Below are 142,213 nucleotides of genomic sequence, written 5' to 3'. Positions count from 1 at the left end.
AATTTAATGCAACTGGTTTCATATTTTTCGGAGATAAAATCAATTAGTTATGAATTTTGAAAGATTAAAGAATTTATTTAATTATTTAAATAATTTTGGAAAACATTTATTAAAGGTGACATGTGTCAGTCCCTAGTTGTGCCACATGGCAGCACGAGAGTGCGCCACATGTCTGCTGACCAAAACATTGACCGGTCAATGGTCGACTTGGTACCTCCGATCAGCGGTGGGCCCCATGGGTCAGTGGGCCCTGCTAGTGGGCCCGCACCTTGGACACGTTAGCGCCGCGTGGCTACCACCACGTGGCAGCATGAGAGAGTGCCGTGATCTACCCTACGTGGCCCCACCACATGGCGCCTACGTGGCAACCACATGGCTCACGACGTCGCGGCTCGACTTAGCGTGTGGCGATAGCGGGCGTAGGCGAGCACGGCGCGGCGAGAGTGCGCAGGCGCGGGCGACGCTGAAGTGGCGCGTGTGCCTGCACGCGGCGACTGGGCCAACGCTCAACCCCGGCCTCGCGCCCGAAGGTGCGTGGCGTGGTGCAGCGCGGCAGCTGTGCGTGCACGTGGGCACCAGTCCCCAACCGTGGCACGGCCACGGCGGAGCATTGGGTCCCGGTGTCCCGGGCCGTGGCGAGCGGCAGTGGCTCGAAGGCCGGACAAGGGTGCCAAAAAGGACAAGAGAGGAAGACGATGGAGCTCACGGAGGACAAAGGCGAAGAAGAACGGTGTCGGCGGCAGACGGCGGCTCCGGCTTCCCTCGGGTGGCCTTCTGTTTCTTCCTTTCTCCATTTTCCCCATTCTCCTCCTCCTCCTCCTTTCTCCACTTTCCCCATTCTCCTCCCTCCCCCATTTTTCCTTCCTTCCTTTCCCTCTCCTCTCTCGGGTAGTGGTGATGGTGGCTAGGATGGCAAGGAAGGGCTCTGGGTGCAACTATTTATAGCGGCGAGGCGCGGGTTAGTGTTTTGGTGGGGTGCGGCAGCGTGCTACAGTTTGCGGGGTGGCACCGGCGGCGTGGACGGCCAGCATGCGGTGGCACGCGGCGCGAGTGGCATGGCGTGCATCCGAAGCCACCAGCACAAAAGCTAAAGGCGCAGGCGAGGTCACGGGTGCGCGTGGGGGTGCGGGAGTGAGTGGCAGCACGGACGGCGAGGCGCGCGGCCATCCCATCGGGTGCGCACGTGCGGCGCGCATGAGGGGTACAACCGGAAGAAGAAGAAAGAGGAACAGGAGTTCCTGACAGGCGGGTCCGGCGCGGCAGCAAGAGAGAAAGAGAGGAGGAGTGGGGCGCGAGCGGCGTGCGGGCTGGGCCGGTGACCCAGCTTGTTGGGCTAGCTTGTCAGGTCACTTGGCTGCACGGGTGAGGTGGTGAAGCAGGCCGGGCTGGTTGGGTGGCTGGGCCAGGGCGAGAGCGGGTGAGGGCAAAGCAGGTCATGCTGGTGGGCTGCAGCTGGCCTGGTAGTTAGATAGTTAGATAGGTTAGGTAGGTTTTATTTTTTTTTATTTAGATTTAGGTTTAGATTTATATTTAGTTTGAATTTTGGAGAAGTCCTTATGTGAAAAATGGAGCTGAGAAAACATTTGGGATAGGTAGCCATTAAAAGTTTACGACGACTAGTAGAAAGAGCATGTGTCCGGTGACTACTAGGCTTGCTGCTACCCCTTCTTTTCCCATGTCTCTTCAAACAAATCAGAAAGTTTCATGCCACTCTCGACTAGATACGGTAGCTATCTTTTCCTATGGCTAGATAAATCCATCCTTGACTTTGCAGCCGCTATTTATCCCCATGTTTACCGCCACTCACTGCTAGCTAGGTTGATCTTTGCCCAATGTGCAGGGGGAGCTGTTTATTTTGCTCTCTTCTTCCCTTCTACTGTCCTCATAAGAAAAATGTTGGTTAGGATCCCTTACATGTAAACCTGAAGACGTAGCCTTTTACTAGGTGACGAAGTCTCCAAAACATAATGAGCATCCACATGGCAGACTCAACCTCTCCCTACTCTGCTTCTCATGATTCCATCTATAAATGGAGTTAATTGGCTCTAATTATACAGTTGAATCAATAAAAAAACTAAACAAAGAAAATAACATCCACTAACATGAGATTTTTCTAGCACGCCACCCAAGTGCAACACTTCGGACATCCTGTAGGCCAATACAGCAGCGCAACCCCTAGTGTACCTACAGTCATGACACTTCCGTTGTACCATACCACTGTACCAGCCTATGACGTCAGCTCCGCTGCACAGCTTTAAATGTACCAGCAAAAACTATTACTACCACCCCAACCATTGCAACCTCTCCCAATGGGTCGAGGTCGCATCATATCAAAGAAGATGCCCGAGGCATCCACCTCCACATCCACACCATCTCTGGTGGTACAACTCTTGATCACGTGGTAACAATGCTTCATAGCGGGGGCTGGGGCCTTGACCAAGCGTGGCTACGATGCCTGAGCCACTGCATGGGTCAAAAGGCGGTGTGATATCCTTCACCATTTTTTATGCCTACAGGATCAATACTCCACATACCGATGCCTTAGTGATAACCGCTTTGGTTGCGACAACTCACATTAGCCTCTCTTGTTTGATGGAGGAAGCTCGACAAACATCGTCTTCGTGGGGGCATTATTCCTCCAACTAGGCATACCTGGAGAGTAGCTCTCCCCCTACCCAAGGGCCACTATATATTGGGCTTCAACCAGCAGCCTCAGCATGGGTAGCCTCTCTAGTCATTCTCTTGCATGTAGACTTTGGGGATTTGGACAATGCAATTAGGCAAGAAAAATATAATTCATGTGTACACACTTCATAGAGTCATAGTTGGTCGTAATAGACAAGCTTACTTGAGCTTCTCGATCTTGAGCTCGAAAAGCTCATGAGTTTATGATCAAGCTTAAGCTTGGCTCATTTAGAATTCCAGCGGTCCACAGAACAAGACAAAGATGAGCTGAACATGAGTAGCACATGAGTCTCAAGTTTTTCCCGCCGACCTCTTCACAGCAATGGTGTTATTAACTTTCATAAAAAAGGAACTCTATCATACTAGCAAACTCTACGACCTCTAGGATGAAATAGAATATGTTAAATTTTTGTAAGAAAAGAGAGAAGCTAGACTCTAGATTAGCAGTTAGTATCAATTGTTGTGGACTGCCTAAATATACATTTGGATTTGCCACATGCACACCAGAGTCTTCAAGCAAACAAAAAGAACAAGGGTATGAAACGTCCCAGTGTTGTGACGTGTGGAACACAAGCTAAGTATGGACAAATCTTGTTAACAAAATTTTAGATCCACATCAACAAATTGTTGACTAAAAATCTGGGCTTCAGGCTTCTGTGTTGAACAACACGGAGGACCTTGAAGATCTGCTTAACTCCAGTGCAGGCTCCAAATCAGCTCGCGAAGGTGCAAGGTGTGACAACCAATTTGACCTGTAATTGTTAAGGGACTCATGAAATTCTTGAGTCAATAGGTAGCTAAGCCTTCGAGCTCATTGACAGGCGTTACTTTGAATAAACACCGTTAAGATATGTTCAATGTAATCATGCGGTGTAAATAAATAGAAGCGTTAATGGCATGTGCCATCGGCTATATGAGCTGACCTGCTAAGATAAATACAGCATCAAACAACATCCATAAAATGAGCCCTTGCTCACCATGCACAAGTCAAATAAACTAACAGATCTTAATTAATGTCATGATACGTGTATTGAACTTAGGCAACACGGCTAAGAGGGCATTAACCTTAATCTGTTAATCTAAAAGATTAGAGCATTGCAGCAAAGACCTCTTGCCCACCACTTATGAGCCGATTAAGTTAACAGATCTAACTAATGTCATGAGACGTGTATTGAACTTAGACAAGGCAACACGATTGAGAGGGCATTAACTTCGACCAACTAACTTAACATACTAATTCACGGCAGCAAGGTCTCGCACGCTTGGCTATCGGCTCAATGACATCATCCTACTACTAAGAGACATGGATAAGACCAAATCAAAGCATTGTCTCTCATAGATAATGTTGTGACGTTAAGGATCCGACAGCTAGCAATGCGAGGAGCAGAAGTAAAAGATCTATCGGACCTAACATATGTAAAGCAAGAAAAGCATGCGAGATCAAGCCAGCCGATACAATCAGATAACTTGTGAACGCTTAAATAGGATAAGGAGCCGATAGAGATGACCTGATCAGATCTAAGTTGTTCGATAACTGTGAGCGCTTGATAAAACCAAGAGATTGACACGATACAACTTAATAAAACCAAATAACTCGATAACTGTTAGCAACATCGAAGACAAATAGAATATTGGATAAAGCCTAGAAAGTTCTAATTGCAATCTAAGTTAACTCGATAACTGGCCACACAATAAAAGATCAGAATATTGGACGATGGCTAGAAAGTTATGATACAGATAGCATAATGATCGGGTGATGGTACTTACAAGCTTGCCTGAGATCAAAGCCGATGCAGCCCTGTGCGCAAGAAGAAACTTGCCAATTTCTACTCTACTCATACTCCTAGGGTTTTGGTGGCATGGCGCTGAAAGGTTGTATTGATTGATTGATGATTATTCATTACAAGGTTCATGGGTTTATATTGCTACCAAACGTGTTCAACCAACTAGCTCTGGTGAGTTCTATCACCCACTTACAGCAGCAACAACTTGTGTCTAGTGTGTTCAACCAAGTGGTTTGGCGAACCCCTACTTGCAGCAGCCCTTCATCGGTGCTGCCATCTTCTAAATGATGTGTGAGGTTGTACTCAAAAAATAAAGTTTGACATGCCAATTGTCATGAATTATCCTAAATAATATCAAAGATGATTTATTGGCATCCTATTCTATGTTTATGGTGTCTTGTAATTTCTCTTTTTTATTTCTCCTTGCACAAGTTTTAGATGCAACCCAAAATTTTGCATCATGCTACATTTTCTCTATCTATCCATATTCTTGTTGCAATTTTTCATACGTCTTTGGTGGTGCATTTTAAAGTGGGAGTAAGGGACTACCTGAAGAGGTAGGAGTACAGGAAATTTTCTCCATAAAAGAAGATAAAAGTTAGACTAACAATTAAGAGGGATTTAATAGTTAGTACACTTTGGGCTATCAGCCATTGTTAATGACTTAAATATACATTTGATTTGCCGCATATAAACTAGACCCTTCAAGAAAAAAAAAGAAAAAAGGTATGAAACAATGAGTGTGTGACGTGTCGAACACATGACAAGTGGTGGACAAATCTGGTTGAGAAAATTATAAATCCATATCACCAGATCACAACATTACAAACTCAGTTCCACAAAGCATAAACAAATTTGACGTGCCATATTTAAAGTTAAAGTAAGTATACCTCCACTTTTCATTTATCAAGAAAAGACAACAAAAGAGACACGCCAATCAAGTATATATTGCTATCTTGCCAATACATACTAAATATACTTCCAAAAAAATGAGTCATCAAATGTTGTAATCGACTCGATGACATGTCATCTATGCTTACCTGGACTCCCAACACTTTGTTTACAAAATGCCAAAACCTTGCTTGATGTACTTGATCTCCACATTCTATAAATAGGCCCCAAATCATATGTTAGCTCATCACCCATAGCAAGAGCAAACATAGACACTGAAAAAGCATAGCAAACTCTCAGCAAAGATGGCAGCCAAGATATTTGCCTTCTTTGCTCTCCTTGCTCTCTCAGCAAGCGCTGCTTCCGCGTACATTTCACCAGTGAGTGCTCTTGCCGCAACCTCTATAGCAGTCACACACCCGTGCGTGCAGCTGCAAGCGCTGGCATCCGGTATCTTGGCCCCATCAGCCGTGCTCATTCAACAACCGCTTGCCATTCTTCAGCAGCAATGCCAAGCACATCTTGCAGTACAGAGCATTATGACTCTGCAGCAGCAACAACAACTTTTGGTGAACCCCATTGCTACCATGCTACCAAATGTGTTCAACCAACTGGCTCTAGCAAACCCCATCACCGCTGCCTACTGGCAACAACAACAATTCCTGCCAAACGTGTTCAACCAACTAGCTCTGACGAGTCCTTTCGCCCAGTTGCAGCAACAACAACTAGTGTCTAGCGTGCTCAACCAAGTTGCTTTGGCGAACCCCATCACTGCTGCCTACTTGCAGCAACAACAATTGCTACCAAACATGTTCAACCAACTAGCTCTGGCGAGTCCTGTCGCCCAATTGCAGCAACAACAGCTTGTGTCTAGCGTGTTCAACCAAGTGGGTTTGGCAAACCCCTGCTTGCAGCAGCCCTTCATCGGTGGTGCCATATTCTAAATGATGTATGAGGTTGTACTCCAATAATAAAGTTTGACATGCCAATTATCATGAATTATCATAAATAATAATCCTATTCTACATTTATGCGTGTCTCGTAATTGTCTTTGCCAAAGTTAGACCCCCTTTGGCAAGGCTTCGGCTGCGGCTTCTCCACCTGCAGAAGTTGAAGCTTGCCAATGGGCCATCTGCAAAATGGCTTTGAGGAAGAAGCCCCCCACAATCCGCTCTCTCGAGCCATTTAAGGGAGGGGGAGCCGAAAAAACTAGCTCCCCGCAGCTCCCTCCCCAAACCCGCATCCCCAGTAGACCAAAATACCCCTAAAGTTGGATGCAATTATAGGGAAATTGCCACTACCTCACTTGGATGGCTGGATGCCGCGGCCATTGGTGCGGCCCCGCCCAGCATCACAGGCAGCGTGAGGTCCCGCATGCTTGCCACAACATGGGCAGTCGACGACGGGCGGTGCGGGGCAGGGCGACAGTGGAAGCTGCGGCGCGGGGTGGATGCGGCTGGCGCTACAACGCGAGGTGGAGGCGGCCGGCACTGGGAGCGAGGTGAAAGCAGCGCAGGGGAGGAGGTGCGGCCGGAAGGCATCAGCAGCACGGTGGAAGGAGGCGAGGCGGGCAATCGAGCAGAGGGCGACAGCAAGGCGAGGGATCGAACGAGAGCTGAGTGACAAGGAAAAGGAGGGTAGGAGGTGGCGGAGGAGTGGATAAGGGTAATGTGAACAAGGGTTTCTGATCTTCTGAAAGGTTCTGATAACTCTCGATTTAATGGAGTCGCGACACAAATCGATCCAGCTTCTGAACAACACGTTCCAAACCCCGCAATTGCAGCACCATATCTCCTCAGGTTATTGACCACCGATGCACGATCGACCTCGCCAAGAAAGCTAATCCTTGCCTGCGAATTGAAGAACACAAGCAAGAACAAGAAAGATTGCAACCGAATTTGCAGATGAATGAATAATCTCACAAGTTGGGGTCTCACAAACCGACGACACGATGAAACTGTTCTTGACAGAATAATCTAAGCAAAACCCAAACCCTAATGGCTGGACGGCGGCTGTTTATGAAGACCTTAGGGACGTGCAAGACCCCCTGGATGCACCCCTAATGGTTTCCAACATGATACAAGGCCCAAAGACCAAAATACGGCGTCGCAGCATCGAAACAGATTGTGGATGTCGAATTGTTCGGATAATTCCCGATGACTCCTGATGAATTTGGGCCTAAAACCAGTGCCATTGGAAAGGTCTTCTCGTTAGCTATACATATTAAGAACGTCCAAATCCAAGCATGTATGCGACCTGGGCATCCGTTTTAGCGCAAACTGCTCCTGGACTCCGAGACGGACTCGAAGTCGACTTGATTTGGGCCTCCAACTTGACTTGCACACCCTTGCTGATCATCGCCACCTCTAAGTTCTTCTCCAAGTATCTCCTAGCCCTCTCCTTGGTTCCTAGTCACAATATAATCATTAGGTAGCAATCTATTCTCGAAATCCTATAAAGAAGTGTTTAGGAACGAGCTCACCTCTAAATTCAATTGTCGCGTGCGAGCTCTAGTGATTGGACCTTGAAAGATTAGCGGAGGATCGTTGTATGTATCCGAAGGAGTGATGTCCTCATCAAAGGGAGAGAAGGGAAATTAAAGAGAGGAGAAAAAAATAAGGGAAGAAAAGAGAAAAATGAAAAATAAAAATAAAAAGGGGAAGGGCATTACAGATATTTTATCATTTTTATCCATGTTACACAGCAAGGAGAAGCCGTTTTGCCAAACATTTTTCCATCCAGACAAGCCAAAGCCAAAAAAAAGCTGCTTCACCAAAGAAGCCACAGCCGCAGCTCTGCTAAATGAGCCCTTAAGAATCCAAAACTTTGAATCATAATGTAAAAGACATAAGGTTCATTGGAATAAGTGCCAAGTGTATGGTGTGGTGGTTGGCAGCTTAGAATAATTCAGGCTTGACTATACCCAAATTTGGGTAAGGTTCTATGCATGATTTTGTCTTAGTAATTACTTTTCTTGTTTTGCCATGAAATATTTGAATCCAAGGAAAGAATAATGATAATAATAATAATAATAATAATAATAATAATAATAATAATAATAATAATAATAATGATGATGATGATGATGATGATGATAATGATGATGATGATGATGATGATGATGATGATAGTTATTGACAAGCATATTTGCTAAACATCAAGATAAGCTATGTGCGCTGCTATAGGATGACAAGTTGCATCCATCGGTTCTGCCTTCAACTAGATTTATTATTTTATTTCTTGCAAATATGCATACCCACATCAGCGCACAAACATTCACCTGCATTATTTCAGCCTCCAAAGACAATAATTCTCCAGAAGTCTTTGACCCTACCTAGGGATGTAAATTGGTTAGTGATTAGTTTCTTGGTATGCCATTTTAGTTCATTTCTCTTCCCTAAATTAGTTAAGTGCCATACCATTGTAATTTATTAAAGAAAATTTTGAGTCGGCCATCAACCCAATGGTCCAAAACAAGCAAAACTTGCTTCCCTAACCCCGCCCCACCTGTATTTCAGAAAGAGCCAAAGAGGTACCACAAACAATCAAGTATATTGGTCCTGGATCTCATTCTCTTTTATTTTGGATCCATAAGCTCTAAGACCCCGCGAAGAATGCCCTGACATTTGTTTGAAACAGGCCTACATGTCCTTTCTCTTGGATATGATCTAGTTCACGGGTCATTCCATATGTGAATGCTTTAGTCACTCCCTACTGAACATATCATGCTATCTTAATCAACTATTAAAATGTTCTATCAAGTAGTATATGATATGCCCAGCCTGAGTGATATTCTTAGAAAGTCATGATCCGCCAAATAAAGTGCATTTACTAGACACACAGCAATTGAGGATTGAGCAAAGATGTTGATACAACATTGCTTGATCGAAGATGTATGGGCATGCATGCTTCTGTATATGTATAATGTACATGAGACGGAAGTGGTGCATCAAATTCTTTTGTTCCAAGGCACGAACTCTTACCATTTCTTTATAGAAAAAAGGTAAATGGTGCTATCAATATGAGTGAAACGGACCCGAATTCCCATTTTAGAGAATTCAAGCCTACGCACCTCAGTGATAGTCTAGGAAGGCTATCACGTGCGAAACCCTATCTCAGATGGTACAAATCCATACCAACACAGAAATATAGAGTGACAACAGAGTACAAATATCATAAGTAATGAGTACATCTCTTCGGCACATGCCGGTACAAATCCATCAGGCCGAATCAAGAAAGGTAAAATATTTACTCAGCGGAAACATAAGCTATGGCGAACTCCATCTCCAAAGGCGACTCGAGCGAAGAACCATCCCTAGTCTTCCCATATGTCGTTGTCGAAGCCGTAGTCGGGCTAGGACCCTGAAAAGTCACCGTCTACCCGAGAAGCGGGTAGGCCATGTCAACTCCCAAAAGCAACAAGCTAAGGAAACGAGGGAATAATACTACATGCATGAGTAAAACCTATATATATAGCTATAGTGGTTTATGCAGCAACAACAGCAGCAATTAAGGAAGTAGCAAAGCAACACCATCTCCGAGGTCATCATCTCATCAAGGAAGTCGGCACAAATCACCGAATCCTTTACCTAAGGGTCCAGCACCCAACACACTATGCGATGTGATAGCTCCCTCCCCTCACATCTCAACAGCAAACGCCGGCCTATCTCCAAAAGGGGAGGTAGAAGATTAAGCAAAGTCTAGTCAGAAGTAGCGGTAGTCAACAGCACTGTCCATAACCAGTGGACACGGACCATAGCTATAGCTTTATATACTCTGCAGAGGTTGTACAACTGTACCCACACGAATGGAGCCTGAACGGTAGTGATCCATCCAAACCCCACCTAACAGCCCGAGCCCTAGTAGGTGGATAGCTCTCTCCTGTTTCCTTGAGTCTGGAACCGTCCTCACCTGCAGGGTACGCCGTGACCAGTGAGGACCTCGAAGCTGTGAAACGTACCCACGTCGGGGTGTAGTCTGGTCAGAGCAGGCCATCGCCTCGAACTCCTTACACGATCCTCCAATCTGCCTACAGGCTGAGCACTATCCACCACTAGCCTCGGATTGAACCCTACCCATAATGTAAGTGAGCAGTATGTACGAAAATAGCCGTTTAAACGGCCTAAACGCTAAACAAAGGGTGACCGACTGTTTACCGTATAGCGTATATGATAACAATGAGTATGCCACCTGATCCTCAGTAACAAATAAGGTACCCACCACAGGTACGGGGTATAGAGAGAGTCCAAAATACTCTCTCCCAGCAAGGCACTCCTCAGTACCAACCACGACATTACAACTAGGAAAAAACTCCAATAAAGTCAAATTTAGAAGATCCAAATAACACCAAACTAGCTACAAACAGCACGGGCTTGATTTTACGAATTTAAGGCAACTGGTTTCATATTTTTTGGAGTTAAAATGAATTAGTTACAAATTTTTGAAGATTAAAGGATTTACTTAATTATTTCAATTATTTTGGAAAACATTTATTAAAGGTGACACGTGTCAGTCCCTGGTTATGCCACATGGCAGCACGAGAGTGCGCCATGTGTCTGCTAACGTCAGCGTTGACCGGTCAACGGTCAACGTTGACCAACTGGATCCCGCCAGTCAACGGTGGGCCCCACGGGTTAGTGGGCCCTACCAGTGGGCCCAAGCCTTGGAGACGTTAGCACCACGTGGCGCGATCTACCCTACATTGCCCCGCCACATGGCGCCTACGTGGCAACCACATGGCTCACGCCGGCGACGCAGCGCAGCGTGGCGTCGTGAGGCCTAAGCGGTTGTGACCACGCCCACGACTTCGCGGTGAGGCGCGACATTGCGGTGTGGCTCGACTTAGCGCGTGGTGAGAGCGAGCATAGGCGAGCGCGGCGTGGTAGGTGCGGGCGCGGCGCGGCAGCTGCGCATGCGCATGCACGCAACGGCTGGGCTAGCGGTTGGCCCCGGCCTCGCGCCCGAAGGTGCGTGGCTGAAAGGACAATGTCGCCTAGAGGGGGTGAATAGGCGAGATGATCAATTTATAAAATTTCAAACCACTTAGCGGCACTGCCTAGGCTAAACCGGTCAGACCGGTCCAGGAAGGGTGACATACAAGTGTTGCTCGAGTCCCTCCATGACTTCTAGCACCAACCAAACTTGGAGAGTGGCTTCTGTAGATGATTTTCAACAAGGAAAAATAGTCCCTGCACACAAGACAAGCACACCCAAGTACATCGAAATGGAAGCACAAGTAAATTGCTAGAAATCAACAAGTGAAGCAAACCAAAATGAGGACACGAGGATTTGTTTATCCGAAGTTCAGATTCACCCCAATGAATCCTACGTCTCTGTTGAGGAGCCTATTGGAATACGAGTCTATTTCAACTCCCTTCCAACAAGCCGGGTCTCTTTCAACTACTTTCCTCGTCTCCAGTAGTTGATCTTTTTCCTTACGGAGGCAAGATCACAGCCCTCACAAACTTGCCGTTGCTCACCACACCTTGGGAGCTAGCCGGTGACACCTAGCCGTCTAGGAGGCATACCTCCAAGAGTAACAAATGCTTCAAATGCTTTCTCAACACGAACCACAAGTGCTCAAGCTATGGATTGCTCTTTTCAACTCATTAATGCTCACACAAGATCACTCTCTCAACCCAACTTAAAGATTTCTCAAGAATCACTCAAGTCTCACAAAGAGAGGTTGGGGAGAGCTGTTCTGGTCACTAGATGGTGTCCAAGTTGTGTGTAACCAGCAGCCCACCAAGAAGGGGGCTAAGGGGTATGTATAACCCCACAAACTAGAAACTAGCCGTTGGAGCTGCTCAAACCGGTCAAACCGGTTGCTAGACCAGTCAGATCGGTCTAGTTTGCAAAACTAGCCGTTGCTCTCAGAGTGGTCAGACCAATCTGTCAAACAGGTCAGGCCGGTTTGGCTGAGTTAGTTGTTTGCTCACTGAACCCCAGACCGGTCTACCAAACTAGTTAGACCAGTTTGGTTGAGTTAGCCCCAAAACTCTTAAATACTCACTTACGGTTCACCTACTGGTTGAAATAACCATTATTAGTTGAGATGGGATAGTTAGTTCACTCAAGGGTTTTCTCAAGGCCAATCTCACATAGGTCAACTAGGAGCACTTTTGGTGTTGTCAATTAGCTAATGTTGCATCCCTCTTGATAGTACGGCATACCTATACTCAAGAATAAATATAAACACTCTATCATCCACTTGAGCTTGTAAGTCTTCATCCATGCCTTACTTCGATCAATAGTTATTTGAGGGCTCTCAACATAGCTATCATCTTGAGCACATCCATCTTGAGCTAGTGACTTAAAATTCTCCCTTGTTCATGATAAGATATACTTAAATCCTTAAGTCACTCCATTTTACCAATCACACTAGATTGAATGCATTGCATTGCTTCCCTCGGTAAGGTTTAGATATGATACTTCGAAACCCTCGAATACTAGCCACTTCACCTTATCAAAACGCACATGGTTCAAGTCGTCACTTGTCCAAAGCTTGCTTAGTCCCTCACTCTAGTATCTCGCTTGATTTCTTCACCTATTCTTACCACTTTGAGTTTATCTTTGCTTTGACATCAACAATGAAATCCCATTTGAAATCCTCTTCAAATGCTTGTTCTTGATTGATAAAGAATATCTCATGAATTGCAAGCTTCCAATAACAAGACCAATATGTAGCACATAAGCTCATGTCTTTTTATCATACACACATGAAGTCTTGCAACATCCATTTGTGAATATCACTATTCTTTTCTTAATGATCCCTTTACTTGTTAATCAAGCTATCATATGATTTGGAGACTTATAGATCAACCATCAAGTATATCCCCAAGTTTAACTTCACCCTTGCTTGTCATTGATCATACAATTTCATCACGGGATCACACACTTGCTTGCTTTTCTTTCTTGTGAGCCATATAATACACATTTAACTTAAGAGACAATATCATATCATAAATATGAGAATAAAACGCTGCTCACAATCTTAAACAAACAAGTTAGTCCTTTAATCCGTTTGTCATTCAATTCACCAAAACCCACTTAGGGGCCTAGATGCACTTTCAGTGGCGTGGTGTGGCAGCTGCGTGTGTGCGCGGGTATAGGGCAGTCCCTGGTCGCGGCACTGCCGCGACGGCGCGCGGGGTCCTGGTGTCCCAGGCCCCCAGCGGCCGATGGCGAGGGCGAGCGGCGGCGGCTCGAAGGCCGGACAAGGGTGCCAAAAAGGACAAGAGAGGGAGGCGGTTGAGCTCATGGAGGGCGAAGATGAAGAAGAACGGCGTCGGCGGCGGACGGCAACGGCGCTCCCGCTGTCAGCGGTGGACGGCGGCTCTAGCTTCCCTCGGGCATCCTCCTCTTTCTTCCCTTCTTCTCTTCCTCCTCTCCTCCTTCTCCTCCTTTCTCTCTTTCCCCCTTCTCCTCCTTCCCTCTTCTTCCCTTCCTTCCTTTCCCTCTCCTCTCTCGGGTGGCAGCGATGGGGAGGAGCCCCAGTGGCTAGCATGGCGAGGAAGGGCTTCGGGTGGCACTATTTATAGCGGCGAGGTGCGGGTTAGGGTTTCGAAGGGGTACGGCGGCGTGCTAGGGTTTGCGGGGCGGCGACGTGGACAGCCGGGATGCAGCGGCACGCGGTGCGGGTGGCGTGGCGCACATCCGAAGCTGCCAGTGCAAAAGCTAAAGACGCAGGCAAGGTCGCGGGTGCGGGAGTGGGTGCTAGCGTGGACGGCGAGGCTCGCGGCCGTCCCATCTGGCGCGCACGCGCGACGCGCGTGAGGGGTACGGCCGGAGGAAGAAAAAAGAGGAACAGGGGTTCCTGACGGGTAGGTCTGGCGTGGCAGCGAGAGAGAAAGAGAGGGAGAGTGGGGTGTGAGCGGCGTGCGGGCTGGGCTAGCGACGCGACCTGCTGGGCTGGCTGGTCGGGTCACTGGGCTACGCGTGTGAGGTGGCAAAGCAGGCTAGGCCAGCTAGGCCGAGGCGAGAGCGGGTGAGGGCGAAGGTCTGCGGCTGGCCTGGTAGTTAGATAGGTTAGGTAGGTTTTGTTTTTATTTAGATTTAGGTTTAGATTTATATTTAGTTTGAATTTTGAATTAGATTCAAAATTCAAACACACACTCAAACATGAGATTCAAATAGAAATCCAAAAAGATCCAAATCAAACCACACAAGTTTTGAAATGGAATTTTGGATGAGAAGAGAATTTGACCATCATCTATAAACAAGCACACAATTCAAACAAAAATTTTAAATTTTTAGAAATTTCACTCAAATAAATATTACAAATTTTTGGAATATTACAATGAGAGAGGCCCTGATTGCAATTAAATATAGAAAGAAAAGGTAATAATTAATACATTGCCTTTAGAGATCTGATTATTTGAAAATGAATGATAATATAGCAATTCCGGGGCTCATAACCTGTGAGAAATCAACAGGAAAGGGCTGGGTGTTACAGTAATAGGAAGTTAAGAGCCACTGAGGCTACATAGTCAAATACTTGTTCAGTAATATAGATCAGTAAGACAAAAACACTACCACGTGAAATATTTCATTTGTAAGTTATGACTCATGAAACGAATCCCTCTATACTTGTAGCTGAGTTCAGCTAGGGCTACACTCTGAACACCTTAAAAATCAGCAACATGTACTAGTTAGATAGTATTTAATACATTCATTGTTTGTCATACCCACCATTGGATATGAACCAACAAAACCTGACCAATGCAAAGGTGCAAAAGATCAATATAAAATTAGGGCATGATTGGATTGCCTATCTAGAGCTATCCAGCTAATTTTAGCTCGACCCAGCAAATTTCCAACTAGCCAGCTAACAACTATTCAGCGAGCTGCCTCCTCCCAGCTAATCTTAGCTAACCATTATCTCTAATTGATCCAAAGAGGACCTTAGACGTCCACCCCTTGGAACTCGCAAGTTTATATTGAACGGTATCGATGGATTAGCTATTATTCATTGAACTTGTGTTCATCACATACAAGAGATACTCTCGAAGTCATAAACATTCGTTGCGAAACTAAGAGTCTGTTTGTTTCAGCTAGCAAAAATTCTAGAAAGCGAACTGTAGATCTTGGATTGTGGAAAGCTAGATTTTTTAAAAGTGAAAGTTGAAAAGCCACTAAGCCAGTAATTATTTCGCAACATGATTGTGGATTGTGGCATCTTCCTTTCTTTCTCACTTACATATGATCATATTATCTTCTTCCTCCCATCTCCCTTTATTTCTTCCTACATTCACGTAAGTTGGCTATGGCTAGGCATCCATTGTCCCTTCTCTCCTTATGGTCTTAGCCCAATACACGTGCAAAAATAAATTATCCATGTTCTTTTATTTGTTCCCCTTTATTTCTCCTCCTTTCAGTTGCACGTACGAGGAGTCCGACTTAGATGTGAGTGCTCTCGTCAACAATGACGCGGTCTGAGTGCTTGATAAAGTGAAGTTACATGTGTTGTTGTGCACAATCTGAGAAGTGGATTGCTAATTGTGAGAATCTAAGAATATATCGTACTGCAAAACTTCAAGAGTCACAATCTATTACGATTCGAAATACCGTAACATTTCATCATAAATTTACAAATATTGGTCTTTCGGGACAAACGATATAGTTTTTGGGTTACGAATACCTGTTATTGCAAGCTGCTCAGATTAGCCAGCCGAGAGAAGAGAAACTGTGAAGTTCCCATCCTAGAAAGTACATTTACCAGTGATTTTCATATCGGCACCACAAAACCGGAATTCGCCAACGTGTCACCAGGAAGGCAGGAAACCAGAGACCGCGCCAAGTTGGCAACCGCCAGAGGTCAAGGACGTGCCGGACTGCGCCGAGGCGGCAGAACTTGCCTCGCAGTCGAAGGATCCGGAAGGGAAAAGCCAGAGCGAATCACAGCACGGCTTCCCCGCTTCCCGTGCCGCGAATGGGCTTCCGCTTCGCCCGCCTCGCCGCCCGCGCCGCGGCCTCCCGCCGGGGCCCGCCCCCCGCCGCTTCCTCCGCCCACCTCGCGCTCGCCTCGACGGCGGCGGAGCCACGCTGCTGGCCCCACTGGCTCGTCCCCGCCCGCGGCCACGTGGGCCACTCGCACCACCACGGCGGAGAGGGCGGGGGCGAGGCCTCCGAGCGGATCTTCCGGCTGGGCCTCGCCGCCGAGGTCGCCCTCACCGCGGGGAAGGCCGTCACGGGATACCTCTCCGGCAGCACCGCCATCGTGGCCGACGCCGCCCACTCCCTCTCCGACATCGTACGTGTGTGAAAATGGTTGTCCGCAATGCTGCTTGATTTGTGCGGTGGCGCTAATCGTGCGGGGTTTTGGGGGTGCGCAGGTGCTTAGCGGGGTGGCTCTACTGTCGTACAGGGCGGCCAAGGCTCCCAAGGACAAGGAGCATCCCTATGGTCAGTCTCGATCTCTCCCTGTTCCATTCCTCGATCCTCATACATATGCAGTCTCGATCTGGCTATATCAGGGTGGCAGTATTGATTAAGCTAAATGACACGGATTGTCGTGAGAAGCATTGCTTCGTATATAAACGAGGTCTCACGATCCATTGCTGACTGACAAGATTGTTGAACCATGGCATTTGGGCATTACCTCTTTGATTTCAATAGGGGCTCGGTTTTACATTGATTTCACATGAAGGTTCTGCTTCCTGTTTGTGCGTGTTAGGCTTTTAGCGTGTGCATTGCAATACATGTTCATGTCTATATGCTACCTACCATATGCTAGAAATATACGAAAGTGCAATCATGTACTAGTTCACATGTTTGGACTACCTTTCCGAAAGGTGCAGTGGTGCAGTGCAACTGGTTATCATAACCATCCTTAAGGCTTAGCAACATATCATGGGACTAAATCCTGGAAACTATGAAATAAAATCTTGTAACCTGTGCTTAGTGTGGCTCCTGGTAGCTACATGATACTTGGGCAAGCTATTAGAATGTGCTGCCACTGTAATTGAAAACTAGACAAGCCAATATCCAAGGTTGATTATGTTGCTGTGTCTTATACTTCTAAGCTCACATCCATAAGATGTTGAAAGTTGTATTTCTTACTTACCTTTTGTCTTAGGACATGGAAAGTTCGAGAGTTTAGGAGCTCTTGGGATTTCAAGTATGTTGTTGGTTACTTCAGGTGGGATTGCCTGGCATGCTTTTGAAGTTCTTCAGGTCTATTACTTCTCATTGACAAAATTTGTTAGAGTTGAATTGTATTTTTGTTCATGATGTGGCATAAGCTATGTGCTCTAAATGGTCCTGTAAAGCTTATTGCTTCATTAAAATTGTGAATATAGACAAGACTCGGTTTTGATTCTTCAATAAGAAATCTTGTACACTCTGAAAATTAAAAAGAATGATATGGCATTTCTTACATAATCTGAGCCTTTTTGTACATGTCAGTCAATACTTCATACAATGATGTCTTAGTTTTCGGAGATTGAAAGGCCTTTCATTCAGTTTACCATGATACATCATTTTCTATTGGACTAATCCAGGCTTTGTATGTTCTACTAATACAATAATACTGTATCTATATAAATATTGTTTGTTTGGCTCAGTTTCTTGTTTTTGACAGTGATGAATTTATGTTATTAGTACATGATTATGTGTGTAATTCATGTGTTATGTATGTTTATTCAGGGTGTAATGTCCTCTTCTCCTGATATTATTGGCAACACGTTGCATGCCCATCACGACCATGGCAACGGTGGGCATCATCATGGAATAGATCTGGAACACCCAGTGCTTGCATTGAGCGTGACAACTTTGGCAATAGCTGTCAAAGAAGGGTAAGTGGGAGCTTTGCTTAACATAATAGTTTTATTGATCTAGTTTCTTTATCAAATTCCATGTTGCAGTCAGAATTGTCGTAACTAACTTCCTCGCATACAAAATAATTATATTATAAGAATTGAGGAATTGTTAGATTATCATATGGTTTTGTTTTTTTAGTTGTATTGGAAACGTCATGTAGCATATTTCCTGTAGTTTCTGATAAGAAGCATTGTTAACTTCATTAGTTCATTGATAGCAGATGTGTAACTTGAAACTTTTTGTATGTGTGAATACATAGCATCTTAAAGGGAACAGGTATTTTTACTCTCAGCAGCGTTTTCTTTTGATCATTCTAGCTGCATTAATTTATTTGTATGGTTAATTATCATGTGATATCTTGCATAATAAGATCCTCAAGTGGGAATGTGTGTTTGACTTCGTTGGAATTACAGGCTCTATTGGATCGCAAAAAGAGCTGGGGACAAGGAAGGGAGTGGGCTGATGAAAGCTAATGCATGGCACCATCGTGCGGATGCTATTTCATCTGTTGTTGCCCTAGTTGGGGTAGGTAAGAGCTTCAACAAATTCTTGTCCTTCCATTTTACAAGAAGGCAAGTTAGAGTCATGCTTCTAGAATATAAATGGTAGGCTCTCTGTTGTCATGAGTCTTAAGCAAAAAAATGGTGTCTGTGTATGGTGCAATCATTGAAATAAGCTGTTCCTATATTTTAATTACATTTTTCAGGTGCATTGTTGTGTTAGTGCATTCTTTTTGTTAGTAGTTACGACAAAGTTTGTTCTGTGAATTTCACTTCAGCACAATATGGGCTTATTACTTTCTTCTGCTGGTGAGAAACTGAAGGGAGAAAGATGTCTATTTTTATTTCTACTAAGCTTTATCATTTTCTGTTGAACTTCTACAGGTGGCTCTATTCTTGGATTGCCTCTTCTTGATCCACTAGCTGGACTTATTGTCGCAGGCATGATTCTTAAAGCTGGTATTCAGACTGGATATGAGAGGTAACTGTATTGCTATGATGTCAAGCTGGATCTTTGTTCAATTTAAGCGAATTATAATGAGACTGTAGTCCCCAGTCAAACATGATATTATTCTCTTGTCATGGAATCACTTCCTTATTGTGAAAATCTGCCTGCTTCCTAATCAGGGCACTTTTCAGATGTTTCACTGCAATTCGTACTCAAGAAGAGTTGTTTATACTACATCTGTTTTGCATTTATAAGTGCGATATCTTTTGTACCTCCATGAAATATCAGTACCAAGGTTTAGATTTCTGATGTACTATGGCAGGAAACATTTATGAATTTGAAGATGCAACATGCTCATCTGTCTGCAATGCGAGGATCATTGCTGTCCTAGTGTCCTGTCTCATTCAGCTGATATCATTTTTGTCACATTTAATCAACTAAGCATATTTTTTAAAAATTTAAACAGATTATATCCATTTATAGTTTAGTATACATGATGTTCCACCTTTATAGTTTGCATGCTGTTGCTTGATGGTGATGATTCTGCTGATTTCACTTGCAGTGTACTGGAATTAGTTGACGCTGCTGTTGATCCTTCACTCCTACAACCAATCAGGGAAACTATTTTGAAGGTTGATGGCGTGAAGGTACAGTGTCAGTTACTCCCTGAAATTCAATTTTTTAGTCAGTTTTGTATCTTTTGAACCTGCAGTGCCATGATTATCGAAGTTTTTGACATATTTCTAGGGATGCCATCGGTTGAGGGGAAGAAAAGCTGGGACCTCATTATATCTCGATGTGCATATTGAGGTATGCAGCAATGTGGTTTAATTTGTTGGCTTGTTGCTGTAGAACCATGGTGGTTTGCAGAGGGAATCACAATAGAAGTAGACAACTTTCTCAGTCTTATATAAATTCTTATATTTTACTTAATTGTAGGTATATCCTTTCTTGAGTGTCAGTGCAGCACATGATATCGGAGAAACTGTCCGCCATCTGATTCAAAAGGAGCACAATCAAGTTGCTGAAGTTTTCATACACATAGGTAGTCTACAGCAACTAAACCTGCTCTCTACACTGCTTCTACCATCCTTTCATTGCATGCATCATAGTCAGCATCTTCTACAATTTTTGAATTATTTAGAAATTTATGTGTTAACAATTATGTATTTGACTGGAAGTCTGGAATTGATTTCAGTGCATTTTAATGAACTGTAGGGAAGCTAGCGGCTAGCACTGTGCCATATTCCCTGATCTTGTTATCTAATTATCTAATATCCCTTGCTGTTATTGTACAACTGCGTTAAATCTGCAGCTGGAATGCTTCTAAAGTGCATGAATTGCAGATCCCTCATACTCGATGGGCCCCAACATGAACCTGAACAGGACTCTAAACAACTTCAATCTAAGAAATTCAGAAGCTATTCCACGGCAACAGAGTGCTGAAGCAATCGTGTCTGATATTATTTCCTCACATTTTTCAGAGGTAAGCCAACGAGTTCTAGATAATCTTGACTGTTTTCAACTCCAGTATTAGGGATTAATTGCTGTGGAAGTTAATAGGGATGTAGAGCGTGGAACTTGTTCTTTTGACTTGTGTGAGATTCTGGATTCTGCAAATGGATTTGTCAATAGAATCTAGGTGCACAAGAATATTACATGGAATCTATATAAGGGGAATTGCTATCAGCAATTAGTAATGTGTGCTGAACAAATCTCTTAATCCAAGCAGGCCCTTCAGAGTTTATTTTAGCCCCCAGGATGGGAATTCATGTGTACAACTACAACTCAAACCATTATTTGATGCAGAAAATGTCACTCGAACATCTAATGCTGCATTACGTGCAAGGGAGAGTGTTGCTCCAGGTCCAAGTTTCGATGTCTCCAGAAATTTTGATTTGGTAATTGACCCTTCTCATCCAAATACAAGCTGCAACTTTTAGGTTTTAACCTGGTCTGTGCCTCCACTTTGGAAGGGATGCAATGGAAATCGCAAAGCAAGCTGAAGAGGAGATAATGAGAGCTGATGCCAGCATAAGCCAAGTGAGTCTGCAGCTAAGATTGGGCCAACATATCAAGCAACTTCAGCTTGCATCAAGCAAGAACATCGCTAGCGACCTACATGGTGGAGCACAGTAACGTGCCAGTCAGCTAGGGTTATCTTTTTGCTAATTTTTCTAACATACAGTCATTCATGAGCTTCATTTTACTACTGAGGCAGTATAGGCTAGGACGGCCTGTGTACATTGTAATCATATAGACAGTGTTGAGAGATCCGGTGAATTTGTAATAATGCACAGAAGCAGCCTTGATCAACAGAGATGGCTACTGGGAAATATTTGTTGTTGGCTGTGTGCCACCACCTGCATTGTAAATAAACCGCATGATACAATACAAGTGTTTTACCTTCAAAAACAAAACAATACAAGTGCCTCGCTCATTGAGGTGTGATTTCCTTGGCTACTCGCGCCAAATGGAAAACAAATAAGTCTTGCCTTGTGAGTATCTGGAGCTTTTTCTTTCATTCAGCGTCTCGGGTGTCTCGGTGAACATAAGAAATGTCAGTCAGGGTCTTGAAGATGGGCAGTTTGTAATGCTAAATTGGTAAGAACCAATTGGCCTAATGACGCAGAGCGCTTACACTTGATCTTGATGAAGTTGCAGGTTAGTGGCTACAGATGAATGTGGTGAACCCTACTCATCGGTCCACCTCACCATAGCTCCCAAGTCAATCTGGTAGCTCGGTCATTATAAAATCATCAGCCTCTGATCCCCAAGGGCCGAGGGCTGTGCCTACTCTCAGCCATGAGTTCCTGGCTCCACCCCTGCTCTCAGCATCGATATGCAAAGAAAACAAAGGCTTAAGGACGAATCATGATATGCGTTGTCTAACCATGCAACTACAAAACCTCTACTCTCTACGCTCAAGGCATAGTACTCTAGTAGCTAGAGGCTCTCTCTCTCTTTCCCTTCAGGAGAAATTTGAAGGGATCGTGGAACGAGCCCTGCCAGACAATGCACGACCATTTTCTTATGCATGCAACGACATGTCTTGTACTGGTATTACTTATGAAGCCGCCGAAGCACTCGTCCTGCAAAAAGAAAGAAGTTCACAGATGAATGCGCCCAACAGAACGTCGATAGACAGATGTACCAAAAGATTAATCCCGGTAAAGCGCATAACCGAATTCGCCAATTTGGCATCTCCCCCTCCGTCTCTCCAGTACAAGTTGGACAGTTGGTTTTGCAAGCCTTGACGGGCACCACGACTCTATCAACGAAACAAAAAACTATGGGTCTCAGCACGAAAGGTGACCAATGCACTCTTCTTCAGGGCCCCTCCTGCATGGTAAACATCAGACGATGGTATGGTGCACCAGCAGCCAGCAACTGAAGACAGCTTTACTTGAAGTCCTTGTCTGGTTGCTCGAACATCGTTGCTTCCACATGGCAATGAACGCACACGAATCAGCTCACGGATGCGCTTCCGCATCCACACTGGACTCTGTGTCACCACCGGAAGCTGTAGGGACTGGATCTTTGGTGGCTTTGCGAGCTCGCTGAGAAGGCCGGCTCCTTGCCATGTTCTTTGGGTCACCCTTCCGCTTCCCGCTTCCAAGTAGTCCAAAAGCAACAGCTTCTAAAGCTCTCGCGGTGGGAGGCCTGTTTCTGGTTCCGTGCCTCCGGGGATTTGCCTCCAAAGCAGGCTCAGGTTGCTGGGCAACAGGTCCTCCAGTTGCCTCAGAAAGATCACGAGTCATGTTGCTGTTTGAAATGGAGGGAGCTTCATCAGCCTTCATGCCACTCTGATCTTCTGATGATGTGGTGCCAATACTTACGCTTTCCTTATCAACATGTGGTGTCTCCAGCTTATTCAAGTTAATCGGACCACTAACATGAGCTCTTTCTTTGGCATACTTTGTCTCATCAGCGGTGATCTTTGAGTGAATTTCAGCGACTGGGTCAGCCTTATGCTCAAATGACCTGTCCTCAATTAAGTTCTCCGTAACCATTCTCTCATTTTGCCCATCACTGGTAACAGAATTCGATACATCTGTTTTCTGCTTAGATGGCTTCTCCTTTGTAGAACAGCGTGCGATTGTTTTGGTCTGGAAAGCGTCACCAGCATCAACAGCAGCTGGTTTTGAAGTTGATAGTGGCTTGCTTTTCTCTTTCTCCAAACCACCACCTTTTGAGAATGAAAAGCTGCGCCGGCTGCTCTGTTCATTACTACAGGTACTTAATCTTCTCCGCTTTGACACTGGAGACAAATACTTGCGCTTTTCAGGTTTTGATTTGATGCCATAGATGCCTGTCAAATCAATTTTATCGCCACTGCCATTAGAAGAATGTCCATTAGCAGTCACCATGTTTCGCAATGAACCCACTGAAACCATTTCAATTTCCTTGACCTCAGTTGTAACTCGTCCATGATCTTCCTGGTCATCTGATAATCTATCACTGGCATCTTCCTCCTCGGAGGAACTGTAGCTCACCATATTAGATGCATGGTGTGAAAGGACAAAACTAATATTTGCATCTGCAGGTAAGTTCCTCAGCTCCCGCACATTGAAGGGTTCTTCCCCTTCGACTAAGCTAGTATCAATTATTGTGAACTTAGGAAGCTCCTGATATCCATCTAAAGGACTATCTTGGTTCAGTTTCATATCTGTGATACTGCCATTTTTCTCAGCAGTTAAACCATGGCCTACCCCATCAGCCTCCAACTCAAGAAGAACAGGATCTGCTGCCACCTTTTTCAGTACATCACTCACAGAATCAAAATAATGAGTGCCTTTAGTGAGTTTACTCCTCGAGAACTTCTTTATACCCGGCACGAGAAATACAAGGCAATTTTTAGTTGTGCTGACATCCTTTGGCTGCTCTGAGTGCCAGCCTTTTGCAAGCAAACGGGGCCAAACAGCTTCCCAGAAAATATCATTCGATCTTGTCTTACTTCTTCTGAAATCACCAGTTAAGAACTTAATTATATCTTCTGAAGCGAGTGACGAACAATCTTTGCCTGTCGGCAAATCACTATGAACAGAGAGAGCTTGATTGGGTTTAGATTGGTCCATAACAAATCCAGTCAAATCATGCTTCCCTTTACCAACCCCGACCGCCTCCACAAAAACTTCTCTCCCAACAATGGATTTCAGAGCGAAGACAAATTCCTTCAAAGATGTTTGACTGTCACTGAAAGATTTGAAAACCTGCACCATGTGGGAGCAATAGAAATCAAATGACAATGCATAATAGCGGAATGTCGACAAATATCTGAAGCATGAAGGTTAGTGATAATTCTGAGGAATTAAACTAGGAAAATAAATTGTGCTTGGGTAGTATAAAGTTGTAACTTTTAATTGAAAAAAGACAGTTGTATGCTTATCCTGGACTTTCACAAAAATGAGAGCGAAACCGAGAAATTACAATGGTCAAATACACGCCTGCAATGGCTTCATCTTTCACCGTCTGTTGTTATAGTCATAAGCATGTAAGTCCTTGGAAGTATAGTGAAGATATGAAGGCATTAAAATTTGCTATTGAGGACTAGACCAATCAAATATGCTTGGAAAACCTTCCGTATATTGATCACTATGAGATAAAGGGTGACTCTTGATTCTCAGCTCCGCTCGCCTCATCAGGCAAGGAGAGGTAAAGAAAGGGAGGAACCAGAAATCGAAAAATATAAAATGGTGCAAATCAAATGTGAAAGTGTTACTGGGAGAAATGAAAAATGCAAATATTTGCATTTTATAGAACAACAGGAATATTTAGGGTGTCATATACAACAAGAAAAACTACAGAGAAAAAAAAAATTGATACCGAAGGTCAGACTGACAAGATCGAGAGAATATTTTTAATCTTGAAATATCATGAGATAATTTCATATTCAACCATTTTACTGTCAAATTAATCAGTGAACAACAAAGAAAGGACAAAAGAATCAAACTTTTTTTACCCATACCAATGCAACATACCTCAATCAATGAATTGTGATCTTCTTTAGGGATTTTAGATTTCAGACGTGATATTAGCTCCTGCTGTCGCCATCCTTGAAAAATGCGTTCTCCAAGAATGCATTTTCTAGTTTTTGCCTTTCTACAGTCCGACCATCTTTTATACGCATCCCTTTTGTAGAACTTCCCATAGTAAAATGAAAGCACATCGCCAAGGGTCTTAGTACCCAGAAACCTGCTCAGCAGGTTGAGATTTTTGCCAAAAATGTAGAGCCCAAGAAGAAACAGCTCTGCCTCAAGATCAGTCCAAAGGGCAATGGGTGAATAAGGCAGCGGGTTTAATTGTTCGGTTCCTATCTGCTTCATCGTTGGATAATTGGTGACGCTCAAGCCTTCTTGAGTGGGGCAAGGAGCCATTTGATCATCATGAGCTTGATTAGCGTCACATTCAGTTTGAACTGCAGGCACCACTATATGTTGATCCTGGAATGTTGGATCACATTTGCTTGTGTTATTGTTGATTGGACAAGCTGAGGTCACCTGACTTTGCACATCTCCGCTGCTGCTGCCTCTTGTTGTGGATTCTGGAAAATTTTGCATTGGTAATTCCTCTTCCTTCTTATTGACTTCGCTTGGTGATGCCCACATAATTGGTAGAGCTAACCCAACCACAATAGGGTAACCATAGCCATGTAATGTGGAGCCGTTGAGTGAACCAGCCATGAGCTCGTGGCGCTCATCCTCTGTAAGCAGATTGGGGATTTCTGCCTGGTGCGCACTTCCGATGCATGGAGGTACTGGAGAGTCATCATATATCACATCCGAAGCAAGGGAAGCTTCTGAAGAAGGTTGGTGGTCGCCAGTGTCTTCAAGATTGGGGGACTCCGACTCCATCTATCATGATTGGAACCAAAAAAAAAAGCAATTGTGAAGAGTCATTAAAACAATACAAGAACATGTGTATCATCAGTATAATAACGAAGTTGGTCATGTATTTCGGATAAACCAGAAGCGTGCACATGAGAAATTTCTTCCTTTTTACAGAATTCTTATTAGCTTACATGCATCCCTATGGTGCATAATCACTGTAGAATTGAAATGTGTTATACGCAACAAGAAAGTAACCGATAGTGATAGGTTACTTACCTTTTTGCAGTGACAATGAGCAGACGAAGTAGAGATATAACAGTACCAGCATCACAACATGGGATGACTGATGCAACTATGCCTAACTAATCCTATTCAAGCATCTGTGATGACTAGAACCTCCCAGAATATCTCGAATACAAGATTAAGAGGGGGGATGTTAATGTTTTGAGGCTAGGAAATTGACTTTCCTGTCTAAAACGAATTAGTTGAAACCTTGCTGTGGCACAAACAGCACAATGCTATAAGATTTCCAGCCATGCAAGAGATGCTAGTAAAGGAACAAATACCACGGTAACTAGCATCATCGAAACGATCAGGTTCCTACAGAAAAATTGCATCACACACAAATACAGGCAACACTTGCACTTGCAGGCAGGAAATGAAGTCAATGCCTATCATGTATAAGCTTCATCAAAGAGGGGCCATCGGTGGACATAACTCGCGAGCATAAAATGCCTCGCGAAAGAACAAATAACTCGTCTTGATGGATTGAATCCACTCACAATCAGTGCAAACTATTTACCAGCATCAAGCACTGCACCATCATAACCAGAACCTATCAACCAACACGCTGCCCAACTCTCGCTGGCCATGTCTCCACAAGACTACATGACACCATACAGGCACAAACAGAGCCACCAGACCAAGCAAGTCAAGTAATTCCGCAGGCTCCGACCTCCGAGCCACAAATTGCATCCTGCGAATCTATCTCAGGTCAGGCACCACCCAATCCAACCCGCGACCACGCATCCCGTAGGCACCGTGGAAAAAAAGCAACCGACGACCAAACCCCGAACGGAGCAGGCAAGCAAAGGCTCGTGGCCGCGCCGACCAAATCCACGCCCGAGCCAGCAGCCAAGAACGCCCGCCCACGGGTACGAAGCACGGATACGAGCCTATCGAAACACCCCGGGGGCGCGTGATCACGGACGAAATCCCCATAGCCGGACCCAGGAGCACGTCCTCCGCAACCACCCCATCGCAAACAAGGAACCGCGCGACGCGCCACCAAACGAGAGCAGCGCGGTCCCCCCGAGCGAGAGCACGAACGAATGCGAGATTAGAGGGAGCAGGGCAGCCGGACAAACCTTCGGCTCCATGCAGACCGAGACGGTGGCGCCTCCCCCAGGCTCCGGCCACGCGGAGCCCTCCGGCCTCTTGGACGAGAAACGGACGCGCCCCCGGCCGGGAGCTAGAGAATCTAAACCAGACGGGAAGAGCGGCGAGATTCAGAGACGGTTTGCGGCAGGGAGGAACACGAAGCAGCGCGCGGCGGTGGAGGGTGAGGGGAGAGTACGGCGAGGGCGAGACCCGGCCGCAGGGCGGTGGTGGGTTGGAGTGTAGAGAGGGAGAGAGGAGGCGGAGACGGAGGTGGAGAGAGAGGGGGGGCTCGGGCTTTAAAGACAAGAGAAGAGAAGAAGAGAGAACGGGGTGACACCGGGGAGAGCGAGACAGAGAAATTGGTGGTGTGGTCTCACGGTAGACCGGCAGAAAAATGGGCCGGGCCGGTGTTGGGCCGGTAGGCACTAGGAACGTGCTCTTCTCAACAGAAACGGAAATGGAGAAATGCTAACGTCCTCTCGTTGGTCACACAATATTTTAATCCGAGCCCGATCCAACGCATGATCAGATCGGGTCGGGTCGGGTCAAATCCAACTTCTTCTCCGTATTTTTGGTTGGGTTTAGCGTGTGCCATTTTTACAATTTTTAGTCTAATCCCAACCAGCACATTGATCGGTGTGTGATAGATCCTCTCATATTCGTAAGGAATGAGAAAGATAGGCTCCTACTAGCATGAAGGTTAAGCTCGTTAGACCTTCGAATCAATTATTCTAATCATTTCAAGGTTTGGGACCCATAAGCTGCACTTGTCGGTGCTCACCATCAATTATTTTAAGATAAAAGGAAGAAGATTCAATACTATTTTAGATCCTCGAGCTGATTATGTTGATCGACACAAGGCTCGGGGGCTAAGCATGTATGCTTTACCTTCGGTGAGCATATCCAAGATACTGACGAGTTTTATATCTCAGCAACCAGAAACTGAAGATGATATCTGAGGAGATAAATTTATTGTACTTGATCGTAAAGAAATCCAATCAGCACTTCAAGGCTAGTCGTTGTTCAGCAATGAAGCGCTGAGAAAATGTAAAGAAAAGGGATCTTAATCTTGCAACTAAATCACAAGAAATCCAATCAGCACTTCAAGGCTGGTTGTTGTTCGGCAATGAAGCGCTGAGAAAATGTAAAGAAAAAAGATCTTAATCTTGCAACTGTATCACGAACGAAGGAAACAACTTACAATTGACTGAAGACACCATTCCGATCAATAAAAAAACAAAACAAAAGAAACGCACGAGGAATTAAACTCCTGGTGGAGGAGTTCTTGGCTTCTTGCTTCTTGGTGCTTTACCCACCGATTAGCATGAATTCCACGAGTGGGGGCACCCTTGACCTTGCCAGCAACGTCCAAGCCTCAGCCATGGCCGCCCATGCATCCTCTAAGATCGAATTCCTAGTGTAACGAGCAGGCAGCGGAGAGAGTAGGGAGGATTTCCGGGCGAGTTTCTACATGCTACGGACCTACGACGCATAAGGCAGCACAAGGAAGGCTTGAAGGGAATGGGATGGGCGGGCGAAAGATCTCACGCGCGCCTGGAGAAGTGAATGGGTGGGGCGCTGCTCAAGAAGGGGGCCGGCGGCGCAGCGACTCAGGCGTGGCCGCGCACTCGGGGGCTAGTGGGATAGATTCTTGGGTCGCTTACTCTCGGACCGTCGGTGCAGTGGTTGCCGCTTGGCTCGCTAAGCTCGCGAGCCAGCTCATTTACATAACGAGCAGAAATGCCAACTCGGCTCGTCACGAAAATGCACGAGCCGAGCTGAGCCAGTCACGAGTCGAGCGAGCTAACAAGCTTTTCGTCCAGCCCTATTCACGACAGGTCGTAGTTTTGTGCTATTCATCGTATGGGTTACGCTCATGCTAGTCGCGTAACCAGAGCCGGACATGTGCATAGAATTGCTATAGTAAAGTGGTGTAACTTCGTTGCACTAGCATATCAGGCTACTTTTAAGTTATTATGATTTTTCCATATATTAATTATGTTTGCACAGAAAAATTACAAAATAAGGTCACACGTATGTTGATGATACTTTATGTATAATACTTTCTTCGTCCTTTAATATTTAACATTAGCTAGCTCAATTTAGCGGTATTGAATATTAGAGAACATAGGTAATAATAAGTTGTCGCTATGATATAAGCAAGATATAAACTTCAGAATACATGTTCCGTATAAGTTTCTACTAATTTAATGGATCTTATTTGCTAGCAAAATACTTCATTGAATATTGTTCATGAAAATTAATACATACTCCGTAACATTTATTGAAATTATTTTTGATCCAAACCATGGGATGCTCAAAATCAACGGCCTGGTCCACGCAACAAAACACGTGCCAGAATCAAACGGGCCCCAAACCAAAGGAGGGAGGCGGCAGCGTCCGAAACCAAAAAACCCGCGACCCCAAACCAAAACCCCTCTCGAGCCGCCTCCGCCCCACGCACCCGACACCTCTCGCCACTCCCACTTCGCCGCCGCGGACGCCATGAGCGCGGGCTGGAGGACCCTGCTGCTGCGCATCGGCGACAGGTGCCCCGAGTACGGGGGATCCGCAGACCACAAGGAGCACATCGTGAGCGCCCCTCTCTCCTCTCACCCTCTGTCCCCCCCCCCCCCCCCCCCCCCCCCCCCCCCCCCCCCCACTCGCTGTTGGTCTCAAAACCCTAGATCATCGGAGCGCCGATTTGGTTGTGAATGTGCTGGTTTAGCTTGGGGCGAGCTGTGTTTGGTTGCCAGTGCTGTTGGTCGGAGCGGGTGGGGAGCTCAAAACCCTAGCCTCCGGTTCCATTTACTCGTAGGAGCTCCTGGGACCTAGGTTTTAGGGTCTATTGGACCTCTGCAGCTAGAGCTGGTTAAAAATGCTAGAATGAATGTACTGAATGGTGATTAGTCAAAACAAAAGTAAGCAGGTTACTTGCCCTTTAGAATACGATAGAAATTAGACTGTGGAGTTGCAATGCAATCATTTACCTGAATGTTTGTGCGTTCGTAGTTCCAGACCTTACCTTGGGCTATGCTAATTTTTTTCTAAGTATCAGAACCTCAGAATTTTGGTTCTCCCTGTTGGATATGGTGTGGTATGTAATATTGTAATAGACAGAGTAGCACGTTTTAATGAGGACATTATGAGTGGAGAATAAAAATTGCATGCAAACTAGTGTGTTTTGAGCTTTCCCAGCTGAAAGTTTTGCACATAACGCAATGCATATGTAAAAATTGGTAATACAGCTGTCTGTTCTAGAATTGCAAATCTGCATTTTGATTGTTTGTGGAAGTCACAGGTTGTATCTGTGGAATGACATTACAGCTTCATGGTTCGATGTGCTTCTGTTATACACTATTTTTGTTAGTGAATCTGTGACAGTAGTTGATGACAATATGGTAAAGTTAACGGCAAGGTATCCGTCCATGTGGTCCATCATGTTACTTTTAACAGTGCAACAACTGGAGTTTCTGATATCATCGTTGTTTACATAATTCTGTTTAAATTAAATTATTTCACCAGGAAAGAATTAACATGATGCAACTAGAGTGCAAAGTAAAGGGGTTTAGCAAATTTCTGCACAGCACATATTTAGATCATTGCTTGCCCCCTGTCTGTTTTCGTTTCATATTCACCCCATCATATGGTTGTTGCAACTTGTGTACAATGGTCAGAAAAGAATGATGATTTCATGTGTAATTTTTCTTAAACACTTCTTCTGATGGTTTCATAGGAAACTTGCTATGGCGTGCTAAGTCGAGAATATGAACACTCCAGAGACGCTATATTTGAGGTCAGTATGCAGCAATCCTGTTTGCTCCTGTATTGCTTGTATTTTCTAATTTGGGAATTTCTGTAGTAGTACTATAATGTGTAATGCTATGAGTAAATTGAGTATCAAATGTTGTGCCTGAGATGTAGTCCATTAGCTAAGTCGACTTAGGAATTCTTAGTGCAACTAAAATCCAGGTTGTCAGGATCAAGATCCAAGGTTGGAGATTTTCTGTTTAATGGATCATATCAGAGCATCAAGAATTTTGCCACACCCCAATTTGCCACATCCAAGATTTTAGTGTGCTTAGATTTCCCCCCACATCCATGGACACAGAACAATCCTTTTTGCCACATTTGTAAGCCATACCATCGCTCTTTGCACCAATGGTCCACAACAGCAATGCAGCATGTTGTCTGTTTGTTGGTCTGTTGTGCCCGCAAAGTGCAAACCATTTTGTTGTGAGCTCCTAATCATGGTGCGAAATCAAATTAAATTACAAGAGACCAATGTGAATGCAATAAATACATTTCTTAAACTTCATGTTTTGTGCAAATGATACCAACATACTGTATTGGGTACCTTGTGCAACTTATTTAGTAATTTTAAATTTGAAAGTACTTCTTTAAAAATATTCAATTTAACCAACCACATATACTTATCTTAGTTCAACTTGGGTGCGAAAAACTCAATAGAATGGGCCCATTTATGCCAGATTTGTGTGATTGTAAGACCAATCTGCATCTTAATACTGGTAACATCGCGAGTGAGTTCAGATTACTCTGTTCTGCCTGTGAGTGCATAAAGAAAAAAAAAATGAAGTGCGACATGTTATATCATATATGCTGCAATGCTTGCTTTACTTTTGCTATTTGCCGGGATACATTTCATTATATAAAGCTGAAGTACCTTGAGGTGCTAACTGAAACATTCTTTTTGCCCAAGCAGTTCCTCCTTCAGTGTGCAGAACAACTGCCTCACAAGATCCCTTTCTTTGGAGTTTTGGTATGTAAATATTTACTCTAAACCTCATAGCATATTGTTTTCTTACGTTCTATTGCCTTTTTACTAAAATTATGTATGGAACATCATTCTCAGTATAATTGTGGCTTGTAATTGTGATCTTAATTCTGCTGTTATGTCCTGAAATAAAGGATAACAGACTTACACTGGTATTATAAAATAATTCCAGATGAAGATTTTGTTCCTTTTGATTTCTTAAGCATTAGGTAGTTAATATCTTTATGGAGCTATTCTTACATTGTGTTTAGGTCACTAACCACGGTGACACCAGTGTAAATCAGATCAAGATCCTCTGTATGATTATTTGTTAATTATATCCTAGCTTCTCTGGGGTTTGCAACGCCAATGCCAGACATATATTTTTTGGGGGAAAGTAACAGCAAATGTATTCTCTTCCCATTCTCTCCACATGTATTCTGGAACTAGAAAATGTTCCGGGTCGTGTGTTTGCATTTACATGCAAAGATGTTAATCTCTGCAAGATAATATTCATCTGTTTCATTACACAAGACAGCATTTATAGTGTGTTCTACTCTATTTTACGTTGCACAGTTATAGTGCTATTTTGCTTGCATGTTTCCACGAGGGACTGATTTCCTTTTGTTTACTTGGATCGAATATTGGCAGGAAAATTTGATTCCTTCATTTTCCGTCTAAGCGAAATTGATTCTTTCATCTTAGCTTCTGTTCCCTAACCAAACTGGTCCATGTTCATAGTTATGGTTATGTTTTCGCAACACTATTGGACATGGTACTATCTACATGTCCTACACCAGTAACATCAGAGTTTTTTTTTTCTGATGCATGGTGATTTGTTGTAAGGACAGGATCTAACCACATGATTCATATTTAATCAAGGTAACTCTATTTCTGATTGTACCTTGTTTAATGTCAGATTGGTCTGTTAAACTTGGAGAATGAAGACTTTGCCAAGGATATTGTAGATACCACACAGGCCAAGCTACAGGTATGCACCCTTATTTGCGCATTACATGATAGAGAACAGTATTTTTAAGCTGCCCCACCCCTTTCTCCTTCCTTCCTGTTCCACCAGATGCAGTTTTAACCTGGATACTTGTCAGTTAATGTGGAAAAAACACTCTTTGCTTCTTCCTTTTAAGATCATAGCTTTAAGAGTGACTGATGTCTTAATTGCAGGATGCCTTGCACACTGAAAATCGTGATAGAATTAGGATATTGCTGCGTTTTCTCAGTGGCCTGGTAAGTAACATAGCTGGTTTTGTTTGGTTTTATTTCATTTTGTTGTCTTAATATCCTTATTAATATTGCTTTTCTCTATCCTTGCTTGCAATGCTTGTATTGTTTTGAATTGACAATGAGTCTGCATGAATAATTGAATCCATATACCTTTGAATTTTGTTAGTTGCTGCTAGTCTTCTTGATACTCAACTAACTTGGGAATCAAATGAGCTGGAAAATCTTTGCAGTTGCACAATGTGACTATAAACTATGCCCGCCCATCCCCTCCTGATCGTCGTCTTCTGCTCCTCCCAGCCTAGCTCCAGCCCTCCCCTTCTCAGAGGCTGACTCTCACAACCAGAGTCCGAACAGCCCCACCCCTCTTGCCTTCCCCATCCCGGGTGGTGTCGCCCCTGGTGGCCTTGTAGCTGGCCCAAACTGGTCTTTGCCATTCCTAGGTGTTCTCATGTGCAGATCTTGTTGTCCCCAACCTTCCTGTGTGGCTAATGTGTTAACCTTGACAATAGACTGGAACTTGTTTTGAAGGATGGCAGATTGGAAGAACACATTGCAACTGGTGGTTTCTTTTCTTGATTTAAAAAATGCAATGATTTGGTCATGGTTTTGACATATTCCTGTTGAAAAGAAGAACAAGCTAGTTGCTTTTCAGAAAAAGTTCAGAACAAATTTTGTTTTTTTCATACCTTGCAGTTGCTTAATGTTCAAATGCATATGTTTATTTTCATTATTTATTAGATATATGTTTGCAGCTCTTTGTTAACACTATATGATGCCTTATTACCATGCTATGTATGATTGGTTATTGTTTAATTTACGGGCCTGAACATTTGATGAGCTGATTGCTTAGGATAAATGCCTCTTCACATTGGATTTTGAATTTGCATGTCCTATTGCTTCTCTTGTTCAGTTGATATCTAGTAATATGGAAAACAATAATGCTTTGACACCCTGGAGGGGATTTCTTTCTGATTTTTTACTGCATGGTAGAAATTGCTATTTATATTGAACACCAGATGTATATATTGTGCAGTATGCACTTTATGAATTGACCTGTCTGTGATTGTACATTGTTTATTTTACAATCATAAAATATCAGTTTGGTCAGCCAGTTTTTAGGAATTAGGATAGTGCTATTTTAAATTAGATTTTGAATAATACTATCTCTTGTTCCTACTTTTGATTTGAGTTTATATGAAATTTTTGTGAAATATGTTTTGATATCACCCTCTCTCCAAAAGAATGGAGTGTCTTCCTGACCCTTCTATTACATGTAGAAATGCGTTCTTATTGAACACCTTGTGAATATATTATGCTCAAAATATAGCATTTTTCTTGTTTGTTTACTCTATTAACTTACTGTTGATCTTATATTTGCCATGTAGATGTGCAGCAAAGTTGTAGTTCCAAATTCAATCATTGAGACATTTGAGACTCTATTATCATCTGCTGCAACAATATTAGACGAGGAGACTGGAAATCCTTCGTGGCAACCACGTGCTGACTTTTATGTTTATTGTATTTTGGCTTCCCTTCCATGGGGTGGTCCAGAATTGTTTGAGGTAAGCTTGATCGACTGCTACCATTAACTGCTTTCCTTACAGTAATATCCTTCACTTGTGATGCCTAATATGAGTAATTTAGCCACTGCCATCTTTTGCCCTGTGTTTACCTCACACACACAATGGAGAATATTGTTCTTTTGTGTGGCACTGTATGGACATGCGCAAGATTTCGACAACATGGCGAGATTGATCTTGAAGTTTGACTATATCTAGCATTACATGCAATTTATGTCGTTAACAGACGCCACCTCCACTCCACCCCCTGCATTTTGGAACTTTTAGAGCTGTTTATCAATTATCATGCACTTTTGGAACTCTTGACTGGTTACGAAGTAGCCTCAGTGTTTGCTATTTTTTTAAGAATAAACCCTATTAGTATTACCAAGTTGTGCGATAAGTCGACAAGTTGGTGCTGGAGCATGACTGGAGCACCTTGAATTGACTAGTTAGGTTAATCAAGACTTGCTGTGGTTAGCTCGCTCTAGTTGCTGCTAGCACACAGTCTGTAGAGCGATTGTTCTAGGGAAAGGCTGATAGCCAAGTAGAGCAATATACATGGGAGGCGGGGTTGCGGGGAGAAGAGAATGGTTCTCCCCAAAATGTGTTGAGGCGCAGCAGTTGACTGACATCTAGGGGTAAAACACTGTTTCGGTGCGGGCTGTGTGAGCGGTACCAAAGGAACTTGTTTGTAATTATTTACAAGAAGATTTAGGAGCTAGAAAGTCATAGATAACATGTGCTAATGAACTGTTCCATGCAGCAAGTTCCGGATGAGTTCGAGAGAGTTTTGGTTGGTATACAGTCTTACATAAGTATCAGAAGGCATTTTGATGATATTGCTTTCTCTGTCTTTGAGACAGATGAAGGCCACTCTCCCAACAAAAAGGTACTGCTGATCTTGAATGAATGAACTCGAAGCTTGCTTATTTCTTGATTCACTTAAACTTTTATGCGATACTTAGTTCAGTACTGTCCTTGTAGGATTTCATTGAAGATCTATGGGAGCGCATTCAAATTCTTTCCCGCAGCGGATGGAAAGTTAAAAGTGGTATGAAAAAGATAAGCTTTGCCCTGAATCTGTTTCAGTGGCATTTTATATTTCAGCTGCAAACTACTCCCTCCGTCCCAAATTGTAGGTCGTTTTGGCATTTCTAGATTCATAGATTTTGCTATGCACCTAGATATACACTTATGTCTAGATCCATAGTAAAACTTATGAATCTAGAAATGCCAAAACGACCTACAATTTGGGACGGAGAGAGTAATATTTAGTCATTATTTCATAATCCATTTCATCTATGAATAAACCCCTTAAGCACACAATTATTGAATTTGAAATATTTTTCTTTGCATTCTATCCAAAATCTTAAACATGCTTGTGCCCACTTTGTGTTTTCCTGTTAAGACTACTGAATGGAAATATAATTACTTCCCTGGCAGTTCCGAAGCCCCACTTGTCGTTTGAAGCTCAGCTGGTGGCTGGAAAATCACATCGTCTTTCCCCGATTAGTTGCCCTCCGCCTAATCTCTCTCCGACTTCTTCTGAAATATTAAAAGGACAGGAAAAACATGAAGCTGATCTGAAGTATCCTCAAAGGCTTCGTAGACTCCATATCTTTCCGACAAATAAAGCTGAGGTAGTTTGCATATTTATATTTAACAGTTTGCATGCTTTGATCGCTATGTTGTTCTGTGCAATATAAACCAATGTTGAATTTGCTATTCGTTATTTGTTTGCATTGCAAATCTCAGTTATATAAACACTCCAAAGAGCATTTGTAGTGATATTTTGCCCTGAGTGCTGTTTCTATTGCTTGCCAGATGGCTCGCTATGGCTTCAAGCTAATCTCGTACTTTGGTACTAGCTGCCATCCATTTGATACTGAGTTATAAATTGAATATATATTTTAATTCAAGTGACATACATGCGGAAATGAATTGATAATCTAGGATATTTCCCGTCTCTTCCTTTGGAACCTGAAACTATTGCCATCTTGTTAATTTGTTAACGCATTAGCTCTTGGCCTGATAAAACGTTTTATTCTCTCTCGATACATAACATCTTAATATTGTATAAGGTAACCAGATCTGATTTTTAATCCCAGGCAATTCAATCAGATACTCTGGTCTTTGGACATCGTATGTTTGCAATTGTACATTTGTGCTTTTGTTTCTGTACACCAGTATTGTTGCCTGTACACTATGTGCTGGGTGTTTCACTGGGAACCAATCTATTCATATTGGCTTCAGCTGTACATCAATAAAACCGGAACTTCTTCCGCTATCCATCGTACTATTCATTGTTATAGCTATATATATTCTACCAATGAGATATTGTAACTATACAACTGCATATGGAAACTGTTCGTTGTGTTTTGCATATCTAATCAGCTATTGTTGGTTCACAGAACATGCAGCCTGTAGATCGTTTTGTTGTTGAAGAATGCATATTGGATGTGCTACTTTTCTTCAATGGCTGGTCAGTTGGTACAACTTGTATTTTCCAAATTTGAACTTACTTTATTATATCAGTGTTGTTAATACCTTCATACCTATTAGGCTATTAGTAAAAAACATGTGATTTCAGAGGATATGCTGTATCTGCTGTTAAGGTGTGTCCTTGGAAGATATGTCTGATATCAACTAGTTGTTAGATTTTATTTGTCAGATTCTGTGTAAATATGCCTTAGTGGTTTCAATACTGGGTACGCTGTTCCCTTCTTCAATTGAAGATGGTTACATTGCCCCTTCCTTCTACCCATCATTGGAGTTATTTTTTTTCTTGAACAACGCAGGAGAGCTGTGTATCTTTGTATTAAGGTAGGAGAAAAGCCAGTCCGAACAAAGCCTCAAGGGCTAATATAACAAATACACTCATAAACAACACTAGATAACGGCATAACGCACCACAGATGAAGTAACACAGGGACAAGAAAATGTGACAGCTCTGGTCTACTTCATTGCTGTCTGAACTGCTGAACTGTCGCTGCTGGGGGTTGGTTAGGTGAGGAAGAAGAGAGGGAAAGCTGCTCTGATCTACTTCATTGCTGTCTGAAGTGTTGCTGGTTGAGATGAGAGGGAGAAAATGTGACAGCTGCCAAAGTGCCAATGGCGTTTTCTAAAGGAGACTGGAGGGTGGGAGTAATACTAATATTTTCATGTGATTTAGTCTATATCATTTTCAATATACTAATATTCATTGTTCAGAAGTGACCCAGAGGATCTCAGGATGTCCATATACGTTATCATACATTTCCAGTGCGCTATACTATCTATTTGTTTTCTGAGCAGTTTGTTATAACCTGGCTTATGGTTGAAGCTAAAGATAATAATGGTATTCTTTAATGTGAAAATAATCTGATTAACCTGTATTTAGTATGAGAGTCCAGGAACATTCATTGAACTTTATGTTTATGCTCCTCTGTTGAATTAAAGAGCTTCAGCTTGGTTACTGATTCCATCTTGGTTATGTTTTTCTTTGAAGGATAGTCGGAAAGAATGTGCGTTTTATCTGGTCAGCCTACCTGTGTCTTTTCGATATGAGTACCTGATGGCTGAAACCATATTTTCACAGGTATTACTTTCTCATTTTAATGTCGTGGGGGGTTCAAATTAAGTATCATTTCTTTGTACCTTCCTTATTTTGACACAAACTGTATTGTTTAATTTTTACTATTTGGTCTGAATTACTTGTTTTTATTTGCGTGCGCATAGAACAGTAAAATAGTTCATCCTTAGTCCTTATAATTGTTTGATCTAGTTACTATCTGTACCACATTTCCAATAACACATTTACTAGAATATTTGACAGGATTTGTTCCATTGACAACCTAGTTCGACATATAGTTGCATGTACCACCCCCCTGAAACAGCATCTATTTTAGATTGGAGCTGCTAGTTGGTACAGAATGAATATCTTACCTTCTTGCAATCGGTGCAAAGATCATTTTGGTGAAACCGCAGGGAATTGGTTGCCAAGCACTAACATTTTCTCGAACGATGCAGGAGAGCTGCGTGTCATTTCATTAAGGTAGAAAAGAGAGTACAACGAGGCCCATTAAGGACCAAAACCCGAGTGTGAAAGTCACACCCGCACAACCCCAACGAACCTGAGTGTGCCAAGCACTAACATTGCTTCCCTGTGATGTAGTTTGTGCTTTGTACAGAGAAATCCTTAATAAAAGATATCACTGTGAAGTAGTTTGTGCTTTGTTTTTGAAACCTTAGTTGCCACAAAGTGAATGGTTCTATAAGCTAAGCACTTGTCAAATTATGTCTTAAGTGGTGTATGTTCAATTTGTCTTATGATATATTGTTTCCTATTGATACCTTTTGCAGCTACTGCTGTTGCCCAATCCACCTTTCAGGCCAATTTATTATACATTGGTTATCATTGATCTTTGCAAGGTAGTCCTTTGATGCTTCAATACTCTTTTACAAATGCAGTTCATCTGTTTGTATGTTAGAGCTGGAATTAATTTGCAGCCAAGTCTGGCTTTTTGAAACATGAGTTGGATCAAAGTTTGACAGTGCAATTAATTATTTAATTTTACTGCCTTGTTACATTATGGTAATAGGGTCTGACTGAGTAAAACTAAAGCATTTTTATGAATGACTATCACACTACCTTTCTTTGTAAACACTTTTTTTGACAGGACCTTTCTTTGTAAACACTTGCTTGCCCTCTTCTAATATTATCGACATATAAGATTCCCATTGCATGATTGCTTACACTTACACATCTTGAGAGGCATTTTATAATTCCAGTAAATAAACTTCACCTTTTATATGTCATGAAAAGGTTTGAAAGTCAATGTGCTCTATGTCTAAAGTGTCTGGGTCAAATATGAATGTGAATATGGGACCTGTGAAGAGTAAAATTGATCTACAAGTAAATCTCATTAGATGCCTCTATGCTTTTAGCAAACTATTGGTTAAGTCCCTAACATGAAATTAACTTGGCACCCGACTTATGTCCACCAATGCTTTCTTATCCTAGTGGCAGTTTCCCATCTTTAAAAGATCGTTTTGGAATGAACCTCATTATCTAATGATTTCTTTCAGGCTTTGCCAGGTGCATTCCCTTCAGTTGTAGTAGGAGCTGTGCATGCTCTTTTTGACAGAATTAGTAAGATGGACATGGAGTGCCGCACCAGGCTTATCCTATGGTTTTCGCACCACTTGTATGTTAATTGCCAGCTTGATTTGTTTTCTTATTTAGGATGTCGTCTTTGCATTTTGTATTATTATTTTGCTATTTAGACTAATATATTGCCACATACACTTCATGTATTCTTTTGTTTAGTATACATCCTTCTTGAACATGTTCAAAACCTGAATCCACCACTATTACCTCTACAGTTTCATGTAATCATTACATTGTTGATATAATTCCTAGAGGACAAGTGTTTTCTATCAAACAATTGGTTATGTTGTAATAGAACTCTAATGATATTTCTCTACTACAGGTCAAATTTTCAATTCATTTGGCCTTGGCAGGAGTGGTCTTATGTCAAGGACCTCCCAAAGTGGGCTCCACAGCGTGTTTTTGTCCAAGAAGTGTTGGAAAGGGAAATCCGCTTGTCCTACTTTGAAAAAATCAAACAGGTTAGTCTTTGCTCGTTCTTTGTTGAGGATTTTCTTTTAACGCTATGGTTACATTTCATACTTCTTTTTTGTTTTCTTGAACGTGCATGAGTAAATACATTTCATAGTTTTAGCTTTTTTATTTTTCTGATTTTAATTTGCATCTTGCATCACTCCTTTACAGAGTATCGAGGATGCTGCTGAGTTAGAAGAACTGTTACCCCCAAAAGCAGGCCCTAATTTCAAATTCCTTAGTGATGAAAGCAATGAAAAAACCGATGGCCATAAGTTATCAAAGGAACTTGTTGGCATGGTTAGAGGAAAGAAGAACACACGTGATATTATTTTATGGGTGGAGGAACAGATAATTCCGACAAATGGTGCTGAATTTGCCCTTGATGTTGTTATCCAGACACTTCTTGACATCGGTTCAAAAAGTTTCACCCATCTAATCACTGTTTTGGAGAGATATGGTCAAATAATCTCCAAGCTATGTCCAAATGAGGAAATGCAGTTACTGTTGATGGATGAAGTCAGTGCTTATTGGAAGAACAGTACCCAGATGACTGCTATAGCTATTGATAGAATGATGGGTTATCGCATGATATCAAATTTGGCTATTGTCAAATGGGTTTTTTCTCCTGCCAATGTTGAGCAATTCCATGTTTCTGATCGCCCATGGGAGGTGAAACCTCTGTCTTTGCATCTGCGTGTCCAAAAAGTAGAATATACACCAACCAAATGAAAAAAAAATGTTTACAGAGGTCAATATTTTTACTCAAATACAGAGGTCAACAAATTATGATAGTGACTGTACACTCACTGGGATTTCTGTTTTGTGTGGATGCATATTTATCGTAATTTTGAGTGCATTCGTTTTGTCAAATTTACCCCAGAATTTGTTTTAAATTGTCCATGTTTTGTTTGAATACAATATATGTCTCATTGAGGTTTCCTCCACAGATTCTCAGAAATGCTGTTAGTAAAACGTACAATCGGATCAGTGACCTCCGGAAGGAAATTCAGTCACTCAAGAAGGGCCTTCAAGTTGCTAAAGAGGCCAGTGCAAATGCCATAAGGGAGCTGGAGGAGGCAAAATCAGTACTGGAGATTGTAGAGGGGCAACCTGCACCAGCTGAAAGACCAGGTAGGCTAAGGCGGCTCCAAGCATATGCTGACAAGGCAAAGCAAGAGGAAGTAAGTATGGAAGAATCTTTAGAAGCAAAGGGAGCTCTCCTTGCTCGGGCTCTTGAAGAAAGCAAGGTGCATTACGCTTTTATTGTTATCTTAACTGTTTCATTTCTCTCTCTTTGCATCCACCCATGTGCATTTTTCTATTGATATTTTGCGGTGTTTACAGTCCTGGAGTTGACTATTTCACTAACTTACTGTTGTCTGACCATTTGGTTTGACAGGAATTGCTTAAGTTACTATTTAAGAGGTTTGTTGACGTGCTCACTGAACGTTTGCCAACTGTCTCTGCTGATGGAGAGATTCCTAATCTTCGCGCTGGAGATCAAAATGTAAATTTTGCTGCCCGAGATCTTGAAACAGCAACAATGGAGATAGACAATGAAAATGGAGCAGATAAAAATAGGTCAGTTTCATATTAAGCCTGCACCACTGTTATCAGCTTAACTGCTTGTCTGCTTTAACTGCCTCGGTACTGTCATGTTGCCTATGTTGCTTTGCTATCTTGCTCATAGACGCAGTTTTCAGTTAACATTCTCTCAGATAATGGGGCAAAATTTGGACGTTGAGCAGAGTTATTTGCCTGTCATTTTGATGGCATGGAATGATTGCCACGGACTTTTGTTAGTAACCCAGCGATATAGCGCCACTTATAAGAATATAACAACCCAAAGACATTATACAGACTCGACATTCTAGGAGCTAATGTTTGCAATTATATCGTTCTGCACTAGTAACTTTTTTCCTCTCCACAGTGAACCAAATGGGCAAAACACAAAAGATGGCTACAATGTTGGAGAGCTCGAGCAATGGTGCCTTTGTACACTGGGTTATCTCAAGTCATTTTCCCGCCAATATGCAACTGAGGTTAGTATTGCTATGCCTTTGCTGAAGTTCTCATACTTTTGTATGGATATCAAGTTGTACCAAATTGTTGTAAAAAATGTTGGACCAACTGTTGTCCAGTTTCTTACCTCAAATGTCCAGGATAAGGAGCCAAATATAAAAATTGCACATTACAAAAGGATTGCTTGACCAAATTATTTCATTGGCTTGACAAACGTTCAATGGTAGCACTGATCATTTGATATCCTGCACAGATTTGGTCTCACATAGCAATGTTGGACGAGGAGGTCTTCATTGGGGACATTCACCCTCTTATCCGGAAAGCTGCTTTCTCTGGTTTGTGCAGATTTACCAACGAAGGGTCTCAGCTTTGATTTTTGACCCCTCCTTCCAAAAATGGAGTGTAGTTAACCTGTATGACACATCAGACAAGTTTTAACCGTGTTTAACTAATCCGTCCACCCCCAAAAGCACTTGAACTCCAAAATTATGAGAAAACCATGGAGGGAATTTTACTTCAAAAGCACTTTAACCTCTATGCTTTCTCTGGTTTTGTTCCGTCATGTATTTTTCCCTCTCCCTTTTCAATTTACTTGTCGAGGAAAATTACGAGTAAACTCCACAACTAGAATGCTTCTTAGGTAATTAAATTATTGCTAGCTTTACAATAGCTGCGTCTGAGTATGCAGGTGGTTTGATGTTAGTTTTTTTTTGGCGAAAATGATGTTAGTTTTATGCGAGTGGCCGATACATTAATGACTGTCATTAGTGTGCCTGGTATATGGACCTTGATAGCTATGCGTGGAATGGTCATCATCCAAGATGAAATACGGGAGTAACTGTTGTACTTCAGGTGCTATTTATGATCCGTGGAATTCTCGTTTGTGCTGACAGCTATGGTTTTGAATCTGCTGGTGTGGGAATGGTTCTTCCTGATTGGTGGTTCCATCGGACGGTCGAGCACACGTTCTAATTTGGATTGAGCATTAGGCTTCGTTTGGCAACCCCGGGTTCAGCGTGGATTGGGGCCGCAACCACCCCACCCAGGGGAGCAGACTCGCCGGGGTGAGCTCCCCCTCCTAATCCAAAAAGGTCTTTGGCTGCGGCGGGGTTGGATTCAACCCAACCCGATCCCCACCAATCCACGTGTGTATCCAGCCTCCCCACCGCACACCGGGAACGAGACGACTCGCTCGCGTCGCGCGCTGCTTCGGCAAAGGCGCCGCCGCCGCCGCCGGGGCGGCCACCTCTCCCTCGCGGCACTGACGGCGTGCCCGACGGCAGCGGGCAAGTGCGCCTCCTCCTGCTCCTCTCCCTCCATCTCCTCCTCCGCTTCATCCCCTTCCCGTTCCCCGGCCCTTCTCCTCATTCCCTTTTTTCTTGTTAGGGTTCGTCAAGCAGCGGCGTTGACTGCTGCTACTCCCGCACCGGCCTTGATTCGGACGGCGGCAGCTCCTCCAGGTGCCTAACCCCCCACCGCTCCCTCTCCTCTTGGTAGGTAAATCCCATGTTCCTGTGCGGTGCTAGATCCGCGAGGAGACATGAGAGGGTTCTTTCTAATTTCTATTCGTGTAGGTTTTTATTCGTGTGCTGCATAGTTGTGTAGTTATTTCAATGCTCAAGCAAGCAAAACAAAATTTGAGAAGTCCTGATAGGTACTGAGATCAACTACCTTGAGCAAACATATTGAAACACACTCATTTCATAGAAAAATCCCTTGTGTGGTTGTTTTTTTTAATATTCTACAGCTTAATCGCATCAGCTTAATCTCATTTGTCCCCTTTGAATCGGCATGTGTATCTTTAATGCACCATGTATGATTTATTGGAACATAATTTCTATGATACTTCTGTTCTTTAACTACGAAATTTGTGTTGGATGCCGGTAACAGGAAGTGATTTGTGCCTAAATCTAATGAGGATCTCGTCTTGAAAGTTTATCTGTACTAGCTAATTCAAGACCCATTCAAGATGGCATTAACATATTAACTATAGTTACGTAAGCACAAACACAATGGAGAGTCGGACCAATGATGCCTATCCCTTTTGCTAATATTTGCTTGTGTCCTTTTCCACCTTATTTCTTGTGGTTTCTTAGTAATACTTCTAAATAGGTGCTTCTAGCACCTCCACTTGATCACACGTTCTCTTCTAATTCCAGCATTTTAGGTAGATTAGCAACTTAAGTTTATTTTTAACTGAATACTGCTCTATTCCAGGGCAGCAGGTGCACCAGAGGTCCTCATCACCATGCTGTCCAGAAGCATTACCTGCAGATTATAGTGTAAGAGCTTTATTTATTGCTAGTTGTGCTTGTGCATCCTGTAGTTTTTCTTGTCATGGCTTCTACTTCTAGCATTAAAATCACAAGCACCCAATGTTACCAGAAATTACAGTTATGTGGCTGTCCATGTTGCTTTCAAAATTAATTTCTGAGCTATTAGTGGCAAGGTACCATTCTCTATGAGCTTTTCTATTCTATTCTATATATTCCTGCTTTTGGTTTTCTTCACAAACTTATGTGAAATGTGCATGCTTTTAGTTATAAAATACATACTATTTATTTTGTAGAAAAATGGATTCAACAGTGGAGGATCTAGTTAGGAAAAGGAGGAAGGATGATGATGAAATAATGCTCATTATCTTATTACCTGCCATGTACCTTTTAAGTTATCAATGGAGGGAGGGAAAAGGGTGCTAGGCACTGTAATCCGCTGATCCTACAGATTCTGTGCAGTTTTGTGGAGTTACAGTGGGTCCCTAACTAGCATAGTGTAAATGGTCTAAAAAAACTAGCATAGTGTAAATTCGACGGTCCTACTGATGCATGTTTAATTTCTGTTACTATGTACTCAGCTTTAAATCTGTGAAAGGTATACGTTGGAGTTTAAAACCTGTGGAAGATGATTGTGAAAGCTACCATACTCTAGAGAAGAAAGTGGGTTGCAAGATGTACTGATTTCAAGACCGACAGCTACGATATTTTTCAATATATGATCTAGCTTGCAACTTTATGTAAGCTGTACTGTTACGTCTGAACATTCTGCTATGAGAAGGTTGTCCTATTCTGCTATCATGTTTGGATCAAGTCGAGTTTTCCTCTGTTTGAAACAGAGTCATACACATAGCATTTTGACGTGTGGTTTTCAAGTTTTCTGATTATCTATGATTTTTATTAAAAAAATTTGATATGTTTTTGAATTTTTGTTCTCATTAGTTTTAACCTTTTTTCTTTCATGTTTCTTGACGTAGAGGTATCGAATCACAGCTATGGTTGCAACACGGAAAAGATGCGAAAAAATGGTTCAATGTAAATATAATATTTGTGAGAAAATTCCCATCGTAACATCGAACATAGCTGTAACACGGAAAAGATGCGAAAAAATGGTTCAATGTAAATATAATATTTGTGAGAAAATTCCCATCGTAACATCGAACACATGTTCCATACCACATTCTCAAACAAATCATCATATGTTGGGAACAAATCATCATATGTTGGGTTGAGATTGAGCTCGTACGGGATTGCAACATGAAAAATCGACATCGACATCGACAGATGAAACATCAAAAATCACCTATTACAACATCAATGCATCATAGAAAATCAGATGCATTTATCTTCAACATCCGCGCACATCTATCACTTGCAACATCAAAAAAATTTCTACTGCAACCTATTGCACCATGACCGTCGGTTATCTTCATATCTAAAAAAAAATCTTCAGAATGCTCTGGCTCTCGCCGCACCTCCAACTCCAACTCCATCTCCACCACCACGACCTCCGCCCGCACGACACGCCGCCACCGCCACCTCCACCTCATCCAGGACCCCGCGGGGCCTCGGCATGGCGCTATGCCTCCGGACGCCGACGATGCCGGAGGACCAGCGGCATAGGTGCCGGGTCACCAGGCTCCAGGACGCCTCATCCGCCCGGATCGCGCCGCCGGAGACCGCGCCGGCCCCGGCGCCCGTGCCGGCGGCGCGCCCGGCGACGCCCGCAGCGGAGCGGCGCGGGCAGCTGCGGGAGATGCGGCGGGTGTGGTGGATAAGGAGAGGAAGAACCGGAAAGAAACAGCGGCTGGAAAAATGACGCGAGAATCTATACTAGGCGGCAGGTTGAGTGGTGGCGTCCGATTTATTTACCAAGCACCGGACGCCCTGAGCTTAACATTACCTTTTAAATTTTTTTTTGACAGCCTAAAGTATATATTCATAGCATATAACTGAGTAAAAAGATACAAAGAAATCTTTCAAGTATAAATTTGTCAAAGTTATCCATAGAGCAAAGAAGAAATATTTCACAGCAATAGTAGAATGGCTAGACTATGTTTTGTATTTTTTCTTTTTTTTCCCTTGTTGCACATATATAACTTTCCCTTTTGTATATGATATATAACAAGAGGCCGGCCGCGCACTCCTGTTCCATCAAAAAAGAAAAAAAGGAAAACAATACAATTCAGCAGCAGATAGTTCATACAAAAAGCACTTAAGCTGCATAGCAAAAATAGGTGACAGGTAATTGATGCAATACTTTACTGCCTGGTGGGGAATTTCACCAACGAACGGAACCCATAGAATGACAAGTAAGCTGCAAGCCCCAGTGTTAGCTCTCAGTTGCTCACAGATTAAGTGAAAATCACCAAAAATCCTGAGTGTAGTTTGTTTTATTACAATTAGGAGTTTAGGACCTAGAAAAGAAAATTTGGCTTCATGGTGGGAATAAGTCGCTGAACCAGCTTCTCCTGCCTACTCGGTGGACTTGACGATGAAGTTCTGGCGGCTGATGGGGTTCATGACAACCGGTGGGCCGGCAGTGCGAGGCCAAGCCTGGAATTTGGTGTCCGTTGCTTTAAACCACTCCTTGTCAGAAACAGTCTTGGGGATGGTACCTGTGTCCACAAAGAATGAAGCAGCTTTAGATCCATACTTACAAGGAGTCGTGCACAGGATTCCCACAAGAATCTATGTAAGATTTCACTCACCTCCAAATGCCTTCTTGTCCGAAACAAACGAGTCACACAGGTACGCAACGGCAAAGGATCCGACCAGTGAGCCAACAATGTAGCCAGCCGTCATTTTTGCTGCAGAAGCATGAAATTGAGTACGAATCATCAGGTCTGGTAAACAATGAATTGCACATAAATCATTTGCAAAGTGTAAAAGCTTTATAAAAGAGGCAGGCTTATAAATAGTTACTTACAAACTCTGCTGGGCATTGCCCTACCAAAATATAAGAACAGAAGATATCTCATGCACAATGAAAGACACCAACAGACACACAAAAGAGAACAAAATCTAGGAAGGCACAGATTTCACCAACACAAAAGACACGCTTCTTTTGCAACAAGCGCTAGCCGTGCAAAACTGCAGATAAATCATGTTACGATTTTCTGCCAAAAAATGACTTAGCTATCAGCTACTTAGCTGCTAATTGCATTGCTACATCCAGCATTTGTCCTTTCATGAAGCAAGTGATGCCACAAATGTTCTTACAGACCTAGGGTGAATAAAAGAAAAGCACGGTAAAATTCAAGCCACAATGAACTGGCCATTTCCCAATCAAACTTGAAGATCAGATGCCTTCTAATAAACTCGTATGCCATGAGACAGACAAAATGAACAAAAACAAAGCAGGAAACAGATGTTGAACAGCCCAACAGGGTAAGAAACACATAGTTTTCATGCATCAAGCGCATCTGTGCACATGGATCATCTATGTTTGTAGCAGCAAATGACTAAACCACCATCTAAACATAGCTACTCACATTAATGCTACATACATTATTTGCCTTCATGAAAAAGTGATATTACTCATCTCGCCAGAGTGCCAGACTTAGGGTCACAGACTACATGTACATGGAAAAATTGAGACCACAGCGATCCTACAGCATAAAAGTAGCAAATCAGCCCACTACCAAATGATATGCCAACTCCTTTACGCTCTGGAAATAATCATTCTGCAGTACACCATCCAAATGAACAAGGACTTTACTAACGCCTGCTGCACAGTGCACATGCAGGATTTTGGGGCGACGGCATGCACAATCCAGGTTCATTAACGCGGACTTCGCGTCTGCGCCTGCCACCGCCACCCCCAGCCGCCGGCAATGGAGCCGCCAGCCGCGCCACCCACAAGGGCCACAAGCCGCCCTCCACCCAGCCATTCGCTAACTGAGGAAGCCGCTCGCCCCCGCTGTCAGCCCTTCCCGCCGGTTGTCCACCCTCGATCCGCCACCTCCAGACGCTACTCTAAGCCCGCCGGCCATGGAGCCCTCCCACGACAACCCCGAACCCGAAACCCTAACCCTAACCCAGCCACCACCATGCTTCAATCCGAGAGAGAGAGGAGGAGAACCTACCTCGTCGCCGATCGAATACCACTACCCACCAGAGCTGGACGAGCACGAATCGGAGGAGAGGAAGGGAGAGCGGCTGGCTGATCTCGGACGGAGAAGAAGGCGGCGGCTGTGGAGGAAGAGTCCGGTATGGGAGGGGACAAGGTTGACTGGACGGTTGAAAGGTTGGATTTGGCTCTTCGCGGCCTATGGCCACGCCCTTGGGCCTGGAGGCACGGCAAGCCCGTGGGCCTGCTGACGCATATCGCGGAGATAAGCTTCGTGGAGTGGCCCAAACATCAGCCCGCGTCCGTTTTGCGGGTCCACCACAGTACACCCAGAAGCGAATACTCTTGAGTCTCAGGCCTCAGCCTTTATACATGCTTATTTTCTGAAGTACGTATTCCTTATAACTTGAAACAAATACATCAAAAGAGCCGCTCAAAAAACATGCACACGAATGTGCTAGTTTGCGCGTAGATCGGGAGATCACCTCATCGATGCACCTAGCCGGTCAGACCAGTCAGAGGTCCGATCAGGCCGGTCCTTGCAGGGGGCATCACGAAAACCTACGTCCACTACCTCAGGAGGACCCCGTCGGAGATGGCGAACCTAGGGTTGCTCTGAGATCAGCCGGCCACTCAGAACGTCCTCAACCGCCATCGAGACGAAGGAGAAAAGCAAAGGGGTTGGAAAAGCTAGGATTTGGAGATAAAAAAAAGTGTAAAAGAAGATATGTTTGTCGATTGGGTGATCGGCCAGAGCCCTTTATATTTGTAGGGTGGGAGGTATTTTCCTATAAGGAAGTCCAGTTTCAACTCCAATTCGACCAAGACTCCAAGATTCATCTCGGACTAGGGGTGACCGGTCTGACAGCACCAGCGACCGCCCCGACCGCGCCAGCGACCGCTCCGACTCCTCCAACCCCTCGAGACCGGTCAGATCGCCTATAGAGACCGGTTTGACTGGCTGGTCCAGCCTGGTCGGCATTGCTGCCACTTTTAGATTCCAACACATACAGCAAAGTGTTGCCACGTCGACACTTATTCCGAATATATAAATCCTTGATATAATTGTAATGAAAAAGTCATTCTAATTTTGACAAAAGTCAAACAACCTCAAGTTTTACCATATTTATATGTTGTAAAAGTATGAATATTTATGATACCAAATAAAAGTATGAATATTTATGATACCAAATAAAAGTATGAATATTTATGATACCAAATAAGTATAATTAAATTTATCATCAAATATAGTGTCTTGGTATTCATATTTGATGATCTATTTTACAAATATAGTCAAATTTAAGATAGTTTGATTTAGGATAAAACCATAATGATTCATTTCTAGCAACGAATGAGTATAAACAAATGGTGTATATCCCCGGTAACCAAACAGTGCAACTAGTACTAGTGTCACGAAAACAGTTGGCATCACCTTGCGAATTAAATAGAAAAAGAACAAATAACAGACAGTGGTTAAACAGAAACAATAGTCAATAGTTTCATAAAAAAACTATAAGCAGCTTTGTTCAGTAACATAATGGGGTTTCCTCAGCCATAAATAAAAATCATATATGAAGCTAGTCCTATCTACCTACGGAGTACCTACTATATGCAACTCAAGCCTATCTAACGAACTAGTCCAACGTAGTCGAGCTCCACCGACCCTAGCCACAGCTGACCATCCTTCTCTGCGACGTCACTGAGCGTGACACCCTTGGCCGCCGTGAACTCCTCCACCTCCACGCCGTCCACGCTGAGCCGGACGCCCACCAGGTGCTTCACAGGAGCCGCCGATGCCGCTACGTCGAGCCGCGCCTTCTCCTGGTTGAGCGCCACCCAGTAGCCTCCCTTCGCGTCGCGCCTCACGTTGTCCGGGTACCCCGGCAGGTCCGCCATGAGCTCGTACTGCCCTGCCTTGGGGCCCTTGAGCCAGTACCGGAACGTCTGGCACGGCACCGTGTGCGCCACCACCACGTGCGTCCTGTCGTTGCTCACCGCCACGCCGTTCGGGTACGGCAGGCCGGCCTTAAGCACGGTGACCTGCTTCGTCCGCGCGTCGTACTTGAGCAGCCGCCCCGTCGCGTCGGCGTTCATCATGATCTCTGTGTTGAACCGGCGCGGGTAGGTGGTGCTGCTGTCGGTGAAGTAGACGTCGCCGGTGGCCTGATCGACGTCCAACCCGTTGACGAAGTGGAACGTTACGCCGTCGTCGGCCTGGGTGGCCAGCACCTCCGCCTCGCCGCCGTCGGGCCCGACCTTCATCAGCCCGTGGTACGCGTCGGCGATGTAGAGATCGCCGGTCTTGGCGAAGAACTGGAGCCCCAGCGGGCGGCCGCAGATGCGCTCCGTCTCCTCCGACGGCACCACGGACGCCGTGCACAGCGGGATCTTCCGGTAGTTGGGACTGTAAGCGAACGTGGTCCAGCCGAGGGCGCTGCCGCCCCACTTGAGGACGCGGCCGTCGGAGACGCCGGCGTAGGGCCCCTGGCCCCGGCGGTCGAAGGCGAGGCTCTCGGCGCCGGTGACGCCGTTGGGCAGCGGAAGATGGAAGCTCCAGAGCGTGGGCGTGGTCTTGATCGGCTGGGCGGCGCAGAACGACGACGTGAGCAGGAGCGCGAGGGCGACGGCACGCAGGAGCGACGCCACCAGGTTCTTAATGTGCGCCATCTCGATCTCGAATCTCGATTACGCTGAGAGCAGCTTCGGTTTGATGGGACGGCGTGGTGGGCAGGTAGGTGCCATTTTATTGGCCAGGCCGAGTATGCCGGCGACGGACTCGGACGCGGCCTTGCGTCGCCGTGAGCGTTGAGGAGTCGAGTTCTTCGTCTTTCCTGTGTCCGATGCGTAGTCCAGCTCGGGTCCTTTAGGGTCGGTGTCCGATCGACTCGCGTCTGCTTGGCGCCGGAAAGCGGGAGGAGACCGTCGCGTGTTTTTCTCTTCAGGTGTTTGTTTGCTGAGGCCTCCTCCAAGGAAAAAAAATTGCATGCAGGAGTCCTGCAAACGGACGCTGCTGCAGGACGCCCGCGGATGAAAGACGTGTGACATTTTTTCCAAATCCAACGCGTGAGCACTGACCCAGCGGAGCTCGCGCGCGCGAGCCGCTGGTGGAGATAGCGGCTCCACTTGATTTCCAGCGCACGCGAGCGACAGCTCCTCTCGGCTGTCACATATCGTAGCAGCGGCAATCACCTCGTTCAGTTAGCATATTCTCACAATCACATTAACATTCAGCTTACACTTACATATGTAGTATTCCAGAAGGCGAAATGAGTTACATGGCACCAACGACATAATACAATTGAAAATAAAATTCTGTGTAACACAGTAAGATTACATATTTCCTTGATTTGGCATTCCACCAAAATTTAATTTATTAACAATCGGCTGTAATGTGGCAGCTTGATTAACTCCAAGTAAAAGATTTGTGTATCCTCCTTGGATATAAGGAGCGCCCACAGTACAAGAATCTCTATACATATTAAATTATGGCATTATGGTATTAGCATTTCCACCTTGGATCAATGGAGCAACCATGTACGAAGATTGTCCATACACATAATTTGCAGAGTTTGACATCGTACTGTTAACATCGATGCTACCATCATTAAGATGGCTAACCTAGGGTTGCTCTGAGATTGGCAGGCCACTCAGAACGTCCTCAACCGCCGTCGAGACGAAGGAGAAAAGCTAAGGGGTTGAAAAAGCTTGGGTTTAGAGATAAAAAAATGTAAAAGATATATTTATGGATTGGGTGATGATCCTCAAACGGGCAGGACCCTTTATATTTATAGGAAGAATTATCTGCTTCCAAGTCCACCTTATCTATAGCATTCTCCAAATCAAGAAGAAGTTCTTTGGAAAGTAAACACTTCAATGCAATGGATGTCGCCTTTCGTGCAATACGTGTTGCATGCGTTTTCAAGCTTTCCTTCTCAGATCCTTTTTTCTCAATATAGAATTCTCTCTTTGCATATTTTGTCCATCTGTTCAATATGTATTGAGATGGCAACAAGAAAACATCATTTGCATTGAAGGCTTTGAGGGCATGCTTGCACAATAGATCTATATGTGGATATCATATTTCATTAATTTGTATTATAAACTATACTATTGCAATAAAACTTTTTATACATACCTATGTATTCGTATTTTCTGCAAGAACATGTAATGGTAATATCTACTTTGTTGAACACAACCGTTGCTCCATAATCAGAGTATATATGTGTAACCATATATGTCAAAATCGACCCCTCAGTGTGTAACGATTTGTAAGAGAATAAAAATTGTTCATTAAATTCTTCCTGAAACTCTTTATACATCCTGCTTGTATATGACTCGGCCGCGGTCTTCAAAAGTGGTATGTGTGCAACTGGGCTCTTTCGACATGATTGGAAATCTTCATCTAACTCATTGTTACGAAGACTAGCAGAAACCTTGTCACATTCTTCAAGTAGTTCCGAAATATCCAGTTTCCAACGAAATCTTTTCTTGAATATGTTATTCATACATTCACTTCTTTGAGTGGAGTTCATATTAGCTGTAAATGAGTCACGGTACACAGCAGCCCACTTTGTCCTCAAATCATATAGGTTTAACATCCATTCATTGTCCTTAAGGTTGTACTCACACAACAATTCATCCCACTTCTTGTTGAAGTAAAATTCAGATCTATCTTCATAGACACATCCCTCAAAATCAGGAAGAAACTTCTCTGGATGCTGCTGGATTACATGACCAAGATGTTTAGCAGCATTTAGATAAATATGCCACAAACAAAGACGATGGCTTGTGTTTGGGAATACATAAGTAATTGCACCTGCCATGGCCGCATCTTGATCGGTGAAAATTGTGCTGGGATGCTTGCCTGACATTGCTATTAAAAAGGTTTCAAATAGCTAAACAAATGATTCAATAGTCTCATTAAACAATAATACAACCCAAAAATTATAGTCTGCTTGTGATGGTTGGTTCCCAGAAGTGGAGCAAAAGGCATTTCAAACTTATTAGTCTGAAACATGGTATCAAAAGACACAGCATCACCAAAATATGTGTAATCCATGATAGATTGACCATCTGCCCAAAATAAGTTAGCCATCCTGCCATCTTCTTCATCTATTTGAATGGCATAAAAAAATATTGGATCCTCTATCTGCTTATTTTTTAAATATTCCAACAATGTTTGTGCATCATTGGATTCTAAGTATTTTTTGCGCTATCAACCAATCTCATTGTTACAATCAATCCGTGAGAATGGCACTTTGTTGGCTCCATAAAATTGCACCATAAACTCAAACATCTGGGCTGGCTTCATCCCACCCTCCCTCATCTGACCAATTAGCTTCTTATCCGCTTCTTGAACACGTCGTTGGGACCTAAGTTTCTATCTTTTATTTGGACTTGCAAGGTAATGGTTGTGATCAAGCACAACCTTCTGCATTGCCCAAACCCCCTCCTTGCTGACACTAAATTGAATACGAGCATTGCAACCGGTCCTTGTAGTGTCCTTTGATGACTCAATTTGTCGATGACCTTGATTACTGCAAACTATATATTTGAGATAGATACTGCCATCTCTTCCAAGCTTTGTGTCGCTCTTTCTAATACTGAACCCAACCTTACCTACATAGGTGTTGTACATTTCATAAGCTTCCTCCTCTGATTCAAAAGACATTCCAACTTCAGGAACGATGAATTTTTTTTCCACAACTTCATCAACCACCTGTTGTACAATGAGTCAAGAATTAAAGGTGGTTTACAATAATACAGACTATTATAGTATCACTTGAATTTGTTATTCGCGTGGCTTCACTTACCTCGTCTTGCCCCTGATCACCGCTACTGAAGCCATGAAGCACGGGCGCGAACGCACCCCTGATGACGCCTTGTCCCGCCGACTGGTTAGTCGATGGTGCCTGCTTGATCGCCTCCAGACCCGACGGCGCCTCGCCTCCGATTGCACTATCGCTGCTCGGCAGGGCATATTCCATGCCAATCGCCTCCAGACCCGACGACGCCTCGCCTCCGATCACTCCGTCGCCGCCCGGCAGGGCATGCTCCATGCCAATCATCTCCAGACCCGACGGCGCCTCGCTTCCACGGCTTAGCATGTCGCCACCAGCATTTCTTCCCCCGGCCAGCCCAAGAAACCTGCACGCCTCGCATCGGCAAATCAGATTCTGTCACAACCCAATTGAGAAAAAGAAGTCGAAACAAAGCTAGATCGCAATCGCGAGCGGAATCGCTTGCCTGAACACGTGAGATCAGGATTCAGGGATGAGGACGAATCGAAACCCCGGCACGACCCTCGGTCCCTCCCTCTCCTCAGTCCTCACACCGTTCCTATGATCTGGGGTGTGAGATCGCGGCGAGTCGCGGCGAACCCTAGGCTAAGATATGTGAGCCGGGCGGCTCGCGTGCGCTATCCGGCTCACGCGCGTTTACTCCCAGGCTGGCTCGTCGGTCTGCATGTAGGACTCCTATCCGGCTCGCTCGTTTCCTCCCAGGCTGGCTTGTCGGTCTACATGCAGGACTCCTCCGCTGTCAGTGCTCGCGCGTTGGATTTGGAAAAAATGTCACGCGTCTTTCATCCGCGGGCGTCCTGCAGCAACGTCCGTTTGCAGGACTCCTGCATGTAATTTTTTTCCTCCTCCAATTGTTACTGTTTAGATAGCTCATAGAATATTTTCTCATATTTTAATAGGAGAGAGAGAAAAGCTATCTCTTGATCAAGCGATAGTACACGCACTTCAAAATTACGTGGGGATGACGTGTGGGGCTATTCATATTATGAACTATATGTTAAAAGCTAGATCATTGGAAAGTTTATCTCTTAGAGTGCTTAGAGGTAGGTACTGGTTGGTACTATTGGAGGAGCCCTGACGGAGTCGGCGGGGGAGTTTTGGCTCCGCTCCCTGCTGACTGTGTTACCGCAGGACGTCGCCGTACGCGTCATGCCACGTTGTGCACTCACGTGGGCCCTTTGATGAAGGCACGTCCTGCGAACAGCCCAACGCGCGGACGTATGGCCCAGAACGCTAACGGCCCAGTGCGTGGGAGGTGGGAGGCCCACGAGCATAGTAAGCTTAGTAGTTACCCTTTTCCTTTGGATCGTTTTTTTTTCCTTTAATTAACACTTTATACGTTTGTTATTACAAGTATATAATTATGCACCTTTATATGCATTCAAAAAATACAGAAACTTTCATAGGCGCGGTTTGATATTTTCAACGTATAGTTTCTAATACACCTTGCAACTCGACGAAGTGGGGTGAACGGCATACAACGTATGCATACGCAACATGTCTTGGTGGAAATGCTTGTGTCGTTCCCTTTTAATTCCTTCAAGATTCCTTGCCAAGGGGCATAGGACATGGGGGAAATTCTCATAATCTCATGTCTTCGCCGTCACATATCCGTACGCACACACAAGAAGCATTGATACCCGGTGGTCTCTCTTACTTGCTAAGTTGAGTTGGTAGTGACCTAAGCAAATTGGGATATTTAAAGTCACCAATGCGCCGCTTGCTTTATCGTCATCCTACTGTTACTTGCTACTGCCAGTTCAAGTAAAGCATGGTTATCAGGAGCTTGTTGAACATGCGTTATCAAAGATGTACGTCCGAGTTTGATCCCACTTCGGGCATGCAGGGTGCTGGCATTTTTTGAGACACTCCGGCGCACTCCTGTATAAGAACATTAAGATAAAACTTCAACACCGTAACCAAACATCGTAGTGGCGCAGCGGAACGTGGTGGGCCCGTAACCCACAGGTCCCAAGATCGAAACTTGGCTCTGATAAAGTCTTTTATTGTGTCTATAGAATTCTCTATGTTTTTCCCCTATGTGTCGGCTTATCAGCCATCAAACAGTGTTTTTTCTACATGCTCTATATACCAACCATACCACGCATGCTAAGAGATCCATTGATTAGTTGATACTTAGATGCATGATGATGGAATGTGCTTTTTCACATCGATGTAGTGAGCTCTTTTTTAATCAAGAGTGCTAAGTGATCTTCTCTAGCAAATATGCATATAGTACTCAACCTTACTAATTAAGGAGTCGTATGCTAACTTTAATTTGCCTTCCATGACTGGGAGCGAGCTAGCCATGGACGCTTCCGGACGCACGCGCCAGCATTGGGTTGCGGCAACAAAGCGCAAAATCACGCAGCAGAGGTCCATCAGTCCATGGATATCAACACTGATCCAATCACCGGGAGTAATTTAATTTACCACTCCCTCCATTTTAAATTATAAGTCATTCTATATTTTAGAGTGAAATCATTTTATGTCTGACCATAGCACCGAACAAATATACTATAAAAATATATTTAATAAAAAAACTTGAAATGCTTTGACTCAAAAGTTGAAATAATTTATAATATGGAACCGAGGGACACGGAGGGGAGGGAGTACTCCAATCAGTGCGCAATCATCTCATCCCCAACAAAAGCAGCCTGCTGATCGATCGACACACATCGATCAAGATGACGGCGGCGGAAACAATTAATAAATGGGCTATACCTTTATCGAGCGATCGGATCGGAGAGAGGCTAAACAAATGGTGTACCAGTACACGCGTGCATCCGATCTCCAGTCATGGACCGCCCGTCAGGTAGCCCAGCACACAAGGCCAAATAATCCTACGGCTACTGATGATCATCACATACACAGTACACGGATTTAAACGAACTTAACAACACGTATACGTACGTGCACGTGCACCACAGGAGACATTCATTCGTTACATACATATACGTATACTCCTATGCATAGCTATATAGGCGTCTACTTGTACCGTGGTGCCACGCGATACATACACATAAATAGGCCGCACACAAAGTAAATAATCCAACGAGCAGCAAGCAATAATAGTTAGGTCAGTCGTGCACGTGTGCGCTCCAGATCGATACACGTCGATCTCCACCCATTACCGTGGTCGATCAGACCACCTCCACGGCCCTCGGCTGCGGGATGATCATCGCCGGCGGCGGCGGCAGCGGCGGCGCCCTCTCCGCTGGTAGCGGCGGCAGTGGTGGCATGATGTCGACGACGACGTCGTCCTTGGCGCCGTCGTCGGCGCGCACCGCCTCCTCCCCGTCGGCGTCGAGGGTGGCCGCCGCGACGTGGGCCTGTTGCTGCTGCTCCTTCTCGGCGGCGTCGGCGGCCTGCGCGACGACCTGCTGCATCTCCGACACGGCGCCGTTCTTCTTGGGGTTGCGGTACACGAAGTAGAGCGCCATCTGGGCCAGGCCGAACAGCAGGCCCAGCACGTTGGGCATCTGCACACGCACGGGCACCCCGGCAATTAATACGTTTGTTTCATCAGTCAACTAATCACAAATTTTCCCTGATGAGATCAGTTATATAAATGCATATTCATTTGGACTACCTGCGACGATGTTTCATAAAAACCAAGAAAAAAAATGGACTAGCTGTAGTGCTATATATCTACGGAGTAGCTGCCTTGGGCGTTTGTTTAATTGCATGCTGACTTTTCAAGAACACGGGAGTCACTATAGCTGGTCTTTTGCCCTTGCAAGTACGTTTTCCTTTGCTTTAATTTTGCAAAAAGATGGTGTCACTAGCTAATTGGTATGTGGAGTGTGTGTGATCTTTTTGTTAGGTTCTGTAGTAGACAGAAAACAGCTGGCTCGTGAGTCGTGACACAAGCGCAAACACCTGTACTTCACTATGCGTGATTTTACATAAAAGTACGTGTATTAAACCATTTAATGGCACCTTAAGCTGGGGCTATCTACGACCTTTGGAAGCCTGCTTGAAAAAAGTTAGGAAAGCTAGGACGAGATGATTAAAAGCGAAAAGAAAAAAAATGAACGGAAGAGGGGTATGCTTTACCGCGACGAAGAAATCTTTCATGAGGAGGCCGTAAAAGAACCAGACGACGGCGCTGATGGTCAGGAAGAAGGAGAGCCAGACGGGCATGAACTCCACGCTCTTGGTCCGGATCACCTGCCGCTGTTGTTGCAAAATTCAACAGCTCGTTTGGTTACTTGCTTGATCCAAGTAACTACTAGTAATATAATCAGTATAGTTACGTTGTTAGTGGCTTAGTGCTGGTATAAGACAAGATAGCTTACGATGATGGCGAGAGGAGCGACGAAGACGGCGAGTGCGAAGGCGGCGCCGACGCCGCCGGCGATGGAGACGCGGCGGCGGCCCTCGACAAAGAACTGCAGGAAGGCGACCATGGCCCCGAAGAGCCCCATGTTCATGATGCACAGAAGCTTCGCGGTGAAAACCTGTGCACGCATGCCGACGATATCAGAGATATATACGATTGCTATATACCTCCTCTCCTCCGTTCCAAACTGTACTAGGTCATTCTGATTTTTCTAGATTTATAAATATTTGTATGTATCTAGACATACACGATATCTAGATATATACAAATATCTATGCACCGGAGAAAAATAAAACGACTTATAATTACCTAGACGATGAACCAGCAAATTAATGAAAAGTACCATGCATACCATTGCGTTCCTGGGCGCGTAGACGAGGTAGATGGCGAGGTAGACAGACTCGACGACGCAGGCGATGGCGTTGATGGAGAGGAGGAGGACGTCCATGCTCAGCAGCGCGTAGTAGAGCCACAGCATTGCGCTCAGCAGCGCCACCACGTACGGCACCGACTGGAACGACTCCGTCGACTTCTTCTTGTACACGCGGTAAAACGTCGGCCTGCATGCAGTACATAGTGAGGTAATTATGAGGGGGAGAAGATTAATTACCAGCACTTAATTAATGGTAATTTGGCAGCCATCTATAGCGTCCATGTGAGAGGAGAGGAGATGAGAGAAGCAGTTTTCAACACTATATCATACTCACACTGGTGCAAGGGTGACCAGGAACGACAAGATGTTGCCTGCAAAACAGACATGAAAATGTTAGCTCACGTGTCTCCAATCTGCGTATATGGTTATGCAATTTGCTAGTGATTAGTATATCGTTCCTAAAATTGTGATATTGTTAACAACATGCATGTACTGCATGGGATGGTGCAGCATGTACCTAGGATCCCCACAGCAAAGACCAACGGGTGCCCAACGGTAATCATCTTGAAGGATGCTCAACAACACTAATCTCCCTGCTTCTCTATAGACAAATAAAGGCTAGCTTATACAACAGCGCTGCCAAAGAGGAGATCCCTCTTGGGAAGCTGCTGCCGGCTAGGTTGTGTGTGCTGCTCCTTCTGGTCTCTCTACCACATGACACAATGCAAGTTTCCTTCGCAACCCCTTGGTATTTATAGGGCCGGGAAAGGAGCCTCCCGCCACTTAAAAACTCCGATAAATCCGAGGAGAACGGAGAGTCTCGATGCATGGCCACCACCACCACCACTGAATTATCAGGTTGAGCTTTAGCTAGTTTGCCTTCCGGCCGGCGCATACGTGTGGCCGGGCGCACTTGACACCCCAATCCTAATCACATCCTTGGGCACGCTTATGTGTCGGTAATCCGCGACATGTCGCGCTAAGGATGCGTCTCGGTTGACACATGGGTATTTGCTTGGGTTTGTCACATGGCTGCGTAGACTACATGTGTCGATCTCTTCGACGACGCCCCCTCGTTCATGATAACAAGAGCGCAGTGCATGTTGATCGGTCTATAGCTTCTTCTTGATCGATATGCATGATCAGCAGGTTTTTGCGCTTACAGAAAATAAACAACTCTCCACGGGGATTAATTCACTCCAAATTTCTGTAATTTGGTAACACGGGGACGATCAAAGTTTAGTTTTAAAGACTGCACCAAGCTAGTGGGCAAGTTAGATCAACGACCATACCTTATGTTTTCAAACTAGGGTAGTAAGGAGAGGTAGGCTTTGATACCAAATGGGCAAATAAGATTTAGTTGGTATTTCAGACAACAAAAATCAAGCTAAAACATCTAGCTTTTCCTGTCCGAACGTGTCAAGTATAACTGACTGGAGGGAGTAAAATACTCCAAGAGTTTTTAAAGAGAAAAATACACTAAGCACATACTTTATGATGAGGGAGCTGGAATTCCAACTCCATCGTTTTATTTGATGGGTACAGAAAAGAGCACACTTTTATTTCCTTTAACCATCAAGCACTATAGTGTCTGGCAGGCAGGCATATGCATGGATCCCATCATATATCTGAACTTGAAGTTCTCATTGGCGATTAATCGTTTTAGAAAGCGGGTGAAAGTTCTAGACAATAGTTGCTTGGGGGCACGCACAATCATGTCCGGCAAAGTTGCAATCATGCCAGTAAAATAATAAATTCCCCCTTTTTACCTAGTTAACAAAGTGCTGGTGAAAAATCCGTACCAGCAACTACCCCTAGTGGCACGGTTACTTTGGACCACCACAGCCACAACCATGCATGCATGCATGGATAGATGAGATGCTACGCGGGAGGGCGAGTCAAAAGCTAGCGCGGTAAGCAACCGAGCACCCAGCGGTTACTACGCACACGTCGTTAGGCCGCGGTGCGATCAGAGCCGTCCACTTGCGCAGCCTACGCTAGGCTTGGGTCGATCACCGCCGCAGACGTGCATGCGTGCCCGGCGAGCTGGCTGGCCAGCTCTAACCCCCGCTTTTCAGGGTAATTATGTTGCCATGCATCGTGCCTGTGCAGTAACATTCCGAGTGAGTAGTAGCTGCCAAACCAAGTTTATCTTGGACAAAAAAAAGCAAGTGATGACCGATGGACATTATGCGTGTGCTCCGGTTTGACCAGCAATTTCGGACATGTTTGGTTGGTTGCCAACGATTTGTCACACTTTAGGTAGAAATTGGAACAAGTCTTAGTAGCATAAGGGTTTGGTTATTTGCCATCTTTTTTTTTCCTGTCATGCTTTTTTCTTCAACATTATTACCCATTTATCAGTGGCTCATTTGGTTGTCAAATTTTGCAGCAGTAGTGAAAGGCATTGTCGTCACAGTTGTGGCAGGCTATAGCCACCAGCTAGGCCTGCATCCGTCTTTGAAAAACTAAAGTATATGTTCTATATGTATATTAGTATATGAGATATTTGTGAACATGCTAAGACTAGCTAAGGTGGCCGTTTAGTGACCTCTCGGACGCTTTGCATGAGAAGGGCCGGGCATTGGCTGGTCAAATTAATAACCCGTGTTATCGTCATAGGCAACTAAGGTAGCATCACCATCAATGGAATGGAATAAGATGGAAACCCCAGCTCGTCCTGGCCGTAGCTTTCTAGCTCGGCGATCGGCATCAATCTCTTCTCTCTGCCCATCCAGATGTCAGCAGATCACTCGGGATACAAGAGATAGCTAGAGAGCCTATCCGATCACTCCATCAGCCGTTAAAAATTACTCCAATCACAAATGCAAGTTCATCGTGACATCGACACGGTTTCCAATATACTCCCTCCTTCAAAATACACGACGTTTAGGATAAACTATTTAGTTCAAAAATAAACTAATTTGCTTCACCAAACTGGAATTACCTTGGTAGCCGAATTGAAGCCACCAAGGTATACAGTACTTTCCTTGGCGGCGCACGTTAACAACCAATAAAATGTCATTCCATGGCGGTCTTTAAAAGCAGATAAGGAAATGCACACTTTTCTGAACGGTAAATCGTATATGCCTTGGTGGTTTTTATCCGCCAAGGTAATTCACGATTCTGGTAGTATTGTTCTAAACGGGCTTATATAATCGTGAACGGAGGAAGTAGCGTGCATACAGATCATACATTGATCTCTACTAGCACTGCAAACAAAGTTAATTGTCAGGCTGGAGAGCACTAGCATCTTAATTATATTAACCATGTACAGGTGAAAGTATGAGGGCATGAGGCACATTGCATATGCATGTACGGAAGCTGGCCGCTAACAAACATGCATGAACAACGGAGATCGAGTAATATCAGGCTATGCTGCACTGTTTGCACCCGTCGATTGCATCATCGATGTGCACTAGCTAGGGCTCTCAGTGCATGCGAGCAGCCCTTGTATAGTAATGGCGGTTCAGTTCTGGGTGGGACATGTGGCAGCAAAAGCGTCGCGACTCAGTTTCTTGGATGGAAAGGCACAAAGATACCGCAGGATTCGCACGCGCAGGGCTAGCTAGTGATAGGCACTGTAGCATCATCATGTAAATTAAACATGGTGATGATGGATGGATCATCAAAGTGCTGATGAGAGGGAGACTATTGGCCATGCACCTCCTGGGATTCAGATGCACCACTCGATGCCCGACAGCAGTCGTCGACCATCTATATATATATCTATACATACATGTATATATGCATGGACTAGCTAAAGCTAATGCGGCTTTCACTCTGTCTCGAACACACACAGAGAAAAAAAAGGAAACCTCAAACACTACCACTCGATCGTTCGGAACCAAGGAGTAGCTGGTCTAGCTCCGGCTGTCATTCGCAGCTTCCAACCAGGATAGATACGGGATTACAGTTGGAATTATAGATGAGTGGAGTCGTGCCTGCTTCTCGTTCCAAATTTTCCACTATGAGTAGCAAACATAACAACAATAATGCCTTGATAGGTTATTTATTGGTATTGTAGACGGTAACCTATTTTTCAATAAACCCGATCGAAGTTAAAACTTTGACTCACGAACAAAACTTAAACATATCCTACATTTTACAATGGAGGAGGTACTTTCATGCATGGTAAAAATTGCAAGTCATCATGAGCTATCCATTCCAGGTAGTGCATACATGATATAACAAATTAATGGATAGAGTAGTTCTTTTGATGTTTCATGATTAGATAATGCCGGCCTTTCCTCCTAACTGAACAATGGGGATCGTTTTGGAGATCTGAGTGGCATAACATGCTAGGTGGGATCTCTCGGCCAGTGGCGAAACTGGAGAGAAAATTAAAGGGGGCAAACAAACATTTGCTGGTTCAAGAATTTAGTAATTTGTCCTAATTTTTCGCGTACAAGGATTTGCCTAATTTTATCAAAAAATCCTATGATTTTATGAGACAAGAAATAAAATCGAAAATAATTTAGGGGAATATACCGATATGGCTTAGGAAAATAGAATTTGCTTATATTGGTTTGAGATGGAGGAGGAATATCAGAAGCAAGAGGGTCGGCCGTGATGTTGCCCTCCATTGCAACCACGCCGCCGCAGCCCGTCGTCAATGGCGCAATGGCAGTGCAAGATTCCGACAGTCCACAGACTGCAGGTGGTAGGCGATCAGGCATCGGGCGAGGTTTTGGTGGCGTCGGCACGTCGTGAGATTAGAATGAAACGTTGCGTGATTAGGTACATGAACAGGCGCCTGACCACCTATGTGCGTGCATGCATTGTTGGGTACTGGGTAACAGTTGCCAGAATGCCAATTGGCCCTACGGTCTTTTGACCTGCTGAGTGCTGATGTGGACTGATAATTGATAAGGGTAGTAGAAAAAAAATTTGTTGGGGGAGGCCATAGCCCCCGCCGGCCCTCCCACAGTTCCGCCACTGCTCTCAGCTAAAAAACTGAAGAACATTAAAGTGCAACTAGCTTCGCAAATCTGTACCACTCTCTACTCTATATGTACTGATCATTGTAAATGTACAAATTCCCGATGACCTAACTTTCAAATGAGTAAACAAGTTCATCAAAAAGATATAGGGAAATGTAGTGGAATTGTATTACACTTTTTTCTTTCTAAAAAATAGCTAGATACACCAGCCACACACCTAGCTTCTTAAATAAGAAATAGACTTATTTTCAAGAAAAAAAAGAACTTGATCGATCTAGAGCCCGGCAGGCACACGAAGCTTTTTAATTACCATCTCTGGAAAGGTAGACACCAAGAGACACAATTTCAATCAGAAGCGTATGTATCACAATTTGCTACACAGATACTGAGCGTAAGTTTTTCAAAAAAAAATTGGCAAGAAGTACATAGAGTATTAAGAACCGTGTGAATTTTACATGAATTTCATACATGTCCAATATTCCAAAACTGGCCCGGAGAATTTCGGTCTTACACAGGCACGCACAGGCGACGGATGTGTGCCCCTGCTTAGACGTGTCAAATGTTTGTACAAGAGAACTGCTTGCATGCATGTTAACTCTTGCATGGATTTGATGATAGTCTATGAACGGATAGGATGTTGGACACCAGACATAGATTGTAGTTGATGTGATTATGGGACCGTTTGATTACTTTTGCTTATTTTTAGCACCCATCACATCAAATGTTTAGATACTAATTAGGAGTATTAAACATAGACCATTCGCCAGAGTGACTTCCGAAGCGCTACGGACGGGACGAATACAAAATCCATTATATAAGTGGAGGCTAAACGGCGAGACGAATCTATTAAGCCTAATTAGTCCATGATTTGACAATGTGCTGCTACAGTAAACATTTGCTAATAATGGATTAAGTAGGTTTAATAGATTCGTCTCGCCGTTTAGCCTCCATCTGTACAATGAGTTTTGTAAATAGTCTATGTTTAATACTCATAATTAATATCTAAATATTTGATGTGACATGTGCTAAAAATAAGTAAAGAACCAAAACGCTCCTATGTGTGCGCATGCCTAACGCTTTTTATCGCTCCGATCCCCCACTGGGAATGGGAATGTACGGCACCTGCCTTTTGGCATAACAAACGTATAAGGTAACATGCAACCTAACTGATAGAGTGATCAAGGTCACATTTGTATACACATGCACAGTACTTCACTTAAGCCTCTGCTGCCAGCTGCAGATCACCTGCAGTGCTGCACACCGTGTTGACCACACGAACAAGCATGTCGATCCGCCGTTGGCGATCGAGAGAAAGCTTTGATGTGAGTTGTTCGAAAAAGAAAGCTTTGAGGTGGATGCACTAGCTAGCGAGCTACCGGGTTGGGTCAATGGGAACTTTGTATAATTGCTAACTTGTTTATAATGATAGATATATACAATTTTGATGTAGATTCAGGGATTACTTTAGCATAATTTTAATTATATCAACCTAGGTAATTTAGATGCATATTTAGGGTAATTATTTAGATTACTTTTTATAGTAGGTGGATAATTCAAATAAAGTTTAGGGGTTACTTTATATTATTTTTCATAATAACATAGATGGATAATTTAGATATAGATTTAGGGTTTAATTTAGATTATTTTTATAATATAAGATGTTGGTATTTTTTTAGAAAACACAATAGATCCAATAGCTATCATTATCAATGACTATTAGAATCTACTAGATTTATGGTTAGAGACTTAGATATTTCTGATTTTTGGTACAATTTTTTTAAATTTATTTTTTTCGTAACACGTCTCGTGATGATCACATGGAGACTCACAAAGTACTCCACGTTGAAGTCCAACTAACTAGTAATGGTGAGTTAGTTGGACTTTTTTCTGTTTCTTGGACTCGGTGGATTTAGATTTGCTTCATCGCTCCAATTTGGATATTATTCCTAGAATTTACATGGAATATCCATGGATATTAGCCTACATATAATATAATGTTTCATCAGCATGACCAATTAAAATAAAATTATTAATGTGCACGGTCCCAATTACTCGTATAAAGTTGTTGCTAGGCTCAATGACTACCTAACGGAGTAACACCAGGCCACAAAAGATTTGTGTTGACGGCTAAAAGGGCTATGTGCTGATGGGTCGAGCACCTGTCAGCAACTTTGAGCCAGCATAAATGGCGGTCTATGCTGGCGGGTGCTCGCCCGCCAGTACAAACCGCTATGTGCTGGTGGGCGATGTTAGCTACTTGCCAGCACGGAGGCTTTCTGTATGCCAAGAATATTTATTTTCCCATCCTATATATTATTTCCCGTGATTTATTTATAATTTCTATTTTCCACCAGTTTTTAGCCGCCAAATTTAAAAATGTGTCTCCAACCACATAACAACGAACTTAAATAATAAATAATTCATATTATTAAAAACTGCATAGTATATAATCGATAATTCACATTATTCAACAAACTTGAATAATAAATAATTCACATAATTCAACAATTGGAATAGAGCTATTCGTCCATCTACGACTGGGTCCATCTACGAAGACGTGTGCATTCGTTCGCCGCCAACACGCCATTTGGATCAAAGAATTCTCCGTCCTCATGACAAATCTCCCGTTGGATGAACCTCACCATGTCCCTACAAATGTTGATGATGCCTCAGTCTTCGAGCGCTGCATTGCGAGTGTCGATCCTAGGCATCTGCAGGTATACAGTAAATGAAGATTAGGATGTATTACCATTAGAAAGTTAGCACATGGCAGTGTGTAAGAGACTTACATCTTTGAGGTTCATCCGATACCTCCCATTGTTTCTGAGGAACTCGCACACGTAATATCCGCATAGCACAGAGCCAGGAGGTTGCTTGTGGCACTACAATCAAATAGAAAAATGATGAGTTGTTATAAATGACAAGTCTACATTATAAGAAAATAAACCAAGTTTTTATGTTCTTACCCATCTATGTGTTATTATTTTCATCGCTTTCTTCCTGTTTTCAGGGCATTCCCCGCCTTTCAGTACGTAAAGCCTTTGCGCACTTTGAGGATATAAAGACAAGAGTTAGTAATACAACTTAGGTGCATAGAATCTCAACATGCCAACATGCATTTAAGTACTGCCAAGGGATGTCTTACTTTTGTACAATGCCTATGAATTCCTTGTAACTATCTTTGGTAAATCTAGCTGAGTTGAGGATCATTGCAAATCCAAGCTTGTGGTAAATACATATGCAAATCCAGTGGTCTCTACATTATATTAGAATAATTTATATTATAGATGGCATTAATTAGCACCAATTATATAAATAGTAATTTAAACTAGCTAGCTTACCAAAAATTGTAAGCCCCCATGATCTGCTGCTTGTGAACCTTTTTCCTCATAACTCTTGCAATGTACACGGATACTTTGTGCATTTATTTTTTGTGGGCCTTTTCCTTTATAGCATTTTTCTCCGCTTGTGTCTGTACTGCTTCCATTTCTGCTTTGACCCTTTCATTCAATTTGAACTTCTGCTCTGGCTCGCTAATTCATGCTGGGTCAAGGTACGCTACCGAGTACCTGTCATTCGTCAATTCTTCCTCTTTCCATTGCATCCTGCAGAATAGGTAGTCGCTCAGGTACTAGACAATATATATACGTATGTACATAAAACTTGTGTATGCGGTACATGTGGACTTACAAGCACCATGTTTGAATGAGCTGGACGTCGAGATGTTGATGATGGTAAAGTCTGTGCAAATCCTCGAAATCGATCACAATCTCGTAATAACAAGCACCAAGGAAAACCTTTTTTTGGGATACGGGCGGTGATTGCTCAAATGCCTTGCTTCATTGCGTCCATGATCCATCCATGCAGCTTATTAAGTTCCCATGGGTCCTCCAGCAAATCCCACCGATACAAGAATGGTTTGCCATGCTCATATCTATCTGGGACTTCATCTGATGCAAAGAAATTGAGGCCTTCATCTATTTCCTTTCGCCGAGAGAGGCCGCATGCTACAGATTTCTCATTGGAAGATGAAGCCTTGTTCTTCAGTACATTTAAGAACTTGTCAACTTGTGTCGATGGATCCTTATTATCATATGTCCTGACCATACGAGGTACCGCTGGCGGCTGGGGAGGTAGAGATGGCGGCCTCGGTGATGTTGGATCATCGCCTTGGAGAAACGAAGTCCATTCCTCCTCAGTGAGACCTTCTAGAATAGGTGATAGCGGCATTGGCTGCTTGACCTTATTGGTAGCTCCCTGCACATGTGACTGAGTCGGCTACCCGCCCTTAGTGGTAGCTAACTGCACATGTGACTGAATCGGCTACCCGCCCTTAGTGGTAGCTAACTGCACATGTGACTGCGTCGGCTGTGCCAAGTCAACATTTGACTGTACCATGGGTTCATCTTGGCTCGGCCGTGAGGTTTCTGGCGATGCATTAATATTCAGAATGATATCTCGGCGATGCCACAGTATGTACTGGTTCATCGCATCACCGAGAACCTCAATCCCCTTATCAGTTGGGATATCAAGCTCGCATGACTCATCCAACATAGTAAAAACTTGCACCCAGGAGTATTCTGGCGAGGTTCCTTTGGGAACACGAGCCGTTACTGCCATGTCGGTTGCGACCTCTCGAAACTTATTTTGTTTTCTTCCACAAGGTATCACCAACCTACATGGTGTATACAATTGTATCTTGTCTATGGGATACCTCACGTTTGCAATGGACCCAGTAGTACTCGGAGCAACGTATCCTGTGTTGGCTAACTGCAGGGGTGGCAAGAATACTAGGGTTGGTCATCGCTTGTGCTTGCTGGGTGGAGAAGAACTCAATCAGCTCCTGCTTGGTGATTGTTCTCATCTTCTCCTCAAGGTCTTTCTTATAACGGTCCCGCTTCCTGTAGCTTCCTTGGTCGTTCTGGATTGCTTTACCCCAGGGCAATGCTGATGACATCCCCCGAACACGCCTAGGGTGCTCCGCGGTTCCGATCGCGGAGATTAGCTGATCTCTCTTCCTGTCCGACTTGAAAATACCCTTGTTTTGCAACTCGGTGAGTTGTTCCAACCTCTTGTAAATTTTCTTTGTTGTTGGGTGTTTGAATGTAACCTTGCCCTCTGGTGTGCATACCCGAACTCGAGCTAGCACCCAATGCCTGCTGCGCTCATCCAAGCCTTCAAACAAATCCGGTAAACCAGCTATCCTCTGTTCTTCTTCCTCTCTCCTCCATTTAGCGATCTTGGTTGCGTACCCTCCCGCACCCAAGTGATAGGGGTTCTTAGTGGCTTTCATAGCGTTCCTGCTCAGGGCCTTTTCTTCTGGCGTGTTCTTCTATTGTACAAACTCCTCCCACATTTCTGAAGGAATCCTACTGAAGTCATCCCTAACATTCTTGCCTTTCTTTACATAGTCTGTATTAAGAATAAACCTCCAATTCCTGAAACATCTCCCAAGGAGGCCCTTAGCAAATTTTCTTGCAGAATCCTCTTGACCTTCAGGAAAAGTGAACTTTTCTTTCAATGTGGCCCACAAAACATCCTTCGTAGTGGTAGGCACATTCTTCCAGTTACTAGTCGTGATCCAGGTCTGCAATTTGTCCTTGACAATAGCTCCACATATGTTCCGAAACCTAGCAGCTATCCCCTCAGGTAATATGGGCTCACCTTTGGAGCCAAGCATTTCTATGATGAGAGTACCTTTCTCAGGGTTCTGGTTTCGGCTTCTTTTCCCATGTTGCTTTTTCGAAGCAATACTGGAAGGAGTTGTAGCCGAAGGCTGTGGTGAAGAGGTAGCTACCTCGCCTTCCTGCAGAGTTGATGTTCTACGACGCCGTGGTGGTGAATGAATCGGTGATTGGTCATCGTTCTATAGAGAAAACAATAGTTGGAGTTTATCATCTTCATGTGAACAACAACGCATCACTAACTAGTATATGAATGTGCATGCAGGTACGTGATGATCTGCGATTGGATCGTATTCAGGGTCATCTTCATCTAGAGGCCCGCGAGTCCTAGGTGGGCTTGGTTCGTACTCAGGTGGAGTAGAATACGATCCAAATGAGCCATCGGAATCAGAATCGTCCTCAGCAGATTCAGTCGCTCTTAATATGCAAAATTGTAATACTTGCAATTAAAAATTATTCATGAATTTATGCATATCAACACAAATTTGTACACCTAATTGGTTCAAAATATCATTTGGTTCAAAATATTTCAATTGGTTCAAAATATTTCAATTGGTCACAAAATATTTCAGTTGGTTCAAAATATTGCACTCAAAATATTTCTTATGCATTTGACATTCTACTGGTTCAAAATATTTCTTATGCAAACCTTATTTCATTTCTACTCTACTTAACATTTTTCTTTTTTTTCATTTTTTGCACCATTGTGAAGTAACACATAAAAATAATTATCTTATATACATCAGTACAATTTTTATATTTAGTAAACTACATATAAGTTGTTTGGTAGAAATTTCGATAGTTTTGAAACTGATTTACAAATTCTAAAATTGGTCATAAAATTCTACAAATTGAAGTGGCAACATATACTTGTTTCCAAAGTGATACATCTCTCAGATAGTTTCTTATAATTCAAGTCAAACTTTGAGATTTGAATACCTCATAATATGTCCGAACTCAATTTGGATATGACCTTATGTTGACTATAACATTGGAAAATATCAAGTTACATTAGCAGTTATTATGCAAAAACATGTTTTTCTATCCTCTATTTAGTTGGACAGCAAAATATCTTTGAGTTTAAATCGTTTCAAATTTTAAACTCACTGAGGCTCAGGGAGGGCCGCGGGCGGCGCGGAGACCTTGGGGAGGGCCGCCGGCGGTGTGGAGGCCTCGGGGACGTTTGGCGCGCCGGCGGTTGGGGAGGAGGCGCGGCTCGGGGAGGAGCGACGGTGCGGCATGACGTTGCGGTGGGAGCAGTGGGGAGAAGCGGCGGCCGTGGGTGGTCCGGCAGGTGTTGAGGCGCCGTCGAGGAGGCACTGGCGTCGAGGTGGAGGCGGCAGCGTTGTGGTGGCAGAGGAGGCAAGGCGGCGCCACTCGGCAGGCGAAGCGGCGGTGCTTCGGGAGTGCGGCGGGGGCAGCGGGCTCTGGGAGGTGAGGTGGCACTCCAATGACCGGCAGCGGTTCCGCGAAAAAATGTGGTAGCCTGACGGCGTCGTTTGGATTTCACGGCAGGACTTGGGAAATTTTTGAGTCCGGCGTGAAGTATGTATGGAGGGGCACAGCGCTGGCAGGCTGCCTTAGCGCCCACCAGCGCAGTGCTTTCAAAAAAGTTTAAAAGGATTCAAATACTTGCCAAATAATTGAAATTGTTTCAAAATTTTACACATGGATATAAATGTTATTTAGTCAACTGAAAAAAATTATTTCATAGATAACAAAAAATTATAATGAGTAGTTAGTTCACTTGTCACTATAGGTTGAAACACCTCATGAGTTATAGGGTGTTTCAACCCGTAGTGACAAGTGAACTAACTACTCGTTATAATTTGTGTTATCTATGAAATAATATTATATGATTATTTTATTGAAATTATATCCACATATATATGGTTATCCACAATAAAGTTGTTTATTTGATTATCTGTATCCTATATGAAATTATGAAAATCATGCAATTACTCCACATTTATACTATACTATTTGTATCCTATATGAAATTACTCCACATTTATATGATTTTTACTCCACATAATTGAAAAATGATAATAAATATGCTAGAATTAGTTATGACAATGTTCATGAGATCTAGACCAACAATTGTAATTTTCTTCCATTATTTTGGATAATCTTTTATTCTGTGCATTTTGTAAATTTTATGTGGATAGTTTGGGCTAAGTATGGCAAGTGGAATTTTTTTTTCCCCGTGGTGGTGGCGGTCGTGGAGGTGGCCTCCGTGGTGGTGGCGGCCATGGAGGTGGTTATGGACATTTCGAGCATGATGACACTCCACCTAGTGTTCCAGGGCTGCAATTCCATTGGCCCATTGAGATTCCTTCTTTTAATTGATTTTGTTACAAGATAATTAATAAGTCTTACAAGAATATTAATTAGTCAAACAACATAAAAGAAAATAAATGTAATTTATCCTTTAACAATTCTTCCTTCACAGTCAGTACGTAACCATGGCTTCTTGGATTTATCAATGTTTGCTTCAACACGCATGATTATTCGTTCATGGTCTTTGAAAAGGTCCAATTCCTTATACTGATTGTAATCTCAATGTTCTCTACACCTTCAACTCCAAGGATCCTTTATTTTCCGGAGACGGCGATGTGCTTCTTTGCATTCATAGGGTTGATTATGTAGAATACCTGTGCGACACGCTCAGCGAGTACCCATAGGTCATCTTTGTAACATACATTGGCTAGGTCTAAAAGTATCAACCCATAATTGTCATCTATAACACCATTTTGGTGTTTGAACCATTGGCACCGAAAGACGGGGATCCGAATATTCTCTCCATAGTTAAGTTCCCATATTTCCTCTATGAAACCGTAGTAAGTTATGTTCTTTCCGGATGTATCAATCACCTCTATACAAACACCACTGTTTTGGTAAGCCACGCCTTTGTTGTCCTTTGCGGTGGTATAAAATGTGTATCCATTAATTTCATATGCTTGCCATGAGGTGACATTGCTTGATGGTCCAGACGCCAACCTGGTCAATGTTACATCTTCTATGGAATTTCCTTGAAATAGATGCTCATGGTCCTTCAACCATGATGGGAACTGACGCTTTTGCTCTTTGATGATCCAATCCTCCGAGCAACCATTACTTTGGCCACGGACCTCATTTAGGTGTTGCTCGATGAAGGGCTCCACTATTGCAAGCTGTTGTAGAATGCTTGAATGCGCTTTATCCAATTGCTGGTTGTCCTTGTCTAATGAATCTTTTCATTCCACTAGTACCTCTCCCGGACAATCTGCCCTCGTGCCGAGATTCCGGTAAACCAATAGCTCTCTTATCTTTTATGTAATCTATGCAGTAATCAACACTCTCTTTTGTATGGTAGCTCTCGATCATGCTGCCCTCTGAAAAGGCCTTGTTTCTTATGTATCCATTGAGAGTCGACATGAACCGTTCGTATGTCCACATCTAATGGAAGTACATAGGCCCTAGTTCAGTTATTTGTTGGACCATGTGGACCATGAGATTTTCCATGATATCGAAAAAGGACGGAGGGAAAGCACATCTCAAGCTGGGTCTGAGTTTCCGACACAAACAGTTGAAGCCTAGCCAACTCAACACAATCAATCACTTTCTGCGAAATCACATTGAAGAAGTAACACATCCGTGTGCTAACCATCTTGATGAATACTGGTTTGATAGCCTGGATCGCAATAGCGAGAAAAACTGTGATCATCACATGGCAATCATGAGAGTTATAGCCGGCAAGCGTCATGTCCTTCAATGAGACTAGTGATTGGATGTTTGATGAGAATCCGGTCGGCACTTTCAACCCGCGCAAGCACTTGCACATAGTCAATCTCTCTGCTGGTGTTAAGTTGTAGCTAGCCGGGGGAAGGTAATGCTTACTATTAGGTACTTCTTGCGGGTGGAGCTCTGACCTGATTTGAAGGTCAATAAGATCCTTTCATGATTTTAGTCTGTTCTTTGCCTTGCCTGATAAGCTCAAGAATCCGATGGTGCTATCAAACACATTCTTCTGAAGATGCATCCCATCAATGGCATGTCGCACTGCCAACTCTCGCCAGTATGACAAATACTTAAATAAGATAGACATCTTCTTAAACAACACGTCTGCAACATCTATAGTTTTAGCCTGCTTCCTTCCCCTTTTCGACTTATCAGCACCACCTAATGACTTCTTACTGAGTTTGAACTTGACCTTTTCGCACATTTCAAAGACTATTTTACTTGTAGCCGGTTTTGGAGCAAAGTCATTCTCATTGGTACCATCAAAGAAGTCCTTCATCCTGCAATATTTGTGCGTCTTCAATAAGAAGTGCCTATGCCGCATGAACACTGTCTTCATAGATCCCTTAAGGTATATAAATGATATTCCATCCAGGCAAACTACGCATGTTGTCTTACCTTTTACCTAACCTGTCAGGGCAAACAGGATAGGATAACCATTGATGGTAACAAAGATAATGGCCCTTAGTGTGAAGTGCTCGTCTGTATTCATCCCACATCCGAACCCCTTCTTCCTAAAGCTTATGCATATCTTCCATCAATGGCTCAAGGAAAACATCTATGTCGATGCCAGGCTGCTTCGAGCTTTGTATGAGAATGGTTAGCAAAAGGAACTTTGTTTTGTGAGAATAGTTAGCAAAAGGAAGGTTGTATATGGTCATCAGCACTGGCCATGTACTGTGCGTGCTGCTTTTTTCACCAAATGAATTCATGCCGTCTGTACTCAACGTGAATCGTACATTCTTTTTTCATCTAAGAACTCTGGATGATTGGCATCGAAGGTCCTCCACTGGCGAGCATTGGAAGGATGTCGAAGCTTTCCGTCATCCTTTACTGGGCGATCAGCATACCAAGTCATCATTTCAACAGTTTTTGGGTTTGAGAACAAACACTTCAGACGGTCCACCACCGGCAAGTACCACATCACCAAGGCAGGAACTCTACGTTAAGTCATCGTGTCAGTACCTATACAGGACTCGTCCTCCACTTGAGCACCAGCACTATTCTTTTCAACCTTCTTCCTCTTATTCCCATTGGAGGAACCGACACGGTCCTCACAGAAATCGGCATTACTTTTGTAATGGCTAGCATCGCAATTTGGACACTTTTCCAATACCGCGTACTCACCGTGGTACAATATGTAGTGGTTCCTACACGTGTTTATTCTCTGCACACGCATCTTCAATGGATTGATAATCTTCTTTGCTTCGTATGTGTTTTTTAGCACAAAGTTCAGCTTCGGGAGCAAATTTCCTAGCAGAATAAGGAGATCATTGAAACTATTGTCTGACCAGCCGAATTTAGCCTTCAGGATAAGGAGATGAAGGATGAAACGCAGCACTGTCCACTCCTTCCCACATTCCACATACATACGATCCTTTGCTACCTTTTTGAGTGTCTCGAAATTCTCTAACCATTTAGCACTCCCTAGCAACACTTCCTGTTCAATGTGGCGCAACATGTCCTCCATATCAACATCACGTTCTTTGTCCACCTGTGGTTCCACACACACATCTGTTGGATTACCATTTTGATCTCCATGATCGTAATCATCATCCATCATGACATGATCATTGTCATTTGCATCATTACCACCCACTTCATCACAGCAAGTATTGATGTCTGTGTTGTTGGAAGTACCTCCTACCTCTCCATGGTGAGACCAAATTGTATAGCCATCCACAAAACCTCGCTTTATCAAATGCCTCTCGATGACATTAGTATCCTCCCATACAATTTTGTTGCTACAGTCAAAACACAGATAACGTATTTGCTTTGTCTTGCAAATGCGAGCGTGCTTCTCCGCAGCCTCCACAAACTTCACTACCTCTGATATGAAAGTTGGCAAATGTCTCCGTATACCATACATCCATGCTCTTTGATCCATCTTTAACAACCTATAAGCTATTCCATAAACTAAATTAATGAGCAATTCCATAAACTAAATTGAATTATGGATGTATTAACTAATAAGTAGTAAGAAATTTAACAAAAAATAATTCTATATTACCCTAAATGAAATTCAATTAAACAATTCTATATTACCCCCAAAGCTAATGAAGTTGGAAATGATGGATAGAAGTTGAAAACGAAGGTTGGAATGGCACAAACTCATTTTATGTAGCCACCTCCTCCAGAGAAATCAAGAGCAAAATCTTCCCCCTTAGATTTGGTGTTTTTGGAGCTTTTCCTGAGTATTTAAACCTAGGATGTAATAATTCATAAGAAGAATGAAAAAATCAAACTCAATTATATATTAATTCAATCAACTTCATTAATTGAAACTATGGATGTAATAATTAATAAGATTTCTATATTATATTAAAATGAGAAACATAGCATTGTAATGGTTATAATATGACCATAGAATTTTATTCACAAAAATAATCCATTTCTAGTTTTTTCTCTCTCTTCTCTCCTCTCTCTCTCCTAGTTCTAGATCTAGATGACAAGCTAATGAAGCTAAATATGATGGATAGAAGTTCAACAAGAAGGTTGGAATGGCACAAACTTACCTTATATAGCCACCTCCTCCAAGGAAATCAAGAGTGAAACCTTCTTGCTTAGATTTGGTATTTTTGGAGTTTTTCCCGAGCTCCTCTCAGACAAGCTCCAAATGAAAGGTTGCTTGGGGAAGAAAATGAACAGAAGCATTTATGGCGGGCTCTGGGCTGGCGGTGGGCTTAGGTTGACCGCCAGCACGGTAGCTTCTGTGCTGGCGGGCCACATAAGCCCACCGCCAGCACAGATGGGGCGATCTGTGCTGGCGGGTGCTCCCCTACCGGCCCGAGGAAGCTTTGTGCTGGCGGGTGCCAATCACACCCGGCAGCACGCTAATTTGCCTATGTCAGAACAAATCGGTTCTGGTATAGTGTAATATGCAACTAAGTGTTATGTCTATCTAATGGAATTAACTTGATGCCACGTATGTTAGTATGCTTTTTTATATAATTATCAAAATTAGAGAAGTTTAAGTTAGAATAAAGCTAAAAATTATCCACATTTCAGAACGGAAGGGTGCCCCACTGAATCACGGCTGAATCAAAGAGAACTGGATTAGACTTAGCGGCTCCGAAAGGAAGCGTGTCCTCGCTTCCTCGATTAATGATAAGGATTATTATGACTCCCTCCGTCCCGCAAAAAGTGTTCGTTAGAAAAATTTAGACACATAAGTAGTGATAAAAAATATCTGTGTTGCTCCTAATAATTAATACTAATTGTAATTAAAAATTATGCTGTCTCCATATGCTTTTTTATTGCTGTGAGTTTTGCTTTAATTAAATGAGGTTTACTAGAAGGTAAAAGGACACTCTTTGTAGAACAAATTTTAGAGTCTAAAAGGATACTCTTTGTGGAACGGACTGAGCAGGGCACAACGTAGCAAGAAAGTTGGCGTTACACCTATGTAGGACACGTTGCGCGCGCGCGCGGGGGTGTTGAGAGACTTTGAGACTCAATGAACGCTTGACATTCTGCGACCGAAACGGTATGATTGATGCAAACCTTTACCAAAAGTCTCGGCGGCTCGCGTCGCAGATAATACTCAAAGATAGCATGCCATTCCAAATTCCCTGGCTAGGAAGCTGCTACATGTCGCGCTCCGTGGTGCACCTATAGTCCTATACCGTGTACCGAACTACTAGTCCTACTATATTAAGCGAGCCGTCGAGGTGACCGTCTACTCGGCTCCGGTTCTCGAATATAATGTTCGTCGTGCACCCAAAATGCTTCCTTTTTGATCGGTTCAGTTTCACTAGAAAGGCGACGGCGTCGAATCAAAGGCGTGTGCCCGATCGAGACACCAGTACGTGCTCTGCCGACGCGGCGGCCAGCGGCCAGACCGGCCGGCCGAAGAGTTTCTGCGTTGTTAGTGTACGTGCTCTCTGCTTTTGCGCGATGCGGCGGCGCTTGCGGCGATGCGAGGCGGCCGAAACCACCATGTTCCCCGGCCGGTCGCAGCCCTGATGTGATGTGATGTGATGCGCAGATGTGTAGCTTATAAGCAGGTCAAAAATGCCGCCTTTTTCGGTGATGTTGAAGCTAATGAGGTGCGACTGATGCATCCATCTACCATGCATCTGGCCATGGCCGGTCGTCCTCCAGCCCTCCTACCACCATTACTAGCTCGATGGGTGACTGCGTGCGTGCTAGCACTACGTTCAACGGCCGGACGCGCTGGGAAAGGAAGATCTCGATCGGTGTACGCCGGCCAGCATCAAAGCGATCGGTGTACGTGCAGAATGTGGACAGCATGTGGCACTCCAGAAGCTCGGAGGTGTCCAGCTGACGTAATCCAATCGAACCAAGATGATGTTTCAGATGATGTGTGTATTCTGCTAGCAAAAATTCAAGAGTCGAAGTTGCACTACTGCATCTGGTTTTTACGTATGGTACCTTTGTGTTAATGAACGCGGTATGCTACTCGCTAGCACACAAAATATAACCACGTAAACATGAAGTAGATGATCATAGATTATACCTCGCTCGTCACGCGTCACAGCGGAAGTCTTGATGAAGCGCGAGTAGTCGATCCGATCGACGTCGAGGAAGTTGTCGTACGATCTGACGAAGTGCGCAACCTAGCGATACCTCTACGGCAATCCACACGTACGGGATGGGACGACAAACCGGAGCGTGCTAGCACTCCACGGCACGTACTAGGAGATCCCCGTGATCAACCTTTGATCCGGGAGGGAGAACTGCAGCAACATACCACCAGGCAGGTGCATGTGACGGCGGCAGCGGGCGGCGGCGGCGCACCAGGGCCTGGTGCGTGCGGCAAGGTAGGAGCTGTGCGGTAGCAGAAGGTGGCGTGCGGCAGCTAGTAAACATAGATTAGGGTTAATTACCCGCCGCCGGGTGATTAGCTATATAACACTTGCTTAATGGGCCAGTTATTAGGCTAGGCCCTCTCTTGGGCATCGCCAACAGTCTCCCACTTGCACAAGAGTTAATTATGCAAGTATCCATATGTTACAATCCCTTAAGTGTGTGACCCCGTAGGTTCATGCAACCAACGGACATGATTCGGAAAGCATTTCCGATCAATAGTCGGCATTGGCCTCTAGCAAGGCATATTGACTCCCAAAAGTTCACAAAGATCATATCTTGCATAACCTGTAACACTCGCCAATATTATATCCTTCTGCCACACGACACCTAGCCAAGTATAAGGCGAGTGAAGTGCTACCCTTATTCTTAGCCATTTCTCGCTCAGTGAAGAACTTTTCTGATCGACTAACCTTTAATCGAGGCATGGCCATGCGCTTTCAGTTCATCACATCGAGAGGGCCCAAAGAAGTCTCTCCCTAAAACGGGAGGGGCAAATTCCTTCTTGACTCGGTACACCCTGCGACTTGCTTCAACCACATCCGAAAGCTGCTTTTATAACTACCCAGTTATGAAATAGCGTTTAGCAACCCCAAAATGTGATGCTCCACAATCCGGGACTCTGCACCGATCTCATTTCTGAGGATGTAATATGCGTGTCGTTACGAGACTCACCGAAAGCAGTGTATTCGCGGTGTCTCGTAGTGGGTCTATCCGGCACCGTGTTCCTAACACATGCCTACATTGTCAGTGCAATATCCCATATTGCTATGACCTGTGAAACAATATCATCCTCCCAACACATGTACCAGCTTATCTCTACTTCACAGTCCCGCATGATGGATGGAAGCTGAGGATCATTTTTAGTACAATGTCAATATTGTATCATGGAGTTTCACTAACGAATCACGTATTCGCTAATCACATATAATGACAAAGTCGTGGAACATATCACTGAAAAATACAGATTACAAATGTTGACATGATGTCATCATCTTATGACTACCTTTATGGAATACATCATCATAAGCCTCCCACTAGTGCTAGTCAGTTATGCCAGCATCTCATGCCCATTGACTTCATATGCATCTCATGCTTTGCTTGTGGGAGTGGCTTAGTCAACGGATCTGCAATGTTCAGGTCGGTGTGCGCCTTACATATCTTCATATCTCCTCGATCGGTGATTTTTCGAATCAGGTGATATCGCCGTAGTATGTGTTTGGACTTTTGGTGCGACCTAGGCTCCTTTGCCTGTGCGATAGCACCACTATTGTCACAATAGAGGTCTATCGGACTGGAGCAAATAGGGAGCACGCCCAACTCCGAAATAAATTTTCTAATCCCTACAACTTCCTTTGCAGCTTCCGAAGCTGCAATATACTCGGCTTCTGTTGTCGAATCTGCAATTGTCTCTTGCTTGGAACTTTTCCAGCTCACTGCCCCAACATTGAGGCAGAAGACATATCCCGATTAAGATTTGCTATCGTCCTGGTTAGTTTGGAAGCTAGCATCAGTGTAACCATTTACAATGAGCTCCTCCAAACCTCCATAGACTAGGAACATATCCTTAGTTCTTCGGAAGTACTTAAGGATATTTTTTTACTGCAACCCAGTGACCATCACCCGGGTTGGATTGGTACCTACTCGTAACACTTAGAGCATACGAAATGTGTGGACGCGTGCACAACATGGCATACATGATCGAGCCAATAGCTGAAGCGTATGGCACCCGACTCATCCTTTCTTGCTCATCAGGCGACGATGCACACTGAGTCTTGCTCAAGGTTACACCATGTGACATAGGTATGAATCCTTTCTTGGAATCATTCATGTCGAACCTATTCAACACCTTGTTAAGGTACATGCTCTGGCTCAATCCAATTAAGCATTTAGACCTATCTCTATATATCTTTATTCCCAGTATGTAGGCTACTTCTACAAGGTCCTTCGTAAAGAAACTCTTTCTTAATGAGACCTTGAGATCCTCCATAAGCATAATGTCATTCCCAATCAATAGTATGTCATACAAGATTAGAAACACGATGCGCTCCCACTAGCTTTCATGTAAACACACACCTCTTCTTTATTCTTAGAGAAGCCAAACGATTTGACTACCTCATCAAAACGAAGATTCTAGCTTTGGGATGCTTGCTTTAGCCCGTATATAGACTTCCTAAGTCTGCACACTTTTCTAGCATTTTGTTGGTCGACAAAACTTTCAGGTTGTGTCATGTACACATCCTCACTTAGGTTTCCATTAAGGAAAGCCGTTTTGACATCCATTTGTCAAATCTCATAGTCATAATATGCGGCAATTGCTAGAAGGATCCGAATAGACTTCAGCATGGCGATGGGCGAAAATGTCTCGTCATAGTAAACATCTTGAATTTGACAAAAGCCTTTCACTACTTGTCGTGCCTTATAGATGTGAACCTTTCCATCAGCGTATCTTTTTCTTGAAAATCCATTTACACTCAATGGCTCTCACGCCATCGGGTGGATCAACCAGGTTCCAAACCTGATTCTCTCTCATGGACTCCATCTCGGATCGTATGGCATCAAGCCATCTCTCAGACTCTGGTCCCATCAATGCTTCTGTGTATGTTTTAGACTCCTCATTGTCCAACAATAGGATGTCCCGCTGCTCTATAATTAGTAGCGTGTACTTATCAGGTGCGCGACGTGCCCATATTGATCTTCGTGGTTGAGGTTCATCATGTTGGTCAGCGACCATCGTTGATTCATCATGTTGCACCTCATCAATGGGATTTGAAACATTTTCTGGTGTTTCTTGAACTTCAAGTTGCACCGTGCTCCCACTAATTTCTTTCGAGAGAAACTCTTTCTCAAGAGAGACAGTGTTTCGAGCAACAAACACTTTGTTCTCTTTACGGTTATAAAAATAGTATCCTTTGGTTTTCCTAGGATACCCCACAAAGACACATTTATCAGATCTGGGCTCGAATTTAGTGGGCGTCAAACGCTTCATGTAGGCTTCGCAGCCCCAAATCTTCAAGAACGACAAACTGGGACGCTTCCCAGTCTATATCTCATATGGTGTCTTCTCCACAGATTTAGATGGTACACAGTTTAGTGTGAACGCAACAGTCTCTAGTGCATAGCCCCAAAAATACAATGGAAGTTCAGTTTGACTCATGATAGACCTCACCATGTCCAACAAGGTTCGGTTCCTCCGCTCAGACACACCATTCCACTACGGTGTTCCTGGTGGAGTCAGTTGTGGAACAATTCCGCAACTCTTCAGATGATCGCTAAACTCATGGCTCAAATATTCTCCACCACAATCCGATCGTAGGAATTTAATTGTCTTGCCGGTATGATTCTATACTTCATTTTGGAATTCTTTGAACTTTTCAAAGGATTCTGCCTTATTCCTCATTAAATAGATATAGCCATATCTACTCAAGTCATCAGTAAAGGTAATAAAGTACTGAAAACCACCTCTTGCAACCAAGTTCAGTGGACTGCATACAACTGTACTAGGCCTAATAACTCGCTTGCTCTCTCGCTTTGTCCAACAAAGGGAGTTTTAGTCATTTTTCCAAGTAGGCACGACTTGCATGTCTCAATTGATTCAAAATCGAAAGGATCAAGAAGACCATCTTTATGGAGCCTCTCTATGCTTTTCTCACCTATATGGTCTAAACGACAATGCCACAAGTAAGTAGGATTTGAGTTATCTACACGAGTTCTCTTAGTACTAAGGCTATTAATTTCTGCATCTTCTAGATCAAGAACGTAAAGCCCATTCACAATGGGATATATCCCATAGTACATGCCATTTATAAAAATGGAACAACACTTGTTCTTTATTATGAATTCATAACCATAATCCTCTAAATATGAGAAGAAAATAATGTTCTTATTCAATGCAGAAACAAAATAACAATTATTGAGTTTTAGAACTAATCCAGAAGGCAATGACAATGGATAAGTGCCGACGGCCAATGCAGCAACCTTTGCTCCATTCCCGACATGCAAATCCACTTCATCTCTCGCAAAGCGTCTAATTATTTTCAACCCCTGCAATGATTTGCAAGTGTAAATCATTGCACCAGTATCAAATACCCATGCATTATTAGAACGCGTAGCAAGATTAATTTCAATAACATTAATACCTTGAGTGGAGGTTGCACCTCCTTTCTTCTTTTTATCTTCCAAATACTTCTTGCAATTCCTCGACCAATGCTCCTTTGCACCACAGTAAAAGCAAGCATCATCAGGGGAGGCACCAGCTTTCTTTTCTTTGACCTTGGACGCCTGCTCGGAAGTCCCACTTTCGGCAGGTTTCTTAGCCTTCGCTAGGTGCTTACACTTCTTACCCTTCTGGACTATCATCACATGACCAGGAGTCTTCCTAAGACTCGCTTCTGCCATCTTTAGCATCCCATGCAACTCAGTCAGTGATTTCTTCAAACCATTCATGTGATAGTTCAGGATGAACGGCTCAAAGCTAGCGGGCAGGGACTGCAGTATCACATCGGTGGCGAGATCATCACCGAGGGTAAAAACCCAGTCTCTACAAGCTCTCAATGTACCTAATCATCTTAGTCACATGAGGGCTAACTGGAGCACCTTCAGCAAGCTTGCAACCAAATAGGACCTTTGAGGTATTAAACCTGTCAACTCTCACTTGGTTTTCAAACATGCCACGTAACCCCACGATCATATCGTACGGGTTAGTGCTCTCAAATTGCTTCTGCAGCTCAAGGTTCATGCAAGCAAGCATCAGGCACTGCACATCCACCGCATCATCAGTATGCTTCACATAAGCACGATATGCACTAGTGGTGTGCGCGATATTCTGAGGCTCTTCTGGGTAAGGAGTATCAAGAACGTACTCCTTTTTTCTTGTCTGAGAACAATTCTCAGGTTCCGATTCCAATCAACAAAGTTTGTTCTGTTTAGTTTTTCTCTATCTAGGATCGATCACAGATTGAAGTTTGATGCACTCAACATTTTCTACAATAGTAAGATACGCAACGGTTAGCAGCTCTTTTATTAACACTTTTAATAAAAGAATTTCTGCTATGTTGTGCGAATGTCCACCAGTGTTGCATAGCAGGACGAGATCCAACGTTCCCTATAATACTAGTGAGCTTTAGCATCACCGCTACCATCATAGTGAACAAGGTAGGCAACATTTGCCAATCACATCCAATGCAACTCTCGTTTGTTGGGCGACATCATATGTCTCAGCTTCCAACACTTATGCCCCAAAGTCCAAGTCCGACTTGATAGCTCTATCAAGCAAACCAACACTATGTTGTGGTGTCTGCCACCACCCAATGGATAAGGTAGAAGATGACACCCTACTTTGGCAGACCCATCACCTTCTAACAAGATCCCAATGGTGCAGCTGTTGGAAGGGCATAAAATCTTAATTTTTTGTAATGCATAATAATAATCATCGCAGATAATCAAATTATTGTGATAGTATGTCTTTCTTCATCCAACGAAAATCAGCACATGTCGACGACCGCCAGTCCGCACGCCTACGCAGAGACGTTGCATCTTGGGCGCCTTCTCCAAGGTACGACGGTCGCTGAGTCGCTTCGCTCGTGTCGATGAATTACATAATCTAATTCAGCTAATACTAGCTAAATTAAAATTATAAATTACATCACAGGAGTGGTATGCTAGCTGAAAATGAACAGCCCTAACCCGGCTGTAATAATTTGTGACACGCAAGCCACACGAATTGAATTCGCGCGTAACGCTATTCGCTAAAATGATCTGATCTACAACCAACCATGCAAAATATTTAATCTAGATCAAAAACAACACAAGCACAACTCTGGTACCACTGTTAATGAATGCGGTATGCTACTCGCTAGCACACAAAATATAACCAAGTAAACAGGATCACTTGCGAGTAGATGATCATAGATTATACCTTCGCTCATCGCGCGTCGCAGCGAAAGTCTTGATGAAGCGCGAGTAGTCGATCCGTTCAACGTCGAGGAAGTAGTCGTACGATCTGACGAAGTGCGCAACCTAACAACACCTCTACGGCAGTCCACACATACGGGATGGGATGATGAACTGGAGCGTGATAGTACTCCATGGTACATACTAGGAGATCCCCACGATCAACCTTTGATTCGGGAGGAAGAACTGCAGCAGCACACCACCAGGCAGGTGCGTGTCACGGCGGCGGCGGCGGCGCACCAAGGCCTGATGCGTGCGGCAAGGCAGCAGCCGTGCGGCAGCAGAAGGCGGCGTGCGGCAGCAGGTAAAACTAGATTAGGGTTAATTACCCGGCTGTGGATTGATTGCTTAATGGGCTAGTTATTGGGCCAGGCCCTCTCTTGGGCATCGCCAACACTTTGATCGTTTAGATTCAAGCCAAAGGGATGGTTCATATCTTCTACAAAACAAAACAATGTAAACTACATTTATACAAATATATACTATAACAAAAAATTGCTCATTGAGTTGCTCTTTGAAGACCCTTAAAGAAAGTAACTCTAAAAAAATCAGATTAGCAAAAGTACAAATGCCCTTGCAACATGCATATAGTACTCAACTGGATAACAATGGTAAAATAATTTTTGAATTACATAATGATTTTTTTAAGAATGGAGGGAGTATTTGGACAATATTTAGACCGTTTCATTATTTTTTTTTGACAAAGGATGACTATTTCATTATTGGACTTGAACAATAATAATGGGGAATTATCTCTTTAAAAATTAAGGAGGAGTTAAGTAAAGAAAAATGCCTGGTCTACATGGTCCAATATTATATAGAAAACAGACACTCCTCGAAGAAGGAAAAGCCCACATTATCCTAGACAAGGACGGAGTACCGCAGGCCTGTTGCCGGAGGTCTGATCAATTCAAAAAAACTCTGCTAAGAATGGCCTTGAAACACTCTTTCTATTACGTTCGTCGTCGTCCCATAGGTTCCAAACAGTGTAAATACAGTTATCCGAAAAACAGCGCACGGGGAAAACAAAAAGGTGATCACGCTAACGAAACAGGTCGGTTGTGGTTGTAGCGGGCTGGATCAGAAATCGAACTTTCCAACGTGCGTGTGATAGCTTCGTTGATAGGAAGCCCAGGCCCAACCAGTGGACAAGAAAGGTTATCAATTATTAAAGTCCTTTGGGGTAAAACTCCACCGCATGGCTGGAGTAGCTCAGTTGGTTAGAGCGTGTGGCTGTTAACCACAAGGTCGAAGGTTCAAGCCCTTCCTCTAGCGAACTTTTTAAGAAACAGTTTTTTCACAAATTTAAGCCTTTTCATTTTTTTCATAAATTAAGTCAATCTTTCCAACAGAATTCAGCCTGATTTTCACAAATTTGTCAACCTGTGGAACTGAGTTCAGCCTCAAACTTCAGAGAACACTAGCCATGTCCACACATAATATTTTCGCAGACGAAATGGTCTCCTGAGAGCCCGAGATCCCAAATCCCGATCCCATCCTAACGCTGTTTGCAAGTGCAGCAACCCCACACCGGATATCTCTGCACTCTGATTCATACATACACCAGCCATGTCAACATAGAATATTTTTCTCAGACCAACTGAATTCAGCAGCAACTTACACCGGATCTGCATCCTCTGCACTCTGATTCATGCATCATACACCCCTCAAAACCATTCCACAACCATCCATGTACATGAATTGCATCGCATTGCTGTGGTGCGCCATGGATTTTTTTCAACAGATCAAGACCTCGCAATCCCCGCACAAAAATCGGGAACAAGTAAAGCAACACTCCAACCATCTTTCTTGTATGCTATGCACACGCGAACTTTAGTACGTACAGTACGGACAAGAGCTCGATCGCTCTCATCAGTCGTCACTCGCGAGCTCGAGCTCGATCAGCAGCAGCATGGCGCGCCAGTCCGTGATCACGAGATGGAGTGGCGGCGGCGGCGCTGGAAGAGCACCTTGGCGTCGGCGGTGGCCTTGGCGCCGAGCTGCTGCAGGCCGGGCTCGGCGGCGGGGCGCATGCGGAAGAGCGCGTTGAGCCTGCTGAGGCTGCGCGCGAAGCCCCGGAGCAGCCGGTTCGCGGGGCCGACGCGCACCAGCTCCCGCTTCATGCTGACGTGGTCCTTCTCCAGGTCCGTGAGCCGCATCCGCATCCGCGCCACCTCCAGCTTCAGCTCCCGGTTCTCGCGCCGCACCGACGCGTAGTTGTCCCGCGGCGACATGGCGCCGCTCCCCACGCCGCTGCCGGACCGCATGTTCGTGACGCCGCCGCAGCCCTGCGCCGACGCCGCCGCAGCCGCGCACCCGAAGAAGAGCGCCGCGTCGTGCCCGCCCATGCTCATGCCGCCGCCACCGCCCCCGGCCTGGATCGCGCTCCGCAGCCGCAGCTGCTCGAAGTAGAGCACCTGCACCGCCATCTGCACCGGCAGCCGCTCGTTCTGCGCCGCGTGGCTGCACGCGTCCGGCGTCAGCCGCTGGCAGTCGATCGCCTTGCACAGCCGGTACCGCTCCGCCTCCTTGATGTTCGGGTGCACCTGCAACCATTGGCGCGTTAAATCAAACAAAGCTCGCCGAGGAAGATAAAGAAGACTGAATCAGTGTAGTGCTTGCCTTGAGGAAGATGTCGACGGCGCGGTAGAGGCCGTCGGTGACGAGGCGGGCGTGGTCGGGGAGCAGCTCGGCGAGGGAGATGAACTTGGAGGGGAGGATGTTGGAGTCGAGCGCCACCTCGGCGAGGTAGCTGTCGAGCAGCTTGGCGGCCTTCACCAGGAGGCTCTGCTTCGGGGACCGCGGGCTGTCGTAGTCGAACCCGCCGTCCTCCTCGCTGTCGTCGTCCAGGTTCAGGAACACCGAGAAGATGCGCGCCACCACGTCCGTGTCGTACAGACCGTGCAGCTGCCCGCACGCCGTGGCCGCACCCGCGCCGGCGCCGGCGGCGATGAGGATGTCCTCCAGGATGGCCTGGTCCAGCTGCATGCCGATCCGCTTCTCGAGGTCGGCCGTGCAGATGCTGGACGCGGACACCGACATCGCCGTCTTGAGGAGCCCCGACAGGAAGGCCATCGGCACGGGGCTCCTCTTCGACTGCGCCGGGAGCAGGCCCACGATGGCCTCCACGACGGCGCGCTGCTTCCTGGCGGCGTCGGCGTCCGCGCCTCCGCCGCCGCACTTGGCGCCGCCGTGCACGTCCCTTGCCATGAGCCCGTGCAGCGAGTTCTGCGCGTAGTTGATGAGGATCCGCGTCACAGTCTCCTGCTTGAGCCCCTTGGCCTTCACAGCGGAGAGCAGCCGCTGGAAGAAGTCGAGCCCGAGGCCGGCCACCGACTTGCCCCACCAGTCGCCCGGCGAGTCGAGCTCCACGAACGCCGCCGCCGGCCTGAGCTGCGCGCACTGGTCCAGCTTGGAGAGCCCCGAGGTGAGCTGCTCCTTGCACACGTTGCTGGCGATGGCGGCGATGAGGCGCGCGACGAGGTTGACGTCCTCGGCGGCCGGGAGCAGCGCCTCGCAGCTGCGGAGCACGGAGACGGAGCTGGCGATGCTGGGGAGCACGGCGTCGCGGAGGAAGGCCTCGGCGCGGAGCTCCAGGTTCTTGTCGGAGAAGTCCTCGGTCATCTGCAGGTAGTGCGCGGCGCAGCGAAGCATCGCGACGTTGGCGACCGTGACCTCGACGTGGACGCCGTAGCAGAACTTGGCGGCGAGCTCGAACGCCTGCGCGCCGCCGGGCGTGCCGTGCAGGCTGAGCCGCGCCAGCTTGGCGTCCTTGGCCTCCGCGACGAGCCGCCGGATCTTGCCGCTCCGGGACACCAGCGGGAACTGCGCGAACAGCTATGCCGCCGGCGTTAGCACATCGTCGTTGTTATTATCTGCTGTCCCCGCGAAGTAAAATTTCTTGGCAGGAGCTCTCACCTTGTGGAGGGCGAAGCTGGACGTGCCGACCTCGACGGTGAGGTCGCTGGAGACGTCGGTCGGAGGCCTGCAAGATCGAATCACAAGGGCTCACGCATCAGACTCGATCGAAAGCACCTCACATAGTCAACACAACACAACACAATTTTACAATTTCAGATTACTAGGCAACAATGTTGCTCTGATCATATGCTGACAGTGGATGAAATGTTCAGAGTGAGAGTTCAGTTGACAGCAGCTAGGAATGCGAGGAGGAGCAGAATGAGTTACCACTCATTGGCGTGGCGGCTGATGAGGCTCGGCCGGAACGTCCTCTTCCCGGAGATGCTCTGCTTCAGCTCTGTCACCGTCGCCACGCCCATCTCTCTCTCTCCTCTCTTCTCCTCTTCTCTCTCTTTCTCTCTCTAATGAAGTAAGCAAGCACCGCAAAGGGATGCACGCCTAAATATGTTTACGTGGGCGTCAGGACAGAGGACAGTGCAGCGAGAGCGCTTTTTAAGGCAGTGGCGAGTGTGTGGTGTGGGAGTGCGTGCACAAAGCTTAAGGTGAGTGAAATCTGATGCCCATGGCCATGGGCAGTTCAAAAGCCTCTTGCTGGCAAAATGCTACGGCTAGCCATATTGTTTTGTAGATGGAATGGAGGTCTGATCTGATGATGACGGTGCCGACGGCAAAGCCATTTCTGCAGGGATGAGCCATGAGTTACATTGTTATTAGGAAATGTGAAAGGGGGGACAGTGAGCATCATATACGCTTTTTCATTCCCCATTGAGATGTTATCATGCTTATAGGCTTTTACATTCTCCTAACGGCCGCTTTCTTATGATGCCGGGGCGAGCTGCCGGGAGAAAAAATGGGAGAGCTGCAAGCCTGCAATCATGCGGTTCATGCCAATGTGTTTGGGATAAGATTGCATTGGAAACATGCACTAAGGTGTTACTGTTGGAGAATACCGATGAATACACCAACTGTCGAGAGATTATTATGTATAAACAGAGTTTAATTTAGAAGAATAAGAATGCGCGACCCCCTTTACGACACAATTATAGGTGTTGGAGAGATGGCGGCTATATCGATGGTTGATGATGTTAGGGTTTAGGTGAATGAGGGGACGTGATGTCGCGGAGGTTGTGGTGGAACAACACAACAAGGGTACAGTGGCTAGCCATGATAACACTTGTGTACACAGACGAGTTAGAGAAGATGTGGTGTGTGGAGCTCTATTTCGCTAACAGTTGCATAACATTCGCCAAAAAGGTTAAATACACTTATATCGATGTGCCATCGCGTGTTGGTTTCATCTATTGATCAATTAGAAAACAATCAAATGGTTTAAGATCAATCACCATAACAATTTAGCTACAATGTTTAAACTACATCAAGTGTTTAAGGTTTATTTCGGAAGAAGTTTTTTTATTAAAAAAAATATTTGAATCCTAGAGGGTTTATAGAATTGCCAAGTGCCAAACAGGACAGTTTTTTATTCACCACTTGGTAGAGAGGGTAGTGCCACCTATGACTGAGAGTTTCTAAAGGCCTTGGGGTTATTTTGACAATGAGAACCTTTACTATTCTTGTGAGTTTATATGGCCTACTAATAGGACCATAATCTTGTGAACTGTGATGAGCCTATGACGCACATGCCGGCTCTGATCTTGATATGGTTAAATCTTAGGAGTAGTACATGGATCCGCATGCTGTATGCAGTATCCGATCACTGCTATCTGTATTACCTCCTAATATTTAACCTTTGCGGGGATCCCTATGCGAACGGCCACCTTTTGGATATAATACGCGAGTTGTGCGTTCTGCCATTCTTTTCGTCTAAAAGGTCTGCATGAATGGGTGCCTTGTGCCTGTGCGTGTTAAATGTACATATCATTTATGCAAACGACCACCTTTTGGATATATCATTTATGCAAGTGGCTCTGCATGCGGGACGTTACAAATGTATATCATTCTCACAGGACTTGAAAAAAATTGTGAAGGTCTTAATTGATCTATCTTTTTCTGTTATTCAAGTCAAATTATCGACAATACTCCTCCGTTCCTATTTATAAGGCGTGACATGTCATGACACGATCTCCCAAATTATATTTTGACCATTCATTTATCTTATATTATATTATTTACGGTTATAAACTTATAACCATGTCAAGTTTACATTAGAAAAATAAAAAAAGTATAGAGTATTGGCTTGATGTTTGTGGTGTGTTGAGTGGTGCGGTATGTTTGTTGAGATGCTTGATGTTGGGTTGCTGTTTTTCCATTTTATTGTTTTGTTGTATTGCTCAATCCGAGCTTTCATCTTCTTTTTAATATAATCGGCAACTCTCCTGCCTGATTCGTTTTAAAAAAATAAAAATAAAAAAGTTGGCTATAAAAAATTATATATGACACTTGGTGCATTACCAGAATAGGAAAAATCTCAAGAAGTAAATCAAATATTTGTAGTGCCTATTCGAACACAAATAAGTGCGTCTGCGGTTCGGATAGACTGATTCTGCGAACGCCTAGCCCCAGGAATCAATAAAAAAACAAGTGCGAAGTTTCATCATGACGCTCCTCGCCCTTTCGAAACCCCTCAGGCTATGGATCATTTTGCGGGTAGCCCGCTGGATCCATTTGCCATTCACCCACTGGATATAATTCCTCTCGCTCTCGCTCTCGGTTTGGTCATACTTATTTCTTTCTGGCGAAGCAGCGAGTTCATGAGCAAGTGAATGAACGAGCAGCGAGTGAAGTGCAACAGTCGTAAGTAAGGCTCGCCATGTTCCTAAACCTAAAAGGAGTGACCATCTTTTCTTCCCTTCTACTGACACTGAGCGAGCTCGTTTTGGAAGTTCGTGAAAGGAAAGAATGTTCTTGTTTTTCGTTGGAAAAACCAACGCCGACGTCAAGATCAAGTATTAGTTGGACAGTACTTGAGGTATCTTGCACAGTCTTGGACAGTAGACAAAGAAAAAACTACAATTTGGTAATAAAATCTACATGGTTAGAATTGCCATAACGACTATATTGAGGAGTTTCTGAAACGAGAATTCTCATAGATGATACGAAAAGCAATGTACTAAAAGCAGGAAAGTAGCAGTTCTGGGAAAGTGAGAAAGCAAAGCGTCAGGCCCAAAGAGCTCTACAGTAGTGCCTTGCGAGGTCGTAGACCCGGTAACCCATCGTTCGCCTAAGATCGAAAATGTTTGCCGAAGAACTTATCTTCTTGGAAAACGGAGGATATTACCTTTGATTTTGTTAGAGGAGGTAGGAAGCCGAGCATTGGGAACTAGCCGTTATAGGGTTTCGGAACAGCTTCTTCTATTCCTTGTTGGCCTCCAGCTCCTTCTGTCCCTCTATCCTCTTCTCTGCCCTTTTTTTTACTATTATGCGTGGCATGCCCCCTGTTCGTATCTTAACAGGGCAACCTTCTCTTGCAAACAATCCCTTCGTCGCTAACACCGGTAATGCCCCATCCCTTTAATACAATACTACCTTCGAGGAATTTTTCTCGCGTCCCTGTAGTGATAAGAGCGCATTCTCTAACAGCTTTGAAGCCGAGGCAGCCATCCTCTTGCCAATCCTAAACAAAAGAAAGAAAAGACCAAAAAGAAGGTTTTTTTAATACCTCTGACGAACCGAACCAAGCAGTCTGATCATCCTTGCCCGTCCCCCTCTTCTGTCAACCGTTGAAAGAGCATAGCCCAGGAATGAACCATATCGATCCAAGGTTGCAAGGAAAGAAGAAAGGTTTTATTAGTTTATTACTCGAAACTAAATCAATGATTTGCAGGATACTTCCTTCATGGAATAAAATACTGGATCCTCTCCCCTCTGTTCATAGACACAAGGTAATTTGATTGTGGAAAGTCATATTTATTTACTAGTAACACTTAGTCTAGTTATATGTATGTTTTGTAAAAATATCTGTATTCAAATTTCAAAATGCTCTCATCTTATATTGCCTTTTTAGTTGCAAAAGATATATTTTACGAGAAAAATAAATATGCGTAGGTTGTAATGGATGGAATATTTCATAAGGAAACAATTCAACTTCCACATGAAAAAAGAAAAACTCTAATTATGTTCTAAATTAAATGGGCCGTTTCTCAAGTACATCCTACATTCCTACTGATGTTTTTAGATAATGTGCTAATGAGGTACTACTTAGTCCTAAATTGTATCCAAGCTTACGTGTTATTTGGGACATGGGCATTTATAGGACGTAAGTGTCCAAGGGATATGTACAAAGTGCACAAGAAAAGCAAAGCATGTACACTAAACACGAAAAGATTCGACCATACGCAAAAGAGCAAACGAATGGTCCATGCAGAAGGTAAATTATCGATGTTTAAAATGTTAAAGAAGGTCAAACAATGGTGATAACCGATTTCCATCACTGGTCACAAAAAGAATCTAGACTCCACTTTGAGAGAGATAGAGATGGCCTATCACCAAATTAAAAATCAGGGAAAAGAATAGTATACTGGTCGATGATTACCGATCTTGGTTTCCTTTTGTGACGAGCGAGCAAGAGATTATTGGCATCTTATTTTATGATTTGTGGAATAAGATTGATATCTTAGTTGTTGCATGCAATGACTAGCTGGATTCCTGTGGACCAGCAGCGATGGTGTTCGTGAGAAAGTGAAAAAAGGTCCATGATGGCCAGTGCTAAGCCATGGATTTTATTAAGGGCAAGGAGGGATCGAAAGGAAGGCTTAGGGCGAAAGAGAAGCAAAGGCAGGCTTAGTTAATAGCATTAGAAAATTAACAAGGGCGATTAGGTGTAATTTGGCAGGCAAATTGCCTGGAAAGCTTGGCATGCCAGCACGCACTGTATTGGCCCTGCTTCTAAATGTGCATGCCAATCTACTACACACAAGTCCCTCACCTACCAGCTAGTATTTTATTAACTGCCTAATACTAATAGTATGTGCCTAGCTATTGGTGATTCCATTTCACAGTGTGTGACTGGAAAGTGCCTGCCGGAGTCAGACCGGAAATCATTGGGAGGTGGCAAAGTGCAGAAGCATCTTGATGTTTTTTTGACAAAGGACATGGGCAACAACAGAGATGCTTGCTTTAATCCCCCTATTCGCTTCTGTCCATTTCTTAAGAAAACTATCCTTTTATCTAGTCCTAGCTTAGCTAATCCTATTCTATGCTGCTTAGAACTACTTCGTTACCAAACTGGCTAAGCAATGCATGATGCATACTAGATGCTAGGTGATCAGTAAGTACTAACCTTAGGTGACCTCTGTCACACTAGTGATCAGATTGCTGCGATCTAAAAATCTTCCTCCCCCCCCCCCCCCCCCCCCCCCTCTCTCTCTCGGCGCTCAATCTTGATTCTTGATTTCATAGGGATACACATACAGATTGCCTAACCAACTTTTTTTTTTGAATTTAAAACAGCCACTACGTGCATGCTACGCAAAAATCTAACACAACTGAAACATCTGCACTGACGCTTAACCGTAGAGCCCGTTCTTACAGTACCGAAATCCCTGCAATGCCTGACAAAACGGACACGCACGGCGTCGCTGCCGGCCGTCGGATCAAAAGTGCGGCGCCATCAAGCTGACGACAGCGACTAACAATCTTGCTGGGCTGTCCAACGCGTTTTCAGAACAGAGAGAAGCAGACAGGCTCCAAGTCTCTCTAACTGCATGCTGGAGTGGCGCAACCGGCGACCGGCCGGCAGGTACCTGAATTTTGGGAGAAGAAGCGACTGGACACGCCGGAAGAGAGAGCCGAGCACACATGACGGAGCAGTGGTTGGCTAGCCAGCGTGCCCGCGGACGAGGCCAAGGTTCCTTGTCTTTCCACTGCGCAGAGATGGGAGTCCGGCGCTTGGAATCATTAGGCGGCGTAGCAGGGCGACCAAGTGGCCGGCCCCGGCGCGGCCGGCCTCGTCATGGTCATGGCAGGCCAGATAAAAGACAGCAGCAGCGGCTCATCATCCTTGCTTGGACTGGCAGATCCATCACCTCCCTCACCTCTAACCTCATGCAATCATCTTCAATTCTCCATAACCCAACGTGATCGATCATTTTCTCTGTTGAGGCTTTAGGCGTCATCATTTTACATATGCATTATTAGGATTCAAATTCTGATACACATATCCAATATCTTAAAAAAAACAGCCCGATTTTCAGTGCAGGTCCCATTTGGCTACGCAGGAATCGATTATTTTAGGATGGCAGAAGAAAGATGGTGGTTGCGGTTTTCTCGCCTTTGCGCTGTGTGTTTTGTGTGTGTGCATCAGTACATGGCGCTATATACATGATCTCCAGCTTTCCAAGCTCATCATAGGCGATGCCGATGCTTGTATTAGCTTGTACAGTATATACTACCATTTGTTGCTGGGAAAAGCGAGGTAGCCGGGGGCGCGTCGCTGGCCGCTTGCGTTGCTTGGCGGAGCAAAAGGGGGCCGGAGAAGAGGAAGACGCTTTGCTTCGAGTTTGTTTGAGGGGAGAACGTGGTCCGCGCGAGACGCTTTGGGCTTTTGAGCTAAGCCTAATCATGCATCATCGCAGTGCCGCGCTGTGCTGTGCACATGAATATAATGATTCCAGCTTTTGGCTGCCACTCCGTCCATAGGCCGGGGAGGAGATCGAGGTAGCTATCTGCACGGCCGGCCGGCCACCGGGCCATGGAAGGGCTCCCTTCGTGTGCACGGCGTACGTGCATATGTCTTGGTTGTGTGCTGCTTTGAATGCTCGATGACTAGCTAGGATCACAAGCGCGTGGTGCTGATTATTGTTGCCTAGTTCATGCAACATGATAAGATGATGCATGGTCGACAAGATGCTGCTGTTCTTCTCAGTTCTAGGAGAGACGATGATGCTTCTCCCAACCAAATAGAACCTGATGCCAGTTTTTGTTCAATCTCAAATTTTACACGATGACAGACGCTTGCACGTTCAACATCATGTTTTTCGATGAATTTTCCATGCACCGGTTAACTGCGGTGGACGGGAGGGTCGATCGATGCACACGGCCCAAACACATTTTCGAGAGGCAGCACGACAGCACAAGCCCATCCACAGCGCAACCAACGTGGCTACCGCACCCAGGCCCAACAACCCACCCAGACGAACAACCGGCCAACAACGCGTGCATCCGCACGGCGGCGGCGGGCCGGAGTACGACACAGCGCTGGAGCAGAGCAGCTGAGCACCGCGGCAGCCGGCAGGTCGCAGTAGCGCGCTACCAACATCCTGCCACCGAGCCACCATACCCCCACTTCCCCTCGCCGTTGCCTCTCCTGTACCGTTGGGGAGGACGAGGCACTCCTCCGCGCCGCCGACGCCGCGGCGGGTTTGATTCCTTCACGCGGGCGGTGTCTCTGCACCACAGCCCGTGCGGATCGCAGCGCAGAAGATTTACGGTTTTGGCAGGTCAGGTGATTTTACTCTGAGCACTGATCTGTATCCTGTTTTCTTTCTTCCTCTCGTCTTGGTGCACGGCCGCGAGCGGCGAGCTGCGTAACTGGCACTACGGTGTCGTTCTGGCGTGATGGTCATGATGCTTGCGCTTCTTATGCTTTGGCATCAAAAGTTCACGTTGGTGCAAGCGCTATGGGTGAAGGTGGCAGGTGGTCGCACCACCGCTCTGCCGCGTGCCCTGCAGCTGTTCGATGAAATGCCTAGGCGCTTAGACAACAGGGTATGGAGGCAATTTTTCCAAATGCCAACAATATACGACGTGCTTGATGCATTAGTGCTACTCCTAGGCATGTTATTCATATTTGCATGATTCTGCCTGGTTGATTGTATTTAAAGAACAAATGCGTCTTGCTTTGCAGACTTTGGCATCTGTGTTTGGACTCAATGGATTTTTGGATGTTGGTGATTGAATAAATCATGAGCAAGATGCTCTCAAATAGATTGGCGCCCTTGCTTTCCAAGCGTTGTTTCTCTAGCCTTCAGACATCCTCACCATTTTCCTCGTTGTCCCCAATACAACCATGGTTATTTATCGGTCTTGGCAACCCTGGTGAGAAGTACCAATCCACCAGGCACAATGTAAGTTGAGCACCTAATCTTGACATCTTGTATTTCAAAAATTCTCAGGATCTTATAATTTATTCTCAGATTTTCTTGAACGTAGGTGGGGTTTGATATGATAGACGCATTTGCAGAGTCTCAGGGTATACCACTGACTACACATTACTTCAAAGCACTATTTGGTGAAGGTTTGGCTCCATTTATGCACTCCCAGGAAGAATGTTACTCTCGTATTTTGTGATGCATGCTCTTGTTTCTTAGTACTAAGGGTTAAGTGAATGTGTTGTCCTCACCATTGATGCAGGGATGGTTGATGGGGTCCCTGTTCTTCTTGCCAAGCCTCAGACTTATATGAATCTCAGTGGAGAATCTGTAAGCAACTTCTGGGAGTCTTTCCTAGTTCTCCTGCCCTATACGTTTTCTATTGTTGCACAATTTGTTTCTTTCACTCATTTTCTAAAGTCTGGGGCTTTAATTTGGTTGATGCAACCAAAATACTATTTCAACTTCTGCCTCTTGAATTTGAAGTACCGTCACATAGCATGCAAACATAAACATGCCAGTTCTGTTCAATGATAACATTCTTGATGCTTTATGGCTTTTATTCTGTAGAGCTTTCTTTAACTGGACATACAAAATTGTTAATACAATTCTGTTTTGATGACTACTAATGATCAGTCTCCATTTCACTTATTGCAGGTTGGTCCACTTGCTGCCTATTATAAACTGCCACTTAATCGCATCCTGGTGGTAAGTGTTTGTTTCTAAACTTTGCTGGTACTACATTATGCTACAATCTGACTCCTCTGATGTGTGAGTTTCAGGCATTTGATGACATGGACTTACCATGTGGAGTTCTCCGTTTACAGCCAAAAGGAGGTTTTGGACGGCACAATGGGTTGGTAGACTCTATTATTTTTTTTGCGAGAGAATCTTCCACCTGACAAAAGTAGTTTGTCTTTTGAAAGGAAAACCATCTTTGCTATGTTTAAATGCTTATCAGTTCAAAAAATTTGGCCATTGTCTTAGTCCCCTAACCTAGTTTGTTGGCAAGCTTTTCCTAGTCTGTTGGCAAACTTTTAGGAGACACTTGTCTCATAAACTTGATAAACAAGATGCTACTCCCTCCGTTCCAAATTGTAGGTCGTTTTGGCTTTACTAGGTTCATAGATATTATTATGCATCTAGACATACACTATATCTAGATGCATAATAATATCTATGCACCTAGAAAAGCCAAAACGACCTACAATTTGGAACGGAGGCAGTAGTAAGTAGTAACCTTCAGTAAGCAAGTTCTCTAGTTGATAAACAAGATGCTAAGCATGGATGCAAGTACTTCTAAAGTTTTGTAGTTATTTACTCCCTCCGTCCCAAAACATAAGGTGCACATGTATTTCAAGATTCAAACCTTGTAATCTTTGACCAACAATTAGTTGAACAATATGAAAATCTTGTGGTAAAAAGGTGGTTACATTGGATTTTACTTAGAAATACTTTCTAGATGAAACTTTTGTTGCCACAAATGAATCAGCGGTCAAAGTGTAAACTTGATGATATTTTGGGACAGAGGGAGTACCTTTTTCTTTGGTGTGGTATTCATTCATCTAGCTTGCTTTCTTGTTTTCCTTTCATTTTTTCATGTTTCTTTTATTATGATTTTCTTGCTTGCATCTTCCATTTTACATAACTTTGGGCATCTAATTAGTTCTCCGAAAAGGTTATCCATACTTTACAGCACTCTTAATACGTATGACAGCATACTCCCTAATGTCAAATATTGGATTTTTTTTTGTTGATGTGAAAAATAAAGCATTGTCTAAATGATATCTATCTGGTGTTTGCAAATAAGAGGTTTATCTGATCTTGACAACAAATATTTACCTTTTTAGTTTACCAGGTTGAAGTGTGTGATATACCACTTTCGCAGGAATCAAGAATTTTGCCGATTAAGGATTGGTACTTTCTACACTTTTGGCACTTATAATTCGTTTAGTATTGCTTGACAAAGAAATCATCTTGACTTATACAGGAATTGGACGGCCACCTGGCCAGATGGATCCTAAAGCTTTTGTTCTTCAGAAGTTTAATAGAACTGGTCGTGAACGGGTAAATATCTCCTCACAAGTAATATGTACTTTTGTCATTGTAGACTTGTAGTTAGCCCCTAGCTTCCATGATTACACACTCTAACACTCACAGTGTTTAGCTAGATCTGAGCCAACCTCTTGAAGATGGAGGGCCTTAAGTTTCCTTAGTGTGCCATCCTTACAGTTGACCATTTAACACTGTCACTGACACGTGGGGTTGCCTGAGTCATTGACATTGGACCAAGGTGGCAAATAGTTAATTATTTCCTTGGAAACTGAACTGCTTGATTAAATTAAATTTGAACACTGCTTGCCACTGTTATCGCATGGAAGGATGGGAAATGGCAATCTCGTACTCGGTACTCCAGAGGTTTGATGAGCTATGGTCATGGACTCATTCTACTAGTGCCATTTTGTCAAATACATCAGATCATTGTATTGTGACAATTTATATTCTATAGTATTGCACAACAATATTTAGATTCTAAAAATACGAAGGACCACCATTTAAGTTCCATAGTGGTAAAAGCACAATAAATAGTATTATCTTTATTCGCTGTCCTGCAACCACCAGAAGCTTATCATACTTGCATGTTTTGTTTCAACCTAGATTGATTCAGCCATAAAAGAGGGTGTTAACATTCTGAAGATGGTGGCCACCAAGGGTTTGACAGAGGCTGCAAGATTGTCAAATGCAGATCAGAAGTATAAGCATCTGAGATCACATGATCTTCAAGACTGAAAATGACTAGACTCTGCTTATCTGGGGAATTGCTCTTTCAGCATATCTCTTGATGCCCCTCATGCTCCAGTACTTCTATTGGATGGCTGGATTGAGAATCTAGTACAGCTAAATGTTCTCCCTGATATTCTCTGCAGCATACATCTCGTTGGTGCTGACTATGGAGTTTTCGATGTTTCTCGGTGGTCAATTTCAGTTGGCTCAACAGTTGATGTTGAACTGGTGGTCCAAGGTCAAAGCTTCTGATTTAGTTAGAAGAAAGCGTCTTTTGAAGAGTCAACAGTTAGCTATACAATGTTTTGAATTAGTTTTGTTCATTTTAGGAAAATCGAGTTTCTCGTGACCCCACTTATTTTCAATGCTATGGGGACTTTACTAAAATTAGACAGTTTTATTTGGCCATACCAAATATTTCTGGAATAACATTTGCTGTAGACATGATAGATCTTTAAGAATCTGATTTCCTGTTTTGTGTGATGTAATGAAGCTAAGATGAATGTGCGTGATGCTTATGGCATTCGTTGTCATTTTTTTCCTTCAGAAGATGTTCAACCGAGCAGATGACCAGATCAAGTTAGATCCGTGTGGTATTAATCTTGTATACTGTCAGATAAGTTTATAGGTTTATCTGTTCTCCATCTGCAATCTTGATGCTGATGAAGGACAACAATGAATATGCAGGATCTCAAGTGGATGATGAAGCATAGTAATAGCCAACTTTAGCTTTGCTTTCTTTAGTTGTGCATGGTGCCCTGGGGATGCTGTTGTTGTGGTAGCACGTTACTTTGGTTTGCAATGGGCACCGGTGTAATGTGAACCTTCGAAGTATACGTCACTCCCGATTTTATTGGCAAAACTAGATGAATGAATTACATATGCGTTAGGATCAAGTTTCACACATGCAACGACTTTAGTAAATACCATAAATAGTGTCAAAACGTAAAGGCGTAAATACCATAAATAGTGCCAAAATGTAAATGGAGTATTATATTTATTACATGTTCTTTAATTTGAATAGCAAAACGAGTTTTTATTTAGCAGCGGAACTCCAACAATGACGACGACTCCACAGGCAGTTGACTGGTGGCACATGTACGCCTAGAACTCCTTGAAGTCTTGAAGAACCTTCTCAAAGTTGACTTGGTCTGAGCAGCGGTTTTAGCAAGTGTGCGTACACTTATGGTTGGTACTTAGTAAGCGTGAGGAATGTGTAGTGTACGGCAATTCAAGGATAGACTATGGTTTAATAGCATTTCAACATTTTAATTGGTTGGTCAAGTTTTATTAGCAATAACTAAGTATAAGTTTATACCACCCACATTAAGCATGAACATAAATAAAGATAACAACAATAAGTAATATTCCGATAAATTAATCATGTGAGGGTACATGCTGCTCTTGACCGTGAGCACGACTGTTATAACAGTTTTACGCTCTGCAGAGGCTATACATCTTTACCCACAAGTCGCATAAAAGTTCAAAGAACTTTAGACCCAATCATGTTGTGCGGATCAGGCACAATACCACACTTCCGAGATATGATTGCATAAGGATGCTATGAGACCTTTACAAAGATTCCCTAGTAAGGATAGCTCGGTAAGGTTTCATGATCAGCGCAATATATAAACCTCTCTCAAACTGCGAAGCTATCATAGAGCAGATCAGTCTGAGGTCCGAGCTATACACCAACTACTGTTCGGGTAAAGTTATCACAAACTAGAGTTTCTAATTAATTAGCCAAGATCAGAGCCATGCAGTTCTTATGGTTGCGCTGTTTTCCCGGGTGCTTCTCTATGTTCCAATTAAGCATGGTGATCTTGTATTAATGGAACATATAGCATAAATAAAACAAGTTTAAACATTGATTCATTAATACCACCATACCCAGTTAGAGCAACTAAGCAAGAACTACTCAATAGTAAAGTATACCCAGGTTGATCAAGGTGTAAGGATAAAACTAGACACACCTTAAATAGGACCCATCATATTTATAAACTTAAAGTGCATAGGATATGTGTAATGAACATAAAAGTAAAGGTTGCATAGGATCAAATTGTGATCAAGGGCATGACTTACCTTCCTGAATTTGCTCTTGCTGCTCAAAGTCTTCAAAGCCTTGCTCTTTCGAATCCGTCGAACTGCGATCCTTCTATGCACATCAAACAAGTAAATACAAACAAACAAAGGACTAAAATAAGAAAACATTACATCAAACAGTAGCAACTGGGCAAAATAGGACCATAAAACTAATCTATGCGTCAATACGAACTCATAGGCGCAAGAATCACCTAAAAACAAATCTAAAACGCAAAAGATATGGCTTAACTAGAATCTAAGGACTTGCTAGCAAAGTTTTAAAATTTCTAGGGGCTTAACTGCAAGAAACCGGAGGCTAAAATCTAATTATACATATAAATAGAAGGTCTATTGCGTAAAAGAACCAAACAGGATGGTGGACGGAATTTTATAAAAGAGCAGGGGTTAAAACGGAAGAAAAAGGACCAAGATCTAATTACTTTTGAACTGCGCAGAACCTCGGGTGCAAAAAGAGAAAAATAGCAGGGGCTTTTTGCAAAAACGGCACGTGCAGCTCAGGTTGACCGGTATTGACCTGGGTTAGATCCGATCCGAGGTGTTGGATCGCGATCAGACGGCGGCGAATGGCCAGGAGGAGACGGGCGGTGGCGGACGGCAATCTCGCCGGAATTCACTCGAAAACGAGCGTCCGGCCACCGTTCACGATGAGATCTGGCCCTAGACGATGGCAGGGTGCACGGCGAGCTGATCTAGGGTGTCCTTGCGGTGGTTTAGGTGGCGATGGCGGCACACAGCTCGCAGAGGTGGCTCGGCGTGGCGGCGGAAACTCCAGCGAGCCCATGCACGCGGAAGAAGGCAAGAATGCGAACGACGACCATACCAATGGCTTCCTTACCCCGACGTGAAGCTCCTGGTGGTGTTCTTGTCAATGGAAAGGCGACGACGGAGAAGATCGACAGCGGCGGGTGTGCGCTTGTGCTTGAGCTTGAGCGCGGCGGCACTGGGGCTCAAGGTGAGGGCGCAAGGATTGGTGAGGGGCTTTGAGGTGTGGCGGCAGCTTTTATAGCCCGGGGGCGTGGCCTTGGTGTGCGGGCCCAAGGTCGGAGGCGGGCGCGGGACGCGACCGAGCCGAACTCGAGGTCGAGTCCTGGTCGGGCTCGGGCGCGGGCGAGAGCGAGAGGAGGGGGTCATCAGGAGGTGGCGGAGGCCAGCGCGAGAGTGGGCCGGCGTGGAAGCGGGCTACTGCTGGGCTGCTACGCTGCTACTGCGGGCTGGGTTGAAAATAGAAAGCGGGCCGAAAAGTGAAAGAGAAAAGAGAAAGAAAAGGAAAAGTTTTCCTATTGTTTGGAAAGGGATTCCAACATGAATTCAAATACAAATTTGAATTCAAACAAACAAAAATCAATGCAGCACCATGAATGTAACAATGAACTCCTATGATTCATTAACTTATTTTAGAAAAGATTTAAATGCCTAAGAAATTAAATAAAATCTTAGAAAAATCCTTAAATCCTTAAACAAAAGCAATTAAAGTCTAGCAAATTCTAACAAATTTTACTAAGTTGCAAAAGTTGAAAATTAGGGTGTTGCAGTATAAATGTTGAGCCATTTTTCCATACATCACATTATATTCCATCTATTTTCACTTGTTGAGGAAAATTACAACCACATTGACATACAAACATGACAACAACATTATCATATTTACCATGCTCAATATCCTATATCTATACCACACATGACACAACACTGACGACATGGCAAGCAATACTTAGAAGAACAATACTTTATACGAAAATAGTGCACACATGCCAAGCTAACACATTATCTGATGACGCGTGCCTCACTCTCACTCTCCTAAATATTCATAATTGTTTCTACCATTTTCTTTTTTTACCTTTCAATTCATAATCAAGAATCGCTGGTATTATATTAGAGGGGAATATGCTTGACGAATTGGCTCTCCAGGGTCTCTTTAAGTTCCCAATGGTCCACTCAAATGCCTCCTTGATTCCAACATCTCCCATGCCCACAAGCAGCCCCACACACATCAATTGACCACCTGCTGATATGGTCATTGAAGCTTGGTATGTAATTGTGATGAGACCATTCCGCTTCTTGGAGATAACTTTTGGATATAAGGTGGAATTGGATGTGCATAAAAAAGACATAGTGTTAGTATTTAAAGAAGAAGAATCATAAAAGGTGTGAACACTTAAATCTCGATGAACAAAAGGTCAATTTCAGGGGGAGCATATTGCCTGTGATCATGGTCACTGTTGCATGTGAGGACACAAAAGATGATGTTTGTTCAGCAAGCAAGTCACTGAAGGTTGTGGCCTTGGACAGCCTCGCTAAGAACGGATGGAGAAACAATAATAAACTCCACTTTGATTATTCTCTTTTATGTGTGCTTGTTTCCCTTTTATTTATGATCGGTGTTTGTGCTGAGATTTATGTAAGAACATGACTATATGTGGTCATAGAGGCCGGAAACAATTACTTTTTTCTAAGAAAATGAGTTACATCTTTTACTTTTTTTTTCCTTTTTGGCAGATAAAAGGAGCTACATCTGTTTCCACCTCCTAAATAGCTCCATATTAGATGCTATAGCTTTTCAAATTTTGTAATGAATAATTGTGCATTTTTCTTTCAACACTTTTTATGATTTCTACATTAGGTACACAATGATATTTTCATCACCATTAAGATTTCAAAAAAAGGAAGACAAAGAGTGAGAGTCATTAGCTGAAAAGGGGATGAGTACACGTACCCCTTTCCTAGCATACGCAATGCGGTACTTTCTCATGTGGTTCCAACTCATCCTAAAATTCCTTGAAGTTTCTTATCACCTTGAGAAAGAATTTCTTCATGTATTTAGGTAAAAGAAAAATATCACTCTAGTCCCATCTCTGCATGTATAAATGCCAAGCATTTAGGCCGTTGATAATCATGCTGTCTAATTTTCTCATTATTTTTTGTTGTCAAATTGATTAGTTCACACCATCTCATTCTTATGGATGTTTTAATTTGTTCTTTGGGTGAAGGTTAAGCAAAAACTAAACTACCTTTCTCTAGCCTTGGTGAGCTCCCGACACTCCTCCAAAGTAGCATGATCATCAAAAGTTTCATCTAACAAAGATGTTAGCATGAATAACCTGACGAGGATCATCCATGCACGTGCATACTCTTGCTCGTTGTACGCACTATAAGCCCAAAAGTAACACTCAACAATTCGATAGCTCACATATTCTAGCTTAATGTCTTCAGATAGGTCCTTCCACCATCTGGTATAAATTAAGTAGGCATATTCATCAATCTTAGCCAAAAGACTGTGAAGGTATCATATTTATCAATCTAGAATGCTGAATATCAAAAAAAAAAAATAATAGCAAGTGCCCCTTTCGGGACACAACCAGTGCAACATTTAAACCCATGTGATATCTATGAATATTTTTGTTCACAATGAAATAGTGTGTGTGGATATTGTCATCCATGCACGTGCATACTCTTGCTCGTTGTACGCACTATAAGCCCAAAAGTAACACTCAACAATTCGATAGCTCACATATTCTAGCTTAATGTCTTCAGATAGGTCCTTCCACCATCTGGTATAAATTAAGTAGGCATATTCATCAATCTTAGCCAAAAGACTGTGAAGGTATCATATTTATCAATCTAGAATGCTGAATATCAAAAAAAAAAAATAATAGCAAGTGCCCCTTTCGGGATGGTGATATCTATGAATATTTTTGTTCACAATGAAATAGTTGTGTGGATATTGTCTTGTAAGTTCATTTCATGGTATCACTAATTTTACTAGCATCTATACACATATTAAATATGTAAGTATAGTAATGGTACCACAATTGGTCATGTTGAAGTTGTCACTTATACCATGTCTAATACACTTACTGAGAAATTGTCTTGAGTTCCTTTTGGTGAAGACGCTGCAGGAGGTTATAATCTAGCTTGGCAAGCTCCAGTATGGCTATGTTGTACCTTTACTCTACGCTGTACTCTGGGATGTAAGAGACTGCTTCTACCCTCTTTAAGGTCCTTGGTAATGGTATTTTTAAGGGCATGCTCAACTTGCTCTGCTAAAGGGGATTTGAGACTACTTTTCATCAATTCCAGATGGCGCCTTGCAAATAGAATGGCTTCTTGAAGTGCACCCTCGTCGTGTGTTAAAATGTTAGCTACATTGTATAAACTTAACAAGCCCTTCGGGTCATTAGTTATGTCATTAATAAAGCTCCCATCTTCATGCTTGAACTTGTTAAATTCACCTACACAGTAAACATAAGTTATATTCTTGTTGTAAGATGCATTTAAGTATTCATGTCAATCACATAGGCGTGCCATCGTACTTGCTGAAACCCAAAACCCATGCTGCCTAAGCAAGCGAAAACGAAGGGCAACCTCATGAAGGCTTGAGCTGTTGAATTCACCCCTGTGGATGCTGCTTAAGGTGGTGGCTATTTGTTCCTTGAAATGGTGATCTATCCCCAAATGTTGCAGCACATCTACGAGGTCCATTTTTTCCACGACATTCTTGCAAGCCTCAAATAGACCACTTACTTCCCCTTTCAATTGATTGACTCTGTCTAACATCTCATCTGAAATCTGCCATATGAAAGGAGACATGAGATCACTATCGGTTTTGGTACACATCATACAAATTAAGGTGTTAGTTGTGCATTTTTGTCTTGCTAACTCATGGTTACTTTATACTTACAATAAAATAGTTACAGGAATATTGGAATATTGCAAAGAAATAGGAAGACCACATATTATTGAGTTTTTTCCACAATAAAGAAACAAAATCCCGATACGTATTTTTCCAGCAAATATCTCTACAAATGGAACCAAAACTGACTAATGCATTTCCTGCATGGTCACAATAATGAATGAATAAGAAAAAAAAGTGTTGGATCCCTGCTTGGATGGCATTATATTACGTATAGTTCTCTTGAGTTATCTAACAGGGAAGTCTCGCATCCTTAGTGAAAATGGAATTAGGATTTTTTTAATTAAGGAAACAACATCCGGCCTCGATCATCCACGTGTGGATGTGTTGACGCAAAAATCGGGCGGTGACCTTCGCGTAGTAACACACGAAACCTGAGAGATCTGCTTCGCTCAAGTACAGGTTTTAACCCTCTCGATCTAAGGCGTGCCAGTCAATTTGACCTGCTAATTGACAAGGATAAAGAAGACGTTAAATTCGAGAGCGAATCGGCTGATGTTCCGATTAGCTCCAGGAGATCGTAACGGCCAGGTAGCCGATACAGAAAAAGACGATCGGCTAGGTCAGCCGATTTATGCGTAATCAATGCAAAGGAATTGTTGAAACGCAACCTAAACAATGCTACACGAACAACACTTGAAATAGATCTAATAGAACAGTTCTTGATTGAACATCAGGATAAGAAGCCGATCAGAACTTATTCCAAGCTGGATAGTGGTGATAAAAGCTAAAGCAACAAGATTTAAACAAATAAACTTGCAGATCTAGCAAATATCGATAACTTGATGAATAAATCTAGACGAAACAACAGCAATGCACCAGAAGTTAAAGCCTAGAAATTACTCAATAAACACGGAACTTACAATCCAGCCAGAGATCAAGATGATGCAGCCCTGCTAGCTTGGAAGAACTTGTGAAGAAAAAAAGAACTTTGGCGAAGTCGCCGACTTGAAAGTAAATTACGAATAAAGTAGATTTGTTTGTTTGTGTGTACATGTTTTTCAGACCTCACAGGGTCTCTATTTATATCCTAAACTCAAAACTCCTAGTCCTAGTCGATTATGATGCAATACAATATCTGGAACTAAAGAAACAAACTTTTCTAAATAAAACAATTCGTACAAGAGTCGGAAACGAATTTAGCCTCCCTCGACCAACTCTACATTCAATGTCTCGCAATATCTTCACCGATCAAGACTCTCTTGCCTTTTAACGGTCGAACCCCAATATCTTTGATCAGCTGGAATCCTCTTGCTCACATTGGCTGGGTCGTCCCCATCACCCTTCATCAGCTGACACCTCCCGTCCTCATCGGCTGGGTCTCCGTCATCTTTCATCGGCTGAACCTTTGTGACTCTATCGGCCGTTTTTACTAGCCGTTGTCCTTCTATCATGCATCAACATCTCTGCTTCCTTTTGACGCCAGTTTTGACACATGTCAAAAAACGGTATCAACACGATGTCTATAGCCAAACAATGGAATTAGGCTTAGCTACGGAAGAAAGCAACCTGTGTAAAACGATTGCTATGAAAACACTTGCCTGGAGCGGTTCACGGATGTAATTGATAAAGAAATCACCCCATAAACTAGGGTGGACCCCAGGTGCTGCCTTCCAAGATGTGGCCGCGCTTATAAGTGCCATTGCTAGCTTATGTGTATCTGTTGTGTGTCTGCAGCCGGCTAGCTTATGTGTATCTGTTGTGTTTCTGCAGCCGGTCAGTAGGATGAACCGTGATACCCAAGGGCCCAAGGTTTCATGTTTTTCAGGCAAATTTCGTGCATGACAGAGACCGAATTGGCGTGCTGTTCATTTGATATGAAGGCATTGTACGTCTTCATGTACCAGGGCCTCGCCCGGGCCTCGGGCACGTGGGAAAATTTAGGACTGCACGTGGCAGGGTGGTCTCTACACCAACATGAACATGAGTTACCATGCGTCGATGATGAGCAGCGAGGGGGGTCAACAAAATTTTGGATTATACTTCCTCCATCCTAAATTTCAGGTCGTTTTGACTTTTTTAATTTATAAATTTTATTATGCATTTAGATATACCCTATATCTAGATGCATAATAATATCTATACATCTAAAAAAGTTAAAGCGACATATAATTTAAGATAGAGGGAGTCCGTAACACGGATGCGTGGATGATGCACATGCGGTCAGGTGCCGGAGACACATTCAGCTGTTCAGCGGTGATGCCATCCAACAACAAACCGTCTATGTGCGCATCGTACTTGCCCAAATGAATCATTCTAATAAAATATAAAATATTGTGTTTTTTCCTACTTTGAAATGTAATGGTGATTTTGCTCTTATTTTTTTACTTTATAATTTTACCCTTAGGTATTCACAAGTCAATATAATTTTACCCTTGTCAATGCAAGGACAAAATCGCATTGACTTGTGAATAGCTGAGGGCAAAATCACAAAGTTTGAAAAAAACAGTAATTCAAAGTAGGGGCAAAATAAAAGAAACAAATATAAATAGATCTGCTGGAGTACTATTTTTTCCCAACTAGTTAGATTGGAGAATGTGTATCCTCTGGAGGTGCTTTTAAAGGTGAAAATCGTGAAGCAGCATATAATATAGTCCCAAACAGCCACTAAAACACAATCGGGCCGACTAAGCCTACACACATCCTTCCAACATCCATCCCCTAAGCCCAAGCTCAACACGGCCCACTAAGCTTGACGCCGTCCCGCCAGAGAAGCTGGGCGGCAGTCTCGCCATTCGTCGTCGATGCGCCCTGACTCGCCACGAAGGAAGAATGACTCCTGAAAAATTTGGGCAGCACCTCCTCCTAAGCCCGCGTTGCCATGAACAGGAGCTCGTCTCTATTCATAACTCGGGCTTAGGAGGAAGAAGCGAGTTTTATAATTGGACTAATTTTTACCGGTTGGCAGATGTTAACAACCGGTACAAATTAGTCCTCTAAGAGGTGATCGTTAGACACGGTAGTATCAGGACCCCACCCATCCGGTATTTTTATGCTGGACCGATGTGCAATTCTCCCGTAGTGATAGTCAGGTAGGGTGGCTATACAACCGCGACAAACTGCGTAGCACACCCAAGGTTCATGTTTTGGAGACAAATATCGTGCAATAACACATCAAATTGGCGTCCTGTTCGTTTGATATGAAGGCACTGTCTTCATGCTTCAGATTCAAGGCCTTGTCGATATCTCTATCAGACACCAGGGCCAGGACGCACACCATTATCATTTCCTGCCCGAGCCCCGGGCAGGTGGGCCAGTTTAGGACTGCACGTGACAGGCAATGCGTCGATGAATAAACAAGCCTGTATATGTTCAGAACTTGATATAAACTTTTCTCTTCATTATAGCTGTAAATATAAGCATGCCTAGAATAGTTTTGGACTGTAGTTGATAAAGAAGTCACCCCATACAGATGTCTATGCATGTATATGTTCAGAACTTGATATACGTGTTACGTTCATTTGCTTCATCGATGCAACACTAGACGTTGCCACGCACTAGTTCGCTCGTATTGGTAGCAATAGCAATTAGCAACTGATCGAGATGAGCCGTAGCAAACTGTTTGCAATCTGATCATTGACTGCAGGCCCTCGTCAGCTGCAACCGCACAAATTGGCCCGCCGGGACCCGCCGGCTGCACGGCACCAGCAGCAGCATCTCCAATCATCCCGCATTGTCGCGTATGGGGCCGGGGGCACACTGCCCGTGCAAGCCATTGATGGAGGAAAGAAGAGAAGAGGAAAGGAGGAGGAACTGAATCACACGGTAAACTCACAAAAAAAAAAGAAAAACCCTGAATCTCAATAAGGCCATGGCTGTGGAGTGTGTGGACAGCGGCCAGCCACCGACACTCAGGACTCAACATCCTTTGTGATTGAAGAAGATACAGCCATTGAATCCCATGTTACTGTAACGGTACGTTTGCCCATTCAGTCACGAACTAGCAGGTTGTGAATGAAGAAGATAACAGTCTGATGATGTGGTGTCGCCCGTTACGTGGTTAATGTGACAGCAATGTAGTTCTTCGATTGGAGAAAAATGCGTCTACATTGCTGTCTACTTGAAAATTTTAATTTTAAAAAAAGTGGTTAAATCACTTATATGTAACAATGGACTTTTGCATTGCTAGAACATCCATCAATCAAGCGTCCCTACAATTCAGTTTTCCTCAAACATTCTGGAATTGCATTTCCGGGCGTGCCTATGAATATTGGGTGATCATCATGTCTAGTTTGCCAAGCGGTCAGAAGTCAAACTAAGCCAAGGTGAGGCACATCAGAAGCGCATCCAAACAGTATATACCAGAGAGAGAGAAACCAAGGACTCAAAGCTATTTTTTCATATACTTAAAATAAAACTGAAAGAAACACAAACAGGCTGGAACATAGCATTCTACATAACAGCCATAAATATACATAACCATGCATGTAGTAGTTCTGGGCTGTAGTTGAAGAAAAAATCACCCCATACTGTAGGATGAAAATCAGGTGCCCTCTCAGGAACATTATTAGCATTACAAGATACCATGTGTCTATGTGTATCCACTACTTGAGCTCAGGATGCAGTACGCTTGGAAAAAGGGCAACAATGCATGGCCTTAATAGAGGGCCTGGACTGCTGGCTTCTGCATTAGTGCAAGTAACTACACTAGTCTGAAAAGCGCAATCTTATCATTCTAGCCTACGGATACTATTCCATCTATAAGACGTAGTCATACTTGGCATGGCCTTCCATGCTAAAATTGGACTTTTAATATCTCCCATATTATAATGTTTGTACCGACAAAATTATAGCCATATGAAAATACTTTTAAAAACAAATCCAATAATATTATTTTTCATTATACAAGATTAAGTTAGTAATGTGAAGGAGGATGCTGATGAAGGAGAGCAATGAATATGTAGGATCTCAAGTGGATGATGAAGTGTAGTAATAGCCATCTTTTGATGTGTTTTCTTTAGTGGTGCGTGGTGATCTAGGGATGCTGCTGCTGTGGTAGCACATTACTTTGATTTGCAATGGGCACCAGTAGAATGTGAACCTTCTAAATACAAAATGTCGAGCCATTTTTCCTATATACATCACATTAGCCGATATGCTATAACAATAAATATTCCATCTATGTTTACTTATTGAGAAAATTTCAACCACATTCGCATACAAACATGACAACATTATAATCATATTCATCATGCTCAATATCTTATACCTATCCCACACAACACTGACAATATTGGATTTCCGCAAGCAATACTCAGAAGAACAATACTTTTTTATGAAAATAGTGCATAGGTGCCAAGCTGACAGATTATCTGATGGTGCATGCCTCACTCCTAAATGTTCATAATTGTTGATGCCATCATCCACTGGTATTATATTAGAGGGGAACATGCTTGACGAATTGGCTCTTCAAGGTCTCTTTAAGTTCCTTGCTGTTTGTATAACGATCTCTCTGGTCGAGGAAAAATAGCATCATGCTCATTGCTAAGTTTGTGACTCGTTGTAGAACCGGAAGTAGAGCATGATGTTCAAATATTGCATGATTTAGTGTTTTCCATGCATCATCAACAAAGGAACCAAACTTGGCCAGGGCAACCTCGGCACTGACATTGTGCTCCTTGATGTAGCACTCCACAGATGTGGCTACATCCATTTTGTTCCTTCCTCTCTGTGCATAAGATGTAGCTAATTAGTTGAAAATGCTAGTAATTCTACTTGTGAATATCAAACCAGTTGAAGTCATTGTACAACGCTTGCATAGCACTTTCACTTTAAAGAAACCAGACATTGGTTAAATAAAAGATTCTTTACACATAAACATCATTTAAACATGGCTAGACTTTGTCCCAAAATAAATCATGAAATAAACGAAACATATTTCACTTGAAGTAATCCTCGGAATCTATGTGATAGCTTGTACATGATCACATATTCTACCAAGGTTGGCATGATGGCCATTTGGGATAATGAACTTTCTAGAATCAACCTTTACAAGTGACCAATGGATGCAAGTAGAAAATCTTGCAATTGAGGATGAGTTATTTTTATGATGAACTCTATTGTAGTAGCGGTCTCAGCTCACTCCACATTTGGGGTGCAGGCTCCCTCGAGGAAGACACTACCTCTATGAGGAAAAGATGTGGATCACCAATAATCAAGCCCTCCCCCTTAAATATTTTATCATGGAGAAGCTCTTCATAATGTCTCATTAAATGTTTTTTCTAGTTTTGAAAGAGAGAAGTGACTTAACTATTTGTTACATGTTGTATAAGATGCCTATATTGGGTATCTCACCCTAATGTCAAGTTGCTTTATACCCTGTAGATTAAGAGCATTCCTTCTAGCACCCTTAAAACAACTTTCAGTAAACTACCTTAAAATCCGCCATGTCATCCATGAAGCGGAACACCTCTGCACATGCTCTTATGGCATCATTGTTACCAATGGTCCACTCAAATGCCTCCTTGGTTGCAACATCTCCCATGCCAACAAGCAGCCCCACGCACAACAATTGAGCACCTGCTGATATGGTGGATACATTCACATGATCATTGAAGCTTGGTATGTAATTGTGATGAGACCATTCCGCTTCTTGGAGATAACTTTTGGATATAAGCTGGAACTGGATGTGCATAAAAAGGACATAGTGTTAGTATTTAAAGAAGAAGAATCATAGAAGGTGTGAAAACTTGAATCTCGATGAACAAAAGGTCATTTTCAGGGGGAGCATATTGGTTGTGATCATGGTCATTGTTGCAGTGGGAGGACACAAAAGATGTTGTTTGTTCAGCAAGCAAGGCACTGGAGGTTGTGGCCTTGGACAACTTCGCTAAGAATGGATGGAGAAACAATAATAGCCTCCACTTTGATTATTCTCTTTTATGTGTGCTTTTTGTTATTTACGATCGGTGTTTTTGCTGAGATTTATGTAAGAATATGGCTGCATGTGGTCATAGAGGCTGGAAACAATTACTCTTTTTCCTAAGAAAACGAGTTACATCTTTTGCTTTATTTTTCCTTTTTGGCAGATAAAAGGAGCTGCATCTGTTTCCACCTCCTAAATAGCTCCATATTTTGCAATGAATAATTGTGCATTTTCTTTTAACACTTTTTATGATTTCTACATTAGGTACACAATGATATTTTCATCACCATTAAGATTTAAAAAAAAGGAAGACAAAGAGTAAGAGTCATTAGCTGAAAAAGGGATGAGTACACATACCCCTTTCCTAGCATAAGCAATGCGGTACTTCTCATGTGCTTCCAACTCATCCTCAAATTCCTTGAAGTTTCTTATCACCTTGAGAAATAATTTCTTAATGTATTCAGGTAAAAGAGAAATATCACTTTCGTCCCATCTGCATGTATAAATAATGCCAAGCATTAAGGACATTGATGATCATGTTGTCTATTTTTCTCATTATTTTTCATTGTCAAATTGATTAGTTCACACCATCTCATTCTTATGGACGTTTTAATTTGCTCTTTGGGTGAAGGTTAAGCAAAAACTAAACTACCTTTCTATAGCCTTGGTGAGCTCCCGACACTCCTCCAAAGTAGCATGATCATCATATGTGTCATCTAACAAAGATGTTAGCACGAATAACCTGGCGAGGATCATCCGTGCACGTGCATACTCTTGCTCGTAGTACACACTATAAGCCCAAAAGTAACACTCAACGATTCGATCCCTCACATATTCTAGTTTAATGTCTTCAGAAAGATCCTTCCACCACCTAGTATAAATTAAGTAGGCATATTAATCAATCTGAGCCAAAAGACTGTGAAGGTATCATATTTATCAATCTAGAATGCTGAATATCAAAAAAAAAATAATAGCAAGTGCCCATTTTGGGACACAATCAGTGCAACATTTAAACCCATGTGATATCTATGAATATTTTTGTTCACAACAAAATAGTGTGTGTATCACTAATTTTACTAGAATCTATACACATATTAAATATGTAAGTATAGTAATGGTACCACAATTGGTCATGTTGAAGTTGTCACTGCTTATACCATGTCTAATATACTTACTGAGAAATTGTCTTGAGTTCCTTTTGGTGAAGACGCTGCAGGAGGTTAAAATCTAGCTTGGCAAGCTCCAGTATGGCTGGGTTGTACCTTTGCTCTACACTGTACTCTGGGATATAAGAGACTGCTTCTACCCTCTTTAAGGTCCTTGGTAATGGTATTTTAAGGGCACGCTCCACTTGCTCTGCTAAAGGGGATTTGAGACTACTTTTCATCAATTCCAGATGGCGCCTTGCAAATAGAAGGGCTTCTTCAAGTGCACCCTCGTCGTGCGTTAAAAGGTTAGCTGCGTTGTATAAACTTAACAAGCCCTTCGGATCGTTAGTTATGTCATTAATAAAGCTCCCATCTTCATGCTTGAACTTGTTAAATTCACCTACATAGTAAACATAAGTTATTTCTTGTTGTCAGAAGCATTTAAGTATTCATGTCAATCACATAGGCGTGCCATCATACCTGCTGAAACCCAAAACCCATGCTGCCTAAGCAAACGAAAACGAAGGGCAACCTCATGAAGGCTTGAGCTGTTGAATTCACCCCTGTGGATACTGCTTAAGGTGGTGGCTATTTGTTCCTTGAAATGGTGATCTATCCCCAAATGTTGCAGCACATCTACGAGGTCCATTTTTTCCACGACATTCTTGCAAGCCTCAAATAGACCACTTACTTCCCCTTTCAATTGATTGACTCTGTCTAACATCTCTTCATCTGAAATCTGCCATATGAAAGGAGACATGAGATCACTTATCGGTTTTGGTACACATCATACAAATTAAGGTGTTAGTTGTGCATTTTTGTCTTGCTAACTCATGGTTACTTTGTACTTACAATAAAATAGTTACAGGAATATTGGAATATTGCAAAGAAATAGGAAGACCACATACTATTGAGTTTTTTCCACAATAAAGAAACAAAATCCCGATACATATTTTTCCAGCAAATAGCTCTACAAATGGAACCAAAACTGACTAATGCATTTCCTGCATGGTCACAATAATGAATGAATAAGAAAAAAAAAGTATTGGTGGATCCCTGCTTGGATGGCATTATATTACGTATATATAGTTCTCTTGAGTTATCTAACAGGAAGTCTCGCAAGTGTAATCATACCCTTAATGACTATGGAATTAAGCTTAGCTACGGAAGAAAGCAACTTGTGTAAAACGGTTGCTATGAAAACACATGCCTGCAGCGGTTCAGGGATGTAATTGATAAAGAAATCACCCCATACACTGGGGTGAACCTCAGGTGCTGCCTTCCAACAAGATGTGGCCGCGCTTATAAGTGCCATTGCTATAGCTTTGTGTGTATCTGTTGTGTGCCTGCTGTGTCTGCAGCCGGTCAGTAGGATGGTATCCATTTATAGGCAGCCGTAATGAACGTAACCGTGATACCCAAGGGCATCAGATGGCTCTGGCACGAATCACTACGGGAAACCTTAAATTTGCCGAATGTTTTTTCTTTGCCGAGTGTTTTTTTGCGGACACTCGGCAAACAAGCTCTTTGCCGAGTGCCGAGCTAAAAACACTCGGCAAAAAGAAAACACTTGACGAATCAAGGATTTGCCGAGTGTCAAATAAAAAACACTCGGCAAAGAAGGAGTTGCCGAGTGTTTTTTATTTGGACACACGGCAAACAAGGGGTTGCCGAGTGCCCCAAATCAGCAGCACTCGGCAAACATTTTTTTTAACCAGCGCGGCGCATCACGCGGCACCCCTCCCGACCCCTCACGCCCAGCGCCCCTCCCTCCCGACCCCTCACCTCCCTCCCGCTGCTCCCTCCCAGCGGCGCCGCTCCGTCTTGGCCAGCACCGCCGCCTACCTCCTTCCCCGCCCCCCGGATCTGCTTCCCCGCGGCGCCCCTCCACCGGATCTCCTTCCCCACCCCTCCCCTCTGTCACCGACGGCGCCACCCCCCGGATCTGCTTCCGCGCCCCTCCCCTCCGTCATCGGTGGCGCCCCTCCCCGGATCCAGCGGACTCCGTCTCGGCCGTCCAGGGAGCCCACCGAGGGACGCCGCAGAACTGTCCGGGAGCAGCGGCGGCCTCCTACACCACCACCAGGGCTCCATCGGCAGCGCGGTCGAGGTTCCGACGGCGCCTGGCTAGAGCAAAGCAGCGGTGTGTGGTGTGGCTGGCGGGGGCGTGTGGTGGTGGCTGGCGCGGGGGCGTGGTGGCGGCGAGCTGGTGCTGGCAGCAGCGAGATTCATGGCGTGGCGGTGGGAGGCAGTGGCGGCGGTGTGGATGGTGGCGACAGTGCTGGTGGTGCGGCCGACGGTGTCGGCGTGCCATTTTTTTTATTTTTTTTTGAAAAAATGGTTTGTTGAGTGTTTTCTGGGCACTCGGCGAAGCTTTTGCCGAGTGCCCGACAAAAAACACTTGGCAAAGTTACTTTGCCAGCGGAAATTTTACTGTGTGCCAGATGCCGAGTGTAACACTTGGTGAACTTGTTGCCGAGAGTATTTTGGGTTTCGCCGAGTGCCCCTGGCACTCGGCATACCACCTGTGTCCCGTAGTGAATGGGTTTCCCTGGACAAGGCGTTGGTCGAAACTGAAACACCATATGATGATCAGGATAGACAACTCTTCGCTGCATGTACGACAATCCATCTAGGAAATGGTGAGCTATCCCGCTTCTGGCATGATGCGTGGATACAGGTAAGACAACCAAAAGACATCGCCCCTGGACTTTACGCCAAGACAAAGAAGAAAAAGAGGATGGTGGCCGATGTGCTACGCAACAACAACTGGATTAGAGACCTCAACCTCTGCTCGAGCTTCACCCCAGCACACCTAAACGAGTTTGCCACGTTATGGAATCTAATATGACCATATGAGTTACAGCCTCAAACGAGTTTGCCACATTATGGAATCTAATATGACCATATGAGTTACAGCCTCTATAGGAAGACAACATTATTTGGGAACTCGAGCAAAGCGGGTGGTACACAGCAACATCAGCCTATAAAGCATAGTTCATCGGGTGCACCAAGGCACCCAAGATAGCAAGCGTCTGGCATATGTGGGTCCCACCAAAATGCAAATTCTTCGTGTGGCTAATTTTGCAGAATAGGGTTTGGTCGTCAGACAGGCTGGCAAGATGAGGATGGGACCACACCTCGACACACCTCGTCTTGCCCTCTATGCAGATGTACGATGGAGATGGCGCACCATCTACTAGTGGTAGCCCTGCTAGTGGGGCGGGGTGAAACGGGTACTTCGGGGTGGGTCCACGCGTGGGGTTCCTTAGATGGGTGGGAATGGGTACCAGAGGTTTAGCGGGTTGGGGCTACTGAAATGCTGGTCGGGGGTGGGTTGGCCTCCCACGACGGGTCTGCCTAGGCACCCAGGCACCCAGCGCCCCCTACATGCAAGTCTGCTTGAGTCCGGAGTCCTGCGCTCCCACAAGAAAGGCGACGCCGCCGACGCCAGCACCCTCTGCCGCTACCCCCGCCCTCGCCGCTCTCCTCCAACAACGGCGGCAAATCCAGGTATTCCTCTTCCACCTCCCATCTTCCATCCCCTCCACATTACCCCTCCCCTTCTTCTCCTCATCAACTCATCCCCTTTTCCTTCTAGCTAGATCTGCAGGGGAGGTGCCGAGGAGACAAATCTGTTGGCCTTCAGCCCTTCTTCTTGCTTGATCTACAAGGGAGGCGCCGGATCTAAGCCCCTCACGCCGTCCTCCTCCCTTGCCGCCGCCCCTCCCTCTACTCGCACCGTCCTCGATCTAGGTACATCTGTTTTCATACTCAGCTGTCAGAAAGACAAAGACCTTCATCAGTTACTTGGCTGCCTCTTTGTATTTGGTTTGATACTCACAACAATTCGAGGAAAACAAGGTAGCAACATTTTCAGGTTTTTGTGGCCTTCAGTCACATACATAGAGCCCATATGTTTGTTAGTACATGCTTTATAGACTCAGGAAACATTTGTGTAATTGTGTTAAGGTAAACATGCATTCTGTTCAGAGATGTGTTGACCAGTGCGCAGCTCTTCATCACGTATATAAAAGATGCAGTAGCTATTTTTGTCCATCCATGCTGTGTTACACACATACAGTGTGCTAGGTCGCTGGGTGACGGGCTGGACCTGAGTAAAGAATGAGCATATAAACTGTACGTTGAAATGTTTAAATGGCACAACATTCTAGGATGTGCATGTTTGGATTGCGAAGACTGAGGATGGGACACACCATGGCACCTTCATAGCTCATACAATGTCCTTCCATCAGAACTGTAGTTTTTGTAGGGAAACACGGTCCAGGATCTTTAACCATGCAAGTTTACTAGGATCATGCTGTCAATTGACGGGATTTTGCTGCTGATTATCATTTATACCTTTCTGAAACAGATGTCTTCTCATCAGTTAGAGGCCTCTGGTACTAGTGATAGCACCAACAATAGTTCCTCGCAAACACCAAATAGAAGGGCACCACTTTGGAAGTATTATGAGCCGGATTTGGTCGAGATAGATGGTGTCCTAAAAGCAATTTGCAAGTACTGTGGTACAAAGTTGACTGTGAACAGGAAATCAGGTAAAAAAAGCCTTCGAACCCACATTGTAGAGCATTGCCCCATAGTCCCTAGTGATGATACGAACAAATTTGTCACTACAATGAAGAAAAAGCCTGTAGATGGTTCATTCACCTTTAATTAGTAGAGAAGTCGTGACTTGATGATTGCATGGTGTGTTAGAGTTGATGTAGCATTCAATAAGTTTGATGATGAAGGATTTGAGCCTTGGATGAAGTCATTGCAACCAGCATTTAGATGCATAGGGAGACAAATGATTCGTAATGAATGTGTTGCTAAGTTTGGGAGAGCAAAGATAGAATTACAAAGTAAACTTCAGATTCTTAACTCCCGCATATGCTTCACATCTGATCTTTGGATATCAAACCAAAAGTTGGGATATATTTGTGTGACAGCTCACTATATTGGCCCTGATTTTGTTTTGAAGAAAAATATAATTGCATTTAAGGATGTGAAGTATCCACATACGGGTGTAGCTATTGAGGAAGCCATTACAACTGTTCTGAGAGATTATGGTATCAAAGAGAAGATGTTTATGATCACACTCAACAATGCAACAAATAACAAGGCAGCTTGTGATCTTTTGCAAGAAAGCGGGAAGTCTGACATGTTATTTGATGGTGAGCATCTTCTTGTTAGATGTTGTACTCATATACTCAACATTCTTGTCCAAGATGGTATGAACATTGTTAATGTTGTGATAGAGTTGATAAGAGACCTGATTAGGCACATTAACTCATCACCATCGCGTATCCAGGATTTCAATGAGATAGCTCAAAGGGAATGCCTTGCTGTAAAGGCTGGTTTAGTCCTTGACGTTCCCAACCATTGGAACTCAACCCATGCCATGATTATGGAGGCAGTAAAGTACAAGATTGTCTTGAAGCGATATGCCCAAGCAAATCAGCAACCATTTCCAACTAAAGATGAGTTTAGCAAAGTTGAGTACATTGGTGAGTTTCTTGGAGCTTTTGAAGAAACTACCATGGCGTTCTCAGCTGATAGATATGCTACTTCCCACATGTTCTTGGATAATGTGCTTTGTATGCATCAAATTCTAAATAGTCCAGAATAGTACAAGGATCAGGTTATCGCAGATTTGGCAAAAGCAATGCAAAGGAAATTTGATAAGTATTGGAATGGAAATTACAATATGGTCCTTGTTATTTGCAGCATACTTGATCCAAAAACAAAAGTTGACTTCTTAGACTTCTTTTATGAGAAGGTGTGCAGGAACTTTATTGATATTGACTTTAGCAAAAATCTGGCTAAAGAGTGGCTTCGCAAGTATTTCAGGAAGTATGAAGAGGTTATTAGATAAAGTGATACAAATGTAGTATCACAAACTGGTGTGGTGAGAAGCATGGTGAACCGTTCTCCAGTGCTAGTTCTTGGAAAAAGAAAACTAGAACAAGAATTTGCTGAATATAGGCACCAGAGGAGAGGGACTTGTCGGGCATGCACCCTAGGCCCACGAGTAGGCCTTGAACGGCCCACTAAGGGACGTACTCGGACATGATCGAGACAAGGGGATAGGCTTATCCCACTCGGACTAGTTAGTTATGTATATGGAAACTACTCGGGGCATAACGAGTAGAACACTGTAATTGTACTCAACTAGGACTCGAACTTGTAACCCTACCCTCCCGTGTATATAAGGGCGGGCAGGGACCCCCCTCAAACAGAACAACTCCAAGTGCATCTAAGATCAATACAAACACACATGACGTAGGGTATTACGCGATCTAGCGGCCCGAACCTGTCTAAATCGTGCTCCTTGCGTCACCATTGACTCCTTGATTCTCGACGGCCCTTACCGCATAAAAGATCACCTAGGGTACCCCCTAGGCGGCTTGCTGGTCTAAAACACCGATAGCTGGCGCGCCATGTAGGGGCGCTCGTCGAGTTTCTTAGCGAGAGCTCAATGGCAATAGTCGTCATCAAGCCTGTCTTCACCATCGAAGTAGGCGCAACCTTCATTTTTGGATCCTGGCTCTGCATCGCCGACGGCGCTGGATCGTTTCGGCGCCAGATCATCAACGTCCAGGAGAAGAAATCAGAAGATTTGGTCAAAAAAAGTCAAAATTTCAAAGTCAACAACCTCGAGTTCGACTACGCGTCGGACTCGACCCCGGTTCGGAGTAGTCGATCCCAGTCACTTCTCAAATCGACTTCGACTCCAAAACGGTTTCCACATGGACTCCGCAATGCAGCCGAAGCCTACCAAAGTTTCCTCACTCAACTTCAACTCGAACACGGGAAAGACGAAGACAATGACTCCGACTCGGATTATCTTCCAGAGATACCATTGACAGGACCAGCCCAAGGACTGGTAATAACTTCAACATCACAAGGCAGATTCGTACACTGGCCAGGAATGAGACCATCTCTCCTTACCCGTGACTACGAGTCACACCTTGTCGCTCACATAGACAACCTCCCATATCAGGAAGGCGTCCCACTCACTTCAAGCCGTGAGGAAAGTTCCACAGAAATTGCAACATCAAGCTCCGGAAGCTACTACCCAGACAGAGAAGTCTTTGTTATTACTCAAAATAACAACCTAAGTACTAGCCAGAATAGAACCCCCAGGTGATTAGCACAACTCGACAACGTCTCAGAAGACGAGTCTACAACTAACGCCCCACCAGACAAAACCTCCGATCAAAGGAACCAAAGACGGACGCGCAATGCTACTCGGGCTGAGCGACGACAGACGCTGGCTACAAACATTCCCATCACAAACCTTGAAAGAGCATTTGATGCAGTACAGGCTCAAGAACACAATACTCCACTCGCAGCAATTGCTTCTATCAACCTCATATCAACGCTCATACCTCGAGACAGAGACAACGAAGTCACAGCTCAACTCGCGCAGCGCGGAAATGGACTAATCGCACAACTTGCAGAACAAGCTTACAAGCTACTCGACAAAGAATTACCAATTCCATCCGTTCCCCGCATTGCAGCTCACCAAGAAGGCAGTAGAGGTGCTGCAGCTAACAACAACCTCAACGAAGTACAAAGGAACGACAACGAAGTTGTAAACCAACCTAGGCAGCACCACCAAGGTTCGAGTAAACACAATGCTCCAGTACGACAAAAAGACGTTGGAGAAGTCAGCTGCACCAACTCCGTAAAAAGTCCTCACCCTACTCGGAAAAATTTCGAAGTATCAAATTTCAGTGATCTACGAGAAATAATCAATAGTCGGTGTGAGTGAGAAGTCCACAACTACAACCACTTTCCTACTTTCACAAATTGGGTAACGAGGACAAGACTACCTGAGAAGTTCAAACTAACAGGAATCACCAAATATGATGGCAAGCAAGACCCAATTCAATGGCTGCGATGCTACTCGCTGGCAGTCCAAGCAGCTGGGGGTAATAACAACACCAAAGTCATCCACGTTCCCATATGCATGGAACCCGCACCGCTGACATGGCTTGAGTCACTCAAACCTAGATCAATCGACTCTTGGGCAGATTTGACAAAGGCTTTCACAAACAATTATGCCAGCTCCATGGCCAAATTGGGCACCAAGATCGACCTGAGTCAAATAAAGCAAAAAGAAGGTGAAACATTACGCGACTACTTGCGATGATTCTTCAAAAAGAAGGCAACTATAGTTGACATTTCAGAAACAGACGTCATCGAGTGCTTCCAGAATGGACTCTATGATCGACGAACATACCAAGACTTCAGTAGACGATGACCAGCTAATGTCAAAGTTTTTTAAAGTCATGGTACAACAATGGGCAGATGAAAAAGACAAAGAGCAAGAACAGTTCGGCTCTCATCGCAACCGTGGCCGCGACAACAACAACGACGACCATGATAGAACTCGACACAACGATACTCGAAATAACTTTTCGAGTAATCACAATTGCAAAAGGAAACCCGACAACACCGTTGCTGCCATGACTAACTCCGGGAAAAAGGGATCCCGCAAAAACGATGAAGGGCCAACCTTCACCGAACTACTCAAAAAGCAGTGCCCATGGCACCCGACTAGCAAACACTCGACAATAGACTGCTACAACATGTGCCGAGTTATGCAAGACTTACCCCCCCTTGAAGAGTACAACAAGAAAAAAGATAAGGGCAAGAACAAAGTCCACAACGATGAAGAAGAAGAAGGCGACTTCCAAACCACCACCAAAACAGTTAACGTCATCTTTGGCGGAATCCCAGGCACCGCATCCAAGCGAGCCAGCAAACTCGTTCTCAGGGAAATCATGGCCATCGAGCCAACAGACCCAACACCGCTAAAATGGTCAGAAGTACCCATATCCTTCAGCAGAAGGTACCAATGGACAAAATTCTCAGAGCCAGGCCGATTCCCTCTAATACTCGACCCCGTTGTGGCAGGGTCAAAACTCACAAAGGTACTCATCGACGGTGGAAGTGGACTCAACGTCATTTTTGCTAAAACATTAAGGAAGATGTGCCTCAACGTCATGGAAATGCTCACTCCAACGGATTCACCCTTCTATGGCATCGTACCAGGAAACGCAGCTATACCACTAGAACAAGTCGTCCTTCCAGTTACCTTTGGAACTAAGGAACACTACTGCACCGAGTACATCAGATTTGAAGTCGCCCTTCGAGACATCCTACCACGCCATACTCGGAAGGCCAGCACTAGCCAAGTTCATGGCCATACCACATTACGTTTACTTGGTACTCAAAATGCCAGGGCCCAAGGGAGAACTAATGCTACGAGGAGATTTACGGCGATCCTACGAATGCAACACCGAAGCCATGCCGCAACCTCTCAAGCACTTAGTCCCATGCAACAAGTTTTCACAGCTTCAAAGAAACTTCACCCAACCGAACTCGAGATCCCAGAAAACAAGTTGGGGTCTACAAAGGTGCAACCCGCAAGCCAGAAAGACTTCAAACCAGTCGATCTCCAGACGGGTGACTCTTCCAAGATAGCCCTGATCGGAACAGGGCTAGATCCTAAATAGGAAATCGCGCTCATCAGCTTCCTTCAGGCTAACCACGATATCTTTGCTTGGAAACCAGCGGACATGCCTGGTGTGCCCAAGGAGCTGATTGAGCACTCTCTAAATGTTGATCCCAAAGCTACTCCAAAATGGCAGCGACTCCGCAGGTTCGCCCAAGACAGACGAGACGCAATTAAAAAAGAACTAGCCAAGCTACTCGCGGCAGGGTTTATCAAAGAAGTCTTTCACCCTGACTGGCTAGCCAACCCCATACTCTTTCGCAAGAAAAACAACGAATGGAGGATGTGCGTCGAGTATACAGACCTCAACAAACACTGTCCAAAAGCTCCTTTTGGACTACCCAGGATCGACCAAGTAGTCGACTCTACTGCTGGGTGCGATTTGCTTTGCTTCCTCGACTATTACTCAGGCTATCATCAGATAAGCCTCAAAGAAGAAGATCAAGCTAAAAACAGCCTTCACCACACCATTTGGGGCTTTCTGCTACAAGACAATCTCATTTGGACTAAAAAATGCAGGGGCAACCTATCAACGAGCTATACAGATGTGCTTCGAAAAGCAATTACATCGTAATGTTGAAGCTTACGTGGATGACGCAGTCTTCAAAACACAGAACCAGGAGGAACTCATCGCCGACTTGGAGGAAACCTTCTCAAGTTTACGAGCTTTCCGATGGAAACTCAATCCTACCAAGTGCGTTTTCGGAGTACTTTCCGGCAAACTACTCAGGTTCATCATTAGCCATCGCGACATTGAGGCCAACCCGGAAAAAATATCTGCCATCACAAACATGCACGCACCAGCTAGCATCAAGGATGTGCAGAAGCCCACAGGCTGCATGGCAACCCTCAATCGGTTTATCTCGAGACTTGGAGAACGAGGACTACCCTTCTTCAAGCTTCTCAAATGATAGGACAAGTTCAAATGGACAGAAGAGGCAGACAAGGCATTAACGCAACTAAATGACTTTCTGTCAAAGCCGTCAATCCTCACTGCTCCATCTCCAAACGAGGACTTACTCCTATACATAGCAGCTACTACCCACATTGTCAGCACGGCAATAGTAGTTGAATGGTCTGGATTGAAAAATCAGAACTTGATGCATATCTAGATGAACCACCAGTGAGAATAGATGAAAATTTTGAAATTCTAACTTGGTGGAAGACAAACTCCAACAAGTACCCTATGCTGTCAGTGATGGCACGCGATTTCTTAGCAATTCCACTCAGCACCGTTTCTTTTGAATTAGCATTAAGCTTGAGTGGTTGGATTCTTAGTGACAATCGAAGCTCAATGACGCCAGAAACTCTTGAAGCTTTGGCCTGTTTTCAAAGATTGGATGTACAAGTATCCCACCAATGAAGGTAATTTTTACTAACTAAGGTTTCTGAGTTGAGCTGCATCCAGATTATTTTTTTCTTTTGAACGTATGTTACTAACACAGTCGTATCTTTGCATCCGCACCCACTTGACATAATGATCGTTATTTGTGTACAGCCCAGAAGGGAGTTAGGGAATAATGATCCTGATTCGAAGAAGCAGTCATGTGTGCTAACTCTTCATATAGTTAGCAGTCTGCTATTGTTAGCAGTATGGTCTTAAAGCTTAATGGGTTTTTTTTAAACTTTTGGGTTATTCTTAGTTAGCAGTCTGCTATTGTTTCTGTTTCACAAATAATCCAACATGAAACTATCATACAATACATTGTGTTCCATAATGAATCTTTTCCTTCCATTTTTTTTAGATTGCTGATTGAAGAATTTTTGCCTCTATCTCTGCAAATTTCATTGGGAGTCCCCAAGGACCGAGGAAGACCAGAACGCTAGGGACTGGAGAACGCCTCTTGACTGGTTTCAAGTCCTTCATTTCCTTGGCGTTGATCGGCCTATTTGTCGTGCTCTTCCAACTCTTATGTGGCTTGGTCAGGGACAATAGTAAGATGGAAAGCAGCAACAGAGACTAGGACGACACGGGCGCTCAAATGTTGTGCCGGTGAATGTACATCCTTAATGGCCGGAAAACATGTAGTGTCGTGCTCATAAATAATTGAATATATTGGTCGCTGCAGCTGCCCAGTGGCTCCTCTGTTTGTGCATGATGGTGGGGCACTGGGACGTTTATAACCAGTAGCTCAGGCAGCTGCAACCCATTTCACCCGCGTACGGTGGGGTGGGGCGGGGTGGGTAGACAAGTTAAATATAGAGTTAAATATATGGGGCGGGGTGGGTCAGCAGAACTGCCAAATTAATTGTGGGTCGGGGTGGGTGTGGGGCGGGTAAACCTTCCATTAACAGGGCTAACTACTGGAGTGCAGATTCACCAGATGCATACGGACACATGTGGTCTCCTAGACTGTCGGGTATGCACCCCAGGCCCACGAGTAGACCTTGGACGGCCCACTAAGGGACGTACTCGGATATGACCAGAACAAGGGATAGACGTATCCCACTCGGACTAGTGAAGTGCGTGTATGGAAAACTACTCGAGCCATACCGAGTAAAACTCTGTAATAGTACTCGACTAGGACTCAGACTTGTAACTCTGCCCTCCCGTGTATATAAGGGCGGGCAGGGACCCCCCTCAAACAAGAACAACTCCAGTTCATCCAAGATCAATACAAACCAACACACAGGACATAGGGTATTACGCGATCTAGTGGCCCGAACCTGTCTAAATCGTGTTCCTTGCGTCACCATTGATTCCTTGATTCTCGACGATCCTTACCGCACAAAAGACCACCTAGGGTACCCCCAGGCAGGTTGCCGGTCTAAAACACCGACAGCTGGCATGCCAGGTAGGGGCACTCGTCGAGTTTCTCAGCGCGAACTCAATGGCAACGGTCATCATCAAGCCCGTCTACTTCATCGAAGCGGGCACCACCTTCGTTTTCGGATCCTGGCTCTGCATCGCCGATGGCTCGGGTTCGTTCCGGCGCCAGATCATCAACGCTCAGGAGAAGAAAGCAAAAGATCTAGTCAGGAAAGATCTCGCAGGAGAAGCTTGCCCCGGATGAATGGCCTCAGAGTACGACATGTTTGGAATGGTGGTCTAACATCACATCGACGTCAAGAATTTCACGAAAGGCGACACGTAGTATAGCGCTACATTTGGGAGGTATGGAAGGAAAGGAACTCGAGAATCTTCCGGCACCAGGAATCATCAGTAACGTCCATTTTGGCAAAAATCAAGGTTCAGGAAGCGTGTGGGTTGCAGCCGGGGCAAAAAGCCTTGCGGGCCTCCTAGCGCGAGATTGAACACATAATTTATGCAATCTTTTTTCTTGATTTTACCGGTTAGTTTGCTGTAAAGTATCAATGAAATAGGCACCATCTTGTACCTGTTCGTTAAAAAAAATATTTTCCATGCAAATTTCGTGCATCACAGAGATCGAACTGGCATCCTGTCGTTTGATATAAAGGCATTGTCTTCATGTTTCAGATTTAAGGACTCGTCGATATCTCTATTGGACACCGGGGCCAGGACGTACACCATTACCTCGTTTCCTGCCCGCCGGGCCCCGGGCAGGTGGGCAAATTTAATTAAGACTGCGCATGACAGGGCACCAACATTACGTCGATGATGAGGAGCGAGGACCTAGGGGGTCCACCAAATTTTGGATCATACGTTTACATGGATGGATGATGCGCGTGCGGCCAGGAGCCCAGGAACGCTCAGCGGTGATGCGGCGAGAGTTGCTTGTTAGACATTGATGCCATCCCAAATCCAACAAACCTGTTATGTAACATGCTATCCAAACAAACCAAAACTCCTTTCAAACTAAGGATCTTTAATTAATTGCACAAAATGAGCCGTTCTTATAAAATACTGTATAGTGAAACGTATAGGGCAAGTACAAAACATTTTTGATGTAACGATACAGCATCATTTCTATGAAGACCATTGTAGCATTGTGCCAGGATATAGTAGTTCTTTTGGCTTAACGTCACAAATTTGCATCCCACCAATGCGTGGTCATGGCTAAATGAGGTTGACCAGAGATTTAGAAAAAAGAGCTTTGTTACAATGCTTTGCTTTGTTACAATGCTTTTAAAAGGCCATGGCTGTGGAGTGTGTGGACAGCGGCCAGCCACCGACACTCAGGACTCAACATCCTTTGTGATTGAAGAAGATACAGCCATTGAATCCCATGTTACTGTAACGGTACGTTTGCCCATTCAGTCACGAACTAGCAGGTTGTGAATGAAGAAGATAACAGTCTGATGATGTGGTGTCGCCCGTTACGTGGTTAATGTGACAGCAATGTAGTTCTTCGATTGGAGAAAAATGCGTCTACATTGCTGTCTACTTGAAAATTTTAATTTTAAAAAAAGTGGTTAAATCACTTATATGTAACAATGGACTTTTGCATTGCTAGAACATCCATCAATCAAGCGTCCCTACAATTCAGTTTTCCTCAAACATTCTGGAATTGCATTTCCGGGCGTGCCTATGAATATTGGGTGATCATCATGTCTAGTTTGCCAAGCGGTCAGAAGTCAAACTAAGCCAAGGTGAGGCACATCAGAAGCGCATCCAAACAGTATATACCAGAGAGAGAGAAACCAAGGACTCAAAGCTATTTTTTCATATACTTAAAATAAAACTGAAAGAAACACAAACAGGCTGGAACATAGCATTCTACATAACAGCCATAAATATACATAACCATGCATGTAGTAGTTCTGGGCTGTAGTTGAAGAAAAAATCACCCCATACTGTAGGATGAAAATCAGGTGCCCTCTCAGGAACATTATTAGCATTACAAGATACCATGTGTCTATGTGTATCCACTACTTGACCTCAGGATGCAGTACGCTTGGAAAAAGGGCAACAATGCATGGCCTTAATAGCGGGCCTGGACTGCTGGCTTCTGCATTAGTGCAAGTAACTACACTAGTCTGAAAAGCGCAATCTTATCATTCTAGCCTACGGATACTATTCCATCTATAAGATGTGGTCATACTTGGCATGGCCTTCCATGCTAAAATTGGACTTTTAATATCTCCTGTTGGGGATCGCCCAAAAGCATGGCCACCCTCGAGGTCGGTCGAAACAAGCAACAACACGGGTCCTTGCGAAGCTCACAGCTTCAGGAATAACTTCCCGGTTTCGGGTGTCATGTGAGGCTTGGAGCCGAAGGCAGGGTGAATCAACATTTTTCCTAACCTGATGATCTTGCTTTAGCGTCAGTGTGCAGGGAGGAAGACAAGCGCGACCGAGGTTGAGCGAGCTTAGGGCGAATGGTTGAGGACAACGTGACGCCCGAAGCTCACCCTAGAAGGAAAATCACCGGCGAGAAGGCCAAAGCGCCCGAGGACAAGCTGGGCCTCGGGTGCAAAGCTGGGAAACACGATGGGGTGAGCAACGAAAGGAGTATAAATCACGGAGCCTTGTGAGAGCGGAAATCACGGGACTATCAGAATAGCTCTAAAAACGTGACGCACGAATGACTCAAATGTAAGGAATATTCTGGAAATGTAGCAGTTGAGTGAGGGCAACTATGTAAAGTGCACGGGCATTCCGAGCATTATAAAAGGGGGGCCTCCTCCCATTGTAAAAGGGCATTACGTCTTTCAATGAAGTGACGATTCGTATTCCCATTCCTTTGTTAATCTTGTTGAGTCTTAACTTCGCAAGAAGTTACAATCCAACATTTGGCACCCACCGTGCTTTAAGCCACTAAGAAACCCACGATGCCACCCCAGAAGAAGAAGAAGAAGAAGAAGAAGAAGAAGAAGAAGAAGAAGACCACATCCGAGCCCGAAGTTGCAATGGGCAGGCAACTTGTTTGATCCGAGCCAGTTCAGCAGATCGCCACGGATAGGGAAGAGAGTTACAGGAGAGTCGAAGAGGTCCTCAAAGCAAAAGCACTGAAAGCAAATGCCGCACAGGACACCTAACAAAGATCAGCCGCAAATAGATACAGAAGATGAAGCCCCAAGCAACTCAGAGGACGAGCTAGCTTCGATCCTGAGGCAACTCGAAGAAATGAAAAGGCAGAAAGAAAGGTTCGCACAGCAACTGCAAGCTCAAAGAGAAGCAGCCAACAGGGCAGCAATGTTGAACGAGGCCAAAAAGCAGTTAGAAGAGTTACAGCGAGAATTAAAGGAACTCGAGTACCTTCAAGGCATACCGCAACAACCAACGCCGCCATCTACCCAAGCCTTCAACACTGGTCCTACACGGGTCATATACACCAACCCTGACTTCAGTCCTCATGACCCTCCACCTACAATGAATACATATGGAGTCTTTGACAAGAGCTCCCCACTGTCAATCGGACTTCAAACTGCCCCATGGCCTGCCACCTACAGGTCAATTGCTTTGCCTAAGTTCAATGGCCAGATAGACCCACGCCAATTTCTAATGAGCTATGAAGCTGCTATAGCCTCGGTTGGGGGGGACGATGTCGTACTAGCAAAATCATTCATCATAGCTTGCGAGGGGGCAGCACTAAACTGGTACTCACTGCTACATCCACACTCAGTATGCAGTTGGGTAGATTTGAAAATAAAGTTAACTCAGAACTTCCAAGGCTTCCATCAAACCATGACTGACGGAGCCGACCTTTTCCATTGCAAACAAAATATAAAGAGACCCTCGCCAGCTATGTCAGGAGATTTGTACAACTTCGGTCGCAGACGCCACATGTGGCTGACTGTATCGCGATTTCAACATGCATCGCGGGGCTCAACCCAGGATTGACAGCGTCGAAGCTAACAAGAAAGAAACCCAAAACAATGGAAGAACTATTCGCAGAGCTAGAGAAATACATCAGGTCAGATGAAGACCACAGACGAACGGTGGCCGAAAGAAACAGTCACAGACAAACAGAAAAAAATAGAAATTGGCAGGCTTCACTATACAATCACACACAGAATCAACCCCACCGCGTGATGACAATCGAAGGCAATCAGCCCTCGCACCAAACCCAAAATCACACCCACAACCAAGCTCAAAACCAGCACCACCAAAACCATAACAACTTTCCCAACAACCACAGAGGTGGACACAACGACAGAGGAAGAGGCCAAAGCAATGGCCCTCCGAGGCCAAATAATCAGCCTAAACAACAAAGGCCATTCCATTGCATATTCTATGGAAAGCAGTTCAATCATGCAACTGACTGGTGTCCCATAACTCTGGAAGGCGCAAAAAGAGAGGCAGAAAAGAAAGCAGCCGAAGAAGCCGCAAAAGCACCAAAAACTATCCATCATACAACCTTCTACCCACATCCAACATATTACCCAAGCCCAGCTAGCCTTGCAAACTTCCAACCACCGATAACCTGGCAACCTTCGCACACCTTCCAACCACAAAACACAAACATCCCACCTCAGCCTCGCCACGAGATACCGCTACCACCACCAAACTTGCCAAACAAAATCCCAAAAGCTAAACCAAACCCACCAAGCAGCAATCCTAACGCAATACCAACTTATGGCACGATAATGCCTATCTCCGGAGGGTCTTCACTGTCTGACTTTCGCGAAGCAAACTCCAACCCATACCAACCTTCGGCATGATAATGCCAGTCACTGGTGGGTCCACCCTCAAGTTTGAAACCAAAAGGCAGAAGTGAGACTACTTCAGACAAGTAAACACCATCATCCTCGATGGCCCCCCAGCGAAGCCAGAATGGGCGCACATGCCAATCACCTTCACAGAGGATGATTTCACATTGAAAATGGCCATGCATAACAATGTGATGGTGATAGAGGCAATTATCGCAAATTGGAAGATAGGGAAAGTCTTGGTTGATACAAGCAGCTCTGCAGATATCATATTCGCCAATACCTTCGGAGAGATGAAGATTGACCCTCACCTCCTCAAACCGCCCGAAGTCACATTGCTTGGTTTCGACGGCAGACCAATCAAAGCTCTTGGAAAAATTTCCCTGCCAGTGTCATTTGGAAACCTCAACAACGCGAGAACAGAGCACATCACTTTCGATGTGGTCAAAATGTGCTACCCCTACTTCACATCCTCGGGCGAGGTTTCATAAACAAAATGGATGCAACCATCAGACAGCTCTTCCTCTGCATGAAACTGCCAGCCCTCAAAGGAGTGATCACCGTGTATGGAGATCAGCAAACGGCAAGAAACATTGAGAGGGTTTCAACTCTGGGACAAAAGAATGTCCATCATCTCGCAGCTGCAAGCAAATCTGAAGAGCACGAAATGAAGAAACCCTATGTCGAACCCAAGAGAGACAAAGAGAAAATAAAGATAAGTGCAGACAGCGAAACCAAAAGAGTCCTCTTGGATGGCTACATCGCCGACAGGTACGTGACTATCGGAGCTAACCTCGAACCCAGAGAAGAGCATGAGCTGATTGCATTTCTGAACAAGAATAAAGACGTCTTCGCCTGGTCCGCAAGCGATCTCCAGGGGGTAGACAGAGAGATTATTGAGCACAGCCTTGACATTAGACCAGGGGCAAAGCCAAAAAATCAAAAGCTAAGAAAAATGTCTGACGAGAAGGTCCATGCAGTAAAAGCAAAAGTAGACAAACTACTCGAAGCCAATGTGATCAGACCCATCCTCTATCCGAAATGGCTTGCCAACACTGTACCTGTTAGGAAAAAGAATGGCAGATGGAGAATGTGTATCGATTTCACAGATTTGAACAAAACTTGCCCCAAAGACAATTACCCATTAGAAAGGGTCAACAAAGTTGTGGATGATGCTACCAACAGCGAAATGCTCTCGCTATTAGACTTATTCTCGGGCTATCACCAAATCAGAATAAAAAAGGAAGATGAAGGAAAAATAGGTTTCGTGACACCATTCGGAACATTCTGCTTCGTGCGAATGCCGGAGGGACTAAAAAATGCAGGACAAACATTCTCCAGTATGACCGCCATCGTACTAGCAAACCAGCTTCGCAGGAACATTGCTTACGTCGACGACATAGTTGTCAAAAGCGACAAAAGGGCCGATCATATCCGTGACCTTGCCGAAACTTTTGCCAACCTAAGGGCACCAAATCTGAGACTAAACCCTGAGAAATGTGTATTTGGGGTTCAGTGAGGCAAGGAATTGGGCTGTCTGGTCACCACCAAGGGCATCGAGGCCAACCCCGACAAAATTCAGGCACTCCTTGAAATGAGGGAGCTAGCTTCGGTCAAGGACGTTCAGCGGCTGACCGGAAGAGTGGCCGCCCTCAATAGATTTATCCCCCGTGCTGTAGAGTGAAGCCTACCCTTCTTCAAGGTCTTACGAAACTCCAAAACCTTTGAATGGAGGGGAAGAGCAGTGCCAAGCATTCCAAGAACTCAAGGACTACATGCAGTCTATAACAAAGCTATGCCCCCCCCCCCGAGCCCAAGTCACCACTGCTGCTCTACATCTCAGCTTCGAGCACGGTGGTAAGCGCCACCCTGATTCAGGAGAAGGAAATCGATGGCAAACTAAAGCAAATTCCAGTTTACTTCGCATCTGAGGCCCTCAGTGGATCGAAGATACACTATTCAGAGTTGGAGAAAATCACCTATGCAGTGGTGATGGTAGCATGCAAACTACGTCATTACTTTGAGGGACATAGGATTGTGGCTGTCATAAACCAACCCCTCCACGATCTTTTCTCAAATAGAGAAGCTTCGGGCAGAATTACTAAGTGGGCATCTAAGCTATTAGAGTTCGTGGTTGATTTTGAAAGAAGAAGCGCCATAAAACCTCAAGTCCTGGTTGATTTCATCGATGACTGGACATCTCCAAAAGCCAGTCGCGACGACATTGAAACACCTTGGATCGTTTATTGCGACAGCGCCTGGTGCGACAGAGGGGCTGGAGTAACAGCAATTGTAACCTTGCCAACTGGCGTAAAAATAAGGTACGCCGTGAGGCTAAAATTCCCCAAAGGAACAAGATCAACAAACAATACAACCGAGTATGAGGCATTGCTTATGGCACTAAGAAAGATGAAAGCTCTAGGACAACAGGCCTTCATAGTGAAAACAAACTCTAAGGTGGTCAAAGAGCACATCGAGAAAGACAGCGAGGCTAAAGAGCCAGAGCTCGTGAAGTATCTCACAGCGGTCAGAACAATGGAAAAACATTTCAGGGGATTCGCCGTCAAGCATATCCTGAGGGCAGAAAATGATGAGGCGGACAAACTCGCAAAAGCAGCAGCCCAGAATGAACCAATTCCTCTCGACACGTTCTACGAAGTCATCGAGACCCCATCCACCAAAGAACCAACTCTGAAGTATGTAAATGCGATCCAGCGCTTCGACTGGCGAGCCGAGATAATGGCATACATTACAGGTCACTTTGAGCCATGCGACAAAGACAAGCTCACTAGGCTCAAGTAAAAAGTAAGAGGATATGCAATCATTGATGGAGAGCTTTACAAGGCCGAAATCTCAATGCCCTTGCTTCGTTGCATCGATGCCAAAACAGGCAAAGATCTGCTGGCCGACATTCACAAGGGTTTTTATTGATCTCACATTGGCTCAAGAGCTCTCGTAAGCAAGGCTATCAGGCAAGGATTCTATTGGCCTTCGGCCGTACATGACACCCAAAACCTTGTCCGAAACTGCAAAGCCTGCCAAAAGACAGCAAACCAGAGACACTCACCATCACTCTCAATACAACTCATTCCACCATCATGGCCACTACAAAGGTGGGGAATGGATCTGGTTGGCCCACTCCCAACAGCTCAGGGTAATTGCAAATTGCAGCTGTTGCCATAGATTACTTCACAAAATGGATTGAGGCGAAGCCTCTGGCAATGATAACCTCAGCTTCAGTACAAAAGTTCTTTTTGGCAAAACATCGTTTGCAGATTTGGAGTACCAAGGGAGTTAACCGTTGATAATGGCAAATAGTTCGATTGCATCGATTTCAAAGAATTTTGTGGCAGCCTCGGGACAAAGGTCAAATTCTCCTCGGTTTACCACCCGTAATCAAACGGCGCGGTAGAAAGAGCTAATGGCTTAATCTTCACTGCAAAATCAAGAAATGTCTATTCGACTAGAAGAAGGAAAAATGGATCGATGAGCTCCCAAAGGTAATTTGGTCGCACAACACTACCCAATCTCAAGCTACAAGCTTCACGCCATTCAGGCTGCTTTTCGGCTCCGAAGTCGTAACACCAGAAGAAATCAAGAACAACAGCCTGAGAGTCATGTGCACTAAGGACATCCAGGATGTCATCAAGATTGAAAAGGACATGATCGAGCTTGACATCATTCAAGCTTTGGACAACATTAATAAATACCAAAAAGAAACCAAGAGATGGAGAGACAAGAAAGTATTGCACAGAGAAATCAAAATTGGTGACCTTGTCATAAAAAGAACGAAGAATTGGGAAAACCCCAGCAAACTGCAGGAAGCATGGGAAGGACCGTACATTGTTAAAAAAAGTAGTAGGCCAGGTTCTTTTCACCTGGCGGACCAACTCGGCACGGAATTACCACATTCTTGGAACATAGACAGTCTGCGAAAATACTATCCGTAGAGGTCCGTCACCTTTAGCTTGTGGAACTATAAACAATGCCGAAGGCGACAGCTTTACTTTCTTTTCCGCATTTACTTTTCATGTCATAGAATCTGGACTGTACTCTTTTCCTTACTAGGGGGGCTCCATTCTGGAGGCAAGGTTTTTAACGAGGCAGATCCATGTAAAAATTCTCGATGCATAATAAAGTAAAATTCCCCCTGCAGTCGCTTTCACAAGAGCAACAACAAGTTGCGTGACCTCGCGCTTTCATGCAGAGGAGAAAAGTACGTTTTTCATTCACAGGAGCAACAACAAGTTGCGTGACCTCGCGCTTTCATGCGAAGGAGAAAACTACGTTTTACATTCACAAGAGCAACAACAAGTTGCATGACCTCGCGCTTTCATGCGGAGGAGAAAAGTATGTTTTTCATTTAAAAAGCAACAACAAGTTGCATGACCTCACGCTTTCACGCGGAGGAAAAAAGGTATATATCTCCCATAACAAAGCAAGAACAAGTTGCGTAACCTCGTGCCTCGTATGACCAAGTACTCTAACAAATTACGTATCATTATAAAGCGTGCTTTATGCGCAAATTAAGTATTATGAACTTCTCTGCCTCCCCCCCACTCAGGTAAACTAGCCTATTCTCTGCAATGGCCACGACCTTAGGAAAAACTATTCACTAGTTCCGCTTTGCCTGAAGCAACCCTTCTCAAAGGCAGGCTCGCCCCAGCATGCTCTTTTTTCTCGCGAAAGCTAGAAGGAGGGCTGACTTTTTTTTTACCTACCCTTGCCTGCCTTTCACGAGAAAGGATCGCGGCTTCGGCTCAACGGCCTACTCTCCGCACGGGCACCAAGAAGGGAAAGACATCTTTTAGTTCCCCTTGCGAAAGCTAGAAGGAGGGGGGGTGATGTTTTCTAAAAAAAAATGTGCTGGCCTTTTCATCAACCTTTCGCAAGGATAACCCGCAACTTCGGCCAAGCGGAACAAAGCTAAGGGGGGACAATTTCTTTTGGCAATTCCCCCCCCCCCCGACCTCCGCCAGGACAACTCGAGGTTTCAGCCTGCCACCCTGTTCACGAAGCTCTGGCAAAACACTTTACACCAAGAAAAGTCACAACACAAACTCTAAGGTTGCAGCAACCCTAAGTTGCGATATCAACCAAACTCTTGTTATTCTCTAAGTCAGCAAAACCCAGTTTCGAGTTTTGTACCGACTTATCTACTTTACAGTATAAAGCGCGCTCCAGCCCCTTTTTCCAAAAATAATCAAAACATTACAAAAATTGCCCCTTTGGTCACAACCTTTCTTCTCTTCGCCATCTACTCTTTTCCGTCCCCTGGCCACAAGTGCAAAGCACCGTAACGACAGGAAACATCCCGAGTAACATCTGCTCAAATTTCCTCCTTCCACATATGTGGGAGGTGACGTTCTTTTTCAAACAAACCATCCTCTTAAACCGCCCTTTCGCAGGAGCAAGCCGCAACAGGCCTAGCGAAGCTAGCCCAAAGAAAAACTCCAAGCCCCTGCAAAACAAAGGAGCACAAGTACGCAAGAAACTAAAAAAGTAAGCATGGCACTTCACCACCAAAAAAACGCATTTACACATTCCTAGAAAATAACTGTCAAACCGCTTCGGCCACAATTCAAATGTCATCAAACGCCACGACTACAACGCTATTACAAGACAAAAAAATGTCTTTTTCAAAAGTTTTTCACAAGAATTCCTGAGCCCCCAGCACTCTACCCAGTCTAAGGTGCACTAGCTTCGTCATCACCTTTCTCCTCAGCTTCGAGCTTGGCCGCCGTTTCCTTCTCCCGCTTCAGCCTTTCCTTGGCAAGCTATTGAATGTACTCTATGCCAGTTGTAGCCCAGAGTCGCCTGAAAATACTCCGCTTAACCGCTCTCACATTCCCAGTTTTCTCTCAGGCACCTAACTCCGAAGCCAGCAGGAATTTGTACTCCTCCCCTCCAAGCGTCATGAAGTGATCGCAGTCCTCAGCCTCAAGGAGTTGAAGGGTACTTTCCAAGTAGAAATTTGTGGCATAATCATTAAGACCAGTTATGACTTCGGACAGGCTTTCGAACTCATTCTTCATCCACTCACAAACATCCGCGACATCGCCATCAGCCGGCAAGGGATATGGCTCGGCACCGAAAGGGCGAAGCAAGTCCTTCGCCTCGGCCTCTACCCTCTCTTTTGCCTCTGCCCCAGCTATCGTGCACTACGCGAAACAAAAACCATGTCAGTTAATTAAATAATGATAAAATAAAATTAATAATTAACAAAGACTCCAAGCCAAAACCTTCTGCCCGAGGGTAGCAAATATCCGCGCTAGCTCCTCATCGCGCAGCCGCTTAACAACTTCTTTAAACACTGCACAATCACTAAACAGTCAAAACTCCAATAACAACATGCGATATGCAACAAGGAACAACAAAGAAAAATCTTACCTTCAGGACTACATGGCCCATAGTCACCGACATTTGTATAGTAAGACCTGCTCTTGTCTGCCACCACAACTGAGTCAACTTCGCCCTTCTCCCTCACTTCCAGCCTATCGCTCTTGGTGCTGCCTCCAACCGCTGCACATGCGTCGTGCCGAACCCTTTCAGATCGATCCATCCACGGCAAGCATAAATTCAAAGGGTTGTAACCCTCACCTAACCCGGGTGCACCAGCTGCAACAATCTCCCTCCTCACATTCGTGCCAAAGGCCTTGTTAAAACTCTTCAAGGATGAGGACAACCTTGCATCTGCAGAATAACGCCTCTCCATCAATCTCATGTGAGATTCGCTATACAACTCCCCAGGAGAAGCCATGGTATTATCCAAATCTAGTAAGAACCTCTCCAAGCCTCCGGTGTACCTAAAAAATCTCAACTTGGGCAAGCACACAACAACATCATTACCTGACTTCACCGTCTGCGAAGATGGATCCTTGATAGCCTCGGTAATTTTATCCACCTCTTTCCTCCTGGCAGCCACAAGCTCTTCCATAACCCTCTCTTTCTTAGTCTTGCGCTCAACCCGCAAAGGCGCCGTCACTGCTTGGCTCCCAACAGCGCGTATCTCCGGTCCCTCACCTTTATCCTTTGGATCCCTCGGCCCAGCTTGTACATTGCTAACCTCGGGAAAACCCGCCGGCTCTGCTGCGCCAGAGAACAATTTAGATCTTTTACTGTCGCGCTTAGCCTTGGCAACGGCAAGGGCTGCCGCGTCCACCACAACCATGTCGTTCTCATCCGGAACCCGGGAGAAGTGAGGTTTCTTCAAAGGTCTCACAGCCTTTACAGCAACACCTTTCCCAGCTTCGGTAGCAATTTTAGTTGGGGCAGCCTCGAAGATCTTGGCTTCACCATTTTTACCCCGCTAAGGAAAGATGCTTGAGAAGCCTTATCCTTCTTCTTCTGTGCCTCAAGGGCACTCGTTTTCATCTTCGCTTTAGCAGCCTCCAAGGTCGCATCGGATCGCGCGACACTTCGGGAAGAGCTCTCCCCCCTCTTCCTTTTCCCCCGCCCACTGCCACCTAGGCCACAGGCTTTCTTCCCCCGAAGCAACGGTCGCACAGGCAGCTCAATCCCGAGACTCTCCAAAACTTGGTTAATGCGAAGCCCGTGTTTAACCACCAGCTTGAACGATTTAATCTCAGCTGCAGAAATAGGCCCAATAATGTCAACAGCACGCCTCTCGATATCCTCAACATACACGTTTGGGGTGAAATCTTTGGGCAACTGGCTGGCGTCAATAACAGAGTAGAGCAGAGGACTACTTTTCCCCGGCACCGCCCTAAACTCCACATCAAGAGGCCCCCAGCCAGGAGTAAGTGGCCACCTGTGAGCCGCAACGAATTCTTCCACCAAGTCCCTACCAAACACGGAGCCCGAAGCCGCCACAAAGGCACCTTCACACTTCTTCATCATCTTCGACCTCGCGACCGGTGGAGTCGTAGCAACATCCATAGGGATTATTGTAGTATGAAAGGGATAGGTTGCCTGACCGACCCCGTCTTTCATCTCGACCCTAACATAAAACCAATAATTTAACCAATCATCTTCCCACCTGTTTTTCTGAGTAAAAATAGCTGAATCCTCTCGAGACCTTGTTTCTCATTCTTCCTTTGGGTCTGGAAGGTGCAACAACCAAAATGGTTCTCAAAAGTACCATCTATATTATCAAAAACCACCCTCTTCTTTTGAATGTGCAGCTCAAATAGACGCACAAAGCCGTCTACATCAATAACGCCACCAAAGGTATGCTGAACCCAGAAGAACTTTGACAAAGCAATGAAGGAGTTGGGGGTCAGATGGTGAAGCTTACCTCTGCAACGATCCAAAATTTTAAAATTCTAACTTGGTGCAAGACAAACTCCAACAAGTATCTTGTGTTGTCAGCAATGGCACGCGATTTCTTAGCAATTCCACTCAGCACCGTTTCTTCTGAATCAACATTTAGCTTGAGTGGTCGAATTCTTAGTGACAATCGAAGCTCAATGGCGCCAAAAACTCTTGAAGCTTTGGTCTGTTGCAAAGATTGGCTGTACAAGTATCCCACCAATGAAGGTAACTTTTTTTACTAATTGAGGTTTCTGAGCTGAGCTGCATCCAGATTATTTTTTTCTTTTGAACGTATGTTACTAAGACAGTCATATCTTTGCATCCGCACCCACTTGACATAATGATCCTCATTTGTGTACAGCCCAGGAGGGAGTTAGGGAATAATGATCCTTATTCGAAGAAGCATTCCTGTGTGCTAACTCTTCACATAGTTAGCAGTCTGCTCTTAAAGCTCAATGGGTTTTTTTAAGCTTTTGGGTTATGCTTAGTAGCAGTCTGCTATTGTTTTCTATTTCACAAATAATCCAATATGAAACTATCATACAACATATTGTGTTCTATACTGAATCTTTTCCTTCCATTTTTTCAGATTGCTAATTGAAGAAATTTTGCCTCTGTCTCTGCAAATTTCATTGGGAGTCCCCGAGGACCGAGGAAGACCAGAACGCTAGGGACTGGAGAGCGCCTCTTGACTGGTTTCAAGTCCTTCATTTCCTTGGCGTTGATCGGCCTATTTGTCGTGCTCTTCCAACTCTTTTGTGGCTTAGTCAGGGACAATAGTAAGATGGAAAGCAGCAACAGAGACTAGGACGACACGGGCGCTCAAATGTTGTGCCGGTGAATGTACATCCTTAATGGCCGGAAAACATGTAGGGTCGTGCTCATAAACAATTGAATATATTGGTCGTCGCTGCTGCTCTGGCTCCTCTGTTTGTGCATGACGGTGGGGCACTGGGACGTTTATAACCAGTGACCCAGGCAGCTGCAACCCATTTCACCCGTGCCCACGGTGGAGCGGGGTGGGGTGGGTAGACAAGTTAAATATATGGGGCGGGGTGGGTCAGCAGAACTGCCTAATTAATTGTGGGTAGAGGCGGGTGTGAGGCGGGTAAACCCCCCATGAGCAGGCCTAACTAGTGGCAGACGCATATGGACACATGTTGTCTCCTGGAGCTCGCAGGAGAAGCTTGTCCCGGATGAATAGCCTCAGAGTACGACATGCCTGGAATGGTGGTCTAACATCACATCGACGTCAGGAATTTCATAAAAGGCGACACGTAGTATAATGCTACTGATTATTTGGGAGGTATGGAAGGAAAGGAACTTGAGAATCTTCCAGCACCGGGAATCATCAGTAACGTCAATTTTGGTAAAAATCAAGGGTTCAGGAAGCGTGTGGATTGCAGCCGGGGCAAAAAGCCTTGCAGGCCTCCTAGCGCGAGATTGAACACATCATTTATGTAGTCTTTTTTCTTAATTAATTTTACTGGTGAGCCGGCTGTAACTATCCCTTTGTATCAATAAAATAGGCACCGTCTTGTACTGTTCGTTAAAAAACATATTTTCCATGCAAATTTCGTGCATCACAGAGATCGAACTGGCATCCTGTTCGTTTGATATGAAGGCATTGTCTTCATGCTTCAGATTTAGGACTCGTCGATATCTCTATCGGACACCGGGGCCAGGACGTACACCATTATCTCGTTTCCTGCCCGCCGGGCCCCGGGCAGGTGGGCAAATTTAATTAAGACTGCGCATGACAGGGCACCAACATTACGTCGATGATGAGGAGCGAGGCCTAGGGGGTCCACCAAATTTTGGATCATACGTTTACATGGATGGATGATGCGCGTGCGGCCAGGAGCCCAAGAACGCTCAGCGGTGATATGGCGACAGTTGCTTGTTCGACATTGATGCCATCCCAAATCCAACAAACCTGTTATGTAACCTGCTATCCAAACAAACCAAAACTCCTTTCAAACTAAGGATCTTTAATTAATTGCACAAAATGAGCCGTTCTTATAAAATACAGTATAGTGAAACGTATAGGGCAAGTACAAAACATTTTTGATGTAACGATACAGCATCATTTCTACGAAGACCATTGTGGCATTGTGCCAGGATATAGTAGTTCTTTTGGCTTAACCTCACAAATTTGCATCCCACCAATGCGTGGTCATGGCTAAATGAGGTTGACCAAAGATTTAGAAAAAAGAGCTTTGTTACAATGCTTTTAAAGTACCAGTGGTACTGCAATGCTTTCATTTCTTATCCTTCTTTAAAAAGAATTAAATAAAGTTACACATAATTAAAATGATATTATAGTAATTTCTCACTATTTTTGGTACTTGGTCCTACCAAATTGGTACTTTTCTTTAGATACTTCATGGTACTTCCTTTGTTTCCACCGTTTGATTTCATCGGATGGACGGCTCTCATTTTTTTCAAGCACTCTAAAATTTCTCTTCGAAAAAATACTCTCTGTTGAATAATATGGGGGGGCCTCATATGTAGCTTCCGCAAGG

General features: G+C 44.2%; 11 protein-coding genes, 1 non-coding gene and 1 pseudogene across 42 annotated transcripts; 6 read left to right on the top strand and 7 right to left on the bottom strand.

Annotated features, from left to right (window-relative positions):
* Nucleotides 1-5,629: 5,629 nt before the first annotated feature.
* On the top strand, nt 5,630-6,304 carry LOC117840878 (22 kDa alpha-zein 8-like). Its single transcript, XM_034721413.2, has one exon. It carries the CDS (start codon nt 5,666-5,668, stop codon nt 6,302-6,304), a length of 639 nt encoding a protein of 212 aa, XP_034577304.1. The 5' UTR covers nt 5,630-5,665.
* Nucleotides 6,305-16,206: 9,902 nt separating this feature from the next.
* On the top strand, nt 16,207-21,524 carry LOC117837911 (metal tolerance protein 2). The gene is made up of 12 exons (XM_034717720.2): nt 16,207-16,611; nt 16,694-16,763; nt 17,437-17,534; nt 18,006-18,154; nt 18,593-18,708; nt 19,064-19,160; nt 19,690-19,774; nt 19,875-19,937; nt 20,067-20,172; nt 20,474-20,613; nt 20,937-21,028; nt 21,104-21,524. Exons 1-12 carry the CDS (start codon nt 16,291-16,293, stop codon nt 21,264-21,266), a joined length of 1,500 nt encoding a protein of 499 aa, XP_034573611.1. The 5' UTR covers nt 16,207-16,290; the 3' UTR covers nt 21,267-21,524.
* Nucleotides 21,525-22,248: 724 nt separating this feature from the next.
* Nucleotides 22,249-27,652, bottom strand: LOC117837910 (uncharacterized). The gene is made up of 3 exons (XM_034717719.2): nt 27,325-27,652; nt 25,109-25,981; nt 22,249-24,340 (listed from the first exon to the last, which is right to left on the bottom strand). Exons 1-3 carry the CDS (start codon nt 27,334-27,336, stop codon nt 22,601-22,603), a joined length of 2,625 nt encoding a protein of 874 aa, XP_034573610.1. The 5' UTR covers nt 27,337-27,652; the 3' UTR covers nt 22,249-22,600.
* A 2,092-nt stretch (nt 27,653-29,744) lies between these two features.
* LOC117839301 (nuclear cap-binding protein subunit 1) lies at nt 29,745-45,613 on the top strand. Of its 26 annotated transcripts, none has more exons than XR_011897203.1 (23): nt 29,745-29,929; nt 31,074-31,133; nt 32,061-32,117; nt 33,031-33,102; nt 33,294-33,356; nt 34,739-34,915; nt 35,679-35,804; nt 35,900-35,966; nt 36,359-36,555; nt 37,327-37,397; nt 38,408-38,492; nt 39,257-39,325; nt 39,983-40,101; nt 40,387-40,525; nt 40,689-41,189; nt 41,468-41,767; nt 41,920-42,101; nt 42,451-42,562; nt 42,796-42,877; nt 43,436-43,828; nt 43,929-44,002; nt 44,765-44,824; nt 44,928-45,613. XR_011897203.1 is itself a non-coding variant. In XM_072291041.1 (22 exons), the coding sequence occupies exons 1-21, from the start codon at nt 29,843-29,845 to the stop codon at nt 44,967-44,969; spliced, it is 2,673 nt and encodes an 890-aa protein (XP_072147142.1). In that variant the 5' UTR covers nt 29,745-29,842; the 3' UTR covers nt 44,970-44,991; nt 45,112-45,613. The 26 variants fall into 26 exon arrangements, 8 of the variants coding, with proteins under 8 accessions (XP_072147142.1, XP_072147147.1, XP_072147145.1 ...); XR_011897194.1 differs by having other exon boundaries at nt 44,760-44,824; nt 45,112-45,613; XR_011897201.1 differs by having other exon boundaries at nt 43,929-44,035.
* A 1,440-nt stretch (nt 45,614-47,053) lies between these two features.
* LOC117839303 (uncharacterized) lies at nt 47,054-49,069 on the bottom strand. Its single transcript, XM_034719609.2, has 3 exons — nt 48,904-49,069; nt 47,527-47,625; nt 47,054-47,433 (listed from the first exon to the last, which is right to left on the bottom strand). Exons 2-3 carry the CDS (start codon nt 47,618-47,620, stop codon nt 47,291-47,293), a joined length of 237 nt encoding a protein of 78 aa, XP_034575500.1. The 5' UTR covers nt 47,621-47,625; nt 48,904-49,069; the 3' UTR covers nt 47,054-47,290.
* Nucleotides 49,070-50,435: 1,366 nt separating this feature from the next.
* Nucleotides 50,436-52,070, bottom strand: LOC117839302 (protein STRICTOSIDINE SYNTHASE-LIKE 10). The gene has a single exon (XM_034719607.2). It carries the CDS (start codon nt 51,552-51,554, stop codon nt 50,514-50,516), a length of 1,041 nt encoding a protein of 346 aa, XP_034575498.1. The 5' UTR covers nt 51,555-52,070; the 3' UTR covers nt 50,436-50,513.
* Nucleotides 52,071-57,241: 5,171 nt separating this feature from the next.
* On the bottom strand, nt 57,242-60,141 carry LOC117840207 (bidirectional sugar transporter SWEET12). Its single transcript, XM_034720668.2, has 6 exons — nt 59,924-60,141; nt 59,741-59,777; nt 59,386-59,593; nt 58,990-59,151; nt 58,748-58,867; nt 57,242-58,170 (listed from the first exon to the last, which is right to left on the bottom strand). The coding sequence occupies exons 1-6, from the start codon at nt 59,967-59,969 to the stop codon at nt 57,832-57,834; spliced, it is 912 nt and encodes a 303-aa protein (XP_034576559.1). The 5' UTR covers nt 59,970-60,141; the 3' UTR covers nt 57,242-57,831.
* Nucleotides 60,142-86,015: 25,874 nt separating this feature from the next.
* Nucleotides 86,016-86,089, top strand: TRNAN-GUU (transfer RNA asparagine (anticodon GUU)). Its single transcript has one exon. It is a non-coding gene; the product is annotated as a tRNA-Asn (tRNA).
* A 297-nt stretch (nt 86,090-86,386) lies between these two features.
* On the bottom strand, nt 86,387-89,476 carry LOC117836576 (BTB/POZ domain-containing protein At1g03010). 2 transcript variants are annotated; one of them, XM_034716033.2, is made up of 4 exons: nt 89,003-89,476; nt 88,733-88,799; nt 87,437-88,651; nt 86,387-87,360 (listed from the first exon to the last, which is right to left on the bottom strand). In XM_034716033.2, the coding sequence occupies exons 1-4, from the start codon at nt 89,092-89,094 to the stop codon at nt 86,746-86,748; spliced, it is 1,989 nt and encodes a 662-aa protein (XP_034571924.1). In that variant the 5' UTR covers nt 89,095-89,476; the 3' UTR covers nt 86,387-86,745. The 2 variants fall into 2 exon arrangements, with proteins under 2 accessions (XP_034571924.1, XP_034571925.1); XM_034716034.2 differs by having other exon boundaries at nt 87,437-88,639; nt 89,003-89,474.
* Nucleotides 89,477-95,795: 6,319 nt separating this feature from the next.
* On the top strand, nt 95,796-100,082 carry LOC117840966 (peptidyl-tRNA hydrolase, mitochondrial). Of its 4 annotated transcripts, none has more exons than XM_072290977.1 (9): nt 95,796-96,129; nt 96,537-96,756; nt 96,826-96,926; nt 97,043-97,110; nt 97,438-97,488; nt 97,563-97,636; nt 98,639-98,697; nt 98,771-98,847; nt 99,439-100,082. In XM_072290977.1, the coding sequence occupies exons 3-9, from the start codon at nt 96,854-96,856 to the stop codon at nt 99,568-99,570; spliced, it is 534 nt and encodes a 177-aa protein (XP_072147078.1). In that variant the 5' UTR covers nt 95,796-96,129; nt 96,537-96,756; nt 96,826-96,853; the 3' UTR covers nt 99,571-100,082. The 4 variants fall into 4 exon arrangements, with proteins under 4 accessions (XP_072147078.1, XP_034577404.1, XP_034577403.1 ...); XM_034721513.2 differs by having other exon boundaries at nt 95,796-96,134; nt 96,842-96,926; XM_034721512.2 differs by having other exon boundaries at nt 95,797-96,129; nt 96,842-96,926.
* Nucleotides 100,083-103,484: 3,402 nt separating this feature from the next.
* LOC117835714 (tau-cadinol synthase-like) lies at nt 103,485-108,095 on the bottom strand (annotated as a pseudogene).
* A 3,358-nt stretch (nt 108,096-111,453) lies between these two features.
* On the bottom strand, nt 111,454-115,741 carry LOC117835090 (tau-cadinol synthase). 2 transcript variants are annotated; one of them, XM_034714452.2, is made up of 7 exons: nt 115,581-115,741; nt 114,851-115,109; nt 114,398-114,770; nt 113,875-114,093; nt 113,580-113,715; nt 112,731-112,979; nt 111,454-112,025 (listed from the first exon to the last, which is right to left on the bottom strand). In XM_034714452.2, the coding sequence occupies exons 1-7, from the start codon at nt 115,683-115,685 to the stop codon at nt 111,735-111,737; spliced, it is 1,632 nt and encodes a 543-aa protein (XP_034570343.1). In that variant the 5' UTR covers nt 115,686-115,741; the 3' UTR covers nt 111,454-111,734. The 2 variants fall into 2 exon arrangements, with proteins under 2 accessions (XP_034570343.1, XP_034570344.1); XM_034714453.2 differs by lacking the exon at nt 113,875-114,093.
* Nucleotides 115,742-133,823: 18,082 nt separating this feature from the next.
* On the top strand, nt 133,824-134,216 carry LOC140221216 (uncharacterized). Its single transcript, XM_072290534.1, has one exon. The coding sequence runs from the start codon at nt 133,824-133,826 to the stop codon at nt 134,214-134,216; it is 393 nt and encodes a 130-aa protein (XP_072146635.1).
* Nucleotides 134,217-142,213: the final 7,997 nt, after the last annotated feature.

This window comes from Setaria viridis, chromosome 9 (genome assembly GCF_005286985.2).
Source record: "Setaria viridis chromosome 9, Setaria_viridis_v4.0, whole genome shotgun sequence".
Classification (NCBI taxonomy): domain Eukaryota; kingdom Viridiplantae; phylum Streptophyta; class Magnoliopsida; order Poales; family Poaceae; genus Setaria; species Setaria viridis.
Note: the sequence above shows the minus strand (reverse complement) of the source record. Positions and strands in the feature narration are given on the sequence as shown.

Coding starts and splice junctions, on each gene's coding strand:
- LOC117840878 (XM_034721413.2), top strand. CDS start 5,666: ATGGCAGCCAAGATATTTGCCTTCTTTGCTCTCCTTGCTCTCTCAGCA.
- LOC117837911 (XM_034717720.2), top strand. CDS start 16,291: ATGGGCTTCCGCTTCGCCCGCCTCGCCGCCCGCGCCGCGGCCTCCCGC. Junction 18,155..18,592: donor GCAATAGCTGTCAAAGAAGG/GTAAGTGGGAGC, acceptor TTGGAATTACAG/GCTCTATTGGATCGCAAAAA. Junction 20,614..20,936: donor TTTCCTCACATTTTTCAGAG/GTAAGCCAACGA, acceptor TATTTGATGCAG/AAAATGTCACTCGAACATCT.
- LOC117837910 (XM_034717719.2), bottom strand. Junction 24,341..25,108: donor ATCACAATTCATTGATTGAG/GTATGTTGCATT, acceptor CACATGGTGCAG/GTTTTCAAATCTTTCAGTGA.
- LOC117839301 (XM_034719606.2), top strand. CDS start 29,843: ATGAGCGCGGGCTGGAGGACCCTGCTGCTGCGCATCGGCGACAGGTGC. Junction 38,493..39,256: donor CTGAAACCATATTTTCACAG/GTATTACTTTCT, acceptor TACCTTTTGCAG/CTACTGCTGTTGCCCAATCC. Junction 42,102..42,450: donor AATGGAGCAGATAAAAATAG/GTCAGTTTCATA, acceptor TCCTCTCCACAG/TGAACCAAATGGGCAAAACA.
- LOC117839303 (XM_034719609.2), bottom strand. CDS start 47,620: ATGACGGCTGGCTACATTGTTGGCTCACTGGTCGGATCCTTTGCCGTT. Junction 47,434..47,526: donor GGACAAGAAGGCATTTGGAG/GTGAGTGAAATC, acceptor TTGTGGACACAG/GTACCATCCCCAAGACTGTT.
- LOC117839302 (XM_034719607.2), bottom strand. CDS start 51,554: ATGGCGCACATTAAGAACCTGGTGGCGTCGCTCCTGCGTGCCGTCGCC.
- LOC117840207 (XM_034720668.2), bottom strand. CDS start 59,969: ATGATTACCGTTGGGCACCCGTTGGTCTTTGCTGTGGGGATCCTAG. Junction 59,778..59,923: donor CTTTGCTGTGGGGATCCTAG/GTACATGCTGCA, acceptor TCTGTTTTGCAG/GCAACATCTTGTCGTTCCTG. Junction 59,152..59,385: donor ACGCGCCCAGGAACGCAATG/GTATGCATGGTA, acceptor ATGCGTGCACAG/GTTTTCACCGCGAAGCTTCT.
- LOC117836576 (XM_034716033.2), bottom strand. CDS start 89,094: ATGGGCGTGGCGACGGTGACAGAGCTGAAGCAGAGCATCTCCGGGAAG. Junction 88,652..88,732: donor CCAGCTTCGCCCTCCACAAG/GTGAGAGCTCCT, acceptor CCGGCGGCATAG/CTGTTCGCGCAGTTCCCGCT. Junction 87,361..87,436: donor CCGTCGACATCTTCCTCAAG/GCAAGCACTACA, acceptor CAATGGTTGCAG/GTGCACCCGAACATCAAGGA.
- LOC117840966 (XM_034721513.2), top strand. CDS start 96,595: ATGAGCAAGATGCTCTCAAATAGATTGGCGCCCTTGCTTTCCAAGCGT. Junction 96,757..96,841: donor ACCAATCCACCAGGCACAAT/GTAAGTTGAGCA, acceptor TCTTGAACGTAG/GTGGGGTTTGATATGATAGA. Junction 97,489..97,562: donor CACTTAATCGCATCCTGGTG/GTAAGTGTTTGT, acceptor TGTGAGTTTCAG/GCATTTGATGACATGGACTT.
- LOC117835090 (XM_034714452.2), bottom strand. CDS start 115,685: ATGGCACTTATAAGCGCGGCCACATCTTGTTGGAAGGCAGCACCTGAG. Junction 115,110..115,580: donor ACATCCCTGAACCGCTGCAG/GCATGTGTTTTC, acceptor TTCATATGGCAG/ATTTCAGATGAAGAGATGTT. Junction 114,771..114,850: donor TGGGTTTTGGGTTTCAGCAG/GTATGATGGCAC, acceptor TTTACTATGTAG/GTGAATTTAACAAGTTCAAG.
- LOC140221216 (XM_072290534.1), top strand. CDS start 133,824: ATGAAAGCTCTAGGACAACAGGCCTTCATAGTGAAAACAAACTCTAAG.